This window comes from Glycine soja, chromosome 11 (genome assembly GCF_004193775.1).
Source record: "Glycine soja cultivar W05 chromosome 11, ASM419377v2, whole genome shotgun sequence".
NCBI lineage: Eukaryota > Viridiplantae > Streptophyta > Magnoliopsida > Fabales > Fabaceae > Glycine > Glycine soja.
The window spans coordinates 53030974-53175152 of record NC_041012.1 but is presented as its reverse complement, the minus strand read 5'-3'; the positions used below and the strand labels follow the sequence as shown (position 1 = coordinate 53175152).

The 144179-nt window shown below is 31.4% G+C and overlaps 10 protein-coding genes, 3 long non-coding RNA genes and 1 pseudogene across 23 annotated transcripts; 7 read left to right on the top strand and 7 right to left on the bottom strand.

Moving 5' to 3' along the window:
- The first annotated feature begins 14381 nt into the window (after positions 1–14381).
- LOC114375612 (ethylene-responsive transcription factor ERF003-like) lies at positions 14382–15400 on the top strand. The gene is made up of 2 exons (XM_028333442.1): positions 14382–14549; positions 14664–15400. Exons 1-2 carry the CDS (start codon positions 14467–14469, stop codon positions 15118–15120), a joined length of 540 nt encoding a protein of 179 aa, XP_028189243.1. The 5' UTR covers positions 14382–14466; the 3' UTR covers positions 15121–15400.
- Positions 15401–19081: 3681 nt separating this feature from the next.
- LOC114375465 (ATPase 9, plasma membrane-type-like) lies at positions 19082–23913 on the top strand. Its single transcript, XM_028333244.1, has 9 exons — positions 19082–19518; positions 19622–19741; positions 19846–19944; positions 20596–21723; positions 21804–22113; positions 22199–22713; positions 22803–22976; positions 23069–23251; positions 23365–23913. The coding sequence occupies exons 1-9, from the start codon at positions 19477–19479 to the stop codon at positions 23641–23643; spliced, it is 2850 nt and encodes a 949-aa protein (XP_028189045.1). The 5' UTR covers positions 19082–19476; the 3' UTR covers positions 23644–23913.
- A 3263-nt stretch (positions 23914–27176) lies between these two features.
- Positions 27177–31017, bottom strand: LOC114375339 (probable receptor-like protein kinase At1g80640). Its single transcript, XM_028333117.1, has 10 exons — positions 30718–31017; positions 29643–29813; positions 29280–29521; positions 29047–29179; positions 28883–28946; positions 28702–28798; positions 28514–28613; positions 27803–27921; positions 27624–27713; positions 27177–27529 (listed from the first exon to the last, which is right to left on the bottom strand). Exons 1-10 carry the CDS (start codon positions 30833–30835, stop codon positions 27389–27391), a joined length of 1275 nt encoding a protein of 424 aa, XP_028188918.1. The 5' UTR covers positions 30836–31017; the 3' UTR covers positions 27177–27388.
- A 14794-nt stretch (positions 31018–45811) lies between these two features.
- LOC114373455 lies at positions 45812–50786 on the top strand. Its single transcript, XM_028330916.1, has 5 exons — positions 45812–46250; positions 48604–48654; positions 49649–49711; positions 49837–49905; positions 50114–50786. Exons 1-5 carry the CDS (start codon positions 45978–45980, stop codon positions 50372–50374), a joined length of 717 nt encoding a protein of 238 aa, XP_028186717.1. The 5' UTR covers positions 45812–45977; the 3' UTR covers positions 50375–50786.
- Positions 45829–47489, bottom strand: LOC114373456. Its single transcript, XR_003658405.1, has 2 exons — positions 46639–47489; positions 45829–46569 (listed from the first exon to the last, which is right to left on the bottom strand). It is a non-coding gene; the product is annotated as an uncharacterized LOC114373456 (long non-coding RNA).
- A 6359-nt stretch (positions 50787–57145) lies between the features above and the next one.
- On the bottom strand, positions 57146–59184 carry LOC114377501 (F-box/LRR-repeat protein 14-like). The gene is made up of 2 exons (XM_028336043.1): positions 59094–59184; positions 57146–58765 (listed from the first exon to the last, which is right to left on the bottom strand). The coding sequence occupies exon 2, from the start codon at positions 58760–58762 to the stop codon at positions 57359–57361; it is 1404 nt and encodes a 467-aa protein (XP_028191844.1). The 5' UTR covers positions 58763–58765; positions 59094–59184; the 3' UTR covers positions 57146–57358.
- Positions 59185–64533: 5349 nt separating this feature from the next.
- LOC114374778 (transcription factor bHLH25-like) lies at positions 64534–68894 on the bottom strand. Its single transcript, XM_028332460.1, has 4 exons — positions 68780–68894; positions 68339–68701; positions 65088–65447; positions 64534–64960 (listed from the first exon to the last, which is right to left on the bottom strand). The coding sequence occupies exons 1-4, from the start codon at positions 68813–68815 to the stop codon at positions 64865–64867; spliced, it is 855 nt and encodes a 284-aa protein (XP_028188261.1). The 5' UTR covers positions 68816–68894; the 3' UTR covers positions 64534–64864.
- A 5119-nt stretch (positions 68895–74013) lies between these two features.
- Positions 74014–77010, bottom strand: LOC114375788 (transcription factor bHLH19-like). The gene is made up of 4 exons (XM_028333649.1): positions 76859–77010; positions 76571–76786; positions 74497–74853; positions 74014–74418 (listed from the first exon to the last, which is right to left on the bottom strand). The coding sequence occupies exons 1-4, from the start codon at positions 76880–76882 to the stop codon at positions 74332–74334; spliced, it is 684 nt and encodes a 227-aa protein (XP_028189450.1). The 5' UTR covers positions 76883–77010; the 3' UTR covers positions 74014–74331.
- An 8092-nt stretch (positions 77011–85102) lies between these two features.
- On the top strand, positions 85103–89204 carry LOC114375217 (transcription factor bHLH18-like). Of its 2 annotated transcripts, none has more exons than XM_028332986.1 (4): positions 85103–85222; positions 85384–85767; positions 88317–88679; positions 88950–89204. In XM_028332986.1, exons 1-4 carry the CDS (start codon positions 85184–85186, stop codon positions 89037–89039), a joined length of 876 nt encoding a protein of 291 aa, XP_028188787.1. In that variant the 5' UTR covers positions 85103–85183; the 3' UTR covers positions 89040–89204. The 2 variants fall into 2 exon arrangements, with proteins under 2 accessions (XP_028188787.1, XP_028188788.1); XM_028332987.1 differs by having other exon boundaries at positions 85151–85222; positions 85375–85767.
- Positions 89205–91879: 2675 nt separating this feature from the next.
- LOC114373418 (magnesium transporter MRS2-F-like) lies at positions 91880–96183 on the top strand. The gene is made up of 6 exons (XM_028330879.1): positions 91880–92281; positions 92777–93022; positions 93683–93811; positions 94517–94659; positions 94925–95048; positions 95865–96183. The coding sequence occupies exons 1-6, from the start codon at positions 91958–91960 to the stop codon at positions 96144–96146; spliced, it is 1248 nt and encodes a 415-aa protein (XP_028186680.1). The 5' UTR covers positions 91880–91957; the 3' UTR covers positions 96147–96183.
- Positions 96184–97660: 1477 nt separating this feature from the next.
- LOC114373603 (root phototropism protein 3-like) lies at positions 97661–101784 on the bottom strand. Of its 4 annotated transcripts, XR_003658438.1 has the most exons (8): positions 101231–101784; positions 100933–101002; positions 99491–100792; positions 99028–99329; positions 98825–98920; positions 98612–98730; positions 98388–98452; positions 97661–97992 (listed from the first exon to the last, which is right to left on the bottom strand). XR_003658438.1 is itself a non-coding variant. In XM_028331100.1 (4 exons), the coding sequence occupies exons 1-4, from the start codon at positions 101341–101343 to the stop codon at positions 99291–99293; spliced, it is 1524 nt and encodes a 507-aa protein (XP_028186901.1). In that variant the 5' UTR covers positions 101344–101784; the 3' UTR covers positions 98797–99290. The 4 variants fall into 4 exon arrangements, 2 of the variants coding, with proteins under 2 accessions (XP_028186901.1, XP_028186902.1); XR_003658437.1 differs by lacking the exons at positions 97661–97992; positions 98388–98452; positions 98612–98730 and having other exon boundaries at positions 98797–98920; XM_028331100.1 differs by lacking the exons at positions 97661–97992; positions 98388–98452; positions 98612–98730 and having other exon boundaries at positions 98797–99329.
- Positions 101785–105597: 3813 nt separating this feature from the next.
- LOC114373839 lies at positions 105598–109353 on the bottom strand. 7 transcript variants are annotated; one of them, XR_003658472.1, is made up of 5 exons: positions 108765–109349; positions 107566–107629; positions 107122–107328; positions 106772–107040; positions 105598–105767 (listed from the first exon to the last, which is right to left on the bottom strand). It is a non-coding gene; the product is annotated as an uncharacterized LOC114373839 (long non-coding RNA). The 7 variants fall into 7 exon arrangements; XR_003658474.1 differs by lacking the exon at positions 105598–105767 and having other exon boundaries at positions 106642–107040; positions 107122–107354; positions 107488–107629; positions 108765–109353; XR_003658475.1 differs by lacking the exon at positions 105598–105767 and having other exon boundaries at positions 106642–107040; positions 107488–107629; positions 108765–109353.
- Positions 109354–115944: 6591 nt separating this feature from the next.
- LOC114374438 lies at positions 115945–120529 on the top strand. The gene is made up of 3 exons (XR_003658566.1): positions 115945–116273; positions 116416–116501; positions 116591–120529. It is a non-coding gene; the product is annotated as an uncharacterized LOC114374438 (long non-coding RNA).
- A 62-nt stretch (positions 120530–120591) lies between these two features.
- On the top strand, positions 120592–135757 carry LOC114373417 (annotated as a pseudogene).
- Positions 135758–144179: the final 8422 nt, after the last annotated feature.

Below are 144179 nucleotides of genomic sequence, written 5' to 3'. Positions count from 1 at the left end.
ATAAGATAAACATTAATTTAATTTAAAAAAAAAACAAAAAAGTGTAAGGGGAATAAGTATATTTGACCTTTTCTGGCTTCAAAAGAATAGGAGACATATATATGATACACATTTCTTGAAGAATATTATTTTTTGACAATTGTTTGATGTCTCTTTCAATTGAATATATTTCATTTTTGTGTTGGGCATTGAAGAGAGAAGATGGTATGTATGATAAGAGAAAATAAAATTTGATAATCAATATAAAAAGAAAGAAAAAAATTGAGTAAAATCTGAAGGGTTTTGATAAAAATATTTTATAGATATTTTATACTAGAAAGTCAGATCAAATACACCTTAAAAAATAATCCATCTAAATTTATATGATTTTTAACAACAAATTTTTCTTTTAAGTTATAAAAAATTTTAATTGAATACAACCAAATTTTGTTGTACTCCTTAAAAAATTCTAAAAATCTTAATTAAATATCACAAAATTTATTTATATTATTTAAAAATTCTAATTGAATATCATAATACTTTTTTATTAAATTTTTTATAAAATATTTTGAAATCTTAATCCAATACACCTGATTTGAAAACTGAATTAGTTTTTATTTTAACAAATAGGTTCGAACTGGCTTAACCTAAGAAGGTTGGAAACAGGAACAATCAAAGCCATTATGACCATGGTCTGAGAATTAATTCTACTGTTAATTAATCATCTCTTTCTTTCTCATTGCTCTACCTAACTATTTTCCAGGCTTTCAACTGTATCAATTTTTCTTACAAGTGCACCCGCTTATGTTGTGCTCTTGAATTACCATCTAGATTTTTAAACAGAGAAATGTTAGTCACTTCTACTTCCAAGGGAACAATAATGAGGTAACTCTTCAGTCCCTAAGAAATGCACAGACAAAGAAACAGACTTGGAATGTTTTTTATTCTATGCCACTTTCTGAAGTTTAGGAACCAGAGGAAAAATCAGTTCGGTTTACCAACTGGTTTTAATAATTTGGTTTTTTCGGTGAAATTCGGTTTGGTTTAATTAAATCAATTTTTTTGAGCACCACTATCTAGTTTGGTGCGCGCGACACGTGAAAGGAAAATGACAGTTCAAGAACATGCAAGTAATCTCTATAAGGCTCCCTCAAAAAATAAAAAATAAAAAAAGTAATCTCTATAAGGAGTATTATGGCTCCCCACTTATAAATTATAAATTATGCGTTGAGGAAAACAAATTATTAAGTTTTTTGAGATGCATGTACGTAGTCTTGTTTTTAGTAGAAATATGATACGTGTCCTCTAATTTTAATTATATTGTCGTTTTTAAAAAATTTATAATTAAATTATAATAAGTAATTAGTTAAACATATATTTATTCATTATAACTAATTACATGCTCAATCTTGAGTCTTCGACATTTTTGAAAAACAAATTTGATCATCAACTATGACGATTTTCTATCAATTTAATCTTTGACATTGTGGAAGTCCTTAATTTGAAAAATTATCAGTTTTAATATGCATTACAGCATTAATCTCTTCAATTCCTTAACGTCAAAAAATAAACTGATTTATGGTTGTCAAATTTAGATATTGACCGATTTAGTAATGTTAGAAACTAAATTACTAATAATGATATTTTCAGGAACCGAATTAATTGCCAATTATTAAGGTCATAAACTAAATTTCAATTTTTTTTAATATCAGCCAGTGATCAGATCGGTTAAACAATAATACTAAATCAGTGTTTAATTTAAAAAAAAATCATATTCATGATTTAATGTAACTTAGTTGACAACACACTTAAGGGTAAAAAATTTGTGATTAAATTCCAAATGAATGATTATGTTAATAAAAAAAATCATTCACATATTATATTTCATTAAAATTAACGCTAATAAAAATATTTTTTTCTGTCTTATTATTATATATTAGGTAATCAAATTCACATACTCGCTTAAACTTATATTTTTTATAACTTGCTACACAACAAATTTTGGGTAGTATTCTTTTTTTTGTATTCCTCTTTTCTTTTGTCACATTACTTATGAATATCCTACGCCCACAATTTTTTTTTTTTTTATGAATTTCACTTCTTTCTGTCACCCAAAATTGTATAGAACTCAGATAATTAAAAAAAAAAACCAAAATTGTATAGTGTGATTCTTTTTCCTTATACGTTTGTATTATTTTAAAGTTATAGATATCTCTGTTGTTAGTGGTCACCACTCATTACAAACGGAGAAAAAAAACGAACATCTGCTGTTCATCTGAATGTACGTCTGACATCATAATCATAAAAGTGAACAACCATACATGATTTTCCAAACAGGGAAAAAAATTACTTTCCATCACATACGGAAAGTCATTCCCTATTTTGGTATAAAATATTAATTTCCATCAACAAATTTTTCTTCTTTTTATCCATTCAAACAATACAAATTTTTATTTTATTTTTATCTTTTCTATTTTTCCCTCTCTCATTTCATCTTTTTTCTGTTTTAATTCTAATCAAATATTTTTTTCAACGTAATTTTTTTCATTGTTTAGACATGTTTTTGCTTAAGAGGTTTTCACCATTCCCTACAATGTTCAAATTGATGAGATATAGACTAATCAAATTCTTCTTTTTGGAGTAAAACAAAATACCTTAAACCCAAATTAAAAATTTGGGAACAGTAAATCCAAAATGATAAGATGTAGAGAGATGGTGGTTCAAACCATAAGAGAAAAAATTGAAGGAAGTACAATACTAAAATTTACTGTCTCTAAGGTAGATGTAGTAGATCTTAGGATGCTTATTGGTTCAACCCAACTTTTCTATATTGTTACATTTGTATATGTAAACACAAAAATTAATCTGGGTTAGAACTAAGTTAGAAGACCAATGAAATTATGAAAACAAAGAGAGAGAAAGTTAACGAAAGAGATTAAAGTTGAAGTAGCTACCATGCTTAATCTAACCATAGTAAAAACATATAAAAATGCTTAAAAAATTAGTGTACTCACGTCAAACAAAATGTTTTAAAAAATAAATAATAATAAATAAAAACAAAAGGCTCGTAAAAATACATATGTATTGAAAAACCAATCCCTTGGTTTAAACATGTATGATTGCATCTACATCAACACAATAAAGTAATGTTAGAAACCACAAAGTTCATTAGATAAAAATAGAAATGGATGAAGAAAAAAAATGTAACAATAGTATGTTTTGGAAATCTTTTATGAGAGGGAAAATGGATTAAAAATTGGAGTTGTGCAAGATAAAGTGTGAGATGAAAAACTATATATATATTTTTATGAAAGAAAGGGAAAATAATTAAATTAAAAGTGAGAAAAAATTATAAAAAAAATACTGTCGTATTTCATAGGGAGAAGGTGATATGCACTAATGTGAAAATTAAAAAAAAAAACTTTTCTTTATCTATTGCTATTGTTATAGATTATATATCTCTCTTCCTAACCTTGTTCATACATACGAGGTATCACAATCTCATTGAGAATATTGAAAATCCAACCATGCTATTTCCTTTCTACCGTCCCCATCTATTTTATTGACTGTTTTCTTATCTACTGTACTTTGGGTGCTGGTATACGAAGTGAATTATTAAATATTTGAACTTTCTAGAATGTGAATGTTATTATACGTGTTTTATAATATATTAAAATTTTAAAATATAAATGATTAACAAATCATTGATAACTTATTTTTTTTGTTACAAAAAAAATACTATGTTAATGTTTGTTTTGGCATCGCGTCTTGCAGATCCATGTTCCTTTAAATGTGTATTATAGTAGCTTCTGGATCGTTTCAGTGAATTTGACGTGATTTTTGTGTTGAACATGAGTATGGGACATTGTTTCAAACATGCATTATATGAGATGACAGTGGAAGAAAATTTCCTGGGTCAAACTAAAGTTAACTTGAGTACTCTTTTAATTGGATTAGCTTGGTTTTTAAATTTTGATTAAATAAAAAAGAAATTTAATCACCTTAGTTTTATTTTTTTTGTATTCGTATGTTGTACATATACTGTATGCATACGCTGCTTATGCAGATGTATTTGTACACGCATCAATCAATGAGTTTCCTTCAAAAAAGAGAAAGAGAGTTTGGGTCGGGTTTGTTATCTCTATAATGCTGTACATATTCTGTTCACTCGTATTAAGCAGCCCAAAGGCTGAGTGGACTGGGCAGCGCCATGTTTCCCATTTTTTCTTCTTTATGGAGAACTTTTACATGTTTGACTCCAGTGTAGTGTAGAAACCCTTTTTGAAAACATTCCTTTTCAAATTTATAATCCAAGTCTCAATTTTTTTATTATACTTATCAATATTCATTTTTAGGAAAATTAATTTTTATAAATTATTTTGATTTTTTTATCAAATTATATAACTTTTCGCATTAAATGCTTTATTTTGAATTTATATTTTTATTCTGTTAAAAATTTATTCTTAAATTTATTTAATTTTAACTTGAATGGAAATTTTAAATCAAGTATAAGTTGAATTTTAATATGAATATAATCTTATCATTTTTTACAAACGTTTATTTTCTAAATTATTTTTAAAATTTCTTTTAAGAAATTGATTTAAAAAAATAGTTCATTAATCCGGTTATATTCTGTCATACATAGTCTGAAATCTAAATGTCCTTGTCAGGTTAATCTCTTTCGCCGTTTACATGTTTAGTTCCTCTTTAGAAGATAGAACAACTTTTTGACTAGCAATAATGCATGCAGCGAAGAAACGCTCCCAATTTTTACTTTAAAAAATATGATTATTAAAATAAAATTAATAAAAAAATATATTTGAGTACTTTCTTACGTTTTTTTTTCTTTTTTAATTATATTGTTCATATAATATAGTTTTATAACATTTTACAATATTATTTTTATTTCTTTTTGTCACATTATTTATTTTATTATATGTTTTTATTTATATATATATTAATTGTTATACAAAAATTAAATTACGGGTATCGTTTTTCGTGTTTTGTTTTCCTAACTTTGAAGATCTGTTGTGACAACGTACAGTCGCCGACTCAATTAATTACTTATACTGTAGTAGTGCTTCTGAAAGAAAAAAAATTCAAAGAACGATCACAATGATTGAGAAAATACATCGGCGTATAAACTTTTGGGCCAAAAGGTCGTCAGCAATCACCATCAAACAAATCAACTTCTAGGCTCTAGCTTCCGAGCGAGCAGGGAAGAAATTGGGTTAGTGGTTCCAAAATAATAGAAATATCTAATATAGTTAATGTTTTCCTTTTTATTGGAGTCTAACTAGTTACTCTATCAGGGAATGAAACATCTTCTGATGGAGTTGTGAACTACAAGGAAAATTTGATTGTCTTTTAAACTTGCAGAAACTTCATGTGGCACCTTATTCAATTTTTTCACCCACAGCGTTTTTGTTGCATATGTAATGGGCACGTTGCTGCATGCAGCAATATAAACTATGACGTTTATTAATACTAGGAGGTCGATTTTTAACTTCAAAACTTGTTCTTTTGATTAATAATGTTATGAATACCCAATTTGAGTAACGTTGGTGCTAGCTTATGTAAAATTTTGCAAGATCATGTGAATCTGCATCCAATTATGTAAGAATAAAATGACCATTAGACTAACCAGACCTACATTAGAATCAACTCTAAATTCCCCGACAATGTTTTACAGTTTACCCGAAAATCATAAACAATTAGAGAAACTTTCCATATTTTCTCTCTGCTATTCATTTATTATTCTGTTTTTCACATATTTTTCTATTCTTCATTGTATTGATATATTTTTTTTTTAAATAGTCGCCATTGTGTTGAACATTAATTCAGATGCCTAATTCACATCATGGCCTTGGGTTTGGATATTTGAGTTAAAATGTCAAGCTCATGTGACAGAGGTTGCAAATAGCTAGCCGATGCCAGTTAAGCAAAGAAATTTGCAAATTTTGTTCCCCATGATCGTGAACTCACCTCAAGAAACTACTGTATTACAACATATACTTAACATTTGTTGGAACACGCTGATGTGATTTTCCCATTCGATTATTAAGAGGATATCTAATTTAAGTGACTCATTTTAAATGTTTAAGTGTGCATTTAGATTAAAGTTTACAAATTTAATTGAGTTAAACTTCAGTTTATAAATTGAGTTTGTAAAACTAACTCAAGTATTACTTCTACAAAATTAAGTTTTTAATTAGGCAAAATTTTCATGTGGAAATGTACTTTAAGGGGTAATTAGACATGTTACCAAAATAATTTTATTTTCTAAAATGAGTTCACTCATTTTACTTTAATAACATAACTTAAGCAACTCATTTTTTTATTTTGTTTATTTGCAATTTATTTTATTTTATCATTATAAAATTAATTTTTTTATTCATAAATATTCATTCCTTATATAAGTAATAATGGTTAAATTTAAGCCACTCATCCTATTAGTTAAGTTCTAATGGAAAAAAAATAAGAAACAATTCCTTAATTTAATCAATCTACTTAAGCAATTTCATTGGAATTAATTTGATAATGAAATCTTTTGCATGTTTGCAAGTCTATTATGATTGGATTAGGAGTGCAGAAAAATTTAATCCAACTTTAAAGAAGTTCTACATTTTTGTTAATGTTAGAGCCTATTTTTTGAGAGTAAGTCATATCAAATGAGAATTCTACAAAAAAGCCTTTCAAAGTTGGTTATTTGACACTTTTTAATATGATTTTTAACCGTTTTTAAATTTGTCGTCGTGAAAAGTTAATATTTTTTACAATAATTTTTAAACCGTCTTAGAATTTAAGTTTCTAAATCATTTTTTAGAAATCATCTTAGAATATTTGACTTTTTGTTTAAATAATGTTAAAACATTATTTATTTAGAATGTATATTTTCTGAGAGGAGTTTTTGAAAATCATTTTAAAATATCTATTTTCTAAGAAGATTTTTAAGAAAACCAATGTTGTTTATTTTTTTAATTTTTATTTTGTTTTACAATTAATCCTACGTTACAATTTTGTATTATTGGTCACTTCCCATGAATAAACTGGTTGACAACATCTTCATCTTTGTCAACATTTTCATGCTATAATTCTATCTATTTCATTCTAAAAATTCATAAGCAAGGCTAGACAAATTTCCAAATGATGAAGTGATAATAAAAACAAGTGATAATAAAATTTTATTCTAAAAACAAGTGTATTTTATGAGGAATTTTTAGATGCCACGTATCATTCCAATCGAGTACTACATGTAATTGAGAGCTATCTATCATTTTGAGTACAAATGTTCATGCCTCTGTATTATTGGCTAATAACAATTATAACTCTAGAAGGAAAATCTCTCTATATAATTATAAAATCATGTAACCTTAACCAAAGTAGCAAATTCAATCTTTCACTGCTAAAAAATTGTTTTTTTACAACGTACATTCTAAGACGGTTATTACAACTATCTTAAAATGTCAAGCGGTGATATTTTTGCAATTAGGGAGAATGAATTATTTTACGACGTACGTTCTAAGATAATTTTGCTTAACCGTCTTAGAATGTACAACGGTGACAATTCTGTGATTAGGGGAAATGTAAACGATGACGGTTTTATGTAAAGAATCGTCGTTGTTTCGTTCCCCCAAATTACAATCTCCTTTGAAATCCTTGGTTATTTTCACGCGTCCCTCACCTCGCTCAAAGACCGGACCCACTCGCCCTCATGCCCTACTTTGGCCTCCCTCACTGAGTTCATGTGCTCACCTCTGGTAGTTGCTCCGTTTATCTACTCACCGACTGTCGAACCTGTGTCTCTCATGTGTCGCCCCGGCGTCATGTGCAGCCATCATCAACTAGGTAACTACCAGTTACGATCCATGTTATTTGATTGTTGTTGTTGTCTCTACCTAAAGCTGCTAAGTTGGGGATTTTGTTGGCAGTGTGTAATGAATGTCGTTTTACTTATCATTTGATTGTATTTCGAACTGCAAAAACTCATGATAAGTCCCTTAACCTGGGTACCATGTATGACCATTGGTAGCTTTGCCTCCTCACATAATTCATATGCTTAGATATTACAAGTTCATTGGCTGAACTTTATTTTCTAGGTGCATAACCAAAAATTTGGAGCAAATTAACTTTCAAAAATCTAGAGCTTAGATATTAGTGATGAAAATGTTTTAAAATAAAAAAAGTTGCTTGAATTTATGTGGCAATGAAAAAGAGCAAGAAAGGGAGGGAGTTTTTGAGAGAAAGGAGTTCAAAAAGAAAGGGCTCGTGAGCTGTGTTGAAGGCTCCATTAAAAAATCAAAACAAAACATTCTAATCTCAGTATCAACGATAATTTTACCTAAAAATGATATCGAAAACCTTTTTCGATAACAGTTTTTCAAAAATCATCTTAAAAAAGTTTACTTTTATTTTTAAAAATGTTATTGTATTTTTTTCTATGACAATTTTGGTATAACCAATGTAGGAATGACGTCGTTAAAATATTTTTTTTGTAGTGGTGTGGCCATACAAGTGTAAGTTGATTATTTTTGACTTGACCTACTCAACCAGACGGTCCAACAACTAGTTAATTTTATTCCATTTTTTTCATAAACTATTTTAACAATTTTCTTGTGCACTATACCAATATTTCTAAATTTAAGTATTTTTTAAAATATTATATAAGAAAAATATCATCATTATCAACATGGCTAAATTATGTGTTAAAACACTAATGTATAATTCCTTTTTTAATGATAAATGTTTTATTTTACTATATAAAAATAAATTAAAAAGATAAATCTTATCAAAAGAAATAAATAGAAAACTCCGTTTGCTTACTTTTTGTATTTTGATGATATACACGTACGTTCATTTGATGCTGCTATTTGTATCACACGTACAGATTCAAATAATGATGGGGATGTTATTTTGCTATATAGAGATCATTGGTGAATTTCTTTGGAGGTATACTGATACATTCATTTATGGCTGTTATTTGTATCACATGTACATGCACGGATTCAAATGATGCCGATGTTATTTTGCTATAGATCATTGATGAATTAGTTTTTTGTATAATTATTAACATATTGTAGCTAGGCCTGGGAGGCTTGGCTGTTCACATTTCGATCACTGCATGTGTTATCATCATCTTTCAACGATAAAGTGACATGTTAATATTTTTTGCCATATATATAGCATGTTTATCAAATTAATCCCAAGAATAGAAAAACAGATGAGGTTTAGTTGGTGGAGCGTGTTTTGCGTAATTTTGGCATGTTTATGTGATCATATTCCTACGCAAACTACGTACTACACCCCTTTGAAGCAGCGTTTGTACATGTTTGGCAAAAAAAAAAAAACGAAAAACAAAAGGTAATTTAGCATTAATTAGTACCCTCTCAACCATTTAGATCTTTTAACAGCCAAGGGAATCGAACGAAAATGACTGACAAGGAACGAAAGTGTACATGTGCAACGCATGCATATATCTACATCCTAAAATCTTGCAATTAATTACTTTCATTTTGTGTTCCGTTTCGTCCCATGATTTTTAAGCTCAAATCACAAGGGAAATAAAGTGAAATCCACTACAGAAGAAAAGACTAATTCAAAACCTTAAGCTTCTACGGACCTTTCTAATGCATGCATGAACAGATGATCATCGAGCACTTCCATTTTTTTGGACAAGTTATCTTTGAGTAGATGTTAAGAAAGGAACATATATAATACATTTGCATGAAAAGTCTTTTCTCATTGAAAATCATTACTCCCTACTTATTTATAATTTCTATACATAATTATAAAAGCACGCGTAATCTTTGCTTTTTCGCTAGCTTGGTTGCTGAAATTTTGGCACTCAAAAACACTTTTTGGCTCTAGATTCTAGAAGTAGAAGTGAAGTATAAAATAATAAAATAATGATAAAAAGTTCAAAACTAGTTAGTTAAAATTGTTAATATATATATCCCAGGCTCCAGTTAACCAAGATTACCACAAGAAACATCAAAATAAATGCAAGATTATCGCATTTGTTTTTTTAATTTGATATTCCTATAAAGTTTTAGTATTTTGTTAATGAAACAGACAAATCTCAAAGTTGCGAGGGAAAATTAGTGTATTAAAAATTGATTAATGTGATTAATTGGGATGCCTGATAATTAATTCTATTCGAATAAATAAATCATTTATTCCTATATCATAATATAAACCTAAATACAGTATTTACTTTCAGATGAGAGAATTTTCAGCAGTTCTTTTTTCATTTGATTTTCAGCAGTTCTTATAAAAGTTATTTTCATTTAATTTCTCAAAAAATTAAGGTACACAAATTGTTTTTAGCTTATTAAAAAATTTAAGGTATTTTACCTTTTTTTCCTTATAAATATTATTTATTCAAAAGAACTTAAGTACATTATATACTTTTATTTTAATATATTCAATTTATCTCATTATTCTTTTCTTTTTTGCATCCAATTTACTGTTAATCAACTTTAACAGCATATGAAATGCATCAAAAGACAAAAGATTCTCATAAAAATAAATTAAACTTTTCACTCTGTCATAATTCTTGATTTCTCTCATCAGAGCTACCAGATATTCGGATAGAGATGCTTTCACGTGTAATTAGAACTCACCAAAAGGTGGGTATGAGTAGTGATTAATTTAACAAATGTTAACAAATAAAATAATGTTTTAATTTCTCCATATATATTAACTGTAGCACTAGCAAGCATTCTATTTAGGATGGCTTTTTGGTTGTATTGTGATCTGTAACAGATTTATAAAGAACGGCAGAAGATGATAATTTCAGGGGAAATTAAGCATAAATCCTGACAAAAATGGTTCAGTTAAAACTTGTGCTAATAATACATAACTTAAGTTCGGGAAGGTTATTCGATTCCATGCTCTTCCACCCGGGATACAAGTTTCTACGAACACTGTGTTCTTCTCAAAGAAAACAGATTACATTGGAGAAGCATATAAGAAGGTCTTCAGCAACTCACAAGAGGTTGCAAAGCAAATTAAATGTGTCTCTGAAATTGCAGAGGACTTGTGCAACAACAAGGTTTTTTTTTTTTTTTATATATATAGATAAGAATTGAATATGGTATTAAAAATTTATAACACATACATAATTTTTGTTTAACCAATTAAGTTAAACCAAATATTTTAAAAAAAGTTTGTAAGTACAATTTGGCCAGAGGCTTGTTGTGAACATGCCCACGATGTAGATGGGAATGAACAATGTTTTTATGATGTTCTCGCTTATCGAATCGACAATTTAGGGCCAGCATGTTTTTAATTTTTTTAAAATACGATTTTTTTTTTATATTTTAGTTCTTATATTTTGTTTTACTTTTCAAACAAGTTTTAAAAATATCTCTAGTATTATTTAATAATAATGTAGCATGTATGTAAATATTTAATACTTTACATGAAAAACCATATATATCAAAATGCCGAGTAAAAAAAATTGAATTTATCAACAAGCGCAGCACACTTGGTAGATAATTATGTTTTGTAAGCTTGTTGACTGGGGATTTAATTTATTGGTTGTACTTAAGAAAAATATTTTGATCGAAAAAACAAAACTCACTTTATATCTCAAGAATTAATCTCATGATTTTGATGGTAAAGATATCTAAATTTCATCAAAAGAAAAAGAGAGAAAAAATGATAGAATTTTAATACCCACGCTTTTGGTATAAACAATGCATAATTACTTATTTATTATGCCAAATCAATTAAAAGAAGGAATCTCAACACATGCATTCTATCTGTTACAATGCTAAAAGTTATGCAAGTTATTACACCATTAAATAATTTTATTGCAAAACCTATCATTGTATATAATTAATGGAAGTTATGATCACATATAGAAAAACGATCAGATATAGAAAAAAGAAAAATAAAACCATACGTGAAAAATCTTATCAAAGTGAGTATAGAAAAATCATGGGACTCATGGAAGGAATCCCAACAACCATCTTCTAGTATACACAATGGGCAATTATAACTTATCTGTTTATGATGCTTGATCAATAAAGGAAGGAATTCCAACATATATACGCACCCAATCTATTTACGTTACACCACTAAAAAAATAATTTAGTTATTACATCATTTAACAACTTTTAATTGAATAATTTTATCTCTAAGTTAAACCCACCATATTATATATTAGATATTCTAGTCATATATATAATATTATGCAAAAAAATAATATATATTTATAAACAAACAGTTAGAACAATAAAATTACATTTTATATAAAGATATTGGCATTACAATAGTTATTATGATTTATAACTATACAATATAATCTCTCTCATATATAGATATAGAACTTGAAACAATACTACGCAAATAAATCTAACTTGCTGATCAGATACTTACTTAGAGTCTACCTTACGTTAAGGTTTAAGTCAATTGAGAAATATAAAGAATCCTTTGAAAACAACAAACATATTAAATTACTCTAAAATCTTTGATAGTGTGTTTAGATTTTTTTTAAGAACACATTTATATTTCTCAAGATAATTTTATTTGAGAAAGATAAAAATATTATGAGATAAAGTTCTCTCTTAACAAAATATTTAATGTAACTATAATTTAAAACTTTATGTTAAGATGATTTTAAAGTTGTTTGATGGAGGAGAAAATAAAGAATAAAAGATAATTTTTTATTTATTTATAAAATGTGAAAAGAAAGAAAAATTTGAATAAATTAAATGACATAAATACTTTATGTTAAAAATATAAGAGGATATTTTTGTCATTTGCACAGAAAGCTACTCACCAGTCCTTTCCACTACCTTTCGTCCAAATTTGGACAGAACTTAAAATCACCTGGGACCATGATACAGGCTCCCTTCCTTCCACTATATGTGATTACCAAATGAAGGAACGTTTACATATATTGGCCTTTTCCGTCCTTCTACATTTTTCTCTATGTGAATCAACCGATACAAACAGACCGTAAAAGACACTATAAAAATCATATATTAAAGATTTGAACTTTCACATTAAATTAATTCCCATTAATATAACTTTCATCTGACAAAAATCAAATTGTCGATACAAATCTATGCTAAGAATATGATACATCATTAATAGATAATATTTTTTCTATAGAAAATTTATGTATTCTATAAGTACATCAAATATTCCACTCTAACAATTTAATTTTCATTTGGCGTAAAAGAGATAATCTTAACACTTAATTTTTGTTTGTAGTGAATGACTTTTTATTTTTATTGTGATGCATACCCATTACGCTAGCACTTGTGGACGAGATGAAGATCAAGTTTCACACAAGAAGAATTTTAAGGAGTTGGTAAGCCTCAAATTTTAATTGCCAAGATGAAGATGGAAGTAGCTTGGCAATGGCATGCGAAAGCGACCTAAGCCTCGAGAGAACAAGAAGGGAAACAAGATGGATGCCACATTCATATATTTTGTCAAAATCAATATTGTTTTTGCTAATAACTTGGATATATATTTGGTAATGAAAGTGAGGTCAAATATAGCAGCTACTACCTTACAAGGCCGCAACACTCGCGCGAGCAGAGGATGGGCTTGAGAATTTCATCAAACATTGCTACAGTCTTTGATCAGCTTGCATTGTGGTATATGTATGGGTTGAGAAAGTTGTGATGTGAGCCACGTACCCATGTCAATAATATACCAACATCCTCACTTCCTTTTTTACACATGCTGGCCATCGCAAGGTTATTATTAGCAAAGAAATACACTCACGCACCACTTGTGAAGGTTATTATTAAAGTACCTACCTAGCTATATATACTTCATTATTTAGGCATCATCATTGTCTGTCTTATTCATACCTAATTACTACTACTACTACTACATATTGAATTTTAATTTATTTGGAGCATAACTCTCAAGTGTACGCAAACAGATGACATGGATTAAGTGACACTGAAATCAAGTCAAAGCAGAGAAGAAAGTCCAGTTAATTAGTACTCTTATTTTCTAAATATATCGTACCAAATAGTGGAGAATGATAAGATTATTTGTGAAAGAATGTCTTGATAACAATTTACTCATGCATTGCACGGAACAGCAGGGGAGAAGTACTTTTTTCGACTAGTCTTAAATTATTTAATTTTTCTCCCCAACCATTATTTTCTGAACACCCTCTTACCTGTCTGCCTTTAAGTAGTCAGTAAAACCTTGGGTGAGTGATAAGAACTAGAAGTGAGCTAGTCACTTGATAGAAACGACGGCTAATTTATGTATTAATGAATGGAAGGATTTGTAATAAAAATAGGTAAAGATTAATCGGATCCTATAAAATTACCCAGCTTGGATAAAGAGGGAATTCTGTGGGGCCATATGATTTGTAGATTCATAGAGGAGAAAGCCGCAAAAGACGATTATATAAATCAGTGTTACAAGCCTCTCCGTGACCACTTCACTTTCTCAGATTCTCAAAGACGCTTCACGAACAAGTTTGAAGCAATCTCCATCCATATCATGGCTAGACCCCAACAACGCTATCGAGGTGTCCGCCAGAGGCACTGGGGCTCTTGGGTTTCTGAAATTCGCCACCCTCTTTTGTAATACTCTCTCTCTCTTGTTCTTTTTAATTAATTTCACTTATAATAAGCTCCCTTGGTTATTTTAATGTTGCATACTAATTAACATTGTTGTTGTTTTGTTTGTGTTCACAGGAAGACTAGAATATGGCTGGGAACGTTTGAAACCGCAGAGGATGCAGCTAGAGCGTACGATGAAGCGGCAAGGTTGATGTGTGGGCCAAAAGCACGCACCAATTTCCCTTACAATCCCAATGAGCCACTTTCATCTTCATCGAAGCTCCTCTCTGCTACTCTGACTGCGAAGCTACACAAGTGTCACATGGCCTCTCTTTCCCTTCAAATGAGCAAGCAGAAACAATCTCAGACAGAGCCTCATCAAGGATCATCCAGCGACTCAGGCAATGCCATTGCGGGAACAAGTTCAGACAACACCGGCTTTAGATGGCCAGAAGAGGAAGCACAAGTTGAAGTGCCACCAGCACAACAGCAACAATTTCAGCCAGTTCTTCAAGATGATCACATTGAACAGATGATACAGGAGCTGCTTGATTATGGCTCAATGGAGCTTAGTTTTGTTGACTCAGCCTAAGCTCTATATTATAAATTAACAATGCAGACCCCTTTTCAGGGAGAGGGATTCTACTATTTACTAATGCGCCATGTAATAAAATATAGCGAGCTTTAGACCTTAGTACCATAGGATAGGAGAGTTTCACCATGAGTTTCAATTAATGGTCAAGCATGTGGAACCAGAATGTAATCAATCATACAAAAAACAACGCATGCATATATGGTGTGGACTATATTATAGTAGATACCATTAGTAACATCAAAAGACTACAAATTTCCAACTTCTATTTTTGTTTATATCTGAATCTGAGCAATACTCATAGGTACCCAAAATTCTTCAAAAGTCCATTATAGATGTGGGACCCATGTCTGTCTTAGACGTTATATTTATGTCTTTATTATAAACTATATGGATTATGTGGCAAAGAAAGACATCATGAAAAATGGGGCTAATCATCTTATTAGTAGTCAAATTCATCTTTGTTAACAAAACTAAAACCATTGAATTATGAAGGTAAAGACGAATCATTCACAAAGGGTTAACGCATTGTTGTAAGAAAGCCACCATCTTGGCAGTAGCAGGCGCTGGAGTCGATAGTAACAATCACCTCGAACCATGATTAGAAGAGAAGAGAGTGATGGAAACAGAGCAAGCAACATTTTTTTTTCCCATCAAACTCTGTCCAAACATAAAGTCAATCCTTTGGTGTATATCGAAGAAATGTCTACAAATACTGCCAAATATGAATGACAAAAGATGCCAATTTGAAGTGACCAAGATGGGCATTACTTCTTTAACAATAAACATTCTTATTGTTTTCCCATTTGCTTTTTCTAGTTGATAGCATACCGGACGACCTTTTTCTATTCTCTTTTGAAGTATCCTTCCATACCCGATCCTTTGTTTTCTGCAAAAGCACAACTTTTGACCCACATACTCGTCTTTTTTACTAATCGCAAGACATATCCATTCACAATCCACATACACAATTCCTTTTAATTTTTTTCCGGATTTCATGAAGCCCCTTGTTATATTCTCTTTTTCATTTTTCTGATATAAAAATGGAGAAATTACATTCGCTCCTCCTAAAGGGTCTTAAAGGAAGTAAATGGGTTTAACTTAGTTGATTGAGAAGTGTAGGTGAATTATTATAAAATGTTTTGAGTTTGATTCCCATGAAAAAAAAAGTGTTATTAAAAAAACACTTGACTCTCTTATATATTTTATAATGTAGTAAACATTGTATTATTTTATCTAAAAGAATGCTAGTGACAGTGTTAGAGATAATTCGGATAAAATTCCTTTTTTATTTAAAAATAAATGATTATTTTGATTTTAAATGTGTAACTCGATAATAATTTAGTAAGTGAACAAATAATTGATCCTTAAACTTTAAGGTCTAATGTTAAATTAGTTCTAAAAATATATAACTTAATTTTTAATTGAATATTCAACATTATAACTTAATTAATAACATAATGATTCGATAAGTTTAATCACACTTTTACACATTTAGGAATTAAATAAAAAAAATTGTTCTATCAAACACTAGGATACCCAAATAATTGTTTATCCTTCGGTTAATAAAGTGTCACACCTCTTTCTTTAATGTTTCTCTAAGTGCTTTCCAAAAACTAAAGTTGTTAGTGCAATTTAAAAAGACATCAAGTGAAGTAAGTACAACTAATGCTATTAAAATTTTATTTCAAATATATTATAATTTTTTTGCAATATTTATGTGTCCACAATTCACAAAAACTATAAAATAAATTCTCTTTTTTTTTTACGCACATATCTTACAAACAAGATAATCTTATTCGAAATACAATTCAGCATTAAATATAATTTATGATTTCATAAGGTCTAATTTCTTTAGCTAAAGTGACTAGATCCAAAAAAAATAAAGAAAATACACGCCTTTAACAACGTGAAGTTGTGGATTGAGCTTTTCAAAATATTGCAGTCACTTCAATTGCAAAAAAAGTAACTAGTTAACTAAGTAAAAAAAATGAGGTTATAAAACTACAATCTCTCAATCTGCTCTATCGTCTCATCAAATCTCAAAATAAGGATTGATTCATATGGTTTACTCTCTTTCTTACCATTATTTTCATGTAAAATATTAAAATTTCAATGTATTGCGAGAACATTTCTCTTGTTGATACAATAGCCCAGAGTTAAAAGTCCACATGATGCAAACGAATCAATACAGAATGTCTTTCACATTTTCTTTTATCACTTAATTTTTTTTCAGAAGAAAAAAACAAATTGGTAGCCTTATCTGTCACTTTTGTGATGCAATTAATTCTTCATCCGGCAACTTTAAGCATGTGCATGGAGACTGTCTTCCATGCTTACAATCAAGACAATGTTTGTTTCCAACAACGCGGACCAGTATGTCCCTTGAAATTGCAATCATGCCAAAGTCATAATATGATTGTTCTGATTGCAGAGGAATAGTACAGACACCAGAGAAAATAGTGTCAAACACTGAAGGTAGTGATTATACATTGAGATAAAATGTAATGCACATTTTCTAGCCATATGAGATCATCTTATACCTTCTTTTTTTTTTAAGTACAAATGCATAATTTGCCAGATTTATCAAGTACGAAATTACAACATGAAGCTACAAAACCAAAACAACCAGGGAGGGGGTAAAACAGTAAAAATATTGAGCTCTAGCACTTTGGAAACCCATACTAAGTTTGTCAATGTAATTATGTAAACAAAAATGGGTTTACTGTTTTTTGCGTCTGTTAGTGGGCTCTTTTTGCATGCTCACGGGGTGAAAAGAATGGCTGTTATAATCTTAAAATGTTCTGCTTCATCATTTTTTACTACCATGTTGATCTAACTTTCGTAAATTTAAATCTTTGTAAAGGTGGGTGGTACAAAAAACACCACTATTATAACCTCATGCCTAATGATTATTCATCTATCTGGTAATTGATTTTGTCTCCCACAACCGTTTAAAGCACAAATTTGATAATCTTAAGGACATGACTATGAAAAATATATTTTCGGTGTAGCTGAATCATAATCTCTTTCTTTGATGGGATGTTTCGCCTTAACCAGCCCCTCCCTCATCTCTTCCCCAAAATAAAAGGAGGATACCATAAATCAAGGTCATATCATATCTCGGTCTAAGCTAGTTAAGATGCCAAGCAATAGGCCCTCAATCAATTTGGCCTGAATTATATAAGAGGGGGGAGCTCTACTTGGAACAACATAACTGATAGTGACAAATGGAAAAATTGGGACAAATTTGAAACTATGCTAGTTAAAACTGCGAGAGTCAAATTAATGATGAGTACACCTGGAATCAAATGTTTTAGTCATTTGGAATTAATTAAGATCCGCAAAAAAAAAATAAAAAAAAATAAACCATGTGAGTCGTGCAAAAAATTACCTAAAGACAAGCTTATTTCTATGTGAACAAACTACCCTACGTACAGATCTAGCTCTACTCCAATTTTTGGTTCAATGGAACCGAACTTGTTGAGCTCATTATGGATACATTTATGTCACCCCTTTTGTTTTTACTTGTAAACTAGATTTGAACACCATTTTAATATTGTCCAAGAAAGGAAAGCCCCAAATTCAAACTAGCTATTAGTGCAATATGTTTTCTGAAAAACATGGTGTTAAAATAAAAACTTAATTTTACTTGGGCCAGAAAGTGAGTCCAAGGGGTTTGGGCCAAGTTTCTATATATTATTGGATTGGGCCTAGCTAGGTCCATGAATGCGATATGATTTGACCACGTAATGCACGTTCTGTATGTGAATTGTAGATTAGAAAACTCCACTGGTATAATAGTAGGACTAAGAATAGACAAGATAAGAAAATTCATACCCGTCTAAATTTATTTCGACTTTGATGAATAATATCTTAATTGATCGAATATGAGTTCGGATTAAGGAGTCAATATCCATTTTCACTCTGTCCTATTGTCATGTCTAACGATGAATTAGATGAAAGGTAATGAAATGAATTGCCACGTGCGAGAGCCCATCGAAGCGCATGACTGGGAACAGCACGAGTCCCGCTGCTTGGCTATTTTGGAACACCACGTGTTACAAAATAAAAAATAAAAAATAAAAGAAAGAAGAGAAAGAGAAGAGACCGAGTTTGTTAGTGAACGAGTGGGGATGAGTGATTTTAGTACAGAGAGAATTGTAAGGAGAAACTCTCACTCACACACCAGAGAGAATAATGAATCATCATCCGTCCTCTCTTCCTCCTTTCCTTATTATATATACACGTACTTTGACACTTTTTTTCTTGAACTAACTAACTTACTTCTTTCTCTCTCTCTCTTTATTTCTTTGAATCGAAACTAGTAATCATAATAACAGTTAGAGATCCAACATGGGAAGTCTCGAAAACATCAAGAACGAGACAGTTGATCTCGTTAGTTTTCTCGTTTCTAACTTGTTAATTTGTGTTGTCTTATCATCAGATTTATGTTATTACATGCAATGCAATTTGATTAATTAATTAATTTGCGTTGCAGGAGCGGATACCTGTTGATGAAGTGTTCCGAGAACTGAACTGTTCGAAGGAAGGTCTCTCAAATGAGGAAGGCCAAAAGAGGTTGCAAGTTTTTGGACCCAACAAGTTGGAAGAAAAGAAGGCAATGCAATATCAACAATTCATTCATTCCTATTCCTATTCCTGTTCCTACTATAATTACATGTATCTAACAAGCATGCATTATTGTATGTTTGAATTAATCAGGAAAGCAAGTTGCTGAAATTCTTGGGTTTTATGTGGAACCCTCTCTCATGGGTGATGGAAGCCGCCGCCATCATGGCAATTGTATTGGCAAACGGAGGGGTAAGTAGATGGTATTAATTAATTTGTGACATTTCATTTGCTGGTGGCATTGGACATGTGTAAGGATCATTAGCAATGCATAAAGTTGTTTGTAATTTTTAAAACTATTTAGACACTTATTTGTAATTTCAAATATGTCAATAACCTATTAGTAATATATGAAAGATTATCCTCTCGGTCCTCGGATCACATTATCATTTTCATTTACATTTCGTCTCTCTCCTCTCATAAAAATTGTGGTGTATGTAATGCATGCTAATGGATTTTATAATTTTATTTTGGTTTCTTTTATGTTTCTCCAGTACTTAATAAGGGATGCAAGGGATAAATTAATCGAGACAAATTTATCTTTATTTCAGCTCATTTTAAATTTTTGATCGAGTTACTATTTTATCTAAATGCTACACGTGTCAAATTATTTTATATTTAAATTCCTATTATTATTTTTATATTAAATTTATGCTTTATTTGATTTTTTTGACCGGTACTCTATTAAAAACTTCAAGATAACGTTTTATTATTATTTAATTACATTCTTATAAAAAAAAGAGAAAATAATAATATACAAAAATATTAAAACAATAAATATAATTTGTGTTATAATCTTGATGGAACGTGTGAGTCTAAAATTATTGATAATATAATATGCAGGGTGAGCCACCGGACTGGCAGGACTTTGTGGGAATCATGGTGTTGCTAGTAGTGAACTCAACGATCAGTTTTATAGAAGAAAACAACGCGGGGAATGCTGCTGCAGCGTTGATGGCAGGGCTTGCTCCGAAAACGAAGGTTTTGAGAGATGGAAGGTGGTCAGAGGAGGAGGCTTCAATACTGGTACCGGGAGACATAATCAGCATCAAATTAGGAGACATAATCCCAGCTGATGCTCGTCTCTTGGAAGGAGATCCCCTCAAGATCGATCAATCCGCACTCACCGGCGAGTCCTTGCCTACAACCAAGCACCCTGGCGATGAAATCTTCTCCGGCTCCACCGTCAAGCAAGGAGAGATTGAGGCCGTCGTCATCGCCACTGGGGTCCACACCTTCTTCGGCAAGGCTGCTCATTTGGTCGACAGCTGCAACCAAGTTGGCCATTTCCAGAAGGTCTTGACAGCCATTGGTAACTTCTGCATTTGCTCCATTGCTGTTGGCATGATCATTGAGATTGTTGTCATGTATCCAATTCAGCACCGCAAGTATAGGAGTGGAATTAACAATCTCCTGGTTCTCCTCATCGGAGGGATTCCCATTGCCATGCCAACAGTGTTGTCGGTCACAATGGCCATCGGTTCCCACAGGCTGTCGGAGCAAGGTGCTATCACCAAGAGGATGACGGCCATTGAGGAGATGGCTGGAATGGATGTTTTGTGCAGTGACAAGACTGGCACTCTCACACTCAACAAGCTTACGGTAGACAAGAATTTGATTGAGGTTTTCGCAAGAGATGCCGACAAGGATACAGTGATGTTGCTTGGAGCTAGGGCCTCCAGGGTCGAGAACCAAGATGCCATTGATGCTTGCATTGTTGGGATGTTGGGCGATCCAAAGGAGGCCAGAGATGGGATCAAAGAGGTGCATTTCCTACCCTTTAATCCAGTGGACAAGCGCACCGCCATAACATACATAGACACTGAGGGTAACTGGCACCGAGTAAGCAAAGGTGCACCTGAGCAGATTATCGAGCTTTGCAAGCTTCGGGAAGATGTCAAGAAGAAGGCTCTTTCCATCATTGATAAGTTTGCTGATCGCGGTCTTCGTTCCCTTGCTGTTGCCAAACAAGTGAGAACTGCATATCATTGCATGTGAAGTGCGTGCATGGTTAATTATTTACTAATTGTTTTTCTTGAATTGATTAACAGGAAGTGCCAGAAAAAAGTAAGGAGAGTGCAGGAGGACCGTGGACGTTTGTTGGTTTGCTGCCACTTTTTGACCCACCAAGGCATGACAGTGCTGAGACCATAAGGCGTGCTCTCAATCTGGGAGTGAACGTTAAGATGATCACTGGTGATCAACTTGCTATTGGTAAAGAAACTGGTCGCAGGCTTGGCATGGGAAGCAACATGTACCCTTCTTCCTCTCTCCTTGGTGAGCACAAGGATGAGTCCATTGCTGGCCTTCCAGTCGATGAGCTTATTGAGAAGGCTGATGGCTTTGCCGGTGTCTTCCCTGGTAAATTAATTAATAATCGCGTCACATGCTTAATTATATTAATTAATTGAGCCTAATCATCATTAATTTCAAATGATGTATCTAGAGCACAAGTATGAGATTGTGAAGAGACTTCAAGATAGGAAGCACATATGTGGGATGACAGGAGACGGTGTGAACGATGCTCCTGCGCTGAAAAGGGCTGACATTGGAATTGCTGTGGCGGATGCAACCGATGCAGCTCGAGGTGCTTCTGACATTGTCCTGACGGAGCCTGGCTTGAGTGTGATTGTGAGTGCAGTGTTGACAAGCAGAGCCATCTTCCAGAGAATGAAGAACTATACCATATATGCTGTCTCTATAACAATCCGAATAGTGTTGGGCTTTATGCTGCTTGCTCTCATCTGGAAGTTTGACTTCTCACCTTTTATGGTTTTGATCATTGCCATACTCAATGATGGCACCATCATGACCATTTCCAAGGATAGGGTCAAGCCATCTCCTGTGCCAGATTCATGGAAGCTCAGAGAGATTTTTGTTACTGGAATTGTGCTTGGTACCTACCTCGCTGTCATGACTGTTGTCTTCTTCTGGGCTGCTCATGCATCTGATTTTTTCTCGGTGAGATTATTATTTTCTTTGATATTTGTTGCAAACTATTATTATATATATATATATACATGAAAATTAAACCAATGGCATGCATGCAGGATAAATTTGGCGTGAGATCCATCAGGGAGAACTACAGTGAGCTCACAGCAGCTGTTTACCTTCAAGTGAGTATTGTAAGTCAGGCTCTTATCTTTGTTACTCGGTCAAGGAGCTGGTCTTATGTTGAACGTCCTGGCATGTTTCTTCTTGTTGCCTTTTTCATAGCACAACTGGTACGTGTATGACTTGTAATCATTTCATTCATTTTCTGATTGATATTCTTACTGGTAGTCTTGCTGAGTGCTGATATATATTTCTTAATTAGATTGCCACGGTGATAGCTGTGTATGCAAACTGGGAATTTGCAAAGATGAAAGGGATTGGATGGGGTTGGGCTGGTGTCATTTGGCTCTACAGCATTATTTTCTACATACCCATGGATATACTCAAGTTCATCATCCGATATGCATTGACTGGGAAGGCATGGAATAATATAACTGAGAATAGGGTAATTAGCATCTCAATCTAAACCTCAATGTTTTCATGTGAATATATAGGTGTGTGTGTGTGTGTGTGACTCCCTTTGACTCTGACGACCTTGTGTGATGCGTCATCGATCAGGTTGCTTTCACCACAAAGAAGGATTATGGAAAGGGAGAGAGAGAAGCACAATGGGCTGCAGCACAACGCACATTGCATGGCCTGAATCCACCTGAAACGGAGGAAATGTTGAATGAAAAGAACAACTACAGGGAATTGTCCGAACTTGCAGAACAAGCCAAGAAGCGTGCTGAAGTTGCAAGGCTAAGGGAGCTTCACACACTTAAAGGCCATGTTGAGTCTGTCGTCAAACTCAAGGGACTTGACATTGAGACAATGCAGCAACACTACACCGTTTGAGTGCTTGCTGCTACTGGAACATAGGTTTAGAAGACAAAATAAAAGGAGAGAAATAGACATTTTTATTACATTGCCCTTCATGACGTCTCAAATCTCATTTGGATTTTGAAGAATGCCAGGGGCTCTAGAATAATATCCAACACTTCGAGATTGTGCAACACAGTCCATGGTTGGGGAGGTTTTTTTTTTTTTCTTTTTGCCGATGTTATCATCAATTTGTCTTATCTTTTTGTTCTAGAATAATCAATCAATGAAGATTTCCTTTCTTCACTTTTTGCCTTACTATATCACTATATTGTTTCCTCAACGGAAAGGAGCAACGTCTAGATCTTGTTCTAACCAATTCGTCTCGCCCTATAATGCATGACAACTTTAAATTCTCCACTCAACTTCGCGATCGACAAAAGTGGAATTTTGATTAAAAGTATCATAGAATTCGGTAAACAAGTTATTAACAAATTATTTGAAATTCATCAAAACTTATCTTAACATTAAAACATTTATTTATTGTTATTATCAAATTTATTAACAATTATTTATTTATTCTATATGTTCTAAAATTTATTAACAAGATATTAAAAATTATATTTTAAATTTACACCAAGTAAATTATATTAATTTAATAACTTTTGAGTACCAAAACATTTATATTTTATAAACGAATCCTAATTCTTAATTATTTTAATTAAATGCAAATAAATACAAATAATAAAAGTTGTGACTAATATGTTATTAGATCGTGATTTTTGTGTCTAAAATTTAAGTAATCTATTTAAAACTTTCATTCTCTTTTAAGATTAGTCAAAATCCTATGAAAAATTAATAAAATTGGTTATCTGAAAAATATTGATCGTCATCATGGAAAAAAGAAAGCAGCAGACCACGCAGCTCAGGGAGCATTATTGTATCTAAAAGTATACAAGATATATGATGAAAACCAATAAATAAAAAAGTAGATTATTGGATATCATCAGCAGCCAAGATTTCCACAGCCACCAAATCTATTTCATTCTTCAGTGATACTCTCTAGACTCGGTTGCCAATGCTCAGAAGACCATACATTCTTAGGAGAGCTTCTTAACCCATTTCCTGTAAAATCTTTTGTCCTCTTCCTGGTTAATGTATTGCCATCACAAAGGTGAGCACTGCTTGATGGTGTTCTTGTTTCTTTTGCCACATCACTAACATTTGCTTTAGTCCTGCCTCCATTAAACAGACTCACGAAACAACTATCATGTGATAAACCACCACTCTTATCATTAATATTTAGACTCAAATTTCTTACATCTGCTCTGATTTCAGATTTCTTGATCTTATTTTTGGAGTATTGCTTGTAGATATTGGATTGCTTTGCACTGCTTTTATTCCTGAAGACACAACAAGTGGAGACCACACCATCATTTTCCTCTTTGCTGGATTTTGTGTTTCTAATTTCATCAACTGAAGAACTGATTGTAATTTCATGAGCAGGAGAAGAAGGAGAAGGAGAGCTTCTTGGAGAAAGCCTTTGAAGCTTTCTTATTGTGCTATTTGGAACTACATAGTACTTTTGTCCAAGCATGAGCACTGTCTCTGGTTCAGCAACTGCCCATGGATGCTGGAACACATATGGATATGCAACACGGCATCTTGGATAGCGGCACATTATCTCTGCTGCAGTCACTGGTCTGTCATGGAGTTCAACATGGCCACCAGCATGGACAATCTGGAGAAGCTGGGTTTTTGAATTATTTGCACAAATCCATCTTAATAATGTCATGGTTTTCCCTGTGTCTTGTCTTGGGAGTGCAGGGGGAGGTAGAAAATAGAAATGAGAGCAAGCTGTTCTAAACTCATTTGGAAGAGTATATAAGTAGTTCATCAAGGTCAAGTGGAAAACATGCGGTCTTAACTGTTACTGATCTCATTCATTGGTAGTATCGTAACAATTGTTTCCTATCGAGGCATAGTAGAATTTGTATTATTCTCTTGTTTTCTTTTACTAGAATGCATTTCAGTTATGCCCTACTAAGCTGACATTTTATAACGCATTATTTTTTCACCATGGAACTATACAAGATGCCCCATTAGCACACGCTTTTGACTTGCTGGAACCTCTACATATCTCTCATCTCGGTGTGCATAATAAAATGATCAAATGGGTCAATTTAGATAAGCTTTATCACAGTATTTATCAGAGAATAAAATGAAGTAAATCAAATAAAACTTATTTCAAAAGTTAAAATTAATTTACTAGATTCAGTTTTTGAAAAATTTAGCTGAAAGAACTTGTTAGGAAGTTTATCTAAATAAGGTCAATATAATTAGAAGCTAAGATAAGTTACGATCACAGAATCATGATGATGTTTTGTTCGTTAAGATTTATGTAGTTGTTGGAGTTTTTGTTGGGAACAAGAAACATCTCGTGTACTATACTAGAAATTTAGATGCACTGGCGAAAATTATCTGTCTATGATGGCAGTGACTACGTTTTTCCTTCGTGATTAATTCAGATAATCTCTTTCAAATGAACATTATTGCCAAAACGGACGGTATCACAAATATCCTAATCAGATCCATTTAGAAGTTATAAAGCATATGCTAAAGCTGAGTAAGCAATTGTTTATTCGGAAAGTGGATAAACTCTATGAAATTGATGATTACGAAGGAACATCAGATTCTTACAAAGATGGTTAGAGGAATTTTACATTCTCCGCGCGTTCATATCTGTGGAATCCAAACAAATGATTAAGCATGCAGGTTAATTTATAGTACTCAGAACTCTGAATCGTTAATATCGAGAACGCAATCTTGGATTATATTTTCTGTGTTTTCTATCTCGTTCTTGTTGTTTTCCATGAGTTGACTTGAAAACAAAATTTGCGTGTGCCCTGTTCTTATTAGATTGCTTCTTGTTAGCCAAAATGCCAAATTGGAAGAACGTGTATCCATCCGAATAAAAAAGATTCGGGACTTTATACATTTGTAAGTTTGATCCTCGGAAGGATTCTCACCTTCATGTCTTTTTCTCAATTATCAAGTGAGACAACAACGTGAAATGTATTTTTTTTTTTTTTTAGGAAAATGTTAATTGTAACTCCTCATCATACCCAAAAAATATGGACCGAGTTTGATTCTTTTGAACAGTGAAAATAAGAGTTATGAGAACTTTGTGACTTCAAGATATTGAAGGTCTCATACTATAAAAATAAAAAATAGGAAAATACTTCCTATTATACAACTTCCACTTTGTTTAAGAAATCAATAAAATAATACCTATGTGACCCTTATTATACCTGCTATTTCTTAAGTATAAGACTGAGCCACAAACATCCAACTTTTTAGTATCCTCACTATCCTGTAACTGTAAACTTATAGAATAATAAGGTTGAACACGGTTTTCATGTTCGAATGTCATGAAAGAAGACTAGAAGCGGTAATCATGATGAAAACCCCGTAGATATGTTTTTCTTTTTTTTAAGATTTGGTGATTTATATATTGATAGTTGCATTCGTCTTGAATACTCACAAACAACCCACAAAACAAAAGCATCTTTCAGCTAGACAGCCACCAAATTAATCTAAGAGTGTCCTCATAACTTGTAAAGATGGTAATATCACCATGATTTACGACTAAAAAGAAGAACCAAATCACAATCATGAATAATTACAATTGGATAATAATTACAATAACAAAATGTTAATAAAGTGAACAAATACCATAGTTGAAAAATGAAAACACAACTTTTCAATATCAATGAGAGTTCTATGAGCTGATTGGTTCTGTAACTCTTAGTGACCCTCCAAGCTCAACTGGTACCAAAGGGATAAGAGAGTGCAACACATCAGTTATTAGTGGCCTATAACTTGGTTCTGATTGCACACAGAGTACAGCCACTGCAGCAACCTGTAGAATGTTAACATGAACTTAAGATTATAAGATATATAGCATTTATCACAGGCAGGAAAATTTGTGATTATGGTGCTTTTAGTTAATGAACCTGATACAAATGCTTCAAATCCATTGTGTCTCTGATAACAGGATCCAGAATACTTGGAAGCTTTGATCTGTCGGTTAGCTGAGGCATGGCCTGCAAATTGAAAGTTGTGACCATCAAGTACTGCAGAATTGAAGTTTTCTTCATAATTCTCCATTCAAAAAGCATGAGAGAAAACATACCCATGATACAAGGGATTGATATTGGTTCGAGGTCATGTTTTCCATGGGTTTTTTTCCGGTTAGGAGCTCTAGAAGGACAACCCCAAAAGCATAGACATCGCTCTTATCAGTTAGTTTACCTGAAAATCTGGCTCTTGTTATATATTCGTTTTGAAGGAAAATGAAAAAAGAAAAAGATCAAGTTCCATAGTTCTACCAAGTTCTTTTAATGTGTTCCACAAAAGTTTTCTAAGGCTACGTTTTATTGAATGTCTAATTATGAATGGAATGAAACATGTAGGAAGGGAATGGACTAGAATAGAATGGAAGGGAACAGAGTTACCATTCCATTGTTCCGCTATTTTATCATGGAATAGATGATTCCATCCTCATGCCCTCCAAATTGAAGGGAAAGAAAGGAAAAGAAGGGTTTATTCCATTCCATCCGTTTACATCTCATTCTGTTCCACTTCATTTCATCTCTTTCAATCAATTCAAACTTTCTTTTAGGTCTACCAGCTTCCTCTATTCCTCTTAATTGGACTATCTTCCTTTATATTATAAATCACAACAAAAACAGGAGCAATGAAGCATCTCAACAGAAGGTCAAAGGGTAGACAGAAGTAATGTTTCTAAGGAAAGACTAAACTACAACCACCTGATTCAAGAAAGAAGCAACAATGTAACAAGGTTTATGTTGACAATTTTATGATAATAAATATTCTTCTATACCATGCGATATGTACTCAGGAGCCAAATATCCTAAAGTTCCTGACATCTTCATGTTCTTGTGTTGCATTCCCAAAACCATAGCAAATCCAAAATCTGATAACTGAATCACAAAACTCAGTAAAGGAAAGTAAGTAATATTATTAACTAATTGACAACATGTAAGACTAACAAGTCAATCACAATCTAACCTTGGCATTAAAGTTAGAATCCAGAAAAACATTAGACGATTTTAGGTCTCTATGAACCACAGGAGGATTGTTGTGCTCGTGGAGATATTCTAGTGCTCTAACAGACAATATGCATTAGATAATATAGATAAGACAAGGGACATTAAATTAGTCTTAAGTAGAATAAGCGTCATAAACTCACCTGGCAACATCAACAGCAATTCTTAACCTTAGAGGCCAAGTTAAAGATGACCCCCGATTAGGCCCTACAATTGTTGATACCAATGAGCAACATATGATAATTAAGTTCCCAATATAAGATTTCTTTTACTATCTTTTCTTGATCAACATTAATGAAAAATGTACCATGTAATTGAGTTTCCAGAGATCCATTCTCCATCAATTCATAAACAAGAAACCTCGATTCACCATGAATGCAATAACCCATCATTTTTATGATATTCTGATGCTGTATCTTGCTCAACCAACTCACTTCATTCTGCAATTTAGTGCAATAACTAAAGGTGAATTCAGAAAAGGGGAATATCAATCAGATCCGAGGAAATACATACTCAAATCTAACTCTAAAGGATCATCACCTCAAATTCTCTATCAGCGTCACTATCTGCTTTCTTAACAGCTGCCTGGAAATGTTCATCAAAATGAGCTCTGTAAACAATTCTAGAACCACTCTCTCCCATAATATTACTTGTGTTAAAGCTGTTTGTTGCAGCCTCTAACAGCTGATAGTCAAAAATAGCAACTGAACTCTTTTTATCTGCCATCTTAGAGTAGTTAAGTTTAGCATTAACCGAGCTTATGGTTTCCCCTTTTGCAGCCTCTGCGAGTTCAATAAATAAATGAATGAGCAGTGGAAAAGTAATTTTCTATGTTTGCATTACCACCGTCCAAAAGCAAAAAGAAGACCCAAATAAAAGTTTCACCAGAGAAAATAGTCATACCGATGGTTTCTTGGCTTTTACTTTTGGAGCATCTTAAGTTTTTATGTCGACCGAACCAGACATATAACAGGAATAGGAAGACTCCAACAAGAAGAGCAGAACAAGCAACTAGTGCGATTAGAATTCTCTTATTCAAATTCTGGTGGTGCACTGTTCTAACCTCCTGAATTCCTGTTTCAATATAGGACAAAACTACAACTCATTAAGCAGCATATACTGAACGTATATAAGAATTCACATCAAATAAAATGTTGATGGGGGATTACAACTCATGAAAATAAATTTAATATGAACAAATTGGTAGGGAGGTGACTCAATAAGTTGTTTGGAATGTCAATTCAAAATTCTCAACCATTAATTCAAGTGTGATTTTGAGACACAATAAATTGAATGTGTGATGACAATTTCTAAGAGAGGTGACTCTTGGAATTGTAGTAAGCAATCAATTAGTGCTTATTCAAGAAATCTTCAGAAGTCCTGCCCCACATTATAAATAGAGGTTCTTGAGGTTTGAAGAACAACCCAATTTGAAGAGGGGGAAATGTGCCCAAGCAAAAGAGACCTGACTCTAAGAGAAGTGAGATAGTGATTATCGTTCTTCTCTGTAACTTTTGAGTGAGAGACTTAGGTTTGTTGGGTGATACAATTTTTGTTGAGATGTTCTCGTAGACATAGAAAAGAGGCGTTGAATCACATTAAATTCATGTCTTCAATATTTATATTAATCATGTAGAGTATGAGGAAGTTTTCCTCAGCCAAAGTAACATGTTAATGTCTACCAATGAAGGTTTTATTATTTTCCATGGACATGAGCACCAAACAATGCAAAATTTACTATCCTTTAATTTCAGGATTGCATTTTTCAGAAATCACACTTGAATATATTATGAAAAATGATGACATGACACCAACCATAATTCAAGGAAATCTCACGATGAGAGAGAAAATAGGAAGTAAAAACAGCGGAGTGAGGTTTTGTAGTTTGGTGTTTCAAGTTCAAAATTTTGTAGTGTTTAGAACAAATGCCAACTCATAAGAAGGATTAAAATAAACAAAGGAATTGTAGGTAGAGCACCTGGAGATTCAGCTTGTGCATTTTGAGAAAGAGAAATGGAGGAAGCAGCATGAAGAATTGGTGAGGAAAAAGAAATGCTTAGCACCCAAACAGGCAGGAAGAGAACAAGAAGATTCATCAAGGGAGTGGAATAACTTGTTGGCAAGAGAAGCTTCTTTCTTTTCTTGTTCAATTTTGAAACGATTTTTGGCAGAGGAGAAATGGACAAAGTCACAAAGGTTCTTCTTTCAGGAAAACCGAGAAAGCACTTTTTAATCCATTTTTAATTTGGTGATTGATGAACCAACGATGAAGAGAGGATGGAACCTGAAATCACGTGGCAGCTATCTAAAGGCGAGAGAGGAGAGTTCAAAAGTTATTAAGACACACAGGGTTTGTGAGATGTAGAACCTGCGTGGGTCATCACCATCTATGCAACACCAACAAAAATTAATGCAAGGATTTTTCTAAGGTGCTTTGCGCTTTGCCTTAGCCAACTTTTGGAACATAATGGTCCAAGCCTTCTCTTTACCTATTTACCTCTTTTTTCTTTTTTTTTTTTCCAAATAATAGACTTGTCCTCTAACTCCTTCAGGGTCCCCATGTTTTTGTTATAAAAAGTACATCCAACGCTACATTATATATACTTTGTCATTGGAATTAAATCTTCGTATCTCTGTGTTTACTTAATTAGTAGTCTCAATTCTCAAGCATATATACATTCGGATTACTCAATTTGGAAGAGAGAATGGAACGTTTATCATTACGTACTGCGCGCCGCTACTAGTATAATATTATTAAAAGTTTAAACCATACTCAGAATAATGGTTAACAGTATGTGACTATTGTAACATCCCAATTTTTCGTAAATAAATTTAAAAAGCTTTTTAGTAAAAATAAATAAATAAATAAATAAATATAGAGCAAATAATAGGCTGAGTACCCTAGGTATAAATAGTTATGTTAAGTCAGCTGCCTCCTTTTGGTCTCATTTTCGTTTTTCCCCTTCTCCTCTCAAAACTCTTTCTTTTTCCCGCAGTCCACCAAACCAGTCTCAGAAAAATGACGATCTCGAACCCGTTCACCGTTGGATCGTCGTGAAATTTGAGTATCATGTTCGCAACAGAATTCCGAGCATTCTCACCGTTGGGAATTTCGATATCATGTATGAACTGAGAGAAAAAACCTTCGCATTGTAGCCTTTTTCTTTCCCGTAGAAACCCAGAGCTGTCTTGGTAAAACTCCGATCCCAATTTCGTTAACCGTTGGATTATTGTGAAATTTGGATATGTTGTTCAAAATTCAATTCCGCACGCTTCCACCGTTGGGATTTGCGAGACAATATTCGTGGCGGGAGAAAAAGGAATCGCATGAAGACAGTATAAGTGGAGGTTTCAATCTCTTCTCCGTCTCTCTGACGTTTGAGGAATTCTATCGGAGCAGTCGAAGGAATAACTGAAAGAATTTCAGGGAACCGCTAGAGATGTTGCTATCCCTGGCTGAAGACACGTGAGTCCGCTCAGAGGTAAGGGATGAGTTATTCACGGTTGGGGATTAGTGAGAACATGTGTAGGGATCCTTAGAGGATTAAATTGGGGTTTTATTTTGGAATGTTTTTTTAAATTACAATTTTTCCTTTGATTATAAATAAAATATTGATGTCCTAATGAAGATTGCTTGATAAATTGTGCTCTTGATATTTGTATGTTTCGACCTATGATTTTGATATAATTGTGTAATATTAGTTAAGGGGTTTTAGTCTTAATGTTGTGATAGTGTTTTATATAAATTGTTATATTGAGGATATGAAATGATGATTCAAATTGTGAGTATGTGATGAATTGTAGAAGAATATGTTGCTTTGAGATTATAATATTGTTATTGAGATTGAGTATAAGTGTAAAGTTAAACATGTGTTAATTTGTGAGATACGTGTAAACATGTGATGGTGGATTGTCACACTATGAGAAGTGAAATTGTGAATGAGTTCTAGTTGTGGATAAGAGTGTAGTTAACACTTGATGTGAAATTACTTGTGTTGTAAGCTATGAATTGTACAATAACCCGACCAGTGTTATCTTGAGAAAAGCGTTGATGCGCAGTGTTAAAGAGAAAATGTAGGTTTCCTATTTAGGAGCCAGTGTTAAATCATAGTGCGATTGTGTTGAACGTGTTTAAAACACGAGTGTAAGGTCGTGGGTATTGTATAATTCATGAGCAGTGTCTGCATGCAAAAATTATTTTAGGGGTTGGACCTGAATCAGGAGGGAGAGGCCCTGACGGATTCTTCGGAGTGTAGGCCTTGGGGGTCACCGGGTTTGAGTGCTCCTTTAAGCCTATGCTGATCTCATATGGTTGGAGCATTCTCGCAAAACATCGTGACCCTGACTGGTCTCCCTATGATCTTACTTAGTGAGAGTGACCTGACAAACCCATTGTGTGGTGTGTCTTGTTATGTACTCCTAAGCGTCCCAGGGTGGTTTTTCACTGACATGGTACCACATTGCATGTAGGATTGAGTCTTAGCATAACTATTGCATATGCTTGCTAATTGATGTGTTATTATATCTTGATCGAAGTGTGGGATTCTTGTGTAATGTGATTGATAATTGAAAAGTGATTTTTGAATGATGAAGTGGTGAAGTTACGTGAGCTATGTTTAAGCAAGTGGTATCTCATTTATATAATATGTATATTTAATTGTCTTGTTTCTCTATTAGCTAGGAATGTGATAACTCACTCCTTGTGTGTTGTTGTGTTTGGATCCTGTGATGATCTTGAACTTGTGTTCGGGGGAGCAGATGAATAGGTGGATGACTATGAAGAACCTCATGCTAGAGGACACGGGAACACCACGCTCTGATAGGATGTGACATTAGGATATAGGTTCTATATTAATTGTATGAGACTTATATGATTTTCTTTGAGTCGATATGACTTTATTATTTATTTGGACAAATTTGAATATGATGTAGAAGAAAGTGAATGTGAGCCTTTTATCCATTTGAAAAGCTTGTATTTAAAAATGTTTTAAAAATACTTTTAATTAATATTTGAATTTTTATTCCTTTATTAATATATATGTGAGGGGTAGAGGGTGTCACAACTACTCCATCTTGATGAATAGTGATTGCATTAGCATTTAGCTAACACTAGATTGTCGCAATGTCAGCTGTAATTTTCACGAAACAATACAGCTTGCCTGGAAAACCCATGGCCGAAGGAAAGGGAGAAAACAGCAAAGAAATACAATAAACTAAAGGAAAATAAAACAGAAAGTTAGCCATAATTATAGTCATGTAATGCATATTGAAGGTGCTGGAACGTGTGATAGCATCACATATGTCACGTGAACTCTTTATCATAAAAAACATCGAATGATTATGTTCTTCACTTTGTGATTAATTAGTCCTTGATCAACTTGTCAACTTGACCATGCCTTAATTAAACATCCCGTAAGCTGTGGTTCTCTCCATCCAATTTAGCACTTTTTTGTTTTTGATTCTTTTTTAGTTCTGATGAATTATGTTAGCATACATAGTTTTTTAGTATTAATGTGTTAGTAAAATATGATTAAATATTATCTTCAAATACATTAATATACTAGTTTGTTAGCACACTTATATTAAAAAAAATAAGTTTTTAGTATGAGTATATTAAAATTATTAATGAAGTTTTTATATAATATGTATAAATAAAATATTTCATTAATAATATTAACTATTGTATTTATGAAATGTTATTAATTTTAATAATATTATAAATCTAAAAAAAACTTGATTTATACTATTACATTGAACTGATCTAATCTCCAACACCGACTTGAAAACTCACGAGAGACTCATTTTTGCTTTAGACTGGCCATGAATAGTATTTAATTTTTACTAATACTTCTTTTTTAAAATAAAAAAAATTGGCAGCACGTCTTTATAGATTTTAAAAATATTAATAAAAGATTTCATAAAAAAATACAATATTACACTATGAATTATGCTAAGTAGCACTCAACAACCCCACATAGTCATGCATCCCCGTGAGTTGCTCAGATTAAGCATGGTTCATGGCAGATACGTACCAATCTATGTCTCTGATCTATCAGAACTCGGAAGTCATAAATGTCTAGTCCTGGCCACCCATGCCAACGATTCATCCCTTTGTATTTATAGTGATGTTTATTAAATGCTCATATTGCAATTTTAGACTTCTAAGCGATAACGACAAAGATTTCCGAAAATATAGATTATCATACAATGGGCAATGGCTTATGAATAATTTTAGACTCACACGTTTAAGATTATAACACAAATTAAAAAAATAATTAATCTTATGCTAATTTGAAAATCATTTATAATTTATAATATAATTTTTTATCTCTCCTATTTATTGTTTTAATATTTTGTATATTATTATTTTCTCTTTTTTTATAAGGATGTAATTAAAAAATAATAAAACGTTAAAAATTATTTAAAAGTGAAACATTGTAAAGTAATAAAACAAAATGTTAATGAACAAGATCAATAATAGAGTACTGGTAAAAAAATCAAATAAAACATAAATTAAATTTTAAAAAAATAGGAATTTAAATATAAAATAATTTGACACGTGTAGCATTTAGATAAAATAGTAACTCGATCAAAAATTTAAAATGAGCTGAAATAAAGATAAATTTGTCTCCATTTATCCTTGCATCCCTTATTAGTACTGGAGAAACATAAAAGAAACCAAAATAAAATTATAAAATTCATTTGCATTATATACCTACCCACATATAAAGTAATGTTATTGTCTATACACCACAATTTTTATGAGAGGAGAGAGACGAAATGTAAATGAAAATGATAATGTGATCCGAGGACCGAGAGAATAATCTTTCATATATTACTAATAGGTTCTTGACATATTTGAAATTACAAATAAGTATCTAAATAGTTTTAAAAATTACAAACAACTTTATGCGTTGCTAATGATCCTTACACATGTCCAATGCCACTAGCAAATGAAATGTCACTAATCCCCAAGAGCCAACCTCTTAATCCATTTGAACTTTAAATTAAAAGGTTTTATGTGGACCATGCTAGCTAATGGACCAATAAAATGAGCAAATTTTTTAGAACCAACATCTTCATCCTTTCGAACTTAAGGCTAGGTAGGTTGTAGATCATCCCAACAAGTGAATCGGTGAAGTGGCCAATAGTCAACCTCTTTGCCTCTTTGGTTCAATGACCAAGGGGGTTGAAGCCCTTCTATATAAGCTAGTATTTTCGCTCCCTTATGTACTCGATCAAGTCAGAAGACAGAACTGGTACAATCTCTATCCATTCTAAATTTCTAATTATGTAGACTTTGAACCATTGCTTGCACACTGTTACGAGAACGTTATAGAATAATTCTAATCGGGAATAAAAATAAAACAGCTACAACATCAATATTTTCACCTTCTATTTGACACTAAATAATGCAAAATAGAACAATCGATCTGACAATAACTGTCGTACATTAAGAAACCTAAACTTAAACTGAGCACATATGCGGTCATCAACACAAAATTCTATGGACAATACAAGATTAAAAAAAATACCATATATAATTCCATCAACTGAAGAACAACACAAGTGCACAGCCAAGGTTATCAAACTGCATATAAAATAACATAAATAAGAAAAATAACAAATCATAGTCAATAGTTACTTAAATAAAAATTACACAGAAGACGAACAGGAACTGAGGAGCATTTTCACAGCAGCAAATAGAGGGACAGAAAATATTAGTGTTTTTTTCTGATTGAAATGGCTTTCAACATCAATCTAACAAGTTCGTGGAGAAGTGAGAAAACATGTATACTGACACACATAATTAAGTTTACAATTGTAAGACAAAAGGGAGATTTGTTAAGAGGGCAGAAACAGGAACCATAAGACAAAGAGAGAAGTTGAACAAAGATCCATGCTTGCAGAACAGAGATTGACGATAAAGAGGAACAAGGTGATTCTGCTGGTTGTAAAACTCCCTTGAAATATAAAGAATCAGATTATCCTAGGTCAACAATCTTTGTACTAGGGATCAAATCCGCTTGGAACAAATATTGAATCACTCGAAAAATGGTTAACCGTGAAAATTATAATTAATTTTTGAAAATATTTCTTAGTTATAAAATGATAATTTTCATGATTTTATTAACAAATAAATCTTCAAAAATAATGAGACATAGAATTTATTTTTTATTATAATTTTTTTTTTGTCAAACAAATAATTTATAATTTTTAACTTATAAAAGAATTGTCTAGCATCTAATCTTATAACTCTTTGAAAGAGTTTTCACTTCTTGTGTCAACCTTTCCCTTTATCAATAAAGAGAGTTATCTAATTTTTAATGAAGATAGTAATAATAATTTCAATAAAAACATTCATAAATAATGATAATTTTTTTATAAAAATTTGTATAATGTCTACATGTTTTAAATAGTAATTTTGATGTAGTTGCTATATATTTTGAATATAATAAATAAGTAAGATTGGATAAAAATAAAATTTAAAGAAAAAATGAAGATCGAAAGAAATAAAGTTTTAAAAAAATAAAAATAAAAAATTTAATAAGATACAATAAAGTAAACGAAACAATAATTTATTAAAAGTGAGATGAATATATATATATATATATATATATATATATATATATATATAAAAGTTGTAGGTATATGAAGAATTAAGTAATAATAATTTAATTCATTAAAAATGAATTATGAAGGTCTTTATTTATAAATTTGTAATGCTAGCACTCAAATTATACAAATTCTAACATATATGTATAACAGTTTCCTAATACATCTAACCATAGCTGATGTTTTTGGGCAATTTAATTCTTTCGTCAATCACTTCAATTATTAATTTTGAATTTGAAAAAGATTTTGTCTCTTTTAACTCCACCTGCTTTAATATGTTTATCAAGACCTTATTTTCATTGAAGTAGATAATTTTGACAACAGTTTTAACTTCTTGCTGTTTTAGTTCGCATCTTGCTTATCCATTTACTTGCTCCCTCTTTATCACCCAAATAATATCTATCAAAATTATCTAAGTTTCATAACTTAACAAATTTTACATAATAAAGCTAACAACAATACAGGAAATTGAAAGTTTCAATTTCCAACATCTGAATCAAATGACTCTACATGAACGGAACTATCAACCATATGCTTTTGTTCATACCAAAACATAAATGCAGTTTAATGGAAGGCCCCACCGACACTGAATAAAGCGCAAGAACCAGACCAAATCGATGCACGCAAAGTTCTTTCTTTTCAAAACGTATAGAAAGATTAGAGCATTTTTTTTTTAACTCACCTGATTTCATACATATAAATCACACCTTCTGAAACTTATTGTTTTGAAAATTAAACATTAAGATTATCTCCTTCAAGTCATGATGAGTATTATCTTAGCCTAATTATTCACTCTAAATCTACAGACAGACAAAACAATGCAACCCAACCCCGTTGACAATATGTTCTAAGCTAAGAACATTTTATCTTCATCAATTTTCCAACAAGTGCGCAATCCTCCACTCCAACACTCAAAAGTCAAAATAAGAAGAATATAGATAGCTTTTTAAGAAGTCTTACAGATCCAATAGCCATTGCCTTCTTTCAAGAATTAATCATTAAAAGGAAATATATATATATATATATATATATATATAAAATAAAATAAAAAAGATGGGTACTATCTACAGAATCTTACAAGTTTTTCTTTTTAAAAAAAAAAACAGTTAATCACATGCAACGAAAAAAAAAACTTTACAAGGATCAACATATGAGTAATGATATATTAGGCACAAGCATAATTAAGGAATATAATGCATAGTTGACTTTCGTTGATGCAGAAACCAATTCCATCGATAATCATCGCAACAATCAAATGACCAAAGAAAACTATACTTACCATTTCAACTATATACTCTTAGGAGGTTCCAGCCAATTAAATGATCCAATAACATATCCAGTCTCTGCACGGGAAAGTTTATACTTTATACAATTAATAAAAATGCCAGATGAATGCGGAGAAAAAAAATGAGGACTTGGATCCCAACCAATTGTGGGTCTTTCTTTCCAGCAGGAATATATCCTTTTACGCAAGCACAGTAGATTAAGCAAATCCAATAATAATAATGTATACGTACAAAGACAAAGACTCGAATCTATTCCTTCTTCTCAAGTCAAAGTTTTGATGGTGCAAGGCTAATCGAAATTGAGTCTTGAGAGAGTAGGTAACCAAAAGAAAAGGACAAACTCGGTATTCACTTCCATTGTTAATGTCATCATCAGAAACGTTTCTCCTACGATGTTTCTTTTTTTGGAAATCTAAATGACTATTTTAAAGTGAAATTTTCTCTCCTTATCAAACTTTTTTGAACCTACTATAATTTTAACAATTAATAAAGAGGAAGGGAAAAAATTAAAATCAAATTAAACCGTGCTAAGGTTGTTTTTTAACAGGTAACATTGGTTGCACTTGCATGGGTCCAATTAATTGATTGTTGAGGCGGAAACTAATCATACATTGAAATTTGAAAAGGATAAAAGAGAAAAAAAAAATGGGTATCTTAATATAAAAAAATGCGCGGGAAAAAGAAGAAGCGTATATTATAATACGGAAATGAATAAGTTTTCCAATGAAATTTCCACTCAGATTCTTATCTTCGGAAGGGAGACATTCCAAAGGACCAACACTTTTTTTTTCCACCTGAACTTCAAACTCTTCAACTTTATTCTTTTGCTGTCAATTTTTCCCGGCTAGTCCACTAGTCCCTTTGCCATCTTCAAATGTTTCTGAGCAAGAATTACACATGAATTTGATTATTGATTAATATAGGCCTTTGTCATTTGTCAAGGCAAATTGGGACCTGTGAAATTAGCCTCATCCTTAAAAGAATGATATATAAATAATTTTCTTTTTAATACAAGAATGATATATAAATAGTTATTAGCACCCTAACATATTTAGATTTTTTTAAATGGTATTTTCAGTTTTTCATTTTGAGGTATATTCAACTCTAGGAAAACATACACATTTCACCAAAAATCCATGAATCTATTATGGTGTAGCCGTATTTGGGGTTATAATGTTAATCACATATCATTTTTTATCGAAAGCATTAGACTTTTCGCTTAATTGTCATAGATTATTTGATTTGAGACTTCTAGCTTAATATAGTTCACCCAAACTATTTAAATTACATCTAAGTAATAACTCAAACAATGATTTGTATAAATGATAGGAGTATATGTTTCTTAACGATTCAAGATTTAAATCTCAGTTGATATTTAGGTATGAACTAAATCATGTTGAGAAAAAAAATACATATTTTATATATATTCACAGATCTCGATAAAAATTAGTGACTAAATTTATTTTATTTTTTTAAGCTTAAGCAAGTTGACAGGAGATGTAAAAAAAAAAAAAAAACATGTTATAAAAATTTGATTTCTTAATCATGTGTATGAAAAAAAAAATTATTGGAAGGAACAAAATGTATTTTAATAATCTTGACACCTCAAGAGATGAATTTCATGACTTTAATTATCTGAGATACCTCAGTCTTATAAAGGGAGGAAAAGTTACTTTGAAACATGAATAAGTCTATGCATGAAATTAGTTGCAAATCTTTTTTCCCACCCATACATAAAAAGTATATTAAATATGATTGTGAAATAAATCCTAAATGACATTGTTTTATTTATTTTAAAAAAAATTCAAGTAATTTAATGCTATCGATTTAAATGATTCAATGACAAATGGCTTCATCATTTTCCTAATCAAATAAGCATATGTTTGAATAAACGTTAGGAATTGAAAACGACTAAAATCCATAATTGAGAATGTCTAAACGTGTTTTAATTTTAATATGCTATGAAACATTGTATAAAGTCGTTTTTTATTCAAAATCATGGGTGCTTTTGTAATCAGAAAAAATCCAGTTGGATAGATATTGACAAATATATGAAATTTTACTCTATTTTTTAAGAAATTTATAAATTTTATCCTGTCTAATCATAACAGAAATTATAATTTTTACCCCAAACTTTTTTTTTACAATTTTTACATCCAATTTTTTTATTTTGACAAATTTTACCTCAATTTTATTTTTTTTACAAATTTCATTCCTAATTTTTGTGCTTATTAGTCGATAAATGATTAAGAATAAAATATATCAAATTAATTTGTTAGAGATAAAATTTACTAAAATTAAAAGAATTGAGCTAAAAAATGCAATTAAACATAAAAAAAAAATTCTTCCTAAAATTTTTAAAGAATGCGAAAAAAAAACTAATAACGTGTGAAAAAGTAGCATGTAGTAGTTTTTTTTTTACACTTTCTTTTTTCACCTTGTAGTAGTTAGTAACATAAAGAACTTAGTTCCATAAAATAACATGAAAAAATAGTAATTCTTATAAATAAATAATATTTATAATAATAAAATAACAAGATATAAAGTCTGAAATTTATTCAAAAAGAAGTCTGAAATATATAATACAATAATATAAACAGATGACTTTTAAAAAATAATAGACAAATCCCACTGCAATTGGGGGTGGTTATTTTATTATTACATAGATAAAATTTATATCTCCATAAATAATTAATATTTATAAAAATAATATTTTTATTTTAGTTTTAGATTTAGATTTGTTTTTTAAATAATAATAAAATATTAATCCCCTATGAATAATTTGCCCAATGCATCACCCCGGAATATACACAAATTATAATATAAAAAATACATTTATAATTACACTTTTATCATAAAAAATACATAAAAAATAACAGAAAAGTTAAAATTACTATTTTAGCCTTAAAATTATGTGAGAGAAATATTTTTTCTTGGGGATGAGTAACTATATAAAATTACTCTTTTATCCTTAACAACATCTTTAATAGAAGAATTCGTTTTGAATTTTTAGATAACTTTTTGTAGATTTTATAATTCACATAAAATGCAAGAACTTTTATCTTTTTTTGTTCTAGTGGTAGAACCTAATTTAGGATTCTTGAATTTTACTTACGCGAAAAAAAAAAACCAAAATCTCTCTTCCTCTCAAATGACATTAAAAAATAATATATTTTTTAAAGAAAATGTAAAATCCTTTTGTGTTATTTTCCTAAAGCCCAACCTCTAACATGAAGAACCCTTGATCAAGAATAGTAATAGATATGATCAAAAATGTGAAATTCTTTTGTGTTATTTTCCTAAAGCCCACTAAATGAAAAGTGTTCATTATTGTCATCAACTGCAAGGGGGTTTGATTGCTTTGTGCTTGCATCACAATGATTTGGCTTAGCCTGCAATGGAATAACTAAGAAAAGAACATGTAAAAATCGAATCAAATCAAATAGCACTTATTAGTTTAATATATGACTCATATTAGTTAATTACATACATATACAATAGTGTAGCTTTGAGCTTATCTAAACCAACAATACTTAATTACACTTACATTCTCTTTGCGGTCCTCCTTGTATTTGCGACGATAACTCTTTTCAGTAACAACACTTACTTAAAACTCTACTTAAATTTTTTTTAATTTTGTAAAAATAAAAAATTTATAGAACAATAATTGATTTTTGCCTAAAGCTCTGTAATTATTTAAAATTAAAATTAATTTATTATTTTAAAATAAAATAATTATTAATTTATATATAATAATAAATTTAATTATATGTTATAAAATGTGTTTGGATTTTTAAAAAATAAAACTTCTTAACTAATCCATACATTGAAGATCTGAATGAGTTTGATCGAATTAGACCCAAACTCTAAAAAAAAAAACTAATTAGATCAACTGGGTCTGAATGAATTTGATCCAATTAGACCTAAACTCTAAAAAAAAAAAAAAGACTAATCGATTTAATTTGGATGGGATCACATGTTCCCAATACTGGTGAAGACCCCAAACTAGTAGGTACCAGATAGTAGTGCTTTGGGTAATATGCTCTCTTGCCTTTATCGTGTTTCCCGTATATCTTTATTTAAGGAACAACTAGCAGTGAGGGTATTTACTTTTCAAAACCAAACAATGCTTCGATAGGGGTAAATAAACATGTTTTTGTCAACAAAATATAATTTTCACGATAATTAAACACACTTACATAATATGTAGAGCTTTTAAAATAAATCTTGTGGTAAATTTATGTAATTCCAATATATATGATGATGGTAAATAAAATTTGAAAAAACATGCATATGTTTAAATTTCAAATGATATTATTCTAACGCATTACATTTTTTAACCCGTTTCAAAATATTATTCTGAAACATAAAATATTTTGTTTTAGCGCAGATTTGTCTAACATTAATTTGTTCAAAATTAAAATGAAATCCGTTACTATTCTAATTATTTAGACTTGATTTTCGATGAGTGTACGTATTTCAGCATCATCTCACTGTACGTTTTCTATGTAGAATATTAAAAAAAAGAAGAAAAGAGAATTGTATATTATATCTTCCCCCCTCCCTTTATTCTTTAGAGAGGAGTGTTGTCCTTCTAAGTGGAAGCATTGTAAATGCCAATTCATGCTCCGTTATGGATTTTCCAAGAACTTTCTTTCGGTTGCTTGCCAAATTTAACATATTTGTCGCTCCTACGCAACTCATTTCCTTCTATGAACCAGCACGACCCTTTTACTTTTAGTTACATCAACTTAATGCTGCACACCTCTTTTTTACCACAATCACTCTTTCTTCACCTGATTTAAGATTTGGCTGCTTTAATTATAGACACGAATTTGGAAATATTTTCAATATTTAAAGAATAATTATTAAATATTTTCATTCATTAAAAAATTATTTATTTTATTTTCATGACCAATATCATAAAAACAGCCATTAATATTCTTCATAAAAGCCTTCATTTCCATTAATAAACTGCTCAAAATTGTGGTTACTAATTATAATTTTTTAGGTGAGGTTCTACTTATCATTCTCTTGAAATCTCGAATACGTCATTAACACGCACTCATATACATTCTGGTTATTTATACAGTATTTTCTTACTAACTCTTTTTCCTATTATTTATTGTATTATTAAAATCTCCCGCGTCTTATTTTTGTACAATTTAAATTTGTAAATCATAATTTTAATTATAGTTATATTTTTTACTTGTCAACGCAGGTTGATATAAGTAATTAAGGATCGGATATAAATTTACACTTTTTTTATGGTGTAAGTTCGAACATCACATTCTCCACTTGGCGAATAATTCTATCCAAAGGAATTTTTTGGTGCCTAAAAACTAATTGAGTAGCTGAAATTAAATAAAATTACTTATAATTTGAGTCTGCACATTAATCCGTTAAGTGAGTCAGTACTAGCAATCCCAACATGTTATTAGGATTTGCCTCATAGTGCAGTGATATCTTTCCATTATATGCATAAAAAAACACTTTTAGATCCAAAATTTAGAAAAAAGGTTTAATGATATAAAAATGTAAAGTAAATACATTAACAAAGCTAAAAATATAAGAGGATTAATTGTTCTTCACCCTAAAGTAGATTGTATCTTAAAATAGGATTTGCTTACCATAAATCCTCCGATTAGGACCCAATAGAAAGGGATTTGAATTCTATTCAACACTTTTTTCTCCATCCCTCTATATTTTTCTCTAAATTTTCTTTTTCTCTATCATTTACCCTTTTTTTTTTCTTGCTTTAATACACCTCCCTCTCTTGTTTGTGTTGGCCATGGATACGACTAGAGGGTCGTAGAGAATCCAATTTTAATAGGAAGGTAGGAAAAATGGTGGCAAAATAAAAAAGATTCCAAGAGTGTAAATGTGTAATTTATCTCGTCGTTTTTTTCTTATTTAATAAAATTATTTGTGAACTTATTTAATAAATTAAGTCTAAAATACACTTTTAGTTCTTTATATTTTTAATTATATTCAGTTTAGTGTCTTGACTTTAAAAAATTTAATTAATTAAGACTAAAATACACTTTCAGTAATTTTAGTATACATAAATTTAATGTGACAAGTTTAATGTCTTGATTCAATAAACAAATTTAAAGTTAATTTCTAAAATTGAATAATCATTGTTTCATAAATATTATTTTCATTCACTTTAACAACATAAAGGATTAAATCAAACTTTCTCTATAAAGAAAAAGATTAAATCAAACTTTTAAAAAATCAAAAAGATCAAAATAAACATAATAAAAAACATTAAAGACTAGAAATGTATCTTAACCTAATTTTAATTATAAAAAATAATAAATGTTGCCATAAAATTTAATAAAATAAACTTCAAAATACTTAAAGCAACTTCTGTTTTTCTTGGAAGACACTTAAGCCACTTCTATAATATTAAACAGACTTTGAAAAAGCCTTTCTAAACGTCCATATCATGTTACAGCATTCACTTACAAAAGCACTTAACCTCAACTATTTTTTTTTTTTTTGCTGACACTACTTATATTTTTTAAACTCAAATTTACATTTCACGAAAATATTTTATATTAGTATACTTTATTTGAAATATTTATAAAATGTTAGAATTTAACTGTTTAAAGTATAAATTTACATATTTTATGAGCATCTATCTGGTGGCAACGCAATCCTAAGGAAACATGAAAACAAAATGGGGCCGAATTGAGTCCAGAATATAATGCATATGCTCATAAAAGAATCAATGGTTACAGATTGGAATTGAGTTTGTTGCGATTATTGCCCGTCGTCTCCTCCGCTTGCGTCTCTTGTTGCCCACGGAAAATGGACATAAAAAAATAAAAAAAAGAATTGAGGTTTGACACGTGCAACAAAGGTGGGACCACACAAGAACATTTTTCCTTTATTTTTTCTCTTTTCTCTTAAATAAATAAACAAAGGATTCAATTACTTACTTTCTTGTCCCAAACTTTTACCAATTTCTACTTATTAGTATTTACATTTCTGGATGGTTTAAACTCAATGTCTTAGGCTTTTCAATCAATTTAAAACATGTAGAGACGAAGATACTGGCACGCAGATTTTTATAATTTTATAATTAGATTTCTGATTTTGATTTATTTATTTAATTAAAAGTTGATATAAATTGAGAGACTGAATAAAAAAAGTAAAAGTTTAGAAGCAAGAAACCTAAATAAAACATAATTTAATGTGTGGTTATTTGATTTGTGATGAGTGGTGATATGCAGCACAGACGGAGGCAGGGAGGCACATCATATAAACTCATCCCTTCCATTCATTTTTATTTAACATTCCAACGACACCCACCACTTCTTCCAATCAGATGTGCGACGATCACTGGGTCAAGGTCGCCATGGCCGACGACTCCCTGGTCGTCGACCTTCTCCTCCGCCTCCACCGCTCTCCGCCTCCGCCGCCCTGCCTCAACCTCCACTGGACGGTGCGTCAGCGCCGCTCCAGATCCGCTCACAACAAAGCGGAGTCCACCAGGGCCAGCCCCACCACGCCGCTCTCATGGAGCGGCGCCACGTCAGCAAGCGGCGGCAACCTCGATGGCTACGAGGAGTCCAAACCATCCCAGACCTCAAGATCTAAGGTTCGCTACTCTCTCTCTCTCTCTCTCTCTCTGACTCTGACTCACCCTGCGTGTCTCACGCATTCCTTTCACGTGTCCTCGCGTCTCAGTAAAACGCCCAACAACAAACTCTGTTTTTGTGTGTTGTGTGGCTCCATAACACGTTGGTGTGGTGTGGTGTGGCGTGTCACTTTCTTCTCTTCGAATGGACGAAAATGCCATACACGAACACGAGCCTTGCCTCCATTTCCGCCTACCCTCGCCGCTCGCCGCTCGCCGGAGCCCCCGTGTCTGTCGTCAGCGTTTTTTCTCTTCTTGAGGACTACCCTATTCCTGTTGCCTTTAATTTAAAACTAATATTATATTTAATACTGATTCATTCAAGTTAAAAGAAAAGGAGTTACAGTACCTTGATTCAATTCAACGCATGGCTTGATTCTTCTTAACACGTACTAGTATTCTTCCTTGGAAGGAAGTTGCAACTGTTTTTTGGATGAACAGCCTGTGCCTGTGCATGTGGTGTGGTGTGGTCTTGGTGATAGTTGTTGGTATTCGCGAGGGGTAGATTCTCCGCCAGGGGTAATTTCGTAATATAAATGGTGGGAAGATTATTATGTTGTTTTGGTGGCAAATACTACTGGCTAGCTCCTCTATTTTGTTTTGCCACTGCATAATGTTTGGTGTAGTTGTTGACTGGTTGTGTACTTTTTTTGGTGTTTATAATTACGATGCTGTGAATATGAAATGAAAGGGTTGGGTGGGTGACTTGTATAGTGTCGTGGCTCCATTGTTACTTTTCCTGCAGCCGCACTCTCTCTCTCTCTCTCTTTAATTTTCCTTCATTAATATTAATAATTAGTATTTATAACTAATCCCACTCCATTTCCGGGTCTGCGTCGTCGATTCACATGTGAGTTAATTTAAGATGACAAACGTCACAGTTTGAACGCAACACAGCCACAACCCTCTCCCTCTGCCATGTCAAATAATAAGATAGTGCACGACCAAAGTCAAAACTAGGAAATGGGATCTTTTTTATTTTAAAATAAATAGGTAGGAGTGCCAGTTTTTTGTTTTTGATTGGGAACTGTTATTCCATAGAATAACAGGCTGTTGGTGTTTTGGTGCTTGGTGGGGTCCCAAATGTAAGAAGCTATGGTCTAAGCGTGTGACGAAAATAAATGAAATGGGTAAGCAGTGTCGTGAGCGAAACCTATCTATCTCGTGTTTATGTGTTTGATCAGGGGTCCAAAATAAATAAATAGTAGAAAGTAAAAAAGATGAAGGAAGGAAAGAAAGGACAAGGAAATTGGAAAGAAAAGGGGTTGCTTCTTCTGCTGTGCTGTGTTAAATGTCACCAACGATTAGAGCGATTTTTGGTAGCTCCCCAACGAAAATGGGGACCACATAGTTACCAAATACTCGGGCTGGCTCGTTAGTTGTGTTTTGTATTAATCTCTACCCATCCATTGCTTTCATTTTCAAACATACTACATTTTAATTAGCACTACTAGTATTTGGGTGCATGCAAAGAATTTAACATTTTTCCATTTATTTTGGATTGTTTCTCTTTACCCACCCCAATATCACCATTCTTTCTTCTTCCCTCTCAAAATAACGTGCCTCTCTCTCCCGCTGTGATGGTACACGGAGCCATAGCAGTGTAACTGTAAGGTATAAATAAGATTTTTTTGGATTGGAATATGGTACACTTCAATTTAATGCTACGTTACATTGAGTACTCTAGTGTAAGTAATTATTTCCATGGTCATTCTGTGATAGTAGTAGTTGGAGAACAAACATGAAAAGTATCATATCCTTAAAAAAAGGTTCAAGTGAACGGGTTTTCCTAGATTATTTGTCCCTGATCCTCAGATGTCATGAAATGGTAAGCATTCTCATTTCTCAAAGCCCATGTTATTGTTTAATTTATTGTTTATCTCTACTCTAATGTAGGGTTTAACTTCTTTTTTTTTTAAAAAAAAAAAAGAAGAAATTGGGCTAAATATAATATTTTAAAAGCACTCAGAATTAGTAGTTTTTTCTACTCTTTTTTTTTCCTTAAAAAAAGCAAAAAAATTCGTTATAAAGAAATTTAAAATGTCCACAAGTGGTGGCCACCCCAAGCCGAGGTACATGAAGTTTTTTTCTACTGAACAAAACTTCAATAAAGAGCTTTTATAACAGCTAATTAGGGGAGATTATATTTTTAAGGAGAAAAGAAGCCAAAAAATTTATATCTAACACTACCTAAATAACTGTTCTTCTCCTTGGTTTGTTCTTTGCCTTGAATAGTATCGTATTATAACGTTTTTTCGCTCCATAATTCCATATTGTCTGGATCCTAAATTCTCTTATATTTGATATTTTGCAGGTTGCTAATCCCAGCGAAACAGCCACTACCAGAAAGACAAGGAGAAAAAAGGTAAAATATGAACCTTTTACAGTTTTACTTGATGTCCATGTTCTCGGATCTTCGAATAATTGGAGCGTTCCATAAATTTAGTTTTTCGGGAACATGAACGGTGATGCACGTATGTCATGATATTTGATGGGATAATAAAGAATATATATTTGTATGTTATGTAAGAATTATAGGAATATGAGTCAAGGATAGGGCGATAGATGGTTTCCTATCCATGACAGGATAAATACTTTTGTAGACCATGTTTGGGAAAGTTGGGCAGACAAAATCATAAACAGTATCACTTTATAGTACATAATCATATAAATCTAGACTACCCAACTTGTCTATCATTGATTGGTCTAGACTACCCAACTTGTGTAGATAGGATCTATACAGCGATTTTTCCTATGACAATTACTATATTCTTGTATAGCAAAAGAAACTAGAGAGACGAGGGTGAGAGAGAGAGAGAGAGAGGGGGGGGAGGTAAAGGAGGAGTTTAAAATTATGTGTCCTTAACCTAGTTGAGAAATTTCTGTTAATTGAATAGACTAATTCTAGTTTACATGTTTTCATTGAGTACATTGAAAGCCAAGTGCAAAACATTGGGACTAAAACGAAGTTCGATTTAGCCAACAACTTTGGATTAAAGCCAAATTTGTCAGTGTTTTTTCAACCACTCCCACATTAAAGACATTGTTGGCGTTTAGATGTTGCTAGTGATTTTATATTAGGTTTAGTTTGTGGTATAGTTATAATATTAACAAGTTTTCGTGCAATTGTTAGCGTAAAAGTCTATATGGTAGTTTCAATATTATCAGCGACTATAATTGGAAAATAACAAGTAAATCTATTTGCATATCGCTATGGCCCCATGTTTTACGTGTTTTCTTGTCATTACATTTATGGATTAAAAAAAAAATGTCTGTTCTCCCTTTGTGTAAGTTTTTTTCTTTCTGTTTTCAGTTTCCTGCATAACATATCTTAAACTTAATGCTTATCGTGTCTGCAGACCTTAACTGAACTAAAAGAGGAGGAGGATTTGTTGCTGAAAGAAAGAAGAAATTTGGAAAAAGTATGGTTTTGACCTTACTTACCTAGATACTTTATTTGTACTTCACCTGAGTTGTCTCAACTCTCAACCCGTCTTTTTGGAGATATTATAGTGTGTTTACTAACATTGTGTGAATTTGGGAATAGGAACTGGCATCCTTGCGTCTCACTATTCAGAAACATAGAGCCACAAATGAAAGCATAAAGAGATTGAAGGTAACCTTCCCCTTATATATTCTACCTTTTCTAAAACCTTATCGTTAGTTTTTCTCAGTTCACATGCCTAACATATACTTATAATAATAAGCTGTGGTATACTGTTGCTTTCCGTTTCTAAAATCTCTAAACTTGTTGAATTATGAATAAATCTATAAGAGAAGATATAGTGAATTAGAATCTAATATGTCCTAACCTTTTACAACAGCTTGATTTTGAGTCACGGCAGAATTCTAGTGCTGCTGCTACGGCCTCTGAGGTGTCTGGGAAAGCTGTGAATGGCCCATTTCAATTTGTAAAATCAGAGTGTCATCCATCTAATTCCGTCACACATGACGATTCACCTGTTTGTGCAGCAAATGCTTCTCCCAAAGCACAAGATAATATGGGTAACCGAGAATCTACATTCGTGCTCCCTGATCTAAATTTGCCTGCCGATGAGGATATCAACGCCAATGTCATGCATTGAACTGAATTAGCTAATAAAGGATAGGATCTCGAATGACATTCCGCATACTGATAAGTTGGACAAACGTCATCTTGCAAGTATGCCTAAAAGTAATAGTATAAGGTATAGCATGTCAGTCCTAACAAATTAGATTTTGCTACTGTAATTGTAGATGTTAAACCATTCACTTTTCCCACTTGGTCAAAAACTGATGTGGAAATTGTTTTTTCTTCTTCTTTTTTTTCATTCGTGAATCTGAGGGTAGTGTAGAAATCCTAACACATCAGGCTTAGTTCCATTCTTTTTTCTTCACATGTTTCTACATTGTCCAAAATTCTTTGTGGCAACCCTCGATCGTCCTTTATTATAGATATATTTTATGATAAATGTAATTACGTGTTCTATACATAATTCAAGAATTTTGGTTCTTTTAGTGAGGTTGTCTGTATTTACCATGATTTGTTTTCTTGTTGGTTCTATTAAAAAAAACTTAGGCATCGTTGAAAAATATATCGTTTTCGGATTCTCATTACTCGCTAAACCCGGGTTTTTAACTTGCGCTTTATAAGTGTGAAATCATATAGTACATATTGCCATTGTAGTTTGGAAGAGGGGGGTCACTGGACAGTGATAGTCTTTATTAGAATTCGAATTGAAGCTTTCATAAGATCAGTTATATTTGAATTTAATTTAATCTAAATTTAGTAATATATGGATATATGGGGCTTTCATTTGGGATGTAAGGTTGGTTAAGTGGTTAAGTAGAAGAATGAGGGAAAGGTTGTGGAATCGATCATTTATGTTAATAAAAATTAATAAACTAATGAATAATATTTACTGATAAAAAGATAAGGGCTTTGAACTGTCAGATAATTCTGTTTTTGACTCCACCTAGCTAAGTTTGTTTTGCATGATGCTACGGGTTTGGGGATCATGTGCTTTGTTGTTTTGTAGTTGTTTTTTGTTTCCATCATTATAAAAACAAAAGCATAATGGGTTATTCTTCCTACACTAGCCCAATTTCTTTTATACCCACCAATTGAAGTGAAATTCTTAAATTATCTTTTAGTTAAAACTCAAATACAATCAACCCTCGTCACACACCATTGCACTGTCGCTGTTCATCTTCCTCCCCACTGCACCGTGAATCTCTCTCCTCCGTTCATCTTCACCGTTCTGTAGTTGTTGAATTTATGGTTCATCTTCTTGGTAGTCTCGCCTCTTGCTGTGGTCGTGAGTACACCTGTCTTCACAACTGTGTTTTTTTTACTACATTAAACCCATACAAATTGATAATTTCTATGGTACATGCGAAATGAGAATCTCTATGGCTCATACAAATTGACAATCTATATGAATCATATGGATTATCAATCTATCAGACTTATTTGAATTGGCAATCTATATGAGTTATACAGGTTGGTAGGGTTTATACGGATTGTCAACCTGTATGGTATATACGGATCATTCGCAGATGTAAAAAACTAACCTCCTTCGATGTTGCCACCACAACACCCACCATAATGACAACCACAAACTCAATATAGGAGGTAACCAATCACTGTGATAATGTACCTCGATGGAACCAACCATAATGGAAGGAGAAGAAGCTCAGCTAACAACTAACGCAAGTGAATGGTGTAAGAGCAAAAGGAAAAAAGAAGGAACAAAGAATAAGTAAAAAGGGTAAAATTGATTTTTTTTTAAACATGCTGAGTGTAAAAAAAAATAGATTTGTGCAAGAAGAATAACTAAGCGGTTGAAATTTGTCAATTTTTTGAAACTTTAGAGATAAAATTTATGAAAAAGAAAATAGGTGGAATACTCACCCAACCAACTTAAAATTGACTAAATGTTAAAATTTCTCATTTTTTAAACTTTGGAGGTAAAATTTATGAAATAAAAGTCAAGCTCTGAAACCAAAATTTAAAGTGAAAATAAAACAATAGATGGTTTAGAATGATTAAGATATAACTTCAATCTTTTCTCAGATTACGTGAAACTTAATTTTTAAAAATTTAAATGAATAAATATGTCAATTAATTTTGAAGAGATTAGTAGGACGGAATGAATTACAATGATATGAGTCAGGGAAATGATATTTTTCCATGGCAATTGGCAACGCCGTACGATAGCAGAGGCAAAGTTCATGGGATGGATGAGGTTTTTTTACGCACCGGCCGAAAAGTCGGGATTCTCATACCCGAATTCTAACCTTTTTTTTTTCCTTCCTTTTTTTAAAATAATAATAATATATTAAATAATTGTTTTAAAATAATTCAGGATTCTCGTAGCGAATTCTAACCCGCAGTATAATTACTTATTAAATTTGTAGTCTATATATAAATCATATAACGAAATAATATAAGCAATTATTTGTAATTAAAATATAAAAAATAATTATATTTATTTATTTACATTAAATTCTATTTATTATGTTTATTAAATTTAATTATATTTTTCAACTATATTTAAATACAAAGTTGTATTTGAATATAAATAGGCAATTCTTAGTATTCAGCAAAAAAAAGTAATTATGAGTTAATATATCAGTTTTAAATAATAAATAATATAAATCTAAATTACTAATATTATTAAAAAAACAATACATAAAAAATTGGCAATGCACATGATAAATTAAAAAGAAAACATTGAAAATCACAACCTAAAAACAACAAATAACAGTGATAAAAAAAACCAGATAAAATCACAACCTAAAAATAGCAAACCTCAATGACGACCAAAATATAGAAAATAATAACATAAAACATCAGATGACAAGAACAACCAAGTATAGTTGGTTGTTTGATTAAAAGTTTCTTCTTCTAATCTTAACAAGTTTTGATGGTGGGGCAGGTTTTCACCGTAGAGGTCAAGCTCTCTCCAATATCTCCATTCATCGTTCAATTTGAGATTATTTTTTTAAATTTCTTCTAAAATGTTGAATTAAAAATACTTTTTGATTGAAAAATAACACTTTTATGTATTATTTTTTTACCAATTAAATATATTCTTTAATTATGTTTAAATTTATTATTATTTGAATATGATCATTAAAATTAAAGTTATTGTTTATATTATTTGGTTATTTATCTTATTGTTTATAAAAAAAACAATTATATTATTTTTGTTTATTTTACAATTTTATCATTTAATTATATTATTTAAACATGTTTTTAAATATATTTATATCATTAAGAAATATTATTCATTTTATTAGTTAAAAAAACTTTATTAAAAAACAAAAAAAAAAGGAGTTTAGAATTCGGGTATGGAAATCCGAAATTCATAACCAGTTTTTAAAACACAAAAACAAATGTGACTTAAGAATTTGGGATGGGCAGCAACGGACTGTAAAGAGGAACTGGAGACAGTTTGGTTAATAAAACGGGGAGGCAATAGTCTAGGAAATAAAAATATTAATAAGTATAGTTGGGTAAAAAAATCAATTAAAATTTTGTCACCTTTACTCCATTATTATATTTCATAGTTGTTTCATTTTGATACATTAAGTCTTTAAAGTTGCATTGGTCTTTCATGTTTTCGAAATGTTATTTTGGTCATTTTTCAATTTTTTGTTAAAAATATTAGTGTTTTGTTAATTTTTAAATTTTAAAATGGTTTAATGTTATTTTTGATCCATTATGTTTTATAGTTATTTTATTTTGGTATATTATGTTTTAGAGTTTTATTTTGATTCTTTATATTTTTAAAATGTATCATTTTAATCATTTTTTTTCAATTTTTTGTTAGAAACATTACGGTTTATTAGTGTTTTAAATTTTAAAATAGTTAAGTTAACAAAGTGATTAGGGATGACAAAAAAATTCACGTTCGCCAATAATCATAGGTAAAATCCACAATGGATATGAAACAAGTAGTGTAAATTGATATTCGTTACCCATAAATACAGGTATTTCAGCTACCGGTTAGATACGGGGACACGGATGAATATAGTAGTACCCGCACTCATGGGTACCTGCTACCCCTAAAATAATCAAAGTACCCTCATACATATATAACATAAGTTAGAATTTAAACTTATGTTTTAAAGAGACTAATGTTATTTGAATTTATGCTTTGAAGTTATGCAATGAACATGTTTTAAAGATTCTACTTCTAATGGAGTTGTTGAAAGGTTTTAGTATAAAAATTTTGTATTGTTCTAGCAAAATCATGTGTTGATGTCATTTGATTCGCACGGTACTATATTTTTTTTTTCGGATATGAAAGAGGTTTGAGGAAATGATGAATTTTTTTAGATGTTTATTTTTTAAAAAAATAAAATAAAGATAACGACAATTTTTAATCGCCACTACTTAAAGTTAATTATTTTAAAAGGTTTAACTTCACTGTTGATCCATTATGTTTTGTAATTATTTTACTTTGCTACATAAGTTTTAAAAAATTTATTCTGATTATTTATATCTTTTAAATGTATCCTTTTGATCTTTTTTAAAAGTGACAAGTTAATATACTACTAATATTTCTAACAAAAAATTGAAAAAAAACTAAAATAATTTTAAAACAAAAAATAAAAATAAAACTTAATCTATATATATATATATATGTGTGTGTAACTTGTGTTTGTTTGTTTTCTTGTAGAATCCCAATCCCCTTTGGCCAATATTGATTTATTTATTTTGTACGCTAATATGCTGTATGCATCGTTTTTAGTTGCTTCCTAAAGGAAAATAAAATACACTACATCGTTTAATTTGGAAATTCTATTTCATCTTAGTTTAGTTTTTTTGGCTAATCAAATTAAAATTTTAAAAAACATTTTTTTAAAATTTATTTATCGAATAAAGTTGATTTTACTTCAGGATTCACCATTTCTTTTATATATATATATATACATGTATTTTTCAGTTATTTAAAAGTATTTTAAATATTTACAACCAAAAGGCATTTTAATTTCTGTATTATATAAGATGCATGTTTATTTTATATGATTAAAATGTATAGTAAATATATATTTTTGATATATAATTTATATTAAAATTAAAAACTATAATAAATAAATATCTCTAAATATATAAATTATATTATAGATTTTTCAATTCTTCTCTTCTTCAACAACCTCTGTGCACACGCCTCCAGTGAAGATAGTGTCCAATCTTAATATTTCCCAAAGCCTTTAAATTGTTCCATGTCCACTACCATATAATCAAATCTAGGTGATTCTCTACAATCACTTATCAGTGATATGTTCACCACACCCCTTCATGAGATTGATGAGGCTCAGAACCCGGGTAAAATAAATAATCTGAAATCTTGTGAAGATTTTCTATTTGCAGTAGCTCAAATTGTCTTCTCGACATTTGAAATCTCACCTTCTTCAATTTGTCTCCATCAGCATGACATTTCCCCAATACATTGATGCATCAAATGCATGGCTTTACAATCTTTTTTCTTAGCCTCCTCTGTGCATCGGTGAGAATTTCACCCTCAATTCCTGATGGCTGATACTCACTCTTCACAATGCCAATTTGGAAACCAAAATGGCTTGCAATTGTAAACACCACCAATCCCAATTCTTCCCATGAAGATTTCCATTTAGAACGTGCAAGGCTCTTAAACCAATTTTGTTAGAAGAATTAGGGCACTCACACATACACTCGGAACCCAGATGAGAAGGTTTCTATTTGGTAGTTAATCAGTTAAATTAGTGACTAGTGAGTTAGTTATGTGAGATAATTTGGTTAAGGCATGTTACCTATAAGTAAGCATGGGTGTTGAGAGGGAGAGATATCTTGTCATTTTATAAGAGGATTGGACCCAATATACATTAGTACTTTCCATTTATAATGCTGCTCAATATACATTATACAACTGTAACATAACTTTCATTTTCATGAAAATGGCAGTATATTACTAAGTGTGTCCTCACCCTAAATTGTCTCAGTTTACAGTGCCAGAAAAGTGTTATAAAGTGGTCCAAGATTAGCACATTTTAGGTCAGCCAGCCCATCCCAACTTCGGGCAATTTTATTAGGATTATTTAACAATTGAATAAAGAATTATGTTCGGACACATCAAGCCTCTTTATTTGGAAATGGCAAACACAAAGAATGCTGCTCAAAACCCGGTTGTTATTCTGCGCTGAAAAGCTCGTACATGCTATTCAAGACAAATTGTCTTCCTCAGTTTCTACGCTGTTTGTTGCATTCTTTTCCGTTGCACACAAAAAAGATTGTTCCTAGATCGACATGAATATAAAGAAATTCAATCAATGTTACAAAATCATTTGATAGATGTTATATAAGTTCAGGAAAAAAAGAGGATAGCTTACAGTCAATAACGAAAAGTAATTTACAGGCATAAAGATCTCACCCCTAGGGGCTTTGTTAGTAATAACATTTCAATATAAGTATTACATAAAATGCCAAGAGAAACTCAATTCGAAAATAAAATCTTATCCGCCATAAGCACAACTTTGACCACAATAAACAATAATGTGGATTGTTAAGTGATATATTTTATTGGTTTGATTCAAGGCATCGTTCTGGAAGGGGGTGAGGTGAGTGGACAGAAGAAACCACGAATACCATTAAACAAGTGAGTGACCAACACATGATAGTTATTCCAGAAAAAGAAAATTCCTATATTTATTTATATGCAAGGCATACTTAGTTAGAGAGGATAAAATTGTAGCATGGTAAAAAGTTTTCTCCATTCACTTCAATACACTGCTACACTAATGGCATAGGCTCTAGAGCTGCCAATGGGCAAAGAGGTACAAAACTTACAACTTACAAAAAGTTCCAATTTCATAAATGTAGTCAAGCATTTTGTTGGCTAAAACAAATCATATATTGCCAGAGAAGCCATTTATTTTATTAAAAGATTTACAAAACAAATACAAGAACAGAATTTGACATAAAAATAAAAAATACAACAGAATAATCTTACGTGTGTGTGATACACTATAGATATATAGAAGCATTGAAGATGGCCATAAAAAAAAAACAACGGACTTCATGTCCCTAAAACCCAACAGGTTCAGTACATCCAAGATAAGTCTTGCCTGAAAGACACAGACTTTGCAGCTCCTTGGACACCTCTTTCAGAAATTTGAGGACAATCTTCAATGGCCAAGAAATCTAACTTCAATGATCCAACAAGCGGCTTTAATCCATCATCAGAGATCCCCAAACACTTGCTTAACCGTAAAATGCACAATCTGGGAAACTGACTCACAAGCTGTAGCCCTTCATCGCTAATCTCTTGGCATTTCACAAGTTCAAGTGATTCAAGATACTCAGCGGAGCAAAGAGCTTCCATTCCAACATCATTGAAGGAATAAACATGATCAAGAGCAAGCTGCCGAACCGGGCACCTTTGAATCAAACAAAGTATTCCACTTAATGTGAATGAGGAGGATGAAGGGAACTCCCCATCAGAAAAAGATATCCTCACTGATTCAAGTTTGGAGCAGTTTTGAGCCAAGGCCTTGAGACTCTCATCCGTCAATCTCAACGGATTATTCACCAAGGAGGGGAGTGAAAAATCGGATGGAACTCTAAGTGAAACCGATTTAAGTTCACTTGATCTTTGGGACAAACAAATAATGTCAAAGTCCCTCACCCCAACACACATGTCTAGGTGAATTTTCTGCAAGTTCTTGCACTTACTCAACACGCAAGCAAGCCCTCTCCCGGGACTGATGATGCAATTGACCAGGCTAAGTTCAAGCATGTTCCCACAAGGGACATACTGCTTTTGCCACCTATCCACAGACAACCGGTCATAAACCTTCATGTATCGGTAATTAGCATCCACTTCAAACTGCAACCTTGTGAGTTTCTGCCAACCAGGGCCAAGCTTAATCAAGTCCCCTTCACCAATGGCCCTGCAATTCTTAATGGAGAGATCCTCAAGCGTTCCGAGCTTGCCAAGATATTCAAGCCACTCCACACTGCTGACATTAAGGCATCTGATAAGGTGAAGGCTGGAGAGGTTCTTGCAGCCCACAACAAGAGACAGAATGCCACAGCCAGTGATCCTTGGTGTGAAATTCAACCTTAAAGATGAGAGCTTGGAAGAAGAAGCCAAGTAACGGAGACCAACATCAGTGATGAATGTGCAGTAGCTCAAGGAGAGATCACAGAGTAGAGGGCAGTGATTCGCAAGAATGAGAAGGCCCTTGTCATCCAATTGTTTTCCCAATTTGGACATCCATCCAGAGTATGTAATCTCCACTTTGGACAAGTTCTCAAACCTTATGCATAGACAGCTCAAAGCTTCATCTGCAGGATCCATTCCACACCCAACCCTTATACAATTCCTTTCTGCATTGTCCAAATAATAAAGCCGTTTACAAACAAGAGAAACAGCATTTCTATCACTTGTTTTCTTTATCCTACTCAATATCTCCCATACTATGTGCTCTGGTATGTTATCCATCCTCTGCAAAAATTACAAATTATAAATTTCCATCTCATATTCATGTATACCAATCACCAAAAATTAAAATTCGAAAAATCCAACATAGGAGGATACACATATCATGTGTGTCTGTTGCTCTGTCGGTTATCTATTTACCAGAAGACGAAACACAATAAAAAAAAAATGTAATAAGAAGGTTAAGATATGGGCGAAATTTGAAAGGGGGTGAAGGATTAATTAGGAATGGAGAAAGCATACGCGCGGAAGAACAATAGGGAAACATAACAGAAACAGAACACAGAATTGAATTTGAGGGAATAATTAAGGAAGTGATGGATCCATCGCCTACCTGCTCTTCACAACATGGATGCCTGACAAAGGAAGGAAGGAAAGCCAAAGAAAACAAGATTTTTGTTTACATATGTAATTGAACAATGGTGATAGCGATGTCTTATATATTTTTCTTATTTCTTCTGTAGATATTTATTTTCTTTGTGAGGTCCCAAAACAATATATCCTCCTTTGGGCTTTCCTCTCAAGCCCAACTCCAACCACTAAAAGCCCAACCCAAATTCTTCCATGGTTGGACTTGGATCTCAAACACTACGTTACTCTTTCCTTTTCCACTATTTTAATTTTTAAGGCATACTCTTGCCAACGTACCACTCAAGGTATCAATAGTTATCATACTCACTTTTACTGGCCTTTGTTGAAGAATAGTTCTTCAAAATGTTCTACTACAATTCTTATATTTTAAAATTAAATGAAAAAATTACATAGAGACAAAGAGAGTACGGAAAAACTTATTTTTTCCCCCTCAAAATTATCCTCTTTAAAAAATAATTTTATTTGAAACAAGCTAAAAAAATTTAATAAATAAATAAAAAAGAATGTGAACAGATGAATATATCTACGTATAGAACATGTCTTGAATATATTCAAATGTAAAAATGTTTAATATTTGTATACTTGTTAATCGATTGACAATACAAGTATCGAGTTCACAAAGACTTTGTGTGTATTTGTGTTACTATCTAATTTATAAGTAAGAGAAGAGGGAGTATAATAGAAATAAAGAGAAGGAAAAAAATTAAATTTAAAAAGACAAGAATAATAAAATAAACAAGAGAAGAAAGATGAATGTAAAATATGAGTTCAATGTAATTATGTTAGGATCTAGCATATCTAATTACCTTTTATGTAATATTAATATTTTTCTTTATTAAATGTTTTCTCAATTTCCATCCACATTTACTAATTTTCACCCCCTGTCCCTCACAATGAAATGTCTAATTCATCTATTCTCTCCCAAATTCATTTCTAAAGATGAAATCATAAACAACATTAAATATAAAGATGTATGCAGAGGCACAACAAAGTGATTTTATCCCTAGAAATGCAATATTGAGATGTTCTTTCCTAGTTTTTTAGACATGGTCATTTTCCAATGAATAATCCCTAAAAATATATGCATGGATGGTCAAACAACAATGAAAAATAAAAAAGGAATAATTGAAATTACATTAATAAATAAGACGAACATTTACTTCATGTATTTTTAGTACAAAACAAATAAAATGTTTTAATCTAGGAAAATAAAATAAAATAGTTTTTTTTACCGTAATATTTTTATTTAATTAAAGTATAATAGTGAATTCAATATCTATATCTAAGTATGACACCAATTATAATTAAGTATAGACATTTATATTTTTTTTAATACAGCCAAGGAAAATGAATATCCTACCTAATCATTGATCATTTTTTATTACCATCTAATTATAATCATGCCAAACACGTTCCATTCTATCAAATCAAATAGAAAGTGAAAAGCCAAACCTACCACATAAATAACGTGATTGTGTTCGTCGGATATGATTTATTTTTATATAAAAAGTTATTCCACCTGAATTTTAAATAGTTTATTTAATTAAAAGAAACAGTTAATTTCTTAATTATTTAATTGATTAACTAGTGTATAAAAGTTCACTTTCCGTTATATTGGATCAATTCGAGTCTTACAAGAAAGGCTAATTAATTTGAGGGTTTTGTCTTTCTTACAAGTCTTGAATAAAACTTACATTAATCAGTTTGATTAAAGAAAAATATAATTATTTTAAAAAATTCACTTATTCTTTTTTTTTTGTTACTATAAAATTAACCTACTCAATCAGATGAACATTATATTTCTCTTCGATTATAAATCAGTTTATTTAAACTTATTTATCGAAATAAATATTTATTGTAATAAAATAAAGAACTTTTTATTTCTATACATGTATATCTAAATAATTTCTGTTTAAAAAAAACTTTTTTTAACTTATTTTAAGAAATAAACTTTATTTACGTCTTAAAAAAACATTTATATAAAAAAATACTTATCTTAAAATTATTTTTTAAGTTTAAACAAACTCATCCTATATCATTACTAAAAATATAACAAGATCCTAATTTTATTAAAATTGATGCAACCATTTTCTTGTGAAACTTTATTCAAGAAGTTTCTTTTCATTGACCACATAGCCAATCCAAATAATATTTTTTTTTGGGTTGGAAAAGCAGTTTAGAAAAGAAAATATAGCTTTTTGCATCCGTGGGAGTCATAGATTTATATTTTGTCTACAAAATATACTATTGTATAAAAAATATAATGTTGATTTTTTTTATATGGGTAAAAAGTTTTTTTAGACAATTTATCCATTTCTTTTTACTCTCCTTTTTCAAATAAGTAAAAGAGTAATTTTTTTACTTCTTTTATTTTTTAATTTTGCCCATTTAAATAACATTTTTTACTATTTTTCTATTATTTTGATATCTTTTCTGCTTTTTTTTCTTTCTTTTATCAAAATAATATAGTGTCCACACTAGAAAAAAAAAAAAAGAGTTTTTAGTCCCTATGGTCATACTCTCCAATTTATGTGCTTTTTTTAACTTCCGGTTGTAATGGAGAACTAAAAGCATGTTTTATAATATTATAAATTTTATAAAATAAATTCTACGATATAAAAGTTTAAAGACTAAAAATAAAATTTAACTAAAGTATAGGGTTGAAACATATTTTATCCCTAAAAAAATTATATAATTAAATATAAAAACATAAGTGTTCACCATTTAGAAATTATTTGTCGTGATAAATCATTTTTAACGTAGAAATTTAATTATACAAAAAGAATAACTAATATTAAGAAGCATATCTATGATGAGAAAAGAATATGATTATGATTATATTTGACAAGCTATTTTAGTTTAACTATTTGCTAAACAAATCTTTTTTAATATTTTCTTAATAGTTTTTAATATTTTTTGGAATATTACTTTAAGTAATATTTTTTTAAAATTATAATTTCTAATTTTTTATATTTTCTTTCATTTTTCTCCTTAGTATATTTATTCAACTTCCTAATTACTCTTTTAAAATAAATCATAATTATATTATTTTTCTATTATTTTACACTTTTTAGCTACAGTTAATCTTATCGAACATTCATAATTTAGTAAATTAGTTTTTCAACTTTTAATTACTAGTTAAGTTTTTAGTTTCCAACTAGTTTTGTTAAACATAATTTATATATAACTTATCTCTCTCCACTATGTTCTCTGAAGGGACTTTGAATATCTTGTGTTTATGTTTTTGTTGGATTATTTTTCAATAATTCATGACAATTATTTTTTATAATAAAAATAGGTTAAATATCCCATTTGATCATTTTTTTATTTTTATTTAATTTGATCATTTATTTTTTATAAAACTTATTTTGTTCCTTTATATTTTAAACAAAGGACCAACATGATCATTTTGTAAGTGTAAACTTAACACTATTAATAAAATAAGGATATTAGGGACTAAAAGTTGTCACAAAATATGTAAGTTTTTTTTTCTTCTTCTCACTTCTCCTTCCTCCTCCCTCATCTTCTTCTGCCATCCCAAACCCAATATAAGTAACAAGCCTCCATTATAATTGTTCCAAAAGCTAGTCCAATTGCCAACTAAAATCATATAATCAACATGCCAATGAATCTCTGGAAAAATCTTATTTAAAATGAAACAAGTTGCTATAGATCCATGAACCAGATTAGGGCTTTGTCTTCAGATTGCAACAAGCTTGCCGGCATTTAGGGCTTCAATGGAGGAGTTGATTTTGGGTTTGGGGACTTTAGCGACCTTGATTTTAGGGTGCGGAGGGCATTGCCTTTGGCTTCCATCGTGGTGTGCTTCTCGACAAGGGTTTTGCAGAGGGATTCATCATGGCGGCCATGGGAAAAGAAGATAAGGAACATGAGAGTGAAAGGAGGAAGGAGATGAGGCTTGTTGCTATTACTAGGTAAAACTTACATATTTTGTGCTGCTTTTAGTCGCTAATGTTTTATTTTATTGAAGGTGTTAAGTTTAAACTAATGGAATAATTATTTTTAAAACATAAACAATTGAAATGAGTTGTTTAAAAAATAAAAGAACAAGTTAAATAAAAAAAAGTGAAATAAAAAACTAAATAAGTCCTTTAGTCATAAAATATAAACAAGCCTCCAATCTTAAATGTTTCTATCAACCAAACCTCGAATGAACTAATGTTCTATATTTAATTACTAATAATAACAATACTATTATTTTCAAGTCATACATTAAAATTATTTGACTGTGTGAAAAATTAATAGAAAATGTTCATCAACTCACGAGTGTGATCCCCAATTTAGGGTCGGGTATGGCTTAAAATTCAAGAAGTTAATCCACTGTCACTCTTTTCTTCATTATGATCGATGTCGTACACACAAGGTCATGAACCCTACGCCTTTACGCCATATTCAATATTTGTTCTAATAATTGGAGCTTATTTGTCTCTTACGATTATGGTGAGTTATTTGAGAAAACTAATATTGAAGTCAAGAACGAACTGAGAATAATAATAATAAGGTTTAATTACCCATTTAATCTTTATAGTTTTCAAACTTATCCATTTTAGTCTCTATAGTTAATAAATGACTTTTTTAGTCCATGTAGTTTACCTTTTGATTCCCAATAGGTCCCTATCGTTAAAATTATTTAACACCGTCAAATTATTGTTGCGAGGACCGCACCTCGCACCGTCGGCGACCCCTGGCCTCTTCACTCCCTTCCACTTCTCCTCCGTCGACGATGGCCTGGTGATGAACAATCTGACAGCAGCTGCCGTCACGCACGTCCTCCACAACAAGCACGATTTCCCATCGATGAACGGCGTGCAAGATCTCCTCGTCCTGTTCATCGAAAACGGAGTAAGAAGTAGCGTTCAATTCACTGAGATCGATGCAATTTATTAAATCTAATTTCATTTTCTTTTAGCTTTCATATCGTTTTCCCCATTCTCCAGAGAACCAAACAGTGTGATTAATGGCATACTTGAATCCTGACATAGTCCGTACGGTTCCAACAGAAGGCATTTCCTAGCATCTGGTCAGTGGTCTCGAAAACGCCGTCGAGCGCAATGTCAACCACTGTCGACGTCGAGCACTCACCGGCGTTGTTCATTCTCTTTGCCTGAGCTCTGTTTCCGATGGACAGGACGAGGAGATCCTCCATGCCGTTCACCGACGGGAAATCGCACTTGTTGTGGAGGACGTGCGTGACGACAGCTACTGCTGGATTGTTCATCACTAGGCCGCCGTCGACGACGACGCACGAGATTTTTTCGTCGATGGAGGAGAAGTGGAAGGGAGTGAAGGTAGGGGCCTATTAGAAATTAAAAGGTAAACTACAGAGACTAAAAAGTCACTTATTAACTATAGATAAGTTTGGAGACTATAAGAACTAAATAAGTAATTAAACCTAATAATAATAACAATAATAACGGAACATGAGTTCATCCCAAACACGTTTGATTGATGTTATGTACAAGAGCACGAACGGGAAGATTGCACATGAGAGATGTGCTGTTACTCGAGCAGCACAAGACACACACAAAACTATAAAGTGCTACCTACTCATAAAAGCATAAAGATCAAACTCCTACACAAAGCCCAACAAACTTGTCAAACCTTTACAGCTTCAAAGTTCATACGCGATCGGACCACAAAAAATAAATAAAAAAAAAGAAGAAGAAAAAGAGTGAGTCCGTACACAACAATCTGCTTGAATAATTTGATACACTAGTACGGATCGGTATTGACGTTCATGCGATTCAACAGCACTTGTCTTAGTTTTGGGACTAGATCATTCACCTTCATTTTGTACGCGTCACCCATCTGCACGACAATAGACACCGAAGTTGTCGCAATTTGGGTAATAATTAACAATTATAAATTGAAAATATATTCAGATTAATAGAAGATATATATGCATTAGAAGTAGTTGTAGAGAATTAATGTGTACCTGAGCGATAATAGTAATACCAAGAGTTGAATTCCCAAAGGGCAATACGCTGCTGGCGGTGACACAGAGTTGAAGATTTTCAAGGTGGTCCAATATTTTGAGCTCAACCCCATCTTCCTTCTCGCAATGGATCTCAATGAGTACCTCATTCTCCATCACTCTTGCTTCAACATCAGGGAGCATTTCGCTGGCTCTACAGCAATCCTCAGAATTTGTTTCACTTGAGTTACACACTTCACTCTTCTTGAGGATTATCATTGATTCTTTCCCTCTCATGTTTCTCTGTTCAAGCTCCGTCACGCGTTCTTGAAGTTGTTTCACGTAATCAATTGCTTCGCCAAGTATAGAACTCTTGTCCGTCTATATAAATTAATGTTTATTGCTTGTTAAAGCCATCATCTCATTGTATTACTTATATAAATCATGTTAGAATTAATGTCTCACGTTAAACATATGATTTATGCATGAACTAATAAATAAATAAATAATAATTAAGAATTAAATTGTAATTAGGTTAAATAGTAGTTATAAAAGGATTTAATACTCACTAACGTGAAATAAAGTCATCTTCCTGACAAAAAGTGTTCTCTGTGACATCTAGTTATCGCAAACGTAGATAGACAAGAAAAGTCAAGAAAGTAAAATCTTGTTTATGCATAGGAGAGAAATCTCATTATGAAAATACATATATATTATTTATCTATTATTGGTGAAAATCATATATTTCAAGATCTTATTGATTTTTTATAATTATTAATCTAGGGAATCCTTAAAATTTAAGGATGGTGTGAGAGCAAGGTTGTATCACATAAATAAATCATTCAAAGACAAGTTAATCTTAGTGTTAATTAGCTAGTTAGTTGGAAGTTAGTTTAGTTGGTTGGAAGTTATTATATATAAACATATGTACAACTTTCAGAATTAACTCAATACCCAGAATTCCATTCATTGTTTCCTATTTTCTTTTCTCTCTAGCTTTTCTTGCAAGTTTTCTCGGTTAGCTCTACATTTGGTAGGCACGAGGTTTATGATTGTCTTCCTTTTTTATTTCACGTGGGTACAAGTAGTGTGCTTCAAATCATTCTTTGTTTCTCAAACATGGATTCAACACTATCACTGCTCTATTAGATTTGTTGAATGATATTGTTTTGTCAGGCAATGATTTGATTGAAATACAAGATATTACACAGCTGCTAGATAATGCTTTTAAGATAAAGGATTTAGGTTACTTGAGATACTTCTTAGGTTTTGAAGTAGCCAGAAAACTTACTGGTATCAATCTATGTCAAAGAAAGTATGTCTTAGACATTCTCAGTGATGTTGGTATGCTTGGATCTAAGCCAGTACCTACTCCGTCAGATTATGCTACTAAGCTGAATCAACAATCAAGAACTCCTCTTTCAATGGAAGATGTTTCCTCTTTCAGAAGGTTAATTGGTAGGCTAGTCTACTTGACTAATACACTACCATATATCACTTATGTTGTGCAAAATCTGAGCCAATTTGTTGTTGCTCCCACCTAAACTCATCAACAGGCTGTTGTTCGAATTCTCAGATATATTAAGGGATCCCCAGTAGCATGGATTTTCCTTTCTATTGCAAGTAAAGTTCATTTAAAGGGGTTTTGTGATTTTCACTAAGATGGTTGAATTGACACCAGAAGTTCTATCACTGATTATGCTACTTATATTGGCGACTCATTAATTTCATGGAAATCCAAGAAACAAGCCATGTATCCAGAGGCTCATCAGAAGCCGAATACAGAGCACTAGCCAGTGCCATTTGTGAACTACAATGGCTTACCTATCTGCTGGAAGAATTCAAAGTAGACTTTTAGAAACATGCTACTTTGTATTGTGATAACAAATCTACCCTTCACATAGTTATGAATCTAGTGTTTCATGAAAAGCATATTGAGATTGACTGTCACATAGTTCGAGAGAAGGTGTTAAGTGATCTTCTGAAGTTGCTTCACATTCCTTCTGCAAATCAATTGGTTGATGTTTACACTAAAGCCCTAATGTTTGGTGCTTTTAAATTTCTGCATTCCGGACTAGGTATGTCTAATAGTCATTCCTAGTTTGAGGGGACTCATAGTATTACTTAACTAGTTAGTTGGAAGTTAGTTTAGTTGGTTGAAACTAGTAATAATTAATTAGAAGTTAGTTTAGTTGGTTGGAAATTAGTTACTGTTGTAATGAATTATATATAACCATCCATATAACTTTCAGAATTAACTCAATTATGGAATCTCATTCATTATTTCCCTTTTTTTTTTCTTTAGCTTTTCTTGCAAATTTTTTCGGTTAACTTTGCATTCAACAATAACAAACAGGAGGTTTATGAAATAAAAACACTCATAAGACACTTTGTCCTTTATATGAGCTTTTGGGCGTTTGATGACAACGACGATGTTTATATTACACACGTAAACAATTATATATAGTGCATTTAATTTATTTTTAAAATAAATCAATAAAAAATAAATTAAGCATATATTATAATTTTAACTTATTAAATATTCAAAATAATATATCTTTATTTATATACTTGTTTTACAGTTTCTAAAAAGAAGCCGTGTTCACATATAGACAAAGACACATAATCTCCTCATGCCTTGAGTCCAGGCATATAGCATTAGCATGTGCGTGTGATGTTATTATTACAGTTGTACTCACTTTTCGGGCTTTATTAGTAGAGTATACTACAATTTTATTTTAAAGCTTTTCTTATGTGTTTTGTTTCGGAAATGTCAAGACCCCGTCGTCATCGCTGCAGCTGCAGCACAACACAACCCATCGATGTTTGTGAAGATCAAAATTAATAATTTTAAGTTTTCATCTAAAAATAACAGAATATATCAAGTAAGGAACTAATATTTCTAATATCTCTCAAAAGTTAATCTATATACGAAGGAAAGAATTAAAAAAAGAAAATCATAAGAATATACTCTAATCTCTACATAGGATTCCACTATTCCATTTCCAGTACCGAGGCGAAAGATGAGAGCAGAATCTGTAATTAAACAGATGTTTTATCGACTAGTGTAGGATCTTAACAACGTTAGTAAAAGAATTAACAATAGCAGAATTATTTATTTATTGAATATGACGTTGTAGCTCTTGATCGTATATTAAAAACATATATGTTTGAATTGAACTAAGGCTTAAACAGTGACATTAGATTGTTGTTGTAAGAAAAGGAAAAGTGAGAAATGAATGGATGATGGATGAATTAGAGAAGCAAGGTACCTTCTTCAAGCCAGGGATAGTGGCTGAAAGAGCAATGAACTTCTGGGTGAGTTCCTGTCTCCTTTTTCTTTCGGCCATAATGTGATCCAGAGTCTGGGAACAGCTTCTACCCCTCTTTCCAGGCTGGGTGTTGGGGTTTGGTTTAATTGGTTCTAAGTTGAGATTTTGTGGCTGGCGTGTGCGTTTTCTGGAAGTGGGTTCAGGAGTAGCTGGTATTATGGTGGAGTTATCAAAAGACAAAATGTATGTCCTCGGAGGCCTTTTGGCTGACCCAACGGTTACCATCTCACTCTCAGAAGGTTCACTGAGGATGTTTCTCAGGAACTCCTCCTCATCCCTCAGATCCCTGTCTTCCTCCATTCCCTGTTTACAATCATTTCAAACACAGACCATCAATATATACATCCATGATTATGAGACTATAGCAGCTAGTATCATTACCATATCAAGAGGCCAATTCTCCCATGATTGCTCCATTAGAACGACAAATTAAACTGCCTGTTCTGTCTTCCCCAGCACCAACAACAACTCTCATGACAACCACGGCATTTAAATAACAACAATTACTATATACTACCAATATACTCTAATATAATAAATAAAATATTACTTCCTTCCTTCGATACATTATGATTTTCAAGTAAAAAAAAAAAATCTCAAAATAATTATTATTTTATTTTTTTAATATAATATTAATTAATTTTTACACTCGTACATATTTCTTACTTATGATATTAATAATATCAACTAAAAAATAAAAATAATAAATAATAATAATGTTAATATTATAAAGTTATTATTCTTTTTTATTTAAGTTATTATTTTTTAATATATATAAAATAATCTGAAACGAGAATTATACTTCAACGGAAGTAATAATCACTTTGATATTTTTTTTCTTCCTTTAAACAATTGCATGTGAATTTTTATTATTTATAGATATATAGGCATCTAATTAACATTCAAATAAATGTTATGCATTTAATATTTAATAATTACGTTAGTTGTTTAAATTAGACTCAAATTCTTAAATGAAATCTTAAATTTGAGTCTCATAAAAAAAATTAAGAGAAGATATATTTTTTTATAAAGATGAATTACAATAAATTAAACGTGGTAAAAAATGTAGTTTGTATCAACACATAAATATATGATAAATGAAACTTTTTAACGATAAATTTATTTAGTGTAAATAAATAAAAGTATATCTCTTGTTAATTTTCATGTATTGTAATTAAAAAATAATACATTTTGTTTATTTAGTTAAAAATGATTTTTACATTTCCCCCCTTAAATATTACTTTTCATTAGAGAATTTAGATGCTTTTCAATAGAAAAATATTTATTTTTAGTAAAATAAAATCATTTAAGCACTGATGTAGATAGTGGACGGTGGGGGAGAGAACAGACAATGGAAAATATAAAGATTCGTTTATCATGCTGCTTTTATTTCAGCCTTTCGATCACTGATTGTGTGTATGTGAACGCGGGAGATGATTTAATGATAATAATGTATGGCTGCCAACTCATATCAGCAACATCACGTGGGACCTCCTGCACTGTTGAGTCAATCAATGCTTCTTCTTCTTTTTTTTTTTTGCTGAATGAGTGAATCAATGCTAGTAGCCTAGTACTAGCTTCACATTAAACCGGGTTCACATAAATGAGTCCTCATTTTTTTTTAGAATAATTTAATAATTTTTAAAAATGTACGTATAAAGCATTAGATGTCGTTCATTCGAATAACATTAAATTTAAATTTTTAAATTTGATCTTCAGTTCTTATCTTAATATATACATATATATATAATTAAAAAGAAAAAAATTCAAAAAAAAGTAATCAGACAAAAATTAGGTTTTTTAAGTGGAGTTTAATCATCTACAAAAAATAATAAATAATTTTTACTATTGTTAATATGAAAAAAATACATTTTGATATACAAGATTATATGATAAAATTTAAATAAAATTGGGGTTGAGAAGATCTCTCTCAAAATACCATTTCCTCTTTTTCACATTAAATAGGACGCGAGTATTAATAAAAACAAACGAATAATTAGAACGTAAGTCTGAATGAAGTTGGGGATTTGCCGAAATAATTCTGCCCAAAAGAATGATTGCTTACAAAAATTGATAAACTTTAGCTGTACCAACTCCCCCCTTGTGATGGAGTTAAATAAGAATATAATAATGAATGACATTTACTTCTAGTTGAATTTGACACATAAACTTCATGCCTTACTGTATTTTTTTTTCTTCATGTAATTAGAAACCTGATTATTTCCAAGGTCTAACCAAAGTCCGCTTTTTCAACGTTCTATAAATCAAGCACGTGCAACACTTGAATACTGAAGCATATATCCATCACTACCACACATTATGTTTAGCAACACCTAAATTTGCAATTAGTAAATTTTTTAAAAGTAACATTAAAGTTCGTTGAAGAATAACATTATATTGTGCCCATATTTAACCTCAATTCAAATTTTAGTGGGACAATTTTCTTTAACGCATTGTTTGGTAGCCCTGATTTAGAGCGTATGAGCTAAGACAGAAATGGTCTACCCGATTTGATAAAGTGGAGATTGTGAGGAAATGAGTTGTTGGTGTCTTGGTGGATCCCATAATGAAGGGAGGTTTTGCACCTTGTAAGTGGGTGTATGATATCAAGTATTTGTTTATAGACATTTTCCCTTGCGTATTCTAATAGTTTCAGATATACCTATGGATATAATTGTAACTTCACACGTTTTTAAAAATCTCTCATTTTATTTTATTCAAATAATAAAAAAATTATTATCTTTATTTACTTTATTTCTCACTTATTTTTCTACAACCAAACAACTCAAGTCTTGAATTTATTTTAACTTCATTTATCATTTTAAAAATTATTTCTCTTTTATTTTCATCTCACAATTAATATCAACATAAGTTAAATTATTTTGACAAGGACTCGATCATTCATGGTAAAATAAGTGATTGTATCTACAAGAGTTCTTAAACATAAGTCCAAAATTCAATAGAATAATAATACATATTGTTAAAAAGTAGATACATGTGTGGAGTTGGGGCCTAGATTAATTTACAGGTAGGTAAGAATCACCTGGCAATCTCACTTATGCATGTCGTGGCTTAACACTATCATCTGTAGGGATTGGCAACTTCTTTCAAAGATCAACCATTAAAAGACAATCTAGAGAAAAACTAGTCTTCATTAGATGTAAAGTATAAGAATTGGTTAACTTTAAAAGTGTAATTGATAAGTTTAAATGATACAGTCTAAAAGGAAATAAAAATGTTTTGAGAATAAAATATAGGGAACCAAAAAATTGTATAATAAAGTTATAATGGTTTTAATGAAAGATACATGCATAAAATATAACATGTAAAATTTAATTACTAATACATTATAAATATAAGAAGTCACACTCACATTTACTAATATCATATAACTTCATCTTGTGTAAAGTAACGATGTATAATTTTCTTTAAAAAAAATTCAAACTTGACAAAAAAAAATCGTCCATGCTCTTGAGAGAAGCATCATAATTCAATACAAAGAATATAGGAAATGTATTTCCAAAAATCAAAATAAATATTTCATCCAAAATTAAGAAGAAACTAATGTTATTGGTAACACGTGAAACTAACGTTTTACGATTAAAACTGTACTTTAACCTAAAAATTTGATAAGAAAAAAATATGAAAACAATAATACTAGAAAAAGAAATGTTAAAGAAAAGCATTTTTTAACCTCGGTATTTTTGTCTAATGGAAAGAACCGAAGTACCAAAATAAAATTGAATATTTTGATGGAATATACAGTAGATGTGTACAAAGGAATGGAATAAAATCTAATGAGATAAGAAGAAAACCAGAGAACTATAGCGGGAGGTACAGGGGAGGCGAGAAATCTTAAGTTGGTTAAAATATTTTAATTAATTTTTAATTTTTGTATTAGTTAAAAAAAATTATTTAATTATTCAATAAATTAATTGTTTTTATTATTTTTGGGGAATTTTTAGTGTTTTTTAAATGTTATTTGACGGAATATTGTTTAAAATGTTAATTTTTAACTTCTAATATTTTATACTTTTTTATTTTTATTATTAATAAATTTATTTATTTATCTTTTTAAAATAAATTAGAATTTTAATAATTATTTTATCATTTTATACATTCAAACTATTTTAATAATTAATTTTACTAAATAATTTTAATTTAATAAATTATTTATGAACTTCTAATTAATTTTCAATCTTTCCGCCAGTTTTGTTGAATATAGGTGTGCATGAAAAAAAAATGAGAGCGTGACAGAGTGGAAGGGAAAAAGACAATTAAAACAGAAAACGACGCACCCTTTTGTTGGCCCAAGAAATCAGTCTCCGACTCCGAGTAAAGCGCACACACTGATCTAAACATGTGAGTGAGGTGAATGAGCCACAACCGCACAGGAGGGCAGCTTTTTCAATAAGGTCAAATTTGGTGTCCACATCATTCCACTTTAGTTTGTGACCAAAGACAACATTTTTTAAGGGCAACCAAAGACAACATTTTTTAAGGGCAACCAAAGACAACATTATTGCCTATTTTATTTTACTTTGAAACAAAGATTTGCAATTAGGGATTCTTCAAAATACTGAATAAAGCTGAATTCACAACATACATTAAGTTTATAAAAAATTATTTGAATTTCATCTCCACAAAATATATCATTGCAAAAAAGTGAAAAGCCTCAAGTGTAATTAAATCCTCAATAAGTGATTATAGTTGTTGTTAATAAAGAAAATGTATGTCTTGTACTTAGGGTAGGTATACATACCAATCCAACATGTTTAAGGTGAGTATGTAAAACCTGCATTTTAGACGATCAAGATATGTCTGATATGAAAAAATAAATGAAATTTTTTAAGGTTCGTATGCTGCCCACAAAAATCAGTAGATAATAGGACCTGTCCACATGCCTAAATATTAATTTTAAAAATATTTTTTAATAAAATAAATATTTTAAAAAAAAACAAAATTTATAAAATTAAAAGAAAAATTAACCTTATTTTTTTAAGCTAACATATCACATAAAAATATATCAACATTTTAAACATAATAAATTAATAATAATAATCTAAATTAAAGATTAAAATCTTAACATAATAAATTAATAATACTTACAAATAAACTTAAAACGTTAACAATGTGTTAAATCGGCATGACATGGATCTTTATACCCCCGCTACTTGTACTTTAAGATAGTTTTGAACAAAAATATTAACGGTTGGAGAAGGGTTTTCTGTTGTATTAAATAATATTATTTTAGTTATTTTTACCTTTTGGATAATTTTTACAGTAGATTGTTTGACAAGGACATTTACATTGAATAGAATATAAATTTATAACAAGACTCAGTTTAATTCTTAAAAAATACAGTTAAAATTAATTTGGAAATAATATTTGAATAGATTGTTCAGTATGAACCATAGATAGGGATAGGGTAGGAAATAAAAAAGGGAGAAAGGGAAACACATTAACAGAAATAAAGAACAAGAGTAAGACATATAGAGTTGGTTGAAAGAACACCATTGATATATATATATATATATATATATATATATATATATATATATATGGTTGCTGAGGCATCAATAATCAATAAAGAAACACAATTCAGGCAATCGACATACAGCAGAGTGAGCAGACAATAAATAGAAGAATACTCACAATCAATTTCGAAACGATGGATCACATTAATAAGCATAACCCTTGTAGCTGAAATTAACGAAGCTAAGCCTGCAACATACATTTTTTTTGCGAGGCAAATCAGCACACAATGTTCTAGACCTAGAGAGGTGACACACGAAAATAGCCTAAATACTACGAGGTCTTGGCCGAATTTTCAAACCAGTTAACTGAGAATCTGGTTTGGGCCATTAGTTTTCTTCGATCCTAGCTACCATCTTAATTAATTGTAACTTGTTAATTTGATACACTAGCATGGATCACTGAGGCACTTCATATAACTTGAAAAGATCCTGCGTCAGTTTGCTCATCAATTCATCCCCCGTCATGTTGTATTCCTCACCCATCTATAATCCAGCAACATGTTAATTAATGTTCCAACAATCGAACTTTAAATTAATGTATGATTAAAATCAGAGATATACCTGAGCAATAATGGTGATGTTGAGAGTATTTTTTCCAAGTGGCAGGACGTTGCTACTGACAATAGAAAGATGCATATTTTCAAGTAAGGTGAGTAGTTTGAGGAAGATGCCCTTTGGTTTCTCACAAAGGATTCTAATAAGTACTTCCCTCTCTAACTCTAGACCTATTGCTTCGACTTGGAGTTGAGGGAGCACGTGATTAGAGTTTTTTTCACAATGAGGATGAGATTGGAGGCACTTCTTAGTAAAGATCATCATCGACTTCTTGTTGCTACTCTCTTGCTCCAGCACAGCTATGCGTCCTTTAAGTTGTTTCACGTAATTAATAGCTTCACTCAGTACAGAGGCCTTGTCTATCTATCAACATACCAATTAAATACAAAATCTGCTTTTCTTTAAAAAATGCAATAGCTATCTAATGTTATAACTACCGTTTGGTGATAAATAAATACACAACCGCACATGCAAAGAAAATCTATTTGATCCAATAATTATCCAAGTGCTAAATGTACAAGGACTTGATGAACTTGAGATTTTAATTGGTTAGAATCTCTATCAGCTAATCTATATACTCCCTCAGTCCCTCCCTAATTCCTTAATTATTATAAGATATTTTTAACTAATTTACATCTCTTAATTTAATTAATCAGATTAATTTTATCAATTGTTTATATTCTTACTTTATTTTTTTATTCACTTAATTATTTTTTATTAATATTTGACGAAAGAATAATTAAGTAAGAGTGTATAAGAAAAATAATAACTAATGCATATAAAAATTTTAAAAAAATCTTATAAAAATAAAATAAATAAATTTTTAAAAAGGATCTTATACTTAAAAGAAAGAAGAAATATATCTTTAGTGATATACTCATAGCTAAACCAAAAATAGATTATGTGGTAGGTTGCCAACGAGCTGCACAATAAACTCCTATCCTTAGTAATAATTCACACACTGTCAGAATTGTAAGAGAATTGGATATGCTAGTTACTCCAATTTAACAAGACTAAATATCATAGAATCGAAAGTAGAAAAGAGGAGGATCATAGAAGAAACGCATGTGCTAGAAAATGATAAAAGATATAATGACAGTTATAAGTGCTATATATATATATATAACTTATTTCTAATAAACTAATACTTCCACTTTTGTTATTTATAAAACCTAAATTTAAAATATGTTTTTTTTATAAGACTTAATTTATAATATTTTTTGTATTAATTATTTGTAGACTAGAAATATTTATTATTAAAAGAAGAAAGAAAATATATTGACAAATCATTAGAATAAAAAAAATGTTAATGATAATAATAATTTTAGAAAAAAATTATAAATTTAAAATAAATTTATTACTATTAACTAAATTCACTACTTTTCATAATCTTAATAAATTAAACAATTGAATCCTATGAAGTATTATTCTTATCAGGTATGGAGCCAAATAAAGCTTAAAGCCAATTGAGAACTATAGAAAGTTAAAACCAATAACTTCCAGTTGGGTGTTAAACTAGTCAAACATAGCCTAACCCAACTCAATTATTACTAGGCATATATTCTTAAAATGGAAAACATAAATTATAGGACAGTCTGAATTTTTATCGTTCTCATTCTCTAGCTAGCTCCAATTTCTCTTCTAAATTTCAAAATCTAGATAGTTAATCGTTATTTGAAGACATATCGTGACAGTACATATTCACACGTGATACTATTTTTTATTTATTTTTCATTTCCTAATTCCAGTCTCCAAATAGTCCAACCTACTTTCTGAATCTATTACTTTCGATCTCTTTTTCTTTTATACGTCTCTCAATCTAGCTACACTATTTTATTCACCCAGCAGCTTCTCTTACAAATTATTTCTAACCTTATTTTTTTTCATTACCAACAATTTCCACTCATTCCTTTATTTTTATCTCTCTATTTGTCGTCCTTCTAGCTTCGATCACAGGCAAAAAATTGGAAACATTTTCCATAGAAATATTAAATTTTGAAGTGTTTAATTAACAACAGCAAACGATAAAATGATACTAGAGAGTGATGCAGAGATTTAAGGTAAAAGAAGGAGCAGTGACCTTCTTCAAGCCAGGTATAATAGCTGAAAGCGCTATGAATCTCTCTGCCATTAGCTGTCTCCTTTTTCTCTCGGACATAATGTGATCCCGTGTGGGTGTCTCCCAAGAGCTTCTACCCCTCTTTGCTCCTGTTTGTACATGTGTTTCATTTGCAACACAGTACAAGGTTGGATTTGGATGCTCTTCACTGAAGAAGGAGATGTCGCCGCCCATATCCTATAAAAGCAAAATATCAAATTTAGGATACGCATGACATGATAACATTATCAAATGCCAAATCACCATTACCAGATCAGATAACCAATCGTCCATGATAGTAGACACTCAAAGAAAGAGGTATCTATCTTTTTTTCTCGGAGAACAAGTTTCCAGACCAGTTATATTTATAAAATAACGATCTTCTGTGGTCACCCAGATCTAGCTAGTTTACAGAGAAAGATCAGTAATAGAGTCAAGCCACGGATAATTTGACCCTCATGTGAATGATGTGATTAAAACAGACAAAAAGATAAATTAATTAAATATGTTTTTGTAACCTATCTTTTTAATCTTTTAAATTAAAATTTATATTTTTTATTTTTAATTGTAAAAAAGATTGTTTATTGATTTTTATTGTTTAGATTTATAATTTATGACACTTTTTTACTTCAAAAGAAAATAAGAAGAATATTTCTTGAAATTTAAAGACTAAAAATATAAATTTTAATTTAAAGAACTAAAAAGATACACACCAAAATTTGAAAAAAATATAATATTAAAAATTATTGACAAAAATATTTTGATACTTAAAATCTTTCTTTGATTTAAATTTAAGATTCCATCTTCAATTTAAATATGAAATCACAACTAATATTATTTTCTCCTAAAATAAACTAATTTGATAAGAGAAATTAATTAGATATCAAATAAAAAATCTTAGATATTTTTTAATTACACAAAAACAATTTTGATTTATTACATTATAATGATTATATTGCTACAAAATATTAGAAACACACTTCTTTAAATATGTTTTTTTTATTAATAATTCATAATTACAACTTTTTTGGATACACTTACTGTATGTAAAAAAAAAATGTCACATCAAAGTTTATTAGAAACATAAATGCGATGTAGTCCATGAAGAGTATGTAATACTTTTTCTATATATTAATCTAAGATATAAAAAAGGATGGTACGACGCATGCTAAAAAAAGGCATTTCTATATTTGATATTTGAAGTTTCTAATTGAACAAAATGTAAAAATTTAGACAATGTTTATTAAGAAAAAAATAATTTGTTAGATGTTTTGTGTTATTTTTTTATTAGAATTAATGTTTCAAATAAATAATGACAAACTTCTTGTACAATTGGTGGAGGTAAAAACCAATATAAACTATAAAGTGCAAAAAATAAGAGATGAAAAATATGAGAAATAAGGAAAGAAAATAAGGAGATATGATGATTAGGTTAATAATTTACATTTAACATTAGACTTAATTAAAAATTCAAATTGAGTTTTTTTTACTCAATTAGAAAAAAAATAAAAACTAATTTTTCCAACTTGCCATGTTCACCAAAAATTTGCACAACTAACATTTTTTACTATTCATGGAAATTGCACCTGAATTCTCACTTATTTTTATCATTTTTTCACACTCCCTTGCAATTCGGTCCGCCAACCCGAATTCTAAAGGTTTTTTTTTTTCTCTCTTTCCAAAGAATATATCCGAACATTTTAATTATGAATATATTGAACGATTTTTAAAAAATATATGTAATAATACTATTTAAAAGGTAGTTTGAAAATTATGAAAATTAAAATTTATCCTGATAAAATATAATACATGGAGCTATTTTATTTATTGAATTTTCAATTTTTCTTACTAAATTAAATTTGTAATTGTTGTAATGTTATGCATGTTATTTAATGCCAATGTGCTTGTGTTTTTTATTTAATAAAATTATTTGTCTCTTTATTTGTAAACAAATTCTGAAAAACACAATAAAACATATTAATGCACAATTAGAGACAAAATTCAAGTTTAATAATATTCATCAAATTAATTATTATTTAAGTTAAATTACAATGTATCATTCATTTAAAAATATTAGCAATTATCAATAATTATTCTTACAATTTAGTTATATTGTATGTTAATATTTAATAATTATAACAATTAATTAATCATTTAAATGTAATATTTAAATATATTAATAATTATTAATATTCTATTTGTATTATTTTAAAAATTAATGAAATTTAAAAAACAAAGAAATAAAAAATAAACTCCGTTAGAATTCAGGTTTGGGAATCCAAATTTTAAGAGGATGTGAAAAATAAGGTGTTTTAGGACTGAATTTTCACCCTAAATAGTAATAGTCGCTATGTAAATCTTTGGTAAATATGGGTAGTTGGGAAAATTAGTTTTTATTTTTGTTTATTTGCGTAAAAAAGATCCCAAATTCACAATAAGTGTTTATGTGCAAAGAATAAAATGTTAATAAGTAATTAAATTTAACAATCAAAATGATAATAAATAAATAAATTCACATACTAAATCAAAAATTTAACTTTTTAATATGTGAGAAATAAATGATTATTAGTTGTCATGTGTGATTCATAAAAAAAAATGTTAATAGTAATGAATGAATCATAAATTTTGTTATCTTGGATACTAAAATGTTAACATTAACGTGATTATGAACTAAAACAAGTATTTATCAAAAATAAAATTATGTTTTACAATTATAAAAAAGTTATCCCTCTAAGGTTATGTTTGGTTCTAAAAAGAAAAATAAATTACTGAAGACTTGTTTGGTTGGTGCGATTTAAATAAAGAAGAGTCGTAAATATCTCTCTTATTGTAATTTTTTTTTTTGCATAAAATTTGATTTTTTAGACAATAAAATTGTTTTTTTAGAAAAAAGTCAATTTTCTTTGGTTTTTAAAAAATAATTACTTTTTTTTCCCAAATAAATCGATGTTTTAGGTATAAAAATTGATTTTATAGACAAAAAATCAATTTTTTTACACAAAATATTATTTTTCACCTGATTTTCTTAAATCAAATAACACAGCATATCATTTTATTTCTTTTTTATTTTTATCTTTTTTTTCCCACTAAATCAAACACACCCAAAATAAAAAAAAACAAAAATTACTTAAACGTGTCAAAACAAAACATAAAATAAGCATGTGTAAATATGATGACAGGCACGGGTAGAAAGTAGAAAGTAGGAAAGGTAAGGAAGGAAGAAGCATAGTGTAAAATGATGTGATGATGGCAATTGCGGGAGGTAGCAGTATGGCAGTCTGTCACTCTGTCTCTGATTGCGACTGTACGGCTGACATAAGACATAGCATTGCCATTGGTGGTTTGGCTCTATCGCCAAATTTCTTGGAGTCAATTGCCTTTCAACTCAACAATATTACTGTTACACTTTCATTCACAGGAATCTCAATTTTCATATCCCATGCTTCCATCACAATCATTCATCTGATCCAGGTACTACTTCTGCTCAACCCCACGCGATATCATGTGAATTAAAATTAAAATTTATGTTAAATAAAAATTAATAAAACTTATAATATTTAAAACATCAATATTTTTTTTAAATAAAAAATTGAGAATTTTGATCCGAAATAATGAACTATTATTGTTCTTACTAGAAGGATAAATAAAGAAAAATTAGTACAATATTTTCTTAAAATTGAAAAATAAAGCCAAAATAATTCACTTATGTAGTTATGTTTAGCTTGTTTGGAATTTGGAACCCATCATATACCCTGGGGGGAAAGAAAACAGGTTCAAAATTGACGAAGAAAGATGAAATAGAATTTTTAGGGACATTCAACAACATATCATTTATATCGGTATTGAGTTTACGAATTTCTGATATGTACGTGGTTCATAGGATTTTTTTAAATTTTAAAAAAAAATATAATTTATGATTTAATTTAAAATTAATAAAACATTCAAATCAATTGAGCTAATGGACACATTATGTTATAAATAAATAGTATCGCTATATAATAGACACAAAAATTATATAATGATTTTTTCAATATATAAAATATATTTTTCAAATCTATTTAAAATTTAGTAATCCTGTACTTTATAATGTAAAATCAACTATTAAAATTTAGTTTTTTTATTAAAAAAAGCAATACCAAATCTAATAATAAACTACTAATGCTGTAAATTACGGTTGAAAGACACCTAAAATTCTAAAATATATATTGTCTGAAAATAAGTTAATACATTTTTACAAAAATATCCTTAATTTAGTATCAACTTTTAATTACTAATTTTTTAAAAATTATTTACAAAATTTTTGAAATTCCACAAAAGTAGGGCCTTAACGACCCAGTTTATATACTATCTTATAGTAAAAAAAAATTAAAATTATTTTTTTTGAAATTTTTTATTCATTTAATTTATTTACAAAATTTGATAAGTAAATAAATTTGATATTTAATTAAATGATGTATTTAGATGTTTATTATAATGATTAAAAATTAAATAAACATGATATTTAATTGAATAATGTATTTAAATGTTTTTCTTATAACAATTGACAAGTAAATAAATTTGATATTTTTTTACATATGTAAATACTTATTAAACCTATGGTTTTTATTTATAATTTATATATGTAAACAAATTAATTATTCGATAAAAGATAATTATCACAAAATTTATTATGTAAATTTACATGTACATTAAATATAAATTAGAAATTTTAGTATTATATATAGCGACACTATTTATTTAAACGTAATGTGTCTATTAGTTTAGTTAATTTAAGTATTCTATTAATAATACAAGAGACACAAGTTCAATCCTTGTTTGGATCATTAATTTTAAATTAAATTGTAAATTATATTTTTGAAAAAAAAATCATATAGACCACATATGGGTTGGAAATTCATAGGCCCAATACAGATTAACAATCCTATGAATTGTCGTGAAAAGTGAAAGACATTTTAACCCTTTCACTATATTACTGTGTGTCCTAGCAAAAATACAAAAATGGTGGGTGTCCTTAAAAATTCCCAAGATGAAACCATTTGCTGATGGGCCAAGCCCAAACCGATATAATCCAAATATTCAATTAAGACAGTTGCTCCCTGCACCGCATTATTTACTTCCTGCGTCTCCTTAATTTTGAATATTCCCAAATTGCCCTTATTTCCCATTGGTCGACGCACCCCTTTTTTTGCCTCAGCAATTCCTGTCTGCACACCAAATGCTAGAAAAATATACACTCAGAATTACCCAAAAGAGAAAAAAATACAAAAATATATTGAAAGCCAAAATAAATTCAGAAAGAAAATACAATAAACTAGTTAAAGAAAACGTACACTAAGAACTGCTCCGGAATAAATAGTTCATCCATAATACATTATGGATTACCTTTTCCAGAATATATTGGTAATATTGTGGATCATGTAATCCAAAATGTGTTTCAAAGTACATGTTTTACTCTGGAAAGGCTATTCCGGATAAAATAAAACGTCTAGATTATGTAATTTGAAGAATATTATTAATGAACAAGCTTACAGATTTGTTAATTCTTACCAACGATATGTAACGCCCTCCCAACATTTGACGACATTTAAAATTGACGTAGATGAACTGTAACTCTGACACATGATAGTGGGGGGGGGGGGGGGGGCTGGTGATTTATAAGAGACAATAGAGAGTATTTTTGCCCATTCGGGTCATTTTAAATTTCTTATGGGGTGCAGGAAGTAAATCATTGGCTCAGGAAGCAATTGCCTTCAACCAAACTAACTACCTACCTTAGTACCTAATATCATTCATAAGAGAGTATGAGACCAAAAAAACAACTTGACAAAAAAATGAGTAGTTTTTTATATTCCTTTTCTTTCTATTTTCCCTAATTTTAATTTTTTAAAAAAATTTAAGTGAGCCAACTCATCGATCCATGATTGGTTTGACTAAGTTATGTTTTTTTTTCCTCACCAAAAAAAGTGAATCAAATTGAATTGATTCAATTTTTTTGCAACTCATGGTAACCAATTAACCAAATAACTTATTTTGATACTTCTTCTTTGGGAGATCATCAGCAGTAATGGAAGTCTAGATACCGATGGTTTCTTCCTTATGCACAAATGTACAATATATACTTCCACCGATAATGTAGGACTTCGGAGTTAAACTTTGTTCACACACCTACATAATCGAGTTGTATTAGAGAGTTATGATGGCATCACGTAGTTGAAAGGGTAATGTTTAAAGGAGAAAGAAAATGAAAGATTGCTCATTGTACTCATTTAACAAGCAAGTTGTATATCTACCGTTAGATTGCTCATTTTACTAGTCACAAAGATGCATGATGGTTATCTATTCACAAAGATGCCACCTCCACCTGCAACAACAGCAACAAGTCATCAACTCATGCGTATACGGACAATTCTTTAAAAAAGTTATTTTTAGTTTTTTAACAAAAATATTTTTTAATTCTAACTGATTTTATTGTGATTCTAGTTACAAAAACTTGATCTAAATTTTATTCTTTGTCATTTCTACATTTTGAAATCAATAAAATTGATTAAAATAAAGAGACATTTTAATATTGAAATTCCAATACTATTAGACAGAGCGTCAAAAGAAATATACCAATAGAAGATTATCTTACAAGTTTAAATTATAAGTAATTTTAGTCAGTTATACTTACTCAACTAGTTTCCGATCAACACGGCAAAATATTACTGAAAAAAATAACCTACCAAATAAGATTTCAACAGCGTTAGAAAGAATCAAACCCAATTTCAAATAAAAGATAAAAGTTAATTTAAAATTCTTGAGTACTACTTGTGTTAGCCCACCTTGACTTATCTGTTTTCAATTCTATACTGATTATGACTCATGAGTACTCTTCTATTCACGTGCACGTTGCAAATAGCTGAAGCAAAAAGTAAAGCATCTTTTAGTCCTTACAGCTCTTTTGGATATTATGGAGTCATGCAGCTACAATGCAACTATATACTTGAAACGTTTCACTGTTTTTAACTATCAAATAATCAAACTAATTAACTTTCTATTGTGTATTTGATTTTTTTTTCCCACAATAGTGACAGTAAAAATAAAACATATAATTTCTTACATGTTACTTAACCTTTATCCTTTATCACTATATAACCTTAATGATGAATTGATTCACACTATTTTTTTTTTAACTTTTTCTTGAAACTCAACATATTTTAAGTGATCAAAATTTTATTTCATATTTAAGAGTAAGACCTTGAATGTATAATATAATATTTAAAATTAGTTACAGAGATAATAAAAATGTCTACAAAATTATCCTAAGAGATTTGTTTATGCTATGTAACAACACATTTCATATTATAATAGAGTAATTTTTTTATAAAAAAAATGTAATCTATATATTTCCTACTGTAATTATGCGATCTTATTCTTGTAATGTATAAATAAATAAAAACAAAGCAAGTTTGCTTTCAATCCATGCTGCTTATGATCATGAGGTTAAGAGGTTTAAATGTTTTTGGCTGCGCTTGTGAAATTGAAGTTAATGCCTTAAGGCTTCCGTGCTGTGTTAATCTCTCAGCATCTCCGTGTCGCTAAATTAACAAGGCAAATTTATATGGGGCCAGATCAGAATTCAGAGACCAGTCTTATAAAAATCCTCAGTCACTTTATTCAACACAAAACATGTTATTATGAGTATGACTTAAAGACCAACAATAAGAATATCAGGCAGGATCGAGAGCGCAGGCTGTGGTACTTAATCATTTCGATTTTTCAACAATTAAACTAGTTAGGATACATCAATGATATTTATATAATGTACAGTAATCTCACATCTTAATGTTAATTTTATACATATATCACATTACTTATTGTATTTCTCATTTTTTTTTATTTCCCCCTTTCTTTGCGTCCTATATCTCTAAAAAAATGAGGTACTCCTCATCTATGGAGTATATAAAAACGTTTTTTCTTAAAGGGTACCAAATTCATTATTCAAGCACTACTCATCTAGTAACATGCATGTCGTTGTTCTTCTTAATTTTGAGAGACGACGTTCAGGGTATATTCAGTTTTAATTGATTGCCTTATTTTTTTATTTATTATTTCTCTCTAGTGACCTTGCGAAGTACACGTAGCCATCTTCGAATATAGGTTAAAGTTTTAAGGAAATGTTTATTGTAAGTTACATCAACAAAGCCAATATCATGCCTCAAAAGTTAACATTAAACGCAGACAAAAGGAAGTCTCTCTAGTACGTACATATAAAGAGTAACTATATATATCTCTCTCTTTTTATTTTTTTTTCTTTTAAATATTCATGACTCTAAAGTATTACTTAAACTGTAAAAGATAAAAATGAATGATGTATTTTTTTGGTAGAGGAAAAATGAATGAGATCCATTTAAGTAAAAAAAAGACGCGGAAATAAAAATGGACCTAATTATTTTAGTTTCCTTTTTGGCCCATGCGCTTGGTAATTATTTATGAATGATGAAAGCCCCTCTTTCCTTATAGATCATAAGAGAAGCATCTTCTTCTTCGGCCAGAAAACCCACACATATAGCTAGGTCCCCCACCCCACATTCATCCTTATCCTAATCAATAATAATGGAGGAGAATCCGTGGGGAAGTTGGTCTTCCAATATGGTAATAACTAATTACAATTATCATGCATAATATTTTACAATACTAATCGTTCTTTGATTAGATAGAGTATGATATGATATATATGTATGTACTAGTTTATATATATGCATGATCTCCTAGCTCGAACTATATATATAGATTGATTAGTTTAGGTTGATTAGGAAATGGATGACGAGGATGTGAATGAAAGTTTGCGCGAGACGAACCAGTTTGATGAAGAGTTCCTAAGAGATATTCTGCAGCAGCCAGAAGAGGGCAGTGAAGATCTGAAAAACTCATCGATCATGTCGTCTCTATTTCCAACAACTTATATACTGTCCTTCGACAAATCCGCTGCTGAATTGTTACCAACTGAAACTGATCATCGTGATTATTCTTCTTCCCAATTGCCCTCATCATCAAATTCAAGGGCCAACCATGGAACCAACAAGAAGCCTCGAAGCGCTTCGGAGTCACTGGATCACATCATGTCAGAGAGAAATAGGAGACAGGAGCTCACCAGCAAATTCATTGCACTTGCTGCCACTATCCCTGGCTTGAAGAAGGTACTTATAATTACTCCTTTACTCATCAAATCATCGTCTGCATGCCTTGTTAATTAGAATAAACCAAATGATTAAGTATTCTTTCTTGATATATATCTCATCTCAAAAAATAGTAACCAATTAGAGTTTGGGAACCCGGGTATATTAGCATGTGAAGTAATTAACGAGCTTTGGTGAATATAAGTTATAGCCGATCGAGTAATAAAGAATGTTAATGGATACAAGACGGAGGAGAATCCCACGAAGAAAGTCTTGACGAAAGAAATGACAATCAATTTAGTCTATTTAGGTATAATTGATGTGCTCATGAAAATATAATTGTGGCATCCAAGCTACACATATATAACTCTATTGTCATAACTCATAATATGGATATCATTATCAGTGTGGGGAACTGCTAAGTAAAACCCAAGTCTTAATGAAGCCAATGAATCCGAATTAAGGATCTCCATATGTAATAGTATCAACAAGAGCATCGTGTTTGGCTTCAGTGATAGAATGCCTTTGTTACTGCTACTACTACACCGAGATATAAAATAATTCGCAAAGATTTGGCTTCAGTCTTTAATTCATTTTCCTTTCAAAGAATATATCTCAAATATTCACCTTTGAATAAGCTTATAAAACTAGAAAGTTGATAGCTAGAAAAGTGGAGACCACATAAAGGTACACCTTTGAAGTAACGCAACGATGCAAAAAACAGTTGTATAATGTGCGGAACGAGGAGTAGACATAAATGGACTAATCAAGTGTACTGTGAGGTAAATGAGAGTACTCCCGTTAATATACTTGTGATAAAGTAACGAATCATTAAGCAATAGGAGGACTACTAATTAATAAGGGTGGAAGACAACATGTTCTGTACTGATGTCATGCATTTTTAAGATATGGGGTTTATACTTATATATATATATATATATATATATATATATATATATTCAATTATCAGGATGCAAAATTATGCATATATTTGGTGTAGTAGTGCTTCTAGTACTCGTGAATAAGTTCAATTTCTTTAATTTTTTCATAGAATTATCAATAAGTAGGGTTTTATTTAATGAGATAATCAACACTTAGTTCATAGAGGCTAGGAATAGACTTAATCCTTATTGTAGGAAAGATCAACTCGTGAAGCAAGTTTGGAAGCATAATTAGGCATATGTTTTTTATTTATTTATACTTAGAAAAAAAATGATAGAAGTATATATAAGTGATGTAATATAATAAAAGAGGTAAGAAAATTTGAAAAATATCAAATGTGTGTTTATAAAATTGAGATATTCATAATGACCTATATTAAGTAAAAACAAGTCATTGGCAGGAAAAAGTACCTCATGGACTAAGAAATATATATATATGAGTGAGTGGAGGTCATTCATCTCAAGATTTGTGCTTTGAAATTATCTAATCTTTTATAGGATACTTATAGTGTCATTATATTGATTTATAATATATATTTAGGAAGTTTATTTGAATTGATTAAAAATAATGTGAGTATTTAAAATTTTTTATATTGTGTTCAATTTTAAGGAATTATAAACAAAAAAAATTCATCTTATAATAATTAAAGAAGTATATATATATATATATATATATATATATATATATATATATATATATATAATAACACAATACTTTAAACAGTTTTGTAAAGAAATAGTACTATATGAAACTTCACAAACCTGTTCGTAAAGACATGTATAACAATGTTGACATGGAATGGAAGGCTAAGGGCATAAGATGTGTGCCGTGTGTGAAACCATGTGCAGGAGAAGAGTAGCACGTGGAATGCGTGGATCATTTAAAATTAAAGATATTGAAATTAATGGATCAGATAGCCAGTTTAATTGAGAACTAGTCACCTTATCAACCTAATAAACAACTTTAAAAAATTAGCTAAGAAAAGTAAAAATGGTAAAGAAAACTTGTTTAAAAAGGATTTTAAAAAATTATTGTTTTCTTAATTTTTTATAAAATATTGAAGATATTTTTAAAATAAATAAATGGTCGTTTAAATAACTTATTTATAGAATATTATTATTGGATTATTTATTAGGAACTTTTATAATAATAATAATATAGAATTTCACTTACCTTAATTTTTATAATTTATATTAATTTATTATTCGATATATTATATAATATTAAAGATATATATATATATATATATATATATATTATTGTTATTGGTTGAATCTTAATTTTGTCGGTTCAATTAATGATTTATTTAGTTCTAAAAACATTAATTATAGACAAAACCTAATTATCTAATTAATAGTGGAAAATATTCAAAATATGCTAACAATATTCAAATACATTTTGTACGCATGTCATTACATGATTAGAAAAAATGCATAGAAATCCTGTTATTAATATTGCTCATATTTTTAATTATTTAGATTTTCCTAGTAGAAACTAGAGATAAAACACAAAAGATCACTAAAAAAATTAGATTAGCCTTCAAAAGGAGAGAAATTCATTTGTTTTTTAAATCTTATAATGTATGTGTTTTACGAGTAAAACATAAAATAGGTAATTAATGTGTGTAGATGGACAAGGCGCATGTACTGAGAGAAGCTATCAATTACGTGAAACAACTACAAGAACGTATAGAAGAGCTAGAAGAAGATATCCGAAAGAACGGTGTAGAATCAGCGATAACCATAATAAGATCTCATCTCTGCATTGATGATGACTCGAACACTGACGAAGAATGCTATGGGCCCAATGAAGCACTTCCTGAAGTTGAAGCAAGAGTCTTAGGAAAGGAAGTGTTAATCAAAATTTACTGTGGTAAACAAAAGGGAATTCTGCTTAAAATAATGTCTCAGCTCGAACGTCTTCATCTCTACATATCCACTAGCAATGTCTTGCCCTTTGGGAATACCCTTGACATCACCATTACTGCTCAGGTAATTAATTTTACAACCACAAATATCAATTTATTAAAGAAAATAAAGTTTTCTATCCAAATTTAATCATGTTAACTAATGTCCATAGAATACTCATGAAAGAACTAATAAAAGAAAATTTTAATTGAAAATCACAATAGAAGTACACTAATAACATTTTTTTTAACAAAAGACATTCTTTAGCATTTGCCATTGGATTATTATCACCCTTCAACTAGATAAGTTTGTTGTTCAAACTTGTGTATTTTGTTACTACTATATACCTTGCAGATGGGTGACAAATACAACTTGGTAGTGAACGATCTAGTGAAAGAACTGAGACAAGTGGCTATGATGAAGTCATGTGATGTGCAACAATGATGCGAGCTAATTACGAACAAGTCCAGTAATTTTAGTTTAAGGACTTGAGAATGAGTCATAAATCATTTCTTTTCAATAGCCTGTTTTGTTTTCGTATGTTGATGAGTCAATAAAAAGATATTATGTTTGCTCGGCTTGAGGATATATATATCCCATGCTTCATTATGATATCATAGTCTTGGACGAGGATAATCAAACTTGAGGCCGACCCTATATCATGATCAAGGAGGATATAAATTTACTCTATAATTTATAACAAAAATAAAAGAATATAATCCACAATTTTTTAGATTTCTCCTATTTTATCCTTCAACAACATACACTCAATTTCTACCAAGAGGTCTAGTTGATTAAGCAAGATCATGAGTTGTTTTAAATTTTCTAGGACATGTCTTCAATTCTTGAGGATAAAAAAAAAGCATTCTCTCAATTTCTATTTAACTTTGCCTTACAAGCATTCCATGCGTCTCAATTGCCTTTTACATGTCTTTCTTAATTAAAAGGGATTACTTTCATATTTTTTAAATGCTCATAATTTTATGAAAGGATTACTTTTATAATAAATTTCAACCTATAAAATAATTAAAATGTGTTCAAAAGAGTGTGTGCTCCTAGAGTTTCTCTACAATTTATAACATAAGAGTAAATTTTTAAAAATAATTTTAAGCCTTGAAAAATAAGAGAAAACATTGTTTTATGTTTTATTCAATGAACATCTCTCTTAATTTTGTACTTTTAATAAATCTTAACGAATAAAAAAGGTGTATAAAAAAAAGTGTAAGAGTGTATTTTCTTAACACCCTTCTGCTTATAATATATAGCTTATAGTGAGACTTACTATCTGTGTTTTCTGAATGAGACATTCTTAATATTCACTCTTTACACTTTCAGAAGTGTGAGCAATCAATCTTCTGATCCTTGTTATAGTTTTCTAATTAAATTTATTGGTTGTTATATTTTGAAAGACTCTCAAATCTTATTGGGCTTTAATGCGCAAATCTTGATTGATTTTCAAATTTTAATTTCTTTTGGCATTTCCTTCTTATTTAAGTTATTATTTGGGCTTTAAAAAAGTAATTGAAGTGATCTAGGTGTTTATGGAAAGCTTAAAGAAATGTCTCCGTTTCTCATGTAGAGGGTGTGAGAAAATTTAACATGGATCATGAATGAATTTGGACTTGAACTTTGAGCATTTCTGGAGTTGTAGAAATCAAAACAACATCAACTTGAAAATTCAACTGTCTTTTTAGAACCGTAGTCTACAGTGTATGCCATTACTTTCATTTTTTAATTTTTTTAATGATGATTTTGTATATAAAGTCTTTCTATACAAGGAGAATTATATGGGGGTTTGGGACTATCACATCACCTATGGTTTTAGCATGTAATTATGCAGCACGTGGATGAGAGATACAACAACACAGAAAATTAAAGCTGTTATCTTTTAACAAATTAAATCAAATTTAAAAATCCCCCTTATCAATTAATAGCAAATCTTGAGCAAATCATGTTTAAGATTGAAATCCAATTTAAAACTTCTAAAAATAACTGCTCCATCATCATCGTTCCGCAACGCTGAAAGATGACAGCCCCTGCCATTGTTGTACCAAGAAAGAACCACCAAAATTGGATTATTGCTGATGGTCATGGCAAGCAAGAACCAACAATTAATGTTTGGTACATGATGTCTGGAGGTTCAAACTTTTTCATCTTCAAAATTTGATGCTGAAGGAATAAATTGAAAGGTTGACTTTGTTTGGAGAATAAAAACCACCTTGAACTTTTGGTAGAATCCACCTTCAGCATCTTTCTGATTAATTAAGAGAATAAAAACCAGGAGTTGCATCAGTTCACAGTTTCTGATTATGTTTCCGGCGACATGGAAGAGAATACACATGATGATGGAGCAGTTTTTTTTTTATAAAAAAAATTGATATCAATCTCTCTCTTTTTTTTATGGAAATATATCAATCCCTTGAACAACTAGATTTGCATAAGATTTTCTGTTTTAATTGATTAAGAAGAATTTTAATTTTGATCTAATATAATTAATTTGTATCTGCCTAATGTTGCATTTTTCATCCACATGTCGCACAATTATTGACTAGGACCATAGATGATACAGTGGACTAACATGTAATTTCTCCTATACAAGACTAATGCCGGGCTACATTAAGAATTTGTTTTATAAATTTGGTTTAATTCAACGCAAAAATTTCAATGACTAATTTATATATAACTTTTATGAAGACCCCGCTTAGCCCATGAGACCATTCGGAGGATCAAATAATTCATGATAATAGCATACATGTCTTACTTTGCTTTGCTTTGCTTTTGTGGAATTAATTTGTAATCGAGCTAACTAATATCTAGCGGGTCCATCCCTTGCACAGGAATTTATTCCCAACCCAATGGCTTGTTGTAAAATAATTAATAAATAGAAATGGTATAAGAAAAGTTGAAAATTTGCATTCCTACAGCTGTGGTCGTACCATCCATTTTGTACTATACCAATTTTGTAAATCCTTTTTTAATATTATCATTTAATAGATAGATATGACAGATTTGTTAATTTTAATAATTATCTTAAATGTTATATTTTTTTTCATTGGTTGATACTGGTGTAAAACAAATTACATTCAGATTCATTGAAATTAAACTCAGTTGATTAAATGATAAAAATATGCTGGATAAACTAATTTACTATTTTGCCCATATAAAAAGATAAATCACAGAAACCTGAATCTGGGTGGATGAATCTTATTAGTGAAATGAAAAATAAGAATAAAAATAGCCTAAAAGTAAAAAGGTTACGTTTATGTTTTTGTTTTTTGTTTTTTTTTTTTGCGATAGTGTTAATATGAATAGATAGGTTTTGGTATTTTGAGATTTGAACATACGTGCGTATAGTGAGAAGAATGAGGCGAAAGGGTGTGGGAACGACGGGAGTGAAGAGTTGGATGGTGGTGTCGGAGACAGGGCATGCGCGGCTTGAAGATGTTGGAAAACACTCCATAATGCGGCGAACTGGGTTGCCGGCGCGTGACCTTAGGGTCCTCGATCCCGTTCTCTCGTACCCTTCTTCCATCCTAGGACGCGAAAGAGCTATTGTTGTCAACTTGGAACACGTCAAAGCCATCATCACTGCCTCCGAGGTCCTCCTCATCAACTCCTCCAACCCTTTCTTTCTTTCCTTCCTTCAAGATCTTCACATCCGTCTTTCCAATCTAAATCCCTCCTCGGTACGTACGTCTTTGTTCCCTTCTTCATTTTTTTTTTATCCTCAAGTGTTACTCCTTTAATTTTGTTCGAAATGTTAGTTTGGAGAATTCAAATTCACCACTTCTCTCCTCTTTCTTCTTCTTTTATGTTAAATTAATAAGATTTTGTGTGAGTCCACAAAGGAAAAAAATGTTTGATTAACAAAGTTTCTTTTATTTTAAACAATATCTAAATTAAAATTTCATCTTGATATAATTTTTTGATGTATAATAACGACACAGAAAGTTAGAAACCTAATATCTCATGTAGATTACTCACCACTAGATCGATCCTAATCGGTTCTTCTCGATATAATATTTATGTATGAAAAAATTACTAATAGTTTTAATGGTGCGAATGTTTAGGGTTTGGAGATGATTTCCTCGTAAAAATATTTGTAGTAGATGATGATCATGCACATTGTTTACGGTGGCAGGGAAAGTAATATTTACTGATCTAAACTTTTCATTACACAGATGAGCAATGACATGGATGGTGGTTACGAAGAAAAACCTCTAGCGAATGATTCCCGAAACGGTTCACCTGTGAGAATACCTGAGGACTCTGATGCCGACTTTCTTGTAAGAGCAGATAGCCTTAAGAGCAGTGCAGAGACTGGAACAGGAACAGGAACAGGAACACCAGCTCCTAAGCCGTTACCTTTTGAGTTTAAAGTACTTGAGGCATGTATTGAATCTGCTTGCAGGTGCCTTGAATCTGAGGTATGTACTAACTTAGAACTGTATTTACTCTATCTCAGATTAGGTTGTTGGTTGAATTTTCCATTGGGTAAAATTTCTTCAATGCATACTGTACACCTCCGACCCTCTGGGTCAGACTCTTTCAGATGATCTCCTCAGTTTTGATCTCTTCGTATTTATGTACTCGTGCAAGACTGTATACTCTTCCGGTTAAAGATCCATTGATTTGAATGTCGAACGATCTAACCTAAATACGATATTATTATATAATTCATACTAAACCTAGAAGGAGGGGGACTACATTCTCATACTTAAATGTTTTTGGACCAGGTCTCATTTCTTCCTCGGAAACATGACTTAGCTACATACATATTTTTTTTATATATATTTATTACTAGTCTGAGGGCGAGCTCTGGTGCAGCGGTAAAGTTGTGCCTTGGTGACTTGTTGGTCATGGGTTCGAATCCGGAAATAGTCTCTTTGTATATGCAAGGGTAAGACTGCGTACAACATCCCTCCCCCATACCTTCGCATAGCGAAGAAGAGATATTTATTAGTAGTTTCCCTTTCTTTAACCTGATGTTTTCTTTGTTTTTTTTATATATTTGACAAGTCCAGACGCAAGTACATTCTATGTATATGCTTATTATAAGCTCTATCTGTGACTTGTGTCTATGTTAGACTTCAACACTGGAGGTAGAGGCTTACCCAGCTTTAGATGAATTGACCTCTCAACTTAGCACACTCAATCTTGAACGTGTTAGACAAATCAAGAGTCGTTTGGTTGCACTCTCCGGTCGTGTGCAGAAGGTATATAATATTCATCATCCAACACCTGTCACCATGCATCAGGATTTGTAACTACTTTACATAAGAATTTTTGGAAAATGAAATTAATACACCCTCTGATAATATTTTATAGTACGTAATCAGCAGTATGCAAATTGATTTGAGCATTAGCAACTAACCATACCATTTCATTCTTCTTTCATGGATGCCAACTATAGTAACACTAAGCAAGTCTTAAAGAACTTGTAACATTTTGTTTTCACCGTGGCGATGTGCAACTTCTGCAAATGCTGGTCGTTTTGTATTGCATTTTGCAAACGCACTTGTGAGGTTCTTGTTTCATTGCCCAGTTTTGTTCTTAATTCAATTTAGTCACATAAATTGTCCACTATATGCAAATGGGTTTGCAAGTTAATTTGGAAGAAATGCTAGGAGAACATTTGGTTGACTCTGTATTGTTGTCAAGAATATTTCGGGTAGGAACATGAAGTCTATATTTTTTTTATCAGCAACATAAAGTCTATATTGTGAACATGAAAATGTGAAATCCAAAAAGAAGCAAGGTGATTAGATTTGTGGATTCTTTTAGTATGGATTTACTGTATGAGTATATTTTTGCACTAATATGGAGTATGCCTAGGGATATATTTTGATTAATTGTTTAATGGAGCTACGTTGTTTTCAATAAAAATAAATCTAGACTAATTCTAGTCTTGGATTTTACAGGTAGCAGATGAACTGGAACATTTGTTGGACGATGATAATGACATGGCTGAAATGTACTTGACGGACAAGCTTAATGCTCGTTTATGTGATCAAACATCATTAAAAGAAGGCTACAATTCCGAATTTGAAGATAATGATCAAAGGTAAAAAGTAAAAACCATCAATGTTTGTTTATTTAATTACAGCTATAGTCTGTATATTTATAAAAGCTGTCCAGCAGCATCTTGTTATATGTGGGTTATTGGATGCTGGACAGTAGAATTATTTATTTTTTTATTATAAAAAATTCTCACTTTAATTTTTTAAAAGTTGTGCAATAGTACATGCCCACACCTAGTCTAGACTTCAGCTTAGCAATTACACGTGTCATGCTCACAAATCACAATTAATGGTTGCTTTTGTCTTTAGTGATGAATCAAATTCAGAAAAGTATGACAGATTCCTTTGTCCTAAACTTGACGTTGAGGAATTGGAGATGCTTCTAGAAGCATATTTTGAGCAGACAAATGGAATCTTACAAAGATTGACTAGTGTAAGTATCGATCTATTGAACTCTTTTATCCTTTCAAACACTAACGAGAATGATTATTGTAGGTTTTCAGAAAAAGAGAAACATTTGTGGAAGAGAAACACTTACTATGTACTTTGCTGCATAGAAAGGAAAGAAATAATTAAGATTTAGAATGATGGAAAATCAGTAAGAGAAAAATAGAATGAATGCAAACAAGTGAGCAATAGATTAAATTTAGGAGTGTTAAGTTTAATAAGAGAAATAGAAAAAGAAATAAGAACATGAGTGTGTTTCATAAAGCACTTTAGTAGCTTATAAGCTACACTTTTGACTAATTTATAAGTTTATTTGACTAAACTTAATTAAAAGCAATTGTTTCTTATTCTGGGTAGAAAATTGATTTGTGTATCTGAGAGACATGAAAATCGATTTTCATGCTGAGAGAAAGAAAATTAATTGTCATGATGGATGTTGGACATTTGAAAATCAATTGTTGAATGGATAATATTCTATTATTGCTTTTAAAATTTAATTATTTTTCATTATATACACTTGTGATAAATGATTATCAACAAAAACAATTGATTAATTACTTTTGGTGAGAAAGGTACTCCATTCGTTTTTATGCAAATTTGTAAAGAAATAAAAAGAAATAGGATTCATATTTTTTTTCATTTCTTTCTTCTCTACTAAACCCATGTTAATATTTTTTCTTCTTTCTATTTTCTTACTATTTCTCTTCTACTAAACGAATTAACGAAGCAAAGTGATGATGGCATTTAAAACATAAATTTCTTATCTAAAATACTCACTGAGTGTATGTGTTATTTGATTAAGTTGAGTGAGTACGTGGATGACACGGAGGACTACATCAACATAATGTTGGATGATAAGCAAAACGAGCTTCTGCAGGCAGCAATAATATTCGACACCATAAACATGATACTTAATGCCGGTATTGTGGTGGTAGGATTGTTTGGCATGAATATTCAGATTGACCTCTTCAATGGTCAACCTCGTCAATTTTGGGCTACAACAGGGGGTACATTTGGAGGATGTCTACTTCTATTCCTTGTATGTTTATGGTGGGGCAAGAAAAGATATTTTCTCTCTCACTAGAGGCCAATTACTTGTAAACACTTTACTAATTTATGAGTAAACTTTATTATGGTGAGAAATCTGAGTGCTTTGCTAGATAAGTTTAATAACTTTCGGAATCCCGGCTATAAACGGGGAAAATAGGAATCACTTGCAACCAGCATGCTACAAGTTACTTATTACGCAAGGCTTTTAAATAAAAATTCATTCGAGTAATACTAACAAATGCCTTAAAAGTCTTACCTAATAAATTAATAAATTTTAAGTAAAATTGTATTTTTAATCTCCTTAGTTGTTTCAAATTTCAATTTTAGTCTCTTTTTAAATTTATTCATGAATTTAGTCTTTTAATTATGTCAAATCCCGTAAATGTGATCCCCACGTCCAAATTTGAACGTTAACGGTCACAAAAAAAAAATGTTGATTGTCACGTGTAACATTCTGATTGTACGATGAACAAATAAATGTTAGAGCGAGTACTTGGGCGCATATTTTCATGTCCAATCAAAACATGACATGAATCTGGACTTTTTGGGGACTATATTTATAGGATTTAACATAACCGAGGGACTAAATTCATGAATAAATTTAAAAGAAGACTAAAATTAAAATTGGAAACAATAGGAACCAAAAATATAATTTTGCCTAAATTTTATTAAAACTACAGTAAAAAAATTGTTTTTGGCCCAACAATTTTTTCACTTCAAAATTACTAAAGTTTAAAAATAAAATAGAAGTTTGAGAGTTTTAATTTAAAAGCTTTCTTCAAGCTAAGTTTCATTTTATTCACGAAGAGAGAAAGATATGCATCTTTTTAAAAATGTTGTTCTAATCAGTTTTTCTTTAAATAGTTACTTTTTCTTTTCTTTTCTTTTGTAAAAGTTAAACTCCTTAATTTTTTCGTCAAAAACTCCTTAATTTTTTTATAACTTTTCTCTAAATGTTTTTGTCCTTTTTTAAGAAGAAAAAAAAGTAGGGTAAAGCACAACCCAATTGAATTTTATTATGATTACCCCAAATTAACCCGCTCACGCCCTAGTTACAAGTATTAATTGTAGCATTTTACTAATCATGTTTACTTTTGCATGCTAAATATTTCTGCTATATTCTTGCAGCGCCCCAAAAAATAATCAATGGTTTAAATTTCCAAACTTTCGTCTGAATTGAAGTATAGAACTTCTTATTAACGCCTGCCCAAATAAGGGTTAATGCTGGGTTCTTTCTCAATCAATTTCGACAATTATCCGGCATGCATCCTTTGACCTTTTCAGCCAATTGAAATAAATATAAATTTTAATTTAAAGCTGATTTTTTTTAATTATTAGTATTTGATCTGATAATTAATTAGAGTTATTTGGGATATTTTTTTCAAAATACATTGACTTGCATAGCATGTATCTGACGCGGGTCATACTGAAGCTAAAATTACTAGCTTCTGCTTCTTTGGAAAACACTTGTCGCAAAAAACTTACATTTATGGTTCATTCTCGGTATCTATAGTTCCTGCCTGATACTTAACATTAATAAATCTCAAGAATTTAAACTGGTAGTTGGAAATCTTTTTATTTAGAAATCTAAACAGATACATACACAGAGAGTTTTATACGGGAAAAAATTAGAGTGAAAACATGTCAACTGTGAATCCACGAGTGTAGTTTCTATAAATCTGTGAATATAAACATGGTATAGGTCAGTCCGAGAAATGTAGTCCATTCTTCTGTTATGCGTCTCTTCCCACCAGGTCAGAGCCACTAGTTGTCGAGGATTCTTTTGATTTGACCAAGACAATCCCTTCTGTAATCTCATCTGAAACTGGCAGCTGTTCTACAGTCTTCCCACCCTCTAGACAAACCATGAGATCTCCAAGCTACACAGTTCAAGAATGTATCAAACATAATGCACATTATAATTCCCTAAGAAAAATAAAATATAAGGAAACGGTGTCCTTCACCTCCCTGGAAAGAAGTACATCACACATCAGTTTACAAACCGTTGGAGCAAATTTGTCTAAGACTGAAGTTCGAGAAATGGAAATTCATAGCAATTGCAATCACTTGCGCCAAGAAACAGAAATTCATAGCAATTACAAAGTCGAGAAAAAAAATATCCCATAAAATGCCAAGCTCCCATTAAAGCAGCAACTGGACCTTTGGTTTTATTGGACACAAGACACCTTCATACCATAATTCTACTTTGAGAAATCCATTAGGATCGGCTAGTTTGGGGGGTGGGGGGGGGGCAGTTTGAAGGATAAAAGCATACCTCTCTTCAATGGCAAGTATCTTTGTTTTCCAAATATCCTCATTTTTCACAAGATTCTCATTAAGCTGCAGATACAGAAACAATATAAGCATTCGCAAAAAGATTTCCACTCCTTATGATATAGTAATGAGACAATAGAGAAGCCTTTGGCATGGTTATAACTTATATGGCATATTGCTAAGAATTCTGCAGAAGAGAATTCCCACGAGTGGATTACAACTTACATCATCCAGAAATTTCTTCTCTTTCTTACATCTGTCAATCTTGGACTGAATCTTCTGCTGTTTAAGACTGATAGCCTTCTGAACAGCTTTGGAAATTTTTCTTTCAGATTCTTCTTTTACTTCTTGTAATAAGGATTCAAAAGACTACAATTAATTTAATACAGAAATAGATTAATCAATACAAATTAAAAAAAAAAAGTGTTTATACTATACAGGAGGCAAATAACCAATGTTGGCAGGTTCACGGTAAATGACAAATGGAGGACACTTAAGTTGAGTAGCAAGCAATTCATTCTACTCATCGACAATCTGTAAAAGAAAATATATTTATATAATGTGTGAAAAATTAAAACTCCTCATAAACATACATAAATCTAGGAATTGAGCAAACTACTAAATTAATCTTGCAACATTACAGCTTCAAGTTTACTATTAAGTATAGCCTCATTCATGGCATTATCTTCACAGCTGCAACTTCCACATTCATTGTCTGCATGTGCACACCGAGTGTTCAGCTCAACCAACTTCCCATCAGTTTTGGACTGAATAAGTCTATGAACATAGTTGTCTCCCACATAATCCCAAACTGGTTTGGTTTCCACTTCTAGGGAATAGCAATGGTGCGTCTCTTTCCAGTGTATTATAGCATGTCCTCCCTTGTATCTGACAGAGCCACTAATCAACTTTTCCCTTCTTTGTGATGAGAACAAGAAGCCTGCTATGGTAGCATGAATGAAATCCATTTTTTAATTTCAAATTTGACCACAATGTTTTATCAAAATTTCAAGTAATAATGAGGTGCAACACTAGGTAATTCAAAATTATTAAAAAAGAGGAGGTTAAATAACAGTTTTTGTTTTAATTTTCCCAAGAAATTACCTTAAGATAGGAATCAATTGCTCTGTAAAGTCCATCATCACAGGTCCTAGCTGACTCAGGCAAAGCCTCTGCAAGTACCTGAAACTTGGTAAGGGAAAGGTTCCTATCTCTGGACACCTCTGTAAGATAACTGTCAACAAGCCTTGCCACTCTTGCCTTGGCATTTAGGATGCATCCCATTCCCATTCCCATTCCCATATGCTGTTTATCAGAAAAGGAATTTCTGCTTGGACTTGAACTTTCAGTCTGTTCCTGAACAATAAAATGCTCTAACAGCCTCTGAACAAGATCCACATCATACATAGTCTCTCCTTTATTATAAGAAGGAATCAAAAGATCAGCCAGTGTAGCCTGCTCAAACTGCATTCCCACCCTTTTCTCTAACTCAGTGACCAGTGCAGGTGCAACCTTTAACATGATTGCCATTCTCAGCAGCCTAAGAAGGAAGCTGCATGAGACACTGTCCTTCTGAGGTGGAATAATGCTGACAAGGCTCTCTATGATCATCCTTTGCTCTTTAGCTTGAAGACTTGAAGTGTTGTCATCTTTTGTTCCAGTCACAACCATATGAAGTCCACTTTTCCAGCTACCGCCGCCACTACTACTACTGTTACTCATGCTGCAGTTGCTTGCTTCATCACCAGGGGTTGCTGTGTCACTAATCAATCCCGGTAGCCACTTAGTTGCATAATGCATTATTGAAGCACCAACCAATTCAAATCTCATGCCCTTTACCTTGATGGCAGTGATGACTCTAACAAAGTGATCAATCCTAAGGATTGAGGCATCTTCAAACCACCAATCTGGAGGAACCTGCTGGTTCCTACTTGGGCTTGAGTCCTTCATATCATTCCATTTTGGGCTAGAAATTTTTGCAGTTCTTCCAGTGTAGGACCACCTTATCCCTTTGGGATTGGCACAAGCTTTCCAAGCGATGGACTCGCTGCATCTGCGAACAATTTGAAGGTTTTCCGCCCAAGGTGACAGCTTCTCGCAGCTTTTCAACACTACTATGGAGTCTCTCCATGAAGACAAAACAACATAGCTAAGGAATGCTTCTGCCTTGAATATAAGATTCCCTTCCTCAAGGTCCTCAGTCATTTCAAGGTACTCTGCCGCACATCTTAGGCCTGAGATGTTGCCTGCTGTTAAATCAACAGCAATTCCATAGCAGAACTTGGCCGCAAGCTCAAAAGCCTCTTCCCCACCAGGGATATCATCCATAACTATCTTATTCAAATCTGGGTCGTGGGATTCGTATATGACTCTACTCAGCTTTCCACTTCTAGATACCAAGGGATACTTTCACACCAAAAGGGGGAAGAAGAAAAGTAAACAACAAAACTCAACAGCACAAATGAATAGTTTCTGATCTCTTAATATATAAAAAGCAATGGAAATCACTAAATTTCGAACCTTGGGCAAGAAAAATAGATAGCTACCTTGTGCAAGTGAAAGTTAGCTTCTCCAATTTGAACAAGAAAGTCACTTGGAATATCAGTAGCAACATACCTGCATGAAAATTAGAGACTAGAATTTTAAGCAGCTCACATGCTCTATAACTATAAATAAAGGTAATTTTTCAAGACATAAAGTGGATAAATAAATTACTAGTACAAACAATATTAGCAGAACTTCGAATCTTATTTTCTACCTGTGTACTAAAATTTGGATTCATAGTCAATTAGTGGTTGTGACAGCTTCAAAGGGTACTACTAATTATGAATTTAACTAACATACCAAGAGTGGCCTCTTTGCACAAATCCTTCTGTCTTGACACCATGGTTAGTTGAAGTGAGAAGTCCACCCCCATATTTGTGTGTTGCAGCCGACTCACTCTCAGATTCCCACATGCTGAAAACCAGATTCACAGAATGCAGTACTCTAGAATTTTTCTTGGGACAGTGCCTTTAACTAACAAGAAAAAAAAAAAAAAAAAAAAAGAGGGGGCAGAGAAAAAAGAATAGCAGAGTGACTAGGCAAGCACAGAATTCAGTGAAAGGAGTAGGGAGCCACATGGGATGGTTGGAAACTTGGAATTATTAGTCATGTTAAAATTGTCGGTTTCTTCTCTCAAAAAAATTTCAAGGACCTCTTACAGGCTGTGCTGAAATGGGCATTAATCAGTTTTATTGTGATTTGTGAATGATCATCAAAGTTTCTGTTTGTTCCAGCTTTGGATTTTTGGTACTCTTCTGAGTCAATGCTCAAAGACAGCGAGTTTCAGTTTCTTTATGCCTCACCAGTGTGACCACTGACCATACATGTCCATCTTTTTCAGCTCAGTTTCTTTATTATTTTAAGATACTGAATTTGATACATCCATACACACATAATTCCTTTGACGATGAAAATTGCTCTTCAGTAACAGAATTTGGGGGTTTACGATATAGCCAATTGATTACCAACATGGACAATTGATTACTGATGATCTCACCGTTTGGCTTTTCTACGTTTAATCAGAGTCAAAGTAAAAAAAAAAAAGAGAGAGAGAGAGAAAGCCTTACTTAGCATAAACAAATCTTTTCTTTTTTTTCCCTAGAAAGAAAGTGAAATGACAAAAAATTTTAAATTAAGGTAAAGCGTAAAAATGTGAATTCCACATTATTTTACTGTTATTTTTTTTTTCTCTCTCTGTCCAGACAAATGGAACCTAAACGAGAATAGATTTTGAAAAAATAAAAGTGAAAGGAAAAACAAGTGGCGGTGAATGGAAGGCAAAATGACTAGTATTATTTGTGGCATATGTTTTGTCCTAGTGATACCAACATGTACAATTGGTGTTTTCACGACCCTTCAACTTTGTAATAACTGTCTATTTGGTATATTTGGGAATTGCAAATGAATGTAGAAGTTACAGCTTTTGTAAATTAACGTTTTTTGTTGCAACATTCTTCTATCCTCTGTATCCTGTCTTAAAGCAGTTGTTACGTACACTTGTACGTGTATGAGAAGAAGCAAAAGTTGCCGTTACTGGGAAACAGTTATGTTAGGTGAAATTTTTTACGATTTTTTTCATCTCTCTATTTCATCTCATTATATCTTAGTAACATTTTAACTTCAGCAAATGTCTAGGGAGATATTTATATATATACTAATTTTATTTTATTATATAAATGAAAACCACTTTATTATGTTTTTTTTCAAGAAATCAAATTAATATATAAATATAAAACAGCATTAGTTTGATTTGAAATTGAAGAAAATAGTATAATTATAACAATAATAAAATAAGTTTTTATTTGAATTTGAAGATAATGACATATTAATAATAACAGTAATAAATAATATAATTTAACTCAATTTTTTTAAAATAATTGTTACAATTTAAAACAAAAATATATTTTAATGAAAATTAGGAAAATATTAAAACATCAATCACACTCATATATTATTGTGTGTTAATATCACTGCATAACAATGGAAAAGAGAGAATAAAAAAGTGAACCAATTGAGAGAAGGAAAAGAATCCAAAGTAAATATTCAAATTTATATTAGGAGTATTTATCGTTTCTATCTTTCTTTTTTTTGTTTCTTTCTTAATTGTAATTTTTTTAATAAAAATATATTATGGGAGTAGATTTTCTCAACGCTGAATGTAACAAACCTTAAGTTTGTGTCATGTCAACAGAAAAAGCACACACAAAAACGTATTTTTTTCATATCACTAGATTCGAATATTGTCTTTCCGAAAAAGAAGCATATGAAATCATTAGAGACTGCATTGTTTATGCTTTGTTATATGAAAGCAAACTTTTGGTTGTGTTTCATACTAAATTTTGTGTTTCAACATGGGCAGATACGCATAGTAGTGTCATGTTTGTCTCTTTAGGACGTACTTTACCCAATTGTCGCCACAGAATAGTATCCCCCAAAATGCATGGTTTCACTTTTGGATAATATTATTCATAGAGTATAACAAAAATTTAAAATAAAAGAAAGAAATGGAGAAAGAGAGATAAAATGAATGATATGGTTAAAGAAATTTGAAAACTTTGAATAAAAAGAACATTATTTTGTATTTTCCTATGCAGAAATTAGATCCACTATAATTATTAGAGGGTACTTATAACTTATAAGTTATAACATGCCTGGTATTTTAAGTTTTTCACTTTTTTGCAGAATGTTTTTAATCAGTTTCATGCACAGGATTCTCTATCATATATGCTTGGTTAAGTAATATGCACCGATAAAATTCTTATTGAATTTAATCGATTAAAAATGAATAGAAATGGAAGATAGTATTTTATTGAAAGGACATGGATGATGGATGGATGTATAACTTGTTTCAAAATTGTTAACTTTTGAACTCAAGAGTCAAGGCTATAGATGAGTATTCTCATAATAATTTTAACTAATTATTATGTACTGATTTCATTTCTATTTTTGTTTAACATTTTTGGTCACAAAACTGAAGGACAATTGAAAATAAATGAGGCAAAAAACGAATGCGACCAATTCAGATATAGATGTCATTCTTGAAGTCACATCTGATTTTGTTGGGGCAACCCATGCATATTGAAAACTTCCCCCACTTAAGTAGATATGCTTTGCCATTATATGTACACGCTGAATCATGGATGCTGTAGATTCGTGATAATTTTCTTTTCGGTTGGTGTTCCTGATTTATAAGCCTAGCTAGCCAGTGAAAATACTTGAAAGAGAAAGTGTTTGTGGATTGCATGGTGGGTGTTGTGCCGCGTAGGCTCAAACTCTTTCGCCCACATGCTTTTGACCAAGCTTCGTACGTGTGATTTTTAACCCTTAACTGGGAGCTGCAAATTGGATGTGCTTCTCACACCTGTTCGTCCTAGATGTTTTATTCATATTTTATACTTTTTTATTTGTACACAAATACAATTATATAAATGCAAATGTTATTATAATTAATATTAAACGTTGCGGGGAGGATCTGTTTAGGAAAAAATCTTGAATTCGATCATGTCCTGTGTAAAAATATTTCAAACTAACGTCAGTTATGAAATTACCAAGGAGATTAGACATTGATTCACTTAGCTAAAAGATACTTGTGCCAAGAACAGAAAAAATAAAAATAAAAAAAATCTCGCATCATGTTCATAATATTTAGCCAATCTGAATTTTTTTTTTTTTATCAAGAGCAATCTGAGTATTTATGAATTGCTAGTACCGTATTGCAGCAATCATTCAATTACCAGTGTAATGCACGAATTGTTTCGGTTCACCCATTATTGTTTCGTGTTATATATGATTTTTTAAAGTAATAATTGGAAAAGCTAATAATTTTATCACATCATAATTATGATTGGATGGTCACTAATATATTTTAATTAAATTAATATTTTTTCATATAATCGCTTTTCAATTTGAGATAGAAGTACATAATATGCGTATTAAATGTAGATCCATATACACCATAGACCAAAATAAACAAACAAATGTTTATTTTATCCATACCCCAATGAACAACAACAATCTTAACGCAAATCAACCTACTTCTATAAAATCTCCAATTTCCTCTGCCGAACTTTCTCCAAGATCCAAGAAATTGGCTTCTGAACCAGAGGAGCGGGTTTTACTTCAAGGAAATGATTAGTTAGGGTGGTTGATTAATTACTGTATGATTTATTCTCTTGTAACTAATTACTCGTATTAATTGTATGCACTCGAGTACATGAACCAAGCTTTCACAGTCCCTACTTACTCAAGTGTAAGCATCATTCTTGGAGCCACGTCAATACATCCCAAATAGCACAATAATAACCTGTATGGTCGTGACGAGAGGCCATTTGACTTTTTTGCCCAAGCTGTTCCAATCAGTACATTTTCTTGTACTTAGAGTAGAAACCATTTTGATGCGGTCAGGGACAACGAGGAGAAAGATCAAGGAAAAAAAAAACCCACGTTGATAAAGGATTGAACAAAACTTAGATGCAGTTGTGATTAAAAGCTCGTATTAAAAGTCAACATTGATTATCAAAATAAATTCCTATTTTGATTAGAAAACAAAATCAAAAGTAACTCTATAAATACCTCTAAGTTCTGTCCTAAATGATTACCAATTCAATTAGTAAAATATTTAATATTATGAGTGGCAGTAGAGACGACATGAATGTGAAGACCAGTTGTGAATTGGAATCTAAAAACTGTTACACTATCAGAACTAGCTAGAAGTAGGTAGTGGTTCATGGTGACTGTTTCAATCAACAGAAAGAATAAACAGTAGAATTTATTGACCTATTGAACAGGAAAGCTCATTTGGAGTTCTCTTCCTTTACTGGAAACACAAGGAAGGTGTCTGCATGACAATCGATAAGGGATTAGTAGCCAACATAATTTAGTACAACTACTACTATACTTACTAAAGCTAGATGAAGGTAGATCTAAGCTTAGATTAATATTTAATGGGCAGTTTGGGAATTACAAAAACATTCAATGTTGGAGTTGGGGTCCTCATAATTCTGTTTCCGATTCATTCATTAGCCTCCTTTTCCCAACACAAAAATTCATGTCCAAGGAAATATCAATGTTACGATTTGGTAGAGACAAAAAGATATCTTTGTGGATATCTTTGTGACAGGAATGAGGAAGAAGTGCAGCGGGAATTGCCACTCTCCAAGGAATTTCAAAATTTGAATGTTAATCCAAAGGTTTGGTAGAGACAAAAAGATATCTTTTTAAATTTATAACTTTTATAAATGTAATAGATCTCAAACTAATTAATATTAGCTAGAGTTCCATCTTAGCAACACTTGATGACCTTTAAAATGCAAATTAAATTGCTTACGAAGGCAAACTCCGATATCAATTAAAATAAAAATATCACAAGCATATAAATATAATTATATGTAAGATATTACACCTAAATCTGATATTTCTAATGATTTTAAAAGCTTAAAACTAACAACCACTCCCAACAAATCTTAAACTTGCAAAATTATAAGAATTAAAATTCATTTTTTTTCAAATATAAAAACCAAATTCAGAATTGAAATAAATTATAAACACAAAAATGTATTTAAATCCTTTAAATTTCACATCACAACAAAAAAATTAATAAAAGACCAGAACCTTAATTTGAGAATCCTGTGTGTCCCTACAGAATTGCTATTGGCAATTTGGCATTAGGTTACGTGCACGCCACATGGCATTGTTGGATATTCATTGTTGACTATCCACAAAATATTCATCATAATATAGCAGTTCAATAATTCACCAAAAAAATATATAGCAGTTCAAACTTCCATGTTTCAAAAGCTCAATTTCAATTACAGAGAGAATTCATCAAGCATTATTGTTTACCTCGATAAAAGATACCCTAATCAAAAACTCTGAGGATTCCTTCATAGTCTGAACCCTCTTGAATATTGTCTCCATCACCTTGGGTATAATTCCACCGGCATTTTCCTTTTCTCAACATGCTTCATAGTCTGAGGATTCCTTCATAGTCTGGAACTTCCTATGACAAAAATGCTTGAGGGAACAATCTGGGGAGAATCGTATTTTTGGCTCGCACTATCAGATAATACACGCCATAGCAAGGGGCATGAATTACTGCCAGGCACAAATACCTGCATTGTATGTAGTTTAATCAGTAAAAGGCAATTCAAATAAGGCAAGACTTGAGCAATTTTATATTGTGTGTCACCCACCATATAGGAGCCCACTTGTTATTAAGCTCCAGAAAGGGATATGGCCACCTGTTTGGGAACAACAACATATGCTTACAACTAATGTTGTAGAACAAAGCTTAGGATGGCAGCCCCTGCACAAGTCTGTTAAGGAATTTGTAAGAATGGGACTATAACACCCCAAACCCAAAATACAATGTCTGTTAGGATGGCAGCCCCTGCACAAGTCTGTTAAATGCAGTAATCAATTCAACCTGAATATTGTCAACAAATTAGAAAAAGAAATAAAACAATAAGAAAAGGAAATAAAAAACTTTTCAGACTAGGTTCTGTGAATGGTTTTGAACTGCAAAACGAACAGAGCATAGATTCAAACAGAAAACACACCTGAGGTTCACCGGGAACCACAGAGATAGAAAAGGAGGGAACTTAAGGAGGGAACTTAAGAGGGGTGTATAAACACACCTTAAGTGTACACCAAATTATCCAAGGGGGGTGTAGAAAACCACTAGCAGCCAATAACAGGTGCCTGCAAAAGAAAGGAGGGAACTTAAGAGTACAGTTTGGTATTTATAGACAGTGCTGTTATTAGGACAGCTGTCATGGGGAACTAACTACCTTAGTGAACTAACTAACTAGCTTAAGTCTACCCGAGACTGCAGTTGAATAACTGCAGCTCTCTTACAGTACTCTAATACACATGAATCCGTGGAAAAACAGCCTAAAAGAGTGTCTCATATTCCCCCAAGTTCCAACAAAGCAAATATGTTTAGGTGCTGCGGGCTTCAAGTGGTACATGGAGAGGCTGCCAACAACGAAACCTTCGAGTTTGGACAGTTGAAACTTGGCACTTAGAGGTGTTTGTGGCACACAAACATAGACATGGACACAGACACATAGACATGGCTAATGTACATAATACAAGACATTGGGACATAGCACCATGTGTGTTTGGGTGTCTGTGTATTAAAGTTAAATAAAAATAACATACACAAATATCTAAATCCAGAATCAGGATTTATATATTTAACTTAAAATAACTTGCCAAGCATTACATTTCCCTTGGATAATGAGCCCTACAAAAAAATACTAAGGCATCATTTTATAGTGTAAGCATCATTTTACATTTCCTCTACAGAAGTTTATTTAGCATTTTATATCTTTAAAATGCATACTTCAACCAAATGTCCAAATGTACCCAGTCAGCAACCAAGTTCCTTTTATCTGTACAACTAAAATACTAAATGCTATAATCTTGACTTTAGACACAAATCTAGACATTGTTCTCATGATGGGAAGCAGATTAACAGGGGTAATGCTCAAATCCATGAAACACAATCCCTTTGTTTAATAATAGATGTCTGGTAAGGATAGTATATTAAAAAAAAACATAAAGACATAGGGCCAATCTGGATAAACTTATTGAAAAGTATTTATAGGAGAAAAGAGGAGGTAAAATAAACCAAAAAGCTGAGGTGGATAAACCAATTTTAACTTATACGAGAAATTTTATTCTTCTTATCTCTTAATTTTCTTCTCCTATAAGTGCTTTTTGAGAAATTTATCCAAACTAGCCCATAGAAATCTCTAAATGACATGCCAAGAAAATTTTGATGATTGATATCCTCAAATCTCAATCCAATGTATCATCAGCCTATCTTTACCTGCGAAAAGTTAATGCCATAAGTTATTCGAACCACTTCGGAAGGAAATGCAGCAACAAAAGAATCATTTCTCCAAGCATACACTGGTTCATTCACATGTGGTGCCATTTTCTCAACACTTTTGCCATCAAGATCAGTGGCCACCGTCAAACCAACTTCTTCCACATTCGAATTCGGAACCCGCCTTTGTACAGAGTGGTGCAGAGGGGCGAGACCTGAGCGAATTCAACAGAGGCGGGAACGAAATTGGAACGAAAATCGAAGTACCTGCCTCGGGAAGCGCGTTCGGGACACAGTCTCACCGTCGAAACCTTTCCCGAATGCAACGCCTTGCCTTGCCGCTCCACGCAATCCGCTAGGGTTTGCTGCAGCCTCCCAGTCTGCATAAATGCGTCAAAAGAGCTTAAGAACGTGTTTTTGGAAAACTCCTTGTACATATAAAAAGCGTGAATCCAAATGCACTATAAGAGTAAATGATAGTCTGAAAATAGAGTATGTGCATGGTTGAATTATTTTTGGGAACTAAACAGTCGATAGTGCATAGAGCAGCGGCAGGTGGCAAAAATCTTGCGTCTGGTACCATATATCTAATGCACCTAAAAGCAGTGTTATCATATAATAAGGTAATTTTTGTTTGGATAACATATTGAAAATTGATTTTGGACTAAAATGTTGTTTGGAAACTTAGTATCAAAATTGATTTTCGATGTGTAATTTTCAAAATAAGTTTTTTTTTCTTTTTCTATATATGTATTTTGTTTTAAATTTATTATATCATAATTGTCTTAAAAATACATTTCAGTGTATAAAGGTATTTAAGATTTATTAAATCTAATATTTTATTAGATTCACACTTTTATTTAGTTTTTATTCATTGTTTATCACAATGAATCTTTGTTAACACAATAATCAAATTCTAACTTATGCAAATGCATGTGTTGAATCCATTTGCTCCCCCCTCCTTCAAAGCATTTCGTAATCCTTAAACACACTAATCATTTTCAAAGTTGTCATACAAGCATATATTAATTTCTCAAACCTCAATCCAACAATGATATTTCAAGAATAACACTTAAGATACAAGGAATTCATACTCAAATTAGTTCAATTCTTAACTTATCAATGCTTAGTAAAAGTAAATTATCCTAACATAACATTAAAACTCACTTAAAAATAAAAGATGAAATTATGGATTTAAGATTATAAGAGATCAAATTATAATTTAATTAAATAAAATATGCATTTAATAAGGACATTTCTGTGATTTCCTCTTCCATTCAATTCAATATAATCAAATCCTAAGCTCTTTAGTCATTGATAGCTTAATTATGTAATTATTTACTTATTAGTAGTATCTTAAAAAAACTTCCAATTTCATTTCATTTTCACAAATAACGGAAACTCTTCAAGAAAATATTGTCACAAATCAAGCTTGAACTAGAAAATCACCACGCACAAATTTGCACATTAGGTGCAGTAGCTATCGAGATAAAGAAAAGCAGAAGCTATTGCTCGAGAAGAAAAGAGGAAAAGCTTATGAACAAGAAAGCAAAAAAATTGAGCAAGATGATCAAAACAAGCTTCTGTCTTATTCATTGAGCAAAAGTAACTTATATACAGATTGAGAATAGATTCAAAAACTAACACAAAAGCGATTACAAAGTTTGTTACAAATCTGTTAGAGTTCAAAATGAATTTGGCGGGAAATGACAGCTTGATTAAGAGCCCCCCTCAAGCTGGGAATAGATGTTCATCATTCCCAGCTTGGAAATCATGAATTTGAATGAAGTTGGTTGCAAGGCTTTGGTAAATGCATCGGCTAGCTGCATAGAGGACCGGACTGGTAACAATTTCAGAAGACCACTCAAACATTTATCCCTAACAATGTGACAATCCAATTCAATGTGCTTAGTTCTCTCATGGAATACTTGGTTGGAAGCAATTTGGATTGCTGAATTATTATCACAGAAGAGGTTTGCTGGTTGATTAAATAAAATGTGAAACTCCAGGAGGAGATAAGTGAGCCATTGGATCTCACAAGTAGTTGCTGCTACACCAGATCTTTGATGCCTTATGCTCATCTCTTAGATCGACTTGTTAAGGTATAATATAATAATAATTTTCTCCTGAACTCCAACAATCCTTTGAGCAGATTTACATGTGAGCATAACTGTACATATCAGATGTTTTCCAAATAGGTATTGATCTAATAATGATTTAAATTATTGTTCCATTATGATTAACAAATAATGATTAAATGTTACTTTATTCAAACAGGATATTGTGACTGAAAGTGATCAGTTCAGGTGCCCCTTCTTACTTCTATGCTATACGTTTCTCTGTATCTATGCTCACCTGAGGTTCATTTGCCTATGGTCACGTGTCCCGATGAATGTCAATGAAAATTTTGAATAATTATTAACTAAAAATTAATTTAAACTGAATGATTATTTTTTGAGATTGAGTATTTTCTAAAAAAAACAAGAGACTAGTATTCAAATTCAAATAGTCTTACCTACACCAACAATCGTAGGTATAAGACTTTTGAGGTTATACCTACACCAATCAATTATAGGCACAGATTTTGTGAAGTTTTATCTACATCACGTAGTTGTAGGTATAAGTTTTTTAGAATTTTGCCTACACTATGCTTCTGTAGGTAGTAATTCTTTTGAGTTTTACCTACACTAATCAATCATAGACACAAGTTTTTTGGAGTTTTACCTACACAACATAGTTGTAGGTAGAAGTATTTTTTTAGTTTTAATGAATTTGCCTACACCAAATAATGATTGGTACAAGTGGTTGAGTTTTACCTACATTAGTCGGTTGTAGGTAAAAGTATTTTTGAGATTTACCTACACTAATTTATGTCTGTAGCAAAAAAGTGTTTGTAGACATAGGTTATTTTTCTTGTAGTGAAAGAGAAAAGTTGAAAATTTAATTCAATGTCAATGTGGTGCCTATATATTGATGATGAGGATTTAGGTAGATTAACGTAAGAATTGATAATTATATTGGTTATTACTAACCAGTGCCCTAATGAAATTAAAAGATAAAACTGCAATATTATGCATTTAAGTCATTTGCATTTTTTACTTAAAAAAAGTTCATTTGCATTTTACCTAAATCTCCATTCAATTTCCTAAATTCCAAACAATGAAGTTACAAAACTGTGGACGATGATTCTAGTCTCTAACTCAATAGTTACCTCATTTGATTGGATCATCATTTGCCACTCCATGTAACCAAATATACTAACATAATTTCGAAAAAGCATTCGTGGAAAACAAAACTCATTCCAGAATTACTTTTCCAAAATTGTGGTACATAATTCCCGAGTGAGGTGCATATCTGGTTATGTTTTCGTGGTGTTGGGTGGTTGCGGCAGTGGTGTTGGGTTTTTTGCGGCATTGGGTGGTGGTGGGGCTTACTTGGGAGAGACGAGGGTATTTGTGTTTGTTCAAGTCTTTTAGAGGACGCAGAAAGCAAAAAAGAAGGTACAGGAAGTAATTATCTACATGCACATGCAAAAAAAGAAAAAAAATAAAAGAGGTTCACGAAGGGCATTGCTACCTACACCAGCGACTTTGCTGGTACCTTAAGTGGGCAAATTTACTGTAGGGGGCTTGTTTTAAAAACAATTTCCCAAATAGGGTCTGTTTTAAAACAAATTCCAAGGGGGGTCTGTTATTTACGTGGGTGTCACCATTGTTACTGGCGGGACAAGGCTGACTAGGAGAGAAGAAGGCATACCACCATTGGTGCTGGCGGAACAGGGAGGGAGGAGAGAGACCCGTCATTGGCACTGGCGGGACATGCCAACTTGGACAGTCTCGCCATTGGGTCCTGCACTCCTCCAAAGTGTGCTAACTTTTAGCACCTTCCAAATGAAACTTTTTATCACTTTCTTAAGACCAAGAGCATATATATATTTATTAACGTAGTTTTTTTTTTTTTTTTATCAAACGTAGCTAATTATTTCTATTAAATTGTATTACATTAGTTTTTTTTTATTGTAATTTAAGATTCAGATATAAAAATAAATAATATAAATACTTTTTATTAAAATTGTCGTGTCCTAACTTTTTTTTACTATGCATTTTCTTTATAATATAAATACAGTATAAAAATTATACTATCAATAGATTAAAATTATTTTAAATATGATTTTTAAAATAATTATTATATAATATAAACATAACCAATTTCCAATTTTTGTCAACTTGAAGAAATAACCTTGAAATTCCATATAATGATTTTATCTTCAGGTTTTTATTTTTATCTTATCGAACTTGAAGTCTTGGAGAGAGTACCTTTTTACATTGGAAATTTTGAATGAAACGATGGCCTTTTTATTTTTTAAAATTGTTTAACATTATCTTGAAGTACTTTTTGTACAATGGATCCACTTTTTCACAAGATTTGGTTGCTTGGTATCATCCCATTTACATCGATTATATATATATAAAGAAGAAGTTAGTAACACGAGGAGATCCCATTTCTTGCATAAGAAACACTGCGTATCTGTAAGAAAATGAGAAAGAAAAATATTGAGAACCAGTGAGAGTAAAGTAAAAGTGGCCTAAGCACCAATTACTGGACTAATTTGCATGCACTTTAGTAGTGATCCTTCAAAAATACCGTTGCTTAAAATACAAAATTAAAATAAGAACCTGCTGGTAAAAATAATATGAAAATCTTGATATTATATAAGATTGTCTGTCTTTACATGTTTATGTTTTGATAAAAAAATAATTAAAAATGAAAAAAAATAGTTAAAAGTTATTACGTTTGTTTATTACTTGATGAGTTAATTAATAAATGTAAAATGATATAAAATTTGTATTTATAGAAATTAAATACTTTTATGATTAAAAGAATCAGTGTAATAATTTAAATAAATAATGTAATATTAAAAAGGATTAAATAAGAAATTTTATAAAAAAATACTAAGGATATAACCAAAAAAATTATAAGTTTAAACGTTGTTTTAAGTAGTGTTTGAAAAAGGTAAAATATTTAACTAGATAAATATAGCCAAAAAAATTTAATGAGACAAACTCATTTATTTAATAATCTTGTTTTAATTAAATAAACTTGTAAAGCCGTCAAATAAATTATATGTTCATTAATATAACTATCTAAATCTAAATACACTTTTTTTCTTTTAATGGTTACTTTTTTTTATAACATTCAAATAAATTAATGGAAATTTGTTTATAATATTTCTTTTGTAAGAATTTCTTAATCAATGTGCTATAGAAATCTATTATTATTCTATCAAACTAAATAGATAATTATTTATATTAAATTTAAACTAAATAGTCACTAAAAATCAGTACTTTTAAAAACGTAAATAATTTTATTTTATAAATAATATATTATTAATTTAAATTTCTTATGTTAATGTAAATTGATTTGCTTCAAGATGTTGAGATTTGGAAATCATTTTTACTTTTTTACGGTATTTTGGAGGAAAACTTATTAGATGCCTTATATTGGAAAAGTGGACCAGGAGAAAGATAATTAAATAGGAGATTTGCATTGTAAAAATTTAAATGAGTATACTCATAATAATTTAAGTCTTACAATTTAATTAATTAAACTGAATTAAAGAATGCAAAAAGATTTTAAACTCCAATTATATATGCTTTAAAAAGAAAAGGAAAATAGAATTAAAAAAGTTACGAAACAATTTTTTTATTACGTAGGTGATTACGTAACAAAAATCTTGGTATAAATTGATTCATATTTAAAAAAGAGAAGTTCCGATAAGATTAATTCTTTACTTCATAAATGGGTGGTTCAAAAATCGCATTCATAAATGCGTGGTTCAAAAATCGCATTCATTCATTTACCTTTATTTTGTAACCCAGGTTACCGAAGAGGAGTAGCAGTGCAAGAGAAAAAGCCCGCCCAACTAGTAGAAACCTATATCTCAGCTTGAGTGATTAATTAGTTTATTGCATATGAGTGTCGCAGGATCCAATGGCGGGACTGCCCACGTTGGCATGTCCCGCCAGTGCCAATGGCGGGTCTCTCTCCTCTCTTCCTGTCTCGCCAGCACCAATGACGATATGTCTTCATCTCTCCTAGTCAGCCTTGTCCTGCGAGTAACAATGGCGATATCCACGTAAATAACAGACCCCCCTTACAATTTATTTTAAAACAGACCCTATTTGAAAAATTGTTTTTAAAACAAGTCCCCTACAGTAAATTTATCACCTTAAGTGAAGGAGAATGAGAAAGGCTCAAATCATTAGGATCCATAAGTTTGACCATTAAAATATAGTATGGGGTCATTTTATTTTATTTTATTCAGTTCATCATCTACTCATTCAATTAATATAGGTGTGAAACTTGGGATTGCTACAGTCAAACATTATGTTTAGCAAGTATAACAAACACAAATATGTATCTTCAAGCCACAAGCTCCATGTGCAGATTCTGATCTGAAATGTGTTTTGCAATGATCATCACAAGAATTATCATTTGGGTCACAAGTATCACCAGGCAAGCTTACTACCGTACAATCAGGTTGTACCAATGCCATTTGCACTTGATTTCCTACACCAAAAGATACTCCCTTTATACAATGGTAGGTATAAATAATATAAAAATATAGGTACGTGATTATCAATGGATTTTTTATGTAAATTTTAAAATAAAAAATATTACAACTAATATACATTTCTATTTATGTCAAACAGAGCATAAGGGAGAGGGAGAAAGGATACAACTTTTATGTGGTTCCAATTGAAAAAACGCTTGGAAGTCAAATCAAAGCGTTCAATAATAACTTTTGTGTGTATTAAATATTTACAAATGCAACCAATTAAAATTTAAAATTAATATTAAAATAATTATTTTAAAACATCTTAAAGTTTTGATCAATTATACATATAAACATTATGTTCGTACGAAATTACTTTCTTAAAAAAATAATATGCAGTACGAAAAAAGGGGTAAGCACATGAAATTCTAAGAATTAATATTGTGTTTATGAAAAATACAACACTTAGGTATGGTATTTTATTCAGCGACAATTTTTATTGAGTGATGATAAAAAAAATAAATTTAATGAAGTCCTCTTGAGTTAAACCTCAGAAATTAACCATAGAAACGGGAGGCATATGTATAACCAAACAGAATTGAGAATCTTTCATATTCCATCTCTTCATCCTTAGATTTCGTCACTCGCGGAATGTAAAATATCTATGGAAGGGTATTTATGGGTAACATAAATGCGTTATTACTGGAGACAGAATGAATAAAACTAACATGATTCTACAAAATGCCAAGCAAGCAGAATTTCTTCCGAAGCTAGCCAAGACAAATTCACAGTCCGTAATGCCCCTTCCCCTTTCCTTTTGGTAACCAAAACACACACCGCATAACAAAGAATACTACAAGAAAACGAGGAGAGAGAGAAAAGTGAATGGTTGTCTTTTTTACAACTAATATACATTTCTACTTTAGTTGTTCAGCCACGCACTTTCTCTATCTGTAAGCTCTCTTTTTCTCTCATTGTATCTTGTTTCCTTAAAATAGTTATTGTAATCTTCTATTCAGAATTCAAGTTTCAAGAATCAAACCCTAGTTTAGTTTCTTTTAACGATTAACCCTCTCTATCTTTTTTTCACTGTAGGCGTTTTCAAATTTGAAGTCAAACGCGTTCAATCGTCGTCTTTGTCATTAATTCCCATATTGTTTCCACGGCAGCTTTTTCTAGCAGTAAGCTTCGCGATCTATGAATTCTTTTTGTTTCATACCTAGATCTTCTTGTTTATTCAAGAACGGTTACCTATTATCTTTTACACAAGGTCGATGGAACTATGAATGATGGGGTGGATTTGATTCCAATATCAAGCCGCAATGCAAAGCCTCCAGGTGTTGAATTGTGGGCAGTTCTTGATGTCCCTGTACATTAGGTTGGCGCTTCTTGGAAAAATTTAAGCCATTCACTATCAGGTCTCTTTTGTGCTTCAATCAACTTCATGGAGTCTTCTACCACTTATTCTACTCCTGAATTGGCATTTCAATCAGCTTTGGGCAGTTTAAGATATGGTACACTGCCACGTGAAATCGATAAAGTGTGGGTGCCTCTACCAGATGAAATTCTATAATCATTTGCAAAATTTTGGTATACAAGATTGGCCCTGTCCCTGAAATCGGAAAGTGTGGTTGCCTCTATGAGATGAAATTCTATATTCATCATCTGCAAAATTTCGATATGCAAGAATGATCCTGTCCCTGGAATCGAAAAAACGTGATTACCTCTATGAGATGAAATTCTATATTCATCATCTGCAAAATTTCGATATGCAAGAATGATCCTGTCCCTAAAATCGAAAAAATGTGATTGTCTCTATGAGATGAAATTCTATATTCATCATCTGCAAAATTTTAGTATAAAAGAATGACCCTGACCCTGAAATTGAAAAAGTGTGGTTGCCTCTATGAGATGAAATTTGATATTCATCATCTGCAAAATTTTCGGTATAAAAGAATGACCCTGTACCTGAAATCGGAAAAGTGCGGTTGCTTGCCTCTATGAGATGAAATTCTATATTCATCATTTGCGAAATTTCCGTATACAAGAATGGCCATATCCCTGAAATTGGAAAAGTGTGGTTGCATCATTGAGATGAAATTCTATATTCATCATCTACAAAATTTTGGTATACAAGAATGACCCTGACCCTGAATTCAGAAAAGTGTGGTCGCCTCTATGAGATGAAATTCTATATTCATTATTTGCAAAATTTTGGTATACAAGAATGGCCCTGTCCCTGAAATCGGAAAAGTGTGGTTGCCTCTATGAGATGAAATTTTATATGCATCATTTGCAAAATTTTGGTATACAAGAATGACCCTAACCTTGAAGTCGAAAAAGTGTGGTTGCCTCTGAGATGATTTCTTTATTCATCATTTGCATAATTGGGGTATTCGAACCCTATATAAGAATGACCCTGGCCCTGTAATGAGAAAAATGTGGTTGCCTCTATGAGATGAATTCTTTATTCATCATCTGCAAATTTTTGGTACATAAGAATGACCTAAACCCTGAAATTGAAAAACTGTGGTTGCCTCTATGGTACACTGCCACGTGAAATCGAAAAAGTGTGGGTGCCTCTACCAGATGAAATTCTATAATCATTTGCAAAATTTTGGTATACAAGATTGGCCCTGTCCCTGAAATCGGAAAGTGTGGTTGCCTCTATGAGATAAAATTATATATTCATCATTTGCAAAATTTCGGTATGCAAGAATGATCCTGTCCCTTAAATTGGAAAATGTGCTTGCCTCTATGAGATGAAATTCTATATTCATCATTTGCAAAATTTCGGTATACAACAATGACCCTGACCCTGAAATCGAAAAAGTGTGGTTGCCTCTATGAGATGAAATTCTACATTCATCATCTGCAAAATTTCGGTATACAACAATGACCCTGACCCTGAAATCGAAAAAGTGTGGTTGCCTCTATGAGATGAAATTCTACATTCATCATCTGCTAAATTTCAGTATATAAGAATGTCCATGTCCCTGAAATCGAAAAAGTGTGGTTGTTTGCCTCTATGAGATGAAATTTTATATGTATCATTTGCAAAATTTCGGTATACAAGAATGGCCCTATCCCTGAAATTGGGAAAGTGTGGTTGCCTCTATGAGATGAATTTCTATATTCTTTATCTGTAAATTTTCAGTATATATGAATGACCTTGGCCCTGAATTCAGAAAAGTGTGGTTGCCTCTATGAGATGAAATTCTATATTCATTATTTGCAAAATTTTGGTATACAAGAATGGCCTTGTCCCTGAAATCGGAAAAGTGTGGTTGCCTCTATGAGATGAAATTTTATATGTATCATTTGCAAAATTTTGGTATACAAGAGTGACCCTGAACTTGAAGTCGAAAAAGTGTGGTTGTCTCTGAGTATTTCTTTATTCATCATTTGCAAAATTGGGGTATTCGAACCCTATATAAGAGTTACCCTGGCCCTGTAATGGAAAAAGTGTGCTTACCTCTATGAGATGAATTCTTTATTCATCATCCGCAAATTTTTGGTACATAAGAATGACCTAAACCCTGAAATTGAAAAACTGTGGTTGCTTCTGAGTTGGATTCTTCATTCATCATCTACAAAATCTGGGTATATAAACCCTTTAAGGTTGACCCTAACCTTATAATAGAAAAGTGTGGTTGCCTCTATGAGATGAATTCTTTATTCATTCATCTGCATAATTTGGGTATATAAATCCTACAAGGTTGACGTTGACCTTGTAATCGAAAAAGTGTTGTTTCCTCTATGAGATGAATTCTTTATTCATTCGTCTGATAATTTGGGTATATAAATCCTACAAAGTTGACCTTGAACCTGTAATCTAAAAAGTGTTGTTGCCTTTATGAGATGGATTCTTCATTCATCATGAACAAAATTAGGGCTCTGATCCTATAAAAGGAAAATTGTGGTTGCCTTTATGAGATGAATTATTTATTCATCATGAGCAAAATTAGGGTATATAAACTCTATAAGGTTGACCCTGACCATTTAATGGAAAAGTGTGGTTGCCTCTATGAGATGAATTCTTTATTCATTCATCTGCATAATATATAAATCCTAAGAGGAATTCTTTATTCTTCATGAGCAAAATTAGGATATATAAACCCTATAAGTTTGACCCTGACCATGAAACGAATAAGTGCATTTGTCCCTATGTGATGGATTCTTTATACATCGTCTGAAAATTAGGGTATATAAATCTCATAAGGCTGACCCTGAAAACGGAAAAGTGTGGTTGCCACTATGAGCTGAATTCATCTGAAAAATTGGAGTATCTACAAGGTTGACTCTGACCCCCTAAACAAAATTTTTGGTTGCCTTTATGAGATGGATTCTTTATTCACTTAAAAATTAGGGTATATAATGATGACCCTGACCTTGAATTCGGAAAAGTGTAGTTGTCCCTTGGAGATGGATTCTTTGTTTTAAAAAGAGATGTTAATTTTGAGCCCCAATGACCCGAAACCAAGCTGCATGTTTAAATCTTTGTTGCATGACTTCAAATCAAAAGGCATATTTTAAGGTATATAAACCCTTTAAGGTTGACCTTGATTCTGAAATCGAAAAAGTACAGCTGTCTCTATGATGGATCCTTTATTCATCTGAAGGCTGCTCACACTGGTGGAGGGACTTGAGGAAGATCTATCATAACTCTGGTCAGAGCCTCTTTCAACAAAACTTGGGATGGAAGATTGGGGGGGGGATAGAATCCATTTCTGGACAGATAGATGGTTAGGGGAAGACTGCACCCTAAAGTAGAAATATAATTCCCTGTTTTTGATCAGCAGACAACAACACAGCACTATCTCACAGATGGGGAATTTTTCTGACGATGGCTGGAGATGGGATCTCAATTGGAGGAGGAATTTATTTGACCACGAAAGTATATTGGCAGTGAATTTTATGGATGATATTTCCTCTATTCTTATTCAGAGAAATGTGAAGGATACTATGGTGTGGAAAGCTGAATCTACAGGAGTATATTCCACCAGTTCAGCATATAGAATGATGTTGAATATCAATGCCTCAGCCTCAGATGTTAGAATTTTCAAATTAATTTGGAAGATGAACATCCCCCCAAGGGCAGCAACTTTCACTTGGAGGCTCCTCAAGGACAGATTACCTACTAAGGGTAACCTTCTAAGAAGAAATATCATTATCCAAGATGCTGATTGCCCTTTATGTGGTCAAGTTCAGGAGGAAGTGGGTCACCTGTTCTTTAATTGCCAAAGGACACTGCCCCTATGGTGGGAATCCATGTCATGGCTACAGGTTGTAGGACCACTCCCAACTGCCCCAGCAAGTCATCTAACACAGTTTTGTGAAGGATTCCGAGCTAATGTAAATCATAGCAGATGGTATGGGTGGTGGGTGGCTCTAACTAGTACTATTTGGCATCACAGGAATAACCTCATCTTTCAAGGAAACCAATTCGACTCTTCGAAAGTCATGGAAGAGGCTATGATTTCAGCTTGGTCTTGGCTAAAAGCTAGGGAGAAAGGTTTCAACACTAGCTTTAATCAATGGTCCTCTAATATAAAGGATCATTTTGGTTAATCTTTGGGGTTTTAATTTTCTGATGGGCTAGTTTGGGTTTTATCTTTGGGAGGCAGCACCAATGGTGCTTTGTATTATCTCTTCATTCAGTACCACTTGTACTGTTTGTGCTTATCTTAATAATATAATATACTATTTGCCTTCCAAAAAAAAATTCATCTGAAGTGTACAGGCCCTATAACATGATCCTTGCCCTAAAAATGGAAAAGTCAGCTGTCTGTATGAGAGAGATTCTTTATTCATCATTGAGATATATTGATTTTGGCCTGAATGACCCTAAATCAAGCTTCATGATTAAATTTTTATTGTGAGATTTTAAATCTAGATACAATGTTTTCCTGACCTAATGAAAACTATAATATAAAATGTATTATTGATGCCACCTAGATGGTAGGTATGATATGATGGCCCTGAATGCATTTTTTATATGAATGAAAACCCCAGATGGAATTACCAAATTGCGAATTTGGGTTTGATTCACTTGTTATTACTTGAATAATTAGATGGGGCAAAGGTATGAGACATTGCATTTGATATAATTAGTTTGCTAGAACTTCAAAATAAATTGTACTTGTGACCTTGCACTTTTATTGTCAAAATCATGAATAGTGGTTCTTGAAAGTGTATATTCTTTGAATTTGATGTAGACTACCTTAAAGACTCCTTCCTTGAATCTTGAATCTTGAATGATGACAATTTCCAGAACTATGGGATTCGTGAAAACTTTGTTTATTGTGACTTACGAATGTAACATCTATCTTGCAGTTTTTTTATCATAATTGTTTGTATTACTGTATGGAATTTGATGTGGTGGTGGCTCTTAAAACATAATTCAACTGTTGTTCTAACTCTCGGAACTTTCCTACTAGTTCACAACAGCTTTCGCATTTCAAGTCGCACATATAGAGAAACCTTCACTTGCAAACACTTTTAGGCGTCAGATTTTTTCCACTCGTTATTACAATTTATACATGAGTTATACTTGGATATTAATTATGAGTAGCTCAAACTTTCTTTACCCTTGGAAGGCATTTGTTAGAGGATAAATTTTTTATTTTCTAGGAATCATAGGTCGAAAAACTTAGTTTCCCATGTTTGATATCTATTTTAAAAGAAATAAAATTCCTAGGAAAATTCCATGTTTGATAGTTCTATGGAAGTTAAACGAAACATTGATGTTTTAGTTCTCTGTGCTTTTCATTTTTTATGGATGCCATTCAGGTTTTTGTCAGGGATATTTTCTTCTATTGCATTTTATGCCAAATAAAAATATGTCGTGGAAGGAAATTATTTGTGGTTCTAATATCTTATATATGATTATTATTCACAATAAGAAAAGCCTTTTACCCACAATAAAGTTTGTAAGGAAGTCCTTTTTGTGACATCAAATACTTATGGGCCTTCTGGGTTTCACTATTTCTATTGTTATAGTCTGGTTTTCATTGCTTACACATATTTTTTTCTTACGTTTTTGTGCTTTTACTCTGGCTTGTAGCAGCAACGGTATATAATTTGTCGCATTCTGATTGCTTATAATATTTTTTTCCTGAATATACTAAGTAACATGTGGATTGGTGTTTAATGGACAGGTTCAGAAGTATCATATTAAAACAATGGAGTTATCTTTTAACAAGGTCGATGGAACTATGATAGATGGGGTGGATTTGATTCAATATCAAGCTGCAATGCAAAGCCTCCAGGTGTTGAATTGTAGGCAGTTCTTGATGTCCCTGTACATTAGGTTGGCGCATCTTGGAAAAATTTAAGCCATTCACTATCAGGTCTCTTTTGTGCTTCAATCAACTTCGTGGAGTCTTCTACCACTTATTCTGCTCCTGAATTGGCATTTCAATCAGCTTTGGGCAGTTTAAGATATGGTACACTGCCACGTGAAGCTGTGTGCACTGAGAATCTTACACCTTGGTTGAAACTCCTTCCTTGTTGAGATAAAGCTGGACTCTCTTCCTTATTGGAGAGACCATCTATTTACAGAAGCTTTTACCACTCTCAGCGGTTGCACTTGACAATGTCCACAGATCATTCAGATGGGTCAAGATCAGGAATTAATCTAGAACAAACAGTTACAGTTGTACTCCAGCCTAATGATCAGAAAGCAGGTATGAACCATGTCAGTGAAACAAAGATACAATACAACCAAGCTGGTCCCTGAGTTCTATATTTGGAAGAAAAATCAGTGGAAGATGTGTTCTTTCCAAGTTGAGTAATGTTTAACTTCATGCTGAGAGAGATCTAGTCTCTCAACTTGATAATCTCTAGAAGAGTACTGCTAAATTTGCTGTTAATGACACAGGTCCTGAGGATTTTAGAAGGAATGTTGGCTTTGAATTATCTGTTACTCCCAAAAGGGTGCATGCAGAAATGGAAACGAGCTCCTCAATTCTGTATGAATATCCAATCAAAGAATACACAGAGACTGAACAATTTGATTTAGGCCTAACGTGGAAGCATCCAATTGTTTGGTATAGCCCACATGCACCTTTATATGCCAGTAGATTTTCGATGGGAAGTGGGAATGAAAGGGGTGCTATTGCAATATCCTTGAAATTGATCCAGGGACTTGTTGCAATCAATAACGTTAAAGAGAGGTGTAAGTTTCAAGCTAATGTTCTCCAAATTGTGCCTTTGGTATGTTAAGGTATATATTATCATACTTTGCAATTAGTAGTTGATGAAAGGCCTCAAGCACTCACAGATTTTGTTGAGAAAATGCGTGTTTTGCCTTCCAAAGACAAAGTATCACCCGGGGTGATGGAGATGGTTCTCCAATGTCATTGTGAAATGAAGTCAGCTGTGTATTGAGTATAGTGTTTGATAAGGTTTGATCAAATTTTTACTTTCCATTTGTACTTTAGTAGTTCTTTTTCCTCTCAATGTTTGCCTCACTTTTTTTTTGTTGACATTGAACTGTGTAAGTTAATGTTTGTAAACAACCTCAGAAATCTTAATAAGGAACTCATTGTATTATATGAAATAGGAGGAATCATATGAAATATCAATTTGATTTATATTTATAACTTTTTAAAGTAGTGATGGAAGTGAGTGAGCCAGGCCAAACTCTGGCCCTGCTTGAGTAAAGGTGAACTGCCCTTTTAGCTCATGGGCTTCCCTTAAATTGTCCAGGACAGTAAAATATAAGCCTGTTTAACCCTTCCTCTTTTAGGCTGCTATGCTCATATGGGCCTTGTTGACCCATTTATAACATACAGCTAACTACATGTCACCATGGCATAAAAAGTTGATAGTAATGTGGTATCGGAAGCCTTATGTGATATGCTCACTTTAGATTATTTTAGGATGGATGAATAGGAAATTGGTTTGTTTTTCATATCAAATTGGATTTTGACCTGCTTTTGTTTGTCTGCATAGGGCTTCTTACACATTGATGAATACCCTCCAGATGTTAATCAAGGATTTGGCATTCCATCAGCAATAATAAGCTTTCCTGACTTCCATGTTGGTTTGCAATTTTCTGATAAATCTCGAAGCAAGTCACCACTGTTGTTTACAAGTTATTTGAATCTCCACTCTTTCTGCTTATAACACGTATACATATAGTATTCGTTAGTCATGCCTCTAACTATCTGGATTTGTAATGCAGGAAAAGAGTCTTGTTCTCTCTTACACAGAACTTTTACTTGTACCCTTGACGACTCCTGATTTCGGTATGCCATACAATGTCATCACAATTACATGCACAGTTTTTGCTTTGTATTTTGGATCTTTGCTAAATGTTCTCTGGAGAGGAGTTGGAGAGGAGGAAAGACTTTTGAAAAACAAAGGTAAACCTTAGCTCATGACGACTCCTGATTTCAGTATGCCATACAATGTCATCACAATTACATGCACAGTTTTTGCTTTGTATTTTGGATCTTTGCTAAATGTTCTCCAGAGAGGAGTTGGAGAGGAGGAAAGACTTTTGAAAAACAAAGGTAAACCTTAGCTCTTGTATTATCTGCATCCTGGGACTCAAGTAATGAAGTAATTCAATTTTGTACAACAATGAGCAATCCCCAAGCATGGTGCTATTGTAATTAACAAAGCATTCTTACCTTAACAGCCATAAAAAAGAAAGCATCCTCACCTTTTAAGATTCACTTTTCACTTTGTTCTCTCTCTGCATTAGCTTTCCAGATTGTTGCCTAATACCTTCACTGAAATTAATGATCACATGCACTTATCACAAACTAGACATGAAAAATTCATTAGCAAACTAAATAGTCTACATGATTTTTTTGTGTTCTAGTGGTCCTCTTATATGAATGTCTTTGTGTTGCTAAAGTATATTAATAGAAACATGGTATCTTATCATAAAGGATAAGAGATTTAAACTTGTAGAACTTTGAGTGTTTGGACTTCCCAATACCCAAAGGCCCCAGTTCTCTCACAAATGACAAGATTAATAGGCAACATGCCTTATTTGTTAAACCAACTAACCTCACTAATGGGTATCCATCATATATAGACTTAAGTCTGGTGTGGAGGATTTAATCTAAATTTTGATTTGTAAGAGTAACATGTACTTTTATATCATAAATTTTAATTGTTTACAGGCCTAGTGCTATGTATTTTAGCCACTGCCTTCCCTCTCATTCTTTTGTTTAATTATTCTTATTCAGCTGCTAACGTCTTTGTTCTTCTACCTGTAGATGCCAACAAAGCAGTGTTCCTTCACCAAGTGCTATCTAAACTATATCTGCCAAGCTTAGAGGCAGACCGTTGGAATCAACTATGCCCTCTCCCTTGTCATCGTCCTTTGTTAGTCTAAAATTGTTCTTAGAGTACTACTGGTTGCAGGAATTGCCGTTGCATGGCAATACTATTCATAATGATATCTTCCAACTAAGTAGTTTTACTTGTACTATAGTCTAATTGCATGTATTTTCATGTACAATACAAACCTTCCAGTGCCCAATGTGCCTTTACTTTCTGTTAATATATCATCTTGGTACTCTTATTCCACTTTTTTAAAGTGGGTTCATGATATTAGCTTTATAATTTATGTATGCATGGTTTAAAACTATTTTTCAGGATGGTAGCACAACACGGTGAAGAGTTGATGTAGTTAAGAGGAGCTTACTATCATAGAATCTGAATATCCAATGACTGAAAGTGAGTACGTAAGCCTACTTGGCCTTCTAAAATCAAGCACTTGCTCAGTCCTTCGAATACTAGAATACAAAATATGCTTATTCTCTAACTTTCCTTGTATTTTCTTTATTTTGTACAAGTATATAATTTTTCCTGTCTACTAGTTTATAATTTGATATTTAAAATACTCTCAGTTTCCTTGGATTTTCTTTATTTTGTACAAACTTCCTGTGACAAGCTCTGTTTGGGAAAATTTATGCAAGTTTTCAAAATAAAGGGGAGTTTTGTGAAGTAATGGCATAAATTCAAGGGAGTTAGGACTTAGGAGTAAACTAGGAGTAATTTGTAGAAATTAGTTTTAGAGCATTCTAATATAAAACCTTTCTTATTAGCATGTAAATGTCCAGGTACTTTTAACATACAACATTTGCTGGTTTGTGTTAGAAGTCTTTGTATCACTTGGTTTTTTGTTTTTTATTTTCATTTTACTAACTTAACGGGAAGACAAAATCATATATCTTTAATTATGGGGGCTTTTGGAGACATTTTTGAATCTCCACTAGCACATTTCTTCCTTCATCTTTTCTTTATATTTTTCCTCTCAAGTTTCTCAATTTTTTTTCCTTTTCAACTTCTTCAGGAAGCATCCTGTCTCTGCCCCCTCTTCTCTCTGCCAACATGTTATGTGCTAGGTGAAGAAACAACCTTTCCTTCAGCTCTTGCATTTCACATACATCTGGCACAGGATACAATCATACAACTTCTCCCGTGGATATTGTGCCTTTTTTTTCCAGCAGGTTTTAAGATACCCCATCTATACAGTTGGAATATCGAACACCTCTAGTTGAGCATTCTAATCTCTGCAGTGAAATACTGGTAAAAATTGTTTTTATTCATAAATTTCTACTCAATTTGGTTCCTCAGTTCACATTTTAAGAAGTGATAATGTTATGCACTCTTAATTTAGCTATACACAATAATATCTGTAAGGATCAATTATTCTTGAATTGATTTTTTAAAAGTTTAATTAATTGAATATTATTTTAAGTATATAATGTTTTGTTTATCTATTTTTATCTTTGTATTTTTTTTTTCAATATAGTCACTTATAGAGAGTTGGAGTAGTTTTTAAAGAATCATTGAGGCCATTTGCATCAATTGCGAATAAAGGCTGCATGTTAAATAGACCAATTTGATTGATGAATTTGATTCATATTATATTTATTAGTTCTTATGGCAATTGAAATTCTATATTCATCATCTGCAAAATTTCGATATACAAAAATGACCTGTCCTTGAAATCGGAAAATGTGGTTGCTGCTGAGATGAAATTTTATATTCATCATTTGCAAAATTTCAATATATTAAAATGACATTTCCCATGAAATCGAAAAAGTGTGGTTGCCTCTACGATATGAAATTCTATAATCATTTGCAAAAATTTTGGTATACAAGAATGGTCATGTCCCTGAAATCAGAAAGTGTGGTTGCCTCTATGAGATGAAATTCTATATTCATCATCTGCAAAATTTCGGTATGCAAGAATGATCGTGTCCTTGAAATCAGAAAAATGTGGTTGCCTCTATGAGATGAAATTCTATATTCATCATCTGCTAACACTGCTTACTTTCACAAGTACATGAACTTCAGGAGAGCTTATAATAATATCCCAGGTATTTCTATAAATGGGGAGTGGATCCAGCAACCTGAAGCAGTGAAAAATGAAGCTGCCAACTTCTTCCATAATAGATTCACTGAGCAGATGCTTTCTAGACCTACCTTGGATGGTGTTCACTTTAAATCTATTTCTCAGAGGCAAAAAGATCAGCTGACTGCCCCATTCTCTGACCAAGAGATCAAAGAAGCAGTGTGGAGTTGTGGAGGGGATAAATGTCCTGGGCCTGATGGCCTTAACTTCAATTTTATTAAGGAATTCTGGGATGTGCTGAATCCAGAGTTTAGAAGATTTGTGGACGAGTTCTATGCTCATGGTACCTTTTCTATAAATAGGGAGTGGATCCAGCAACCTGAAGCAGTGAAAAATGAAGCTGCCAACTTCCTCCATAATAGATTCACTGAGCAAATGCTTTCTAGACCTACTTTGGATGGTGTTCACTTTAAATCTATTTCTCAGAGGCAAAAAGATCAGCTGACTGCCCCATTCTCTGACTAAGAGATCAAAGAAGCAGTGTGAAGTTGTGGAGGGGATAAATGTCCTGGGCCTGATGGCCTTAACTTCAATTTTATTAAGGAATTATGGGATGTGCTGAATCCAGAGTTTAGAAGATTTGTGGACGAGTTCTATGCTCATGGTACCTTTCCTAGAGGCACCAATGCTTCCTTTGTGGCTTTAATTCCCAAAGTGTCTCAACCACAGTCCCTAAATGATTACAGGCCTATATCCTTGATAGGCTGCATGTATAAACTGATAGCTAAGCTTCTATCTAATAGATTAAGGTCTGTTATGGATGACCTCATTGATGAAAAGCAGTCAGCTTTCATCAAAGGAAGACATATCCTTCATGGTGTCTTGATCCTTAATGAGGTGGTGGAGGAAGCAACGAGAAGCAAGAAGCCAGTAATGATTTTCAAGGTGGACTTTGAAAAGGCCTATGACTCCGTGTCTTGGTCCTTCTTGGATTATATGTTGCTTAGATTGGGTTTCTGCCAAAAGTGGAGAGGATGGATATCAGCTTGTCTTCATTCAGCAACCATATCAGTTTTGATTAATGGTAGCCCATCTAAGGAGTTCAACCCCTCTAGAGGTTTGAGGCAAGGAGATCCTTTAGCCCCCTTGATCTTCAACATAATTGGGGAAGGACTCACTGGTATGATGAGGGAAGCAGTTCAAAAAAATCTCTATAGAAGCTTTCTAGTTGGAAAGAAGGAACCTATTAATATACTGCAGTATGCTGATGATACTGTTTTTGTGGGTGAGGTTGATTGGCAGAATGTTCATACTGTAAAGGCCCTACTTAGAGGCTTTGAATTGACTTCTGGATTGAAGATTAACTTTGCTAAAAGTCAATTCGGGATAATAGGAGGTGGAGCTAACTGGGGTTTGGAAGCAGCTAATACCCTGAACTGCAGGCAAATGAACTACCCTTTTCACTATTTAGGCATTCCTATTGGTGCCAATCCTTCCAGTCTGCTGGTTTGGGAGCCTCTCATCACTAAATTCAAAGCAAAATTATCAAAATGGGCCCATAAAGATATATCCATGGGGGGGAAGGTCACACTTATTAATTCTGTTCTCAATGCCCTTCCAATCTATCTTCTGTCCTTTTTCAGGATTCCCCAAAGCATTGTCCAAAAATTAATTTCCTTACAAAGGAAATTTCTATGGGGAGGAGACAATACTCATAATAAAATTCCTTGGGTTAAATGGGCTGATATTTGTCTGCCCAAGAATGAGGGGGGATTGGGTATAAAAGATATTTCGAAATTCAATGTAGCCTTGATGGGTAGATGGATATGGGCTTTTGCAGCTGGTCAGCAACAGCTTTGGGTAAGAGTTCTAATTTCTAAATATGGTGGATGGCCTGAGTTCCAGCATGATACAGACAAGAGGGGATTTTCTCACTGGTGGAGGGATCTTAGAAAGCTATTTCACCAGTCAGATCACAATATCTTCAAGCACCACTTGAGTTGGAAGGTTGGATGTGGGGAAAGAATCAAATTCTGGACAGACAAGTGGCTAGGGGAAGACTATACCCTTGAGCAGAAATATAATCAGTTTTTTTTTATTAGTAGGCAGCAAAATTCTCTCATCTCAGACATGGGTGAATTTAATCATGATAGCTGGGAGTGGAACCTTAGATGGAGGAGAAACTTATTTGATCATGAAAGTGATTTAGCTTTGTAGTTTATGGAAGAAATCTGCTCTGTCCCTATACAACGATATATCAAAGACTCTATGTTGTGGTTGGCTGAACCCCATGGCCAATATACTACTAAATCAGCATATAGCTTGTGTATTAACCCCAGTACAACAAGTGCAGATGGGAACATTTATAAGACAATTTGGAAGTTGAAAATCCCCCCTCGGGCAGTGGTGTTCTGTTGGAGGCTTCTTAAAAATAGACTTCCCACCAAGGCCAATCTTTTGAGGAGAAATATCAGTATGTAGGAAGACATCTGCCCTTTGTGTGGAAGTGTTCAGGAGGATGCGGGTCACTTATTTTTCAATTGTACCTTGACAAGAGGTTTGTGGTGGGAAGCTATGAGTTGGATCCGGGTTGTAGGCCCCCTTCCAATCACACCGAAGTGTCATTTCATTCAATTCTGTGAAGGATTTGGGGAACCTAAGAATCATAAAACAAGGTGTGGGTGGTGGATTGCCTTAACTAGCTCTATATGGCAACATAGGAACCAGCTGATCTTCCAAGGAAAACCTTTTGATCCCTATAAAGTCATATGGACCATGCAATCTTTTTAGTTTGGTCCTGGATGAAGGCTAAAGAAAAAGACTTCACCTGTAGTCTCAACCACTGGTCTTCCAATATAATGACTTCCTTTGTTTAGGGTGTCTTCATATTATAATTAGGTTGGGTGGTTTTTGGAGGGCAGCACTTATGTGCTTTGTAATCTCTTTTCAGTACCTTTGGTACTGGTTTGATTTTATAATATATATATATATATATATATATATATTTTTGCCTTCCAAAAAAAAATCATCTGCTAAATTTCGGTATACAAGAATGTCCTTGACCCTAACCTTGAAATCGAAAAAGTGTGGTTGCCTCTATGAGATGGAATTCTATATTCATCATCTGCAAAATTTCGGTAGATAAGAATGACTCTGTCCCTGAAATCGAAAAAGTGTGGTTGCTTGCCTCTATGAGATGAAATTCTATATTCATTATTTGCAAAATTTCAGTATACAAGAATGGCCCTATCCCTGAAATTGGAAATGTGTGGTTGCCTCTATGACATGAAATTTTATATGCATCATCTGCAAAATTTCGGTAACAAACCCTAACAGATTCTAACCAATTCTAACAAAATACAGCTTTAAATATTAAGGAGGTGCAGTTAGTTAAAACTAACTACCATTACCACTATATTATGACAACTTATCACTAGATGGGTGATATTAGCAAAATCTAACATCCCTTACAATTAGTTTACAAAACTGTTTTCACAGTTGATTGACAACATACTCTAATACCCCCCCCCCTTCAAACTCAAGGGGGAGAGTTTTCAGGAGAAACACTCTTCACATTGAGTTTGGCTCAAATAACTTCAAATTCTGATGCAGAAAGAGGCTTAGTGAGAATATCGGCCCACTGATCTAGAGCTGAAACATGGGCAATCGTAAGCTGCTTGACCAGAATCTCCTCTCTTATAAAAAAAAACATCAATTTTCATGTGTTTGGTGCGATTGTGAAAAATTGGATTAGGTGCAATAAAAATTGCACTCTGAGTATCACAAAAAATAATAGGAGTGGTGAATGATACTTACAATTTTGTTAGCAAAGTATGAATCCAAGTTAATTTAGTGGAAGTATGAGCTATATTGCAATACTCAGCTTTTCTACTAGACCTGACAATGACTTTCTGCTTTCGAGACCACGAAGAAATTAAGTTTGGACCAAGGAAAATAGCAATCCCTGAGGTAGAGTGTCTGTCATCCACATTAGATGCCTAGTCAACATCACAGAAAGCTCGAATAGCTAAGGGTTTTGTAACAAATGTAGGTTAAAAAAGAAAACCATGAAACAAAGTGCCCTTCAGATACCTTACTATCCTTTTTGTCACTTTCCAGTGAGAATTCAAAGGAGCAGCCATAAATTGGCAAACTTTGTTGACAACAAAACTAATCTCAGGTCTAGTAAGGGTAGCATATTGTATTGCACCAACTACAGACTTGTATAAGGTTGGATCATGAAAGGCATCAACACCATGTCGAGACAACTTGCAGTTGGATACCATTGGAGAAGAAATAGAGTGAGCTTCAGCCATGTTAGTGTTGTGAAGAAAATCTCTTATGTATTTGCTCTGAGTCATAAGGATAGAATTGTCGAGCAGATACTTGATTTCTAGACCTAAGAAATAATCTAGATGACCAAGAAATAGAGTGAGCTTCAGCCATGTTAGTGTTGTATCAGTGAAGTTGAACTACCTGTTAGAATAATATCATCTACATAGACTAAGAGATAAACAACATGCATTTGTTGGCAAAAAAATGAATAAGATGAATCACTTTTGCTCCCAATAAAACCAAACTACAATAGAGTAGATTTTAGCTTGTCAAACCACTGCCTTGGAGCCTGTTTTAAGCCATAAATGACTTTGTTGAGTTTGCAAACCAATGACTTATCTGCAACTTCAAAACTAAGAGGCTGAGTCATGAAAACAGTTTCTTCAAGTGACCCATTCAGAAAAGCATTATTTACATCAAGTTGAAATAATTTCCACCCATGAGACAAAGCTAGAGTAAGAATGATCCGAATAGTAACAGGTTTGATCACAGGAGAAAAGATTTCATGAAAATCAAAATCATGAACTTGATGAAATCTCTTGGCTACCAATCGAGCTTTGAACCTGTTAATGGAACCATTAACATTTTCCTTTACCCTGAAAATCCATTTACAGCCAATAGCTTGCATATTAGGAGGTAATGGTACCAAGTCCCAAGTGGGAGAATGTAATAATTTTGGTCTTAACATTTTGAAAAATGAAAGACTCCATCAGTTTTGGAATTGAGAAACCAATTTGAATGGCTACTAATGAGTGGTAATGACCACTAATGAGTGATAAGGGCTATTAAATACATACTTGATGGTAGAATGCCTAGCACATGTATTTGGTCCCTGAGTTCATCTCTTCCAATTCATTTGATACACCATCTCACCATCTAGAGAGAGAAAGAGAGAGAGCTTAGAAGGACCAAAACAAGACAACTATTTCATGGCAATGACTGGAGGTATGATTTGATTTTTGTTTTTCTGTAACATCACATGTTAAAAAGTTTAGTATAACAAAAATAACTCAAATGGTTAAACAGGGAAGTAAGTCATCTACTTTCACTCAATTACCCAAACATTATATATTAATTTAGTTTTGAATCTAATATTAATAATATTATTTTCTTTCATCAATTTAATAAAATTAGTTTTGTAGAAGGATGTTTTTTTATCAATTTATTAGTTTGAAAAATGCTATAACAGACAAGGGCTTAGCCAAGAAAGTGACCCACCCAATTAAATTGTGACATCTGTCATTTAACTGTTAATTAGTTTTAACTTTTCTAAATATTTTTTCTTCCAAATTTATCCTTTTTACTTTGCACAAAGTCACAAACACCGTGCTTGCAGTAGATGTTCTTTCCAAGCTTTAACATGTCTTAGATCCCTTCATTACTATGCAGCGAGAGCATTATGTGACCAGCACCGAGTGCTATGACAGAAGCAAATACAACGACCTCAATATCATGATGCAACGTTGCAATAGATCGACTTGTTGCGATGCACCCTTGTCAACGGTTTGACTGGAATGCAGTCAGTTATGAGAGAACAAAAAAAATCCATTGAGGCACTCTCCGTCTTCAACGGCCAACATCACGATATTGTTGAAATGCAGATCACCAGCGGGGAAGAAGAATCAAATTGGCCAAATAAAAGGGGGAAAACTTTATGAAAACCAAAATACGGTCAATAAGGATTTCAAGATTTTGGTGAGATTGCGCCAGTTGTAGGGTGGGTGGAGGGGTGAGGCCAAAGGTGAAGAAATGCCAAATTTGGAAAAGGAAAGACATTTTACAAGTTAAAAATAATTAAAATTTGATAGACATATATCACATTTTGAAATGGGTCGTTCACTTTTTTCGAAGTAACTCTTTTTTTACATGCCGAAGACGATACATATTTTGAGGCGGGGGGAATACTTTTTTTCTTCTTATATTGGACAGCTTTAAGAGTTTTCAGCTACTTCCTTTGTTTCTTTCTAATTATAAATTTTTAAAAAAAAATTATTTTTATTTATCTATTGTTGGTAAATTTTAAGATTATATTCGTTATTTTTTATCAATTATGTTCTTACTTATCTTCTAATCTTTAATTAATTAATTTACACATATTTATTGTGAAGTGGAAAGAAAAATGAATAAAATAGAAAATCCTATAATTACTCTTTTTATAATTAAAGAAATTATATTTCTTAATTTTTTTTCATGACAACTTAAAAGACACATGAAAAGTAATGGAAGGAGTGTCATGTACTAATGTTTAGTCATTTTTAGTGTCACACGTGCCTTTTTCTGTAGCCTTCTCCCGTCTTGAAGTCTACTTTCATTTCTTCCATTTTCACCAACTTGCTTTTTTTGTTTGGTTTCTTTCTTCTTCATTTTTGTGGTTTGTGTCTTGTATCCTCACTTCCAGTTTTTGCTTTTATTTTTTGTTGAGTTTCCAGCTACTAAGTTTTTCATTTTGTGATTTTGTTTTTGTTTCGTTCATACTTGCAGGAGAAAACCCATCTCTTCCTTCTCGAGTTTTCTTCAACTTGGTGGTAGTGCAACGTGACGACGAAGAAGCATCCAGCAGGTAAGGTTTTTTTTTTTTTTTTGCTTTGTTGTTATGTATGTTTGCTTCCTTTTGGTAGTAACATTGATCTTGCCTATTGAATGTTATTTTTCTATTGAATGCTTTTTTCTTCATTATTTTGTTGGTTTTGTTATTCCAAGTTACTCCATGGTTTTGCGACCTCTTCCGTGAGGAAGTATCCAACATACTGACATTGACTCGTATCTGCACATCAGCAAAGGTTTGTAACTTTCAATCTTCATAGATACTTGAGATTCAACATTTTTATCCCTAAAGTTTCAATTTTTTTGCAACAAGCAAAAAAAACTGAAATAGATTCACGGGTAGTTGAGATTCAACATTTTTATCCTTAAATCTCAATTTTTTTTAAAACAATAGTAGAAAATTAGTTGTTGCTTTGTTCAATGGGGAAAAAAATGAAGTTTTGAACAAACACATGTCTTCTTTTTACTCTCTCTTAATTTTTGTTATTTTTTTGTTTTGATTAATTATTGTTATTATTATTATTAATCTCCATTCCTTTCTCAAGGCCTCACTCTTCCATTCCACCCCTCCCCTGCAACGTAAACACCACAATTATTGGGACTCTGTTAGTTTCTCTCAATCCCCTTCGCTTTATCTTTTCGTCATTTGATTCAACAACTTCTCTTGATTTATATCAATTTTTGTCTCTTTTAATTAGTGGGTCTCACCACCCCAAATTTGTGTTTCTTTTTTATTTTGTATCCATTTTTTGCAATTTGAGAACTTTTTGTGTAATTCAACAATGTTATTTTTATTAAATTAATGAGAAGGTGTGGGGGTTCGATGTAATTTGTTTACGTGAAAAGTGTTGTTTACATGTTTTGTTGCTGAGAACTATTTAATTGCAGAGAAGGAGCAACCATACGTCCAAAAGGTTTAGAAGGGTGCAAGCAAAACACAAAGTAATGGACAGTATCAATGAATATGCAGAATCCCTCTTTCAGGTTCATGATGCCTTTTCTCAATTATTATTATTATTATTTGTCTTTCTTCTTTGCGATTTTGCTTCTTTGTTGTGACTTTCTTTTGCATCATTTTTGTCTCGAACCTTTGTGGTGAAACACATTTTTTAGTAACACGGTGACTGATATTGATTGTAATATGTGTAATGTTCTTGAAAAATGATCATTTTTGTCTTTAGGGGTCTAGTTTTATGGATAAGTTTTGTGAATATGAATAACTTCTTACTATTTTGTGTGTTGCTCTTAACTTTGAGAATGTATATGTACTGAGTGTGTCGCATGCAAATTTAGGAAGTGCCACATACTAATGTTTAGCCATTTTTAGTGAATTCCTTTTTAAATGAAAAGAGTGCAGTTGATGAATCAATATAACAGTTAGTACAATATGTGGATAATTAATGCATTTAATGATTAATGTTCAACATCGAATGTATTTAATGTTGAGCGTTAAATACGTGAAAATGCGTTAAATGTATTTTGAAATTAATTTTCAGAAAGCAATTAATTCTTGAAATTAATGCTTTTCAATCCCTAATGTATACAATCGTCTAGAAATTAATTCTTGAAATGCGTTTAATTTTTAAATTGGTCCTTTCGCGTGATATGCTCCAAATTACAACAGGACAAAAATAAAATAACTTTTTTGGTGCGTAAAAAATATATTTGTAAACTTGAAAGAGATGTTATAATTTTTATTAATGCGTCGTTAATATATTAGTTCCTAAAGTATTAAAAATGGTCTCTCCCAATTATTGATTTTCTCTTTCAAATTAATCCCTCAACGTTAATTAAAGATATCAATATAGAGAATAAGGTTATATTTGAAAAAATATTTTAGTTAGATTCTAACTTGTTTATCTATTTAGTAAATAATTTGTTTAATAATTTCTAATATTTTTTGAAATATTATTTAAAATAATGTTTTTAAAAACTCCCGCTTCTAGCTTTTAACTTTATATTTTTTTATCATTAATAGATTTTATTATTTTTTAGTTATTTTAAATTTTTTATTTTAACAACTAATTTTATCAAATACTTATAATTTAATAAATTATAGTTTTTCAGTTTCTAATTACCAACTTTCAGCTAATTTTATCTATCATAATCTAAATTGATGAATTTTCAATACATTATATCAGGGATTATTTGTATAATTTTATTATTTTAAGAACTATTTAAGAAAGAGGATGATACTTGATTTATTCTTGTTAGGTTTATCAATTTATGTGGTGTGTGCGTTGCATTATAAAAGCCAAAATACCCAACATTATTATTCTCAATCCAATATGTTAGGAAGACTAGTAAAAAACACGTGTGACAACGTACAAACGATATTTTTAAATTACGATAATTATATGTAAGAAGCTTTCATCTACTTGATTAAGAAGTGACCAAATTCTTCCAAAGTTGCCAAATTATTTGATCTTGTTGTTACTTGGTATTGTATATTCTTCATCTGTGATCATATTTTAATCTCAAAAAAATGTAATCTTGATTATTTTTCTCCCCGGTGATTAGGAAGAGAAATCCCAATCATCAGGGTACGTTTTTTCCGGAAGAAAGATCTGAATATGTTCGATCAGGGATCGATATTTCTTCTTCTTATTATTATTTAGGAAAAAAATATTGATCAGATATTTTGTATTTAAGAGCATTTAAGGAATGCAGCACGAGGAAGAGAGGGAAAGGCACGGCCTACGTAACATGCAGAGGAAAGAAAAAGCTGTACAAGTAAGAAAAAAAATAGAATGTAAATAGTAACAAGTAACAACCTATATACGTATACTAGAAAAGAAATAAAAGTTTGTACTCAATTTAATAAAAACACGCAAAAAATAAAATAAAATAAAAAAGGAAGAAAGAAAGAAGATTGGTGGAGATTAGGGCAAACCCAATTTCGATTGTCATATGAAGTACTACTGCAACCATTTTTTTTAATTCTAACTATAATTTTTCTGTTCATCGTCCTACACATTCCAATTGGTGTGAAAAGCAGTGATTGTTGTTGTAGCTAGTAAAAAATCATTTACGACAATATAAACAAACACACAAATTTATGTCAATGTCACAAGACCCAGTTGCCTTTGTTGATCTGTAATGTACTTTGCAATGAGCGTTGCAAGGATCATTTTCTAGGTCACAATAATCATTACGCAATATTAAATTCTCACAATGTACATGTTCAGGTACCACCGCCATGTGTACTTGATTTCCTACACCATACAATATATTCAGCCACATACATAAATTAATCTAGTGAAAAATCACTGCATATATACAACTCAGAACTGAATATCTTAAATTTGTGTGAAGTATTGCTTACCAGAATCAATGAGGAGAAGAAGCAGCAGGACAGAGAAATAAAAAGGAATTTTCATTTTCTTGATTTAGAAAACAGTGTTCGCTTAGCTTTCGATAGTGAGTAGTGACGCGTATGAGGTACATGAATAAATAGAAATGCAATCATATCATACAATTAATTATATTAGATATAAAAATTAATTAGGGGTACTCTGGTACTTTTACCTGAGTATTGACATAAATGAATAAGTTTCCTTTTGCCTTGTAAAATAAAAGGTTATTAAAATGAGTATATATTTTAATTAAATTAATCATCGCTTAAATTATTAGTTTTTAAATATATTTTGATTTTATATAATATATTAATCAATTTATTAGATTTCATGGAGTGTTTTTTTCTTAATTATGGTTTTTTTAAATGGTATTTTTTAGTTTATAATCATATTTTTATAATAATTATGATAAATATGTATTATAACGTCAATAAAAAATTGTCGTGTTACTTTAAATGCTAACGTAGTAAATAATCGAGAAATTTACCGTAATGATTTATATTTTTTTATCATTATTTTATAATAATGATTAAAACTTAATTTATTTTTTATTTTTAAATTTATCTCCTAAAAATTAAAATGGATGGTAGACTTTTGGTCCAAAACTGCATAAAATAAACCGAACTCCAATAAGGCTATTGCTATTTACATTCCCCTCTATACTAGTGTACTCCCCCGGCCCTTTTCATTTTTTATCCCCAAACTGCCCGCCAAAATTAAATTATGTGCATCTAACCTTTAAAAGACACTGATCAAAGCAAAAATTTTAAAACTCAAGGAATCAAATTGAAAAAATATATAAATAAAACCAAAATTATACTTTTTTAAGAAAACTTAATTATACTTTATCATTATAAAATTATTTTTTTCATTTTGATTTTTCTTCTTTTTTACATTTTTATTTTATCTTACAAATAAATCATTGTTGTTGTGAAGAAAGAAGATCAGCGATTTGAAAAAATAAGTGAGTAACTGTGCTTAGACAAACTAAAACAAATATGTTGTAATGTCAAATTAATTTTAATAAAAATGTATATTTATTATTATTCTTTTTAAGTTTAAAATTATGTTTTTTAAATAATAAAAATATTACCCACATTGTTCTTATCGAGTTTGACAGAACTTTGTAACAAAAATTCTTCTCCTTATACTCCGCCCAGTACGATTGTGAGGGTGTACTTGTGAAGACACTTCGACGTTCAAGTTAGTAGATATAGAGGTAAGAGCACATATCCTAAGGAGGTTATATTAGAGTTAGTTTACTTGAACCTTGATAATTCATTTTCTAGAGGTGAAATTGAATGATATATATGATCTCAATTTCCCTCTCAAGATAATGTAAATAGAAAAAATATGATTTTATCTTATCGTTCATCTAATAATAGATAATATTAGATTTTAGGAGATATCTTTATCTTTTTGGTAGATAATGTAAATAGGAAAATATTTGATTTCATCTTATATTTCCTCTAATAATAGATAATATATGTTTTAGGAGATATCTCCATCTTTCTAGTAAAAGATAGAGTTTTCTTCTTACCTTAATTATATCTGTCAAATTTTATGTATCTCGAGTAAGCTACTCGGTTGGCCATAGAGTATGGAGACTTGTTGAGTCCACATAGTACGTACATCTGACTATGAGAACTTTGTAGAAAAATTTAAGTCCTCTACTCTCATGTCGCTATCAACCAGTCGAATTTGAGTAATACACATATTGATCTTATAATAGTCAAGTCTAAGAGGGATCCTAATTTCTTATGAGCCAAGTATTACCTTAATTTTAAAGGGAAATGAACGAGATAGTTATCTTCTATCAAATTCATTTGATTGAATATTTGAAGAGACATGTTATCAACATTACTTTTTAAGTTTTAAATTATATTTTTTAAATAAAAAAAATATTACCCACGCATAATTTGTTTGTGCATCACACGTGATGTGTGTACTAGTTTTTTTTTATAAAAAAAATCCCACTTTTTGTTAAACAAAACTTTGGTTTTGATTATAGTTATTTTATATAAGCGTGTACTCTCATTTAACTTCAAAATTATATTAAAAAAAATATTTTATTTTATTTTCTTAAATAAATATTTGTTGAAAAAAATTGAGTCCTATTGGTGCAAAATATCACTGAATTTAATAAATAGTTATAAGTAGACTTATTCCCTTAAAATGAATCTCCTTAATGCTAAAGGAGTTAATTCCACAGCAAATATCTTGACCTTGACAACCTTTACAGATTCTTTTGTTGGTAGATAATCTTTTTTTTTTTGACAAAAATATAATGTACATTTTTTGGTCAGTAGTTAATCTAGATTTAAGTAATCATTGATTGGCTTATCGATTTATATATGTAGCTCGTGCATGGCATAAAATAAGCCAAAATACCTAACAAACTTATTAATAGAATAAGTTGTGCATGAAGACTAATTAACGAACGAGTGTGACGACGTACGAACGGCATTTTTAAATTATGAGAATTGTAGTTAACGAAGCTTTCACATATAGAAGTGGGTACAGTTTCAATTCTTCCAAAAAGTTGCCAAAAGCTGGTTCACCTACTTGATTAAGAAGCTGTGACCATTCATGCATGATGATTGTACAGATGGTTGACCATGATTATATATAATCCTTCTCAATCCGTGAATGAATTCAACTCAGCAATTGATAATGACCAGTCATTATTGGTAAGTGGTAACACGAACCATATATATATATACACACATGTTGAGCAAAAGGGCTAACCACTGGCAATTTACAAGTCATATTAGAAAAGGCAATGCGCGATGTTGGTGCTAAGATTCTGGACATAAATTAGAATTTAGTTAGAACTGCATGTATGTTATGCTTCTCCCCAAGCAAATCAATATCATGCGTATAGGAATGGTTATTTAGCTAGGTTTCCATCAGATAAGGACAAGCATATAACACTAATAAACAAGATTTCATGCAAAGCAAATTGTTGCACCTTCCAGGACCAAATAAATGCCCTAGTTTAGTTGAACAAAACGTCAAACCGATTGGCCTCTGTTATTATAAATTTTTTAAAGGGAAAGGATATCAAGAGTTTTTTTTTCTTCTTTATTTTTTCTTTTATGTATCATTTATAATACATCATGCATGAAAAAGTAACAATTTTCCTTTCTCTATTTTTTTTTAAGAAATTCAAACCTGACTGGTTCGGGTGAAGATAAGACAATAATACTAAACTCGTGAGTATTTTAATGTTTAAGTGAAATATAAAAAAATATAAATTATATAAGAGTTTTTCATAATTAATTGAAATAAAATATAAATTTATAAATTAAAATATTTAAAAGTAAAGTCATGTATGATTAAACTTAAAAGAATAAAGTTAAAAATGACTTGTTATTTTTCGAAGAACAATAAACTAAATTTTTTAATTACTTTTTGAAAGAGTGAAATATTATTCATATAAAAGAATAAATTACTAAATTTCAACTGCACTTAAGCAATTAATTTTGTATTTGAAAAGTAAAGCCAATCTTAAATAAGTTATATTATTTTGCATTAATTTTTTGAATTAGAGAATATTTATAATAATGTGTGTGACGAGTTTATTTTGGTAGCTTCTTACTTATTTTTATAAATTATTTTTTAACTAGCTTATAATTTATAAACTTCTAGTTGCTGTTGTTTTTTGTTTTTTTTATCTCTCTAACTTACTTGAAATTATTTTTTTACTTTAATTTTTATTTTATATTTATATCATTTTACATTATTAACTAATTTAAAAAAAAAAAACAGCAAAATTTCATTGACAGATAGCTAGGCACACAAGACGTGTTCCCAGCCTAAAACACAGCACAAGATACGTCAGTATTTAGTAATTCTATTAGAAGTTATCCCGGGCTAAGAAACTATATATAACATAAGATTTTTCACACACAATTCTTAAGCCTGGTATGAGGAAAAGACTATACCCCAGCCATATAATAATCCTCATCACCCTCACAACACCAGAAACACAACAAAACAATTAAAAATAATGTGTCAATTACATACCAATCACAGTAGAATCTTTTTCATTCTCAAAATGTACGTGCGATTAATACCTTTACAATATTGGAGAAAAATGTTAACAAAAGAACTATTTTTCATGATCTATATAAAAAATAAATAAAAATTGTGTGCACCATTAATTTATGACAGAGAGATTTTATATTATTGTTCATGATCTGCCAAAATATTGGTACAACAGAAATAGAAGTAAGAAGTCCCTACAGTATTATTAAATAAATCAGTAGGTGCGTAGACTGTTGTTGGATTGTGTTTTTAATCCCAATGAATGATACAAATCAGGACTTGTTTTCGTGTGCGAAGTTTAGGACACGGGTCATCATTTTGCAGAGATTAGGTCAACTATTCAGACGATATGATGTATAAAATAGCAAAATGTACAACAAGAAGGGTACAATATCTTGTGCCGTCTATAACCACTTGCATCAGGAAAATGAGTTAAGCCAAGAAGATACCCACTCAATCTTGTGGGCATGTGGCACCCCACTTTCATCAAATTAACTTCAAATAGGCTGGTATGAATTCAGATTGATGTAAAAATTTGATGTTCTTTTATTACATGAGAACTTAATCTAATTTTGATTATTTATATTAAATTTTTAAAAGCTTCATAATAATAACATCATAAATTGGAAGTATAAGTGTCAAAATATTATAGTGTCACCTTAACAATTTAACATACATTTTCTAATAACATGTATTTTTTATTAGAAATGATTTTATTTAAGTTGAATAAAATTATTATGGATAATAAAAAAATTAAATATTTAATATAAATATATACTTAGTCAATAGAAAAATCAAAATTACGAATTAAGTAACATACAGAAATCAAATTTATATTTTAATAAAAAAATTTAATATTTAAAATACAAAAAAGACCTTAGGACGAATGACGATCTCTTATTGAAACATGTCTTCATACCCCTTAAGCAACTTATAGGTTCAAATTGTGCATTATCATTTACAATATAAGAATAGATGAAAGAATATAATTAATATTTAAATAAAATTAAAAGCTAGACTAAACTTAAATAAATAAATAAATTTAATTTCTATGTATGATGGTGTAAAATAATTTTATATCGTCATTTAATTATAAATCATCGTTTAAACTACTTTAAGATAATTAGTTTAGAAATCAACAAACTTATCATATATGATAAATTGTGATTAGATAATTGTGTAAACAATTTTATACGGTCAGTACATAAACTTTCTTCTCAAATAAAAAAACACTTATTATTTGTTTATTTTTCTTTCTCCGATTTCCTTTTTTCTTACTTCTAATTAGAGAACAAGCCTTTAACTTTTAATTCTTGGTAATTGCAATCAAGGTTGACTCAAATGTAAAGTAATTAAAGTTTAGGATTTAGGCCCCATAACAAAAAAAAGTTGTTATTAGTTTCTTAAAGTTAAAAAGTCACATATATCAACAACAAAATCTCATATATAGCTCTTTTTAAAATAAATAAGTCTCTCTCAAACTTCACTTTAGACCTTTTCTACTATTGGACCGGCTGTCATGGCAATTGTTGTTAGATTATTGGTAATTGCAATTTTCTTGCTTAAATTTTGTGAGTCCTTAAGGATGTGTTTATCATTGGATATTATTTTATTGGAAAGTTTAAAAAATTGGACATTTTTTTATGCCCAACAATCATGAATGTTAGGAATTATGATTTTTATAAATGATTAAAATATGTTTAGTTGATCACAAATATTCTAAGAATATTTAGATTTAAATATATTTTAATCACTTAAATGTGAGTCTTTTTTTTTAGTCCTCCAAATTTAAAGTTACTTTTTTTAGTCCTTCGAATCCTCAAAATACTTTTTTTAGTCTTTCTACAAAGTGAGTCAAACAGAAAATAAAAAATTTACAATTTTTGACATTTTTTATTGCTCGAAATTGATTTTTTATTTTATATTTTAAAGTATAATTTTCTCGTGAATTGAAACTATCATAATCAAGCCAAGAAAACAAAAATAAAGTAGTTTTAAAGCAGTTAATGAGTTTTTAATTTTTTTATCAACTTGATTATGACAGATTTTAATCGCAATAAGCATACTTTAAAATAGAAAATAAAAAAATCAAATTTTAGTGGTTAAAAGTTATCATCAATTACGAATCTCGTAATTCATGTTTGGCTCGCATTATAGGAAGAACTAAAAAAAAAAACATTTTGTGGATTTCATTAAACAAAGCAATTTTGTATTTGGAAAACTAAAAAGAGCATTTTGAGAATTTC

Coding starts and splice junctions, on each gene's coding strand:
- LOC114375612 (XM_028333442.1), top strand. CDS start 14,467: ATGGCTAGACCCCAACAACGCTATCGAGGTGTCCGCCAGAGGCACTGG. Junction 14,550..14,663: donor GAAATTCGCCACCCTCTTTT/GTAATACTCTCT, acceptor TTGTGTTCACAG/GAAGACTAGAATATGGCTGG.
- LOC114375465 (XM_028333244.1), top strand. CDS start 19,477: ATGGGAAGTCTCGAAAACATCAAGAACGAGACAGTTGATCTC. Junction 19,519..19,621: donor AGAACGAGACAGTTGATCTC/GTTAGTTTTCTC, acceptor TTTGCGTTGCAG/GAGCGGATACCTGTTGATGA. Junction 22,714..22,802: donor ATGCATCTGATTTTTTCTCG/GTGAGATTATTA, acceptor GCATGCATGCAG/GATAAATTTGGCGTGAGATC.
- LOC114375339 (XM_028333117.1), bottom strand. CDS start 30,835: ATGAATCTTCTTGTTCTCTTCCTGCCTGTTTGGGTGCTAAGCATTTCT. Junction 29,522..29,642: donor TAAAAGCCAAGAAACCATCG/GTATGACTATTT, acceptor TTGAACTCGCAG/AGGCTGCAAAAGGGGAAACC. Junction 28,799..28,882: donor ATTGCTGTTGATGTTGCCAG/GTGAGTTTATGA, acceptor ATTGTCTGTTAG/AGCACTAGAATATCTCCACG.
- LOC114373455 (XM_028330916.1), top strand. CDS start 45,978: ATGTGCGACGATCACTGGGTCAAGGTCGCCATGGCCGACGACTCCCTG. Junction 46,251..48,603: donor CCCAGACCTCAAGATCTAAG/GTTCGCTACTCT, acceptor GATATTTTGCAG/GTTGCTAATCCCAGCGAAAC. Junction 49,712..49,836: donor AAAGAAGAAATTTGGAAAAA/GTATGGTTTTGA, acceptor ATTTGGGAATAG/GAACTGGCATCCTTGCGTCT.
- LOC114377501 (XM_028336043.1), bottom strand. CDS start 58,762: ATGGATAACATACCAGAGCACATAGTATGGGAGATATTGAGTAGGATA.
- LOC114374778 (XM_028332460.1), bottom strand. CDS start 68,815: ATGGAGCAATCATGGGAGAATTGGCCTCTTGATATG. Junction 68,702..68,779: donor AGAATTGGCCTCTTGATATG/GTAATGATACTA, acceptor GATTGTAAACAG/GGAATGGAGGAAGACAGGGA. Junction 65,448..68,338: donor CTATCCCTGGCTTGAAGAAG/GTACCTTGCTTC, acceptor TAATTTATATAG/ACGGACAAGAGTTCTATACT.
- LOC114375788 (XM_028333649.1), bottom strand. CDS start 76,882: ATGGACGATTGGTTATCTGATCTG. Junction 76,787..76,858: donor ACGATTGGTTATCTGATCTG/GTAATGGTGATT, acceptor TTGCTTTTATAG/GATATGGGCGGCGACATCTC. Junction 74,854..76,570: donor TTATACCTGGCTTGAAGAAG/GTCACTGCTCCT, acceptor GTATGTTGATAG/ATAGACAAGGCCTCTGTACT.
- LOC114375217 (XM_028332986.1), top strand. CDS start 85,184: ATGGAGGAGAATCCGTGGGGAAGTTGGTCTTCCAATATG. Junction 85,768..88,316: donor CTATCCCTGGCTTGAAGAAG/GTACTTATAATT, acceptor TAATGTGTGTAG/ATGGACAAGGCGCATGTACT. Junction 88,680..88,949: donor ACATCACCATTACTGCTCAG/GTAATTAATTTT, acceptor TATACCTTGCAG/ATGGGTGACAAATACAACTT.
- LOC114373418 (XM_028330879.1), top strand. CDS start 91,958: ATGAGGCGAAAGGGTGTGGGAACGACGGGAGTGAAGAGTTGGATGGTG. Junction 92,282..92,776: donor CCAATCTAAATCCCTCCTCG/GTACGTACGTCT, acceptor TTCATTACACAG/ATGAGCAATGACATGGATGG. Junction 93,023..93,682: donor GCAGGTGCCTTGAATCTGAG/GTATGTACTAAC, acceptor TGTCTATGTTAG/ACTTCAACACTGGAGGTAGA.
- LOC114373603 (XM_028331100.1), bottom strand. CDS start 101,343: ATGTGGGAATCTGAGAGTGAGTCGGCTGCAACACACAAATATGGGGGT. Junction 101,003..101,230: donor GTGCAAAGAGGCCACTCTTG/GTATGTTAGTTA, acceptor ATTTTCATGCAG/GTATGTTGCTACTGATATTC. Junction 99,330..99,490: donor CAATTGATTCCTATCTTAAG/GTAATTTCTTGG, acceptor ATGCTACCATAG/CAGGCTTCTTGTTCTCATCA.